The sequence below is a fragment of the Pholcus phalangioides genome, unplaced genomic scaffold, assembly GCF_987345545.1.
Source record: "Pholcus phalangioides strain wild (caught in Gottingen) unplaced genomic scaffold, Ppha-v1.0 ptg000014l_1, whole genome shotgun sequence".
In the NCBI taxonomy this organism is placed as follows: domain Eukaryota; kingdom Metazoa; phylum Arthropoda; class Arachnida; order Araneae; family Pholcidae; genus Pholcus; species Pholcus phalangioides.
This window is the reverse complement of record NW_028301607.1, coordinates 2,734,939-2,843,025: the sequence shown is the minus strand read 5'-3', so window position 1 is coordinate 2,843,025 and position 108,087 is coordinate 2,734,939. Positions and strand designations below refer to the sequence as shown.

The following is a 108,087-nucleotide window of genomic DNA, read 5'->3' as shown; positions in this document are numbered from 1 at the left end:
CCAAAATAATCACCAATTGTTCCTGAAACTGCCAAAATATTCTAACCATCATTAGAAGAATCACAATCTCCAGAAAAGGAAGAGCGAAAAAAATGAATTGTATTTGAAGCAGTTGACCTTAAACAGCGATTCACTGACCCCCGTTAGGAGTCCTTTGAAAAGTTTCAATTGGGAAGGGGGGGTCCGTGAAAAATTGGATGAAGAATTGAATTACAAAATATTTCCACAATTATGCAAAGAAATCTTTTCATAATTAATAAAAATTCATATTTGATGGAAAAAATAATTTCAGAATTAATGAAAATCCCTATATACAATGAAAAAATAATAATTCAGAATTTAGAAGAAAATTCGCATTCAACGAGAAAATAATTTTGTGGAAAAAAGGATACTTCACACATAGTTAATTAATGAGTTAACTCATATTTAATCATAATAGGGTATTCCTGTTTGACTCCTTGGCCCAACCGTTAAGACACAACTGTATAAATCTAGATATCACGGAAGGGCTGATTTGCAATTAAATTCCATCAAAAAATTTTTTCTGGCCCGAAATGGCTGAAAGTTTGAAGAACCCCCTGGGTTGGAACACCCAGAATCGAAAAAAAAAAACTATGAAAGAAATGCTCTTTGTAGCGGTAGTTTGTTTGTTAATGGTAGGTTACTAGACGTCTCGTATATTTCAATGAAATACAGGGTGATTATAAAAAAACTATCCCGACATATGGGCCCCCTAACTATCATACCATTCACAGAAACTGGATGAAATTTTGGCATAAGGTATTTTGATGTATGCGCTCGAGAATGATATCGAAAACAACAGTGTCACTCTAACAGTTACGGTTATAGTGAGAAAATTTCGAAAATATCAAATGGCAACACCATTTTGTACCATGGCGTGTGGCTTTACACTAAAAAAAAAAAACCAGATTCATCACAGGGTGAACTAGGCTAAAGCCCTGTCATCCTCCCGCCAGAGTCTTCTTTAAGGGCGGCAGGTAAGCTTGAGCCGCCCCCTTGCCCCCAGTAACATTTCTCACATACTTTATTAGACGCTGGCATTTTGAACATAGGCAGAGATGGACTTGGAAGTCGGGGAGGGCACGTTCATTATTGCTGGGGGAGGGGGGGGGGCATGATGATGACGTTACTTTCAAGTAACCGGTAAATTAATTTGTTGCATACTAAATACATTTTTGTCTGTTTTTCGGGCTTCAATTAGAACTAAAATTAGCTTACCTACCAAAAAAATTTACATGACGATCATTTCATTTTCTCATATAATGTGGACTATAATGTGGAAGAATATACAGGGTGTCCTGTAAGTGCTAGCACTGCCTTTATCTCATCAACCGGCCTCGTAGAGGTATGGTTCAAGTTTAAAAATCGCTCAAAAGCCGCTGAAAATTTACCCAGTACCAGTTTTGAAAAGGGGAATATATATACAGCGTGTGACAAAATAAAAAAAATACAATTTTAAACGGTCCCCCGTCCTCTGACTTCCAATCAGAAAGTTTTGCCATTTTTTAGTCGCTGAGATATTCGGATTCATAAATCGGAGAAAAGTTGGGAAAGGAATGTTGTCCGTTAGTTTTTGCTGTTCTTTCCCAACTTTTTTCCGATTTTTTTGAAATTCACATATCTTAGCGAATACTGCACTTGAAAACGTGGAATTTTTTATGTTGGCCTCAGGAGATACAGGGCAAAAAAACTTTCTAATTAGAAGTTAGAGGATAAGGTGACCATATGAAAGTTTAGATTTCTTTTGTAATGCGCCGCGTATTTTCATGCAGTCCGGGGATATTACTCCGTGATCTTTACCCTTTAAGCGGTTTTTAAGATTTTCCTGATCCACATTATAACTGCCACATTTGAAATTGCGGAACCTTCACAAATTGCCATTTAGTTGCAAGAATTCTTTTTTCCGGTTGCGCTCTCTTTTATCTAACCTAGAACAAAAGCCGACTCCGCCCACTAGCAGTTTATTGGTCAGAGTAGGGGGGTGGGGGGAATGGCAAACATATTTTACTGTAAGAATAACTCCAATGCGTTTTCGGACGCCGAGATATTTCAGGGTGGCTGAAATAAAGCAGATCAAGATTGACCAGATATTTCGGGATTGCCGCTGAAAAGGATTAGTGAAAATTATTTTCATCCACGATTTAGTCAGCATTACAAATTCAAGTAAGCTTCGTCAAAAATCAGAAACAAAAGGGAAATTCTTATAAAAGACTTCCCCATTTGAGGTAACGGAAGTAAGTTGCTTTGCATCAGTCTGGGGTGGTGGGTGGTTCCATAAAAGATATTGGGACAGCTAAAAAAACGGAGACATACGGTAATGTCCCGTGAAATATTTCTCATATGATCTCTGTAGTCCAAGGGAATTACTCCGTAATCTTAAGATCATCTCTTAGCCCGTTGTATATACAGTCGAATCCCGTTTTAACGAATACCGTTATAGCGAAAATCTCGTTTTAACGAACACTTTTTAATCCCCCAAACAAGTTTACATAGTAACAATACTAGGTAATCTGGAATTCTTTTATAACGGAATTTCGTTTTAACGAAGTGATTCCTCCGGTCTCTTGGCGTTCGTTATAACGGGATTCGACGGTATTTTGTATGTATTGTGCATTTAGATCATTCGTATCTTCCACCTCAACATGCCAAATTCGTCTTCTTACTTGCCCCACAAGTCTTCTCTTCACTTTTGAAATCTTAGACTGCGGTCTCTAGCCGTTATGTACCACACGTGCAATTTTTCTCTCTGGTAATTGGATTCCGCTATCCATTTTTAGTCAGATGGCTTGTACATCGACTTGATAGCTGTCTTCATAAGGAGAACGAAGCGAGTGATTTGATACTTGTGAGTACGGGGCAAGGGGGAACCACTACTATGAATCTTTGCTAATTTTTCCGACACAACCCTGCCTCTTTTGAGGTAACGGAAGTAAGTTGTTTTGCATCAGTCCGGGGCTGTGAGCGGTTCTATCTATCTTAGTCCGTACGGAGATCGCCTAAATGTCTGAGGTAGGCAAATTGAACATTAATTTTGAGTTTTGCAGATAGAATTCTAGTTACAGAGACTTTTTTGTTACCTGCTTAACATGATAGTTAAGATTCAGGAGAGTGTCTATGTATACTCCCAAGTGCTTTGTCGCAATGCTTGGGTCAATCGCTTGATGTTCAATAAACAAGTAAGAATTTTGTGGAATCGCTTTTTTGTCAGCCACATAAAAACGCACTTTGAAACATTTAATTTTGCCCTATTTACTAAATTCCAGTATTCCACTTCTTCCATCAGCTTGGAGGTTGCTAAGAGCCTTAGAAGTTATCCCATCTGTGCATATCATGAGGACATCGTCAGCATATAAAGATAAAATTCCCTTAGGCTCCTGCGGATAATCATCCATAAAAATATTGTGTAATATAGGTCCTAAGTTTGATCCTTGATTGATTCCCGTTTTAATGCACTTTTTGGAAGAACATGCTTCGCCTATTTTGATCTGAACTATTCTGAAAAATAAGTACGATCGCAAAAATTTAATGATTATCGAGGGATAACCTCTGTTGATCATCTTCAGTAGGAGCTTCTCGTTCCAAATGCAATCGAAAATGCCTTGTTATAATCTAAAAAAAGCTCCTACTGCATAGGCTTTGTAGTTTTTAGCCGCTTGAAGGCATTCCACAACCCTCACGAGTTGATTTGTAGTACCGGGGCCTCTTTTAAAATCAAATTGCTCGGCTCTGGCTAGATTGTGATCCATAAATTTGTTCAATCTTGCTGCAAATACCCTTTCGAATAATTTAGACAGATGTGGAAGAAGGGCGATGAGTCTGTATGAACTGCAGCACTCTTTTGGTTTATCTTGCTTCGGTACAACCTTCATAATGGCATTTTTCCAGTAATCTGGAGAGCACACTTGATCAAGATGAATGAACATCAAAAAGAAATCTTAATTAATAAAATTTCGGGTAGTATATCATAATATAAATCTTTTAAATAAAGCAACAGCCTATAAAATTCAAAAAATGATATAAAATTAAAATGATAAATTTTTTATTTTTAAAACCTGGATGTTATTAGGAAATATTCTCATTATTAGAGATCACAGCACATTTGTCACCTTTTACTAAAAATATTTGATAACAGATGGCGCTAAAAAATCAAATATATCATTTTTTTTTTTTTCTCTGACAAAAAAGTTTTCAGCGGTACCAAAATACGGGGTGATTATAAAAAAACTATCCCGCCATATGGGCCCCTAACTATCATACCATTCACAGAAACTGAATGAAATTTTGGCATAAGGTATTTTGATGTATGCGCTCAAGAATGGTATGGAAAACAATAGTGTCACTCTAACAGTTACGGTTACAGTGAGAAAATTTCGAAAATATTAAATGGCAACACCAAGTTTTTTGTATTGGAATGCGATCTCCATTGTGAAAAACACTAAATAGCGTTGGAATGGCACCTGTAGCACGAAAATCCCCGGAGCTAGGCAAGGAAAAAGGACTTTGCCGTGCACCAAAGCATTAATGTTCGTTTCATTCGTCACACCGAGATCCCACAAGGCCTGATTAGTCCTCCACAAGGTCATGTGGAAACACAATAAAATGCTTTATTTTATGCTGCTTCTCTGTCCTTATTGGTTGTCCTCACTTTTAGCCTATCTACCGCCGGTGATTTTCGTGCTACAGTTGCCGTTCGAACGCTATTTAGGGTTTTTCACAATGGAGATCACATTCCAATACAAAAAACTTGTGCCATCCGTAATTATGCCACGGATCACTGAAGTAACCTGGGAATGTTCCTCGAGTAACTTGAGTGATGTAGAACCACACTGGAGGGTCCGCTTAAGTTCTCTAAAACTGTGTCACATGTCACTCAAGGGATCTCTAAATGTGCCACGCATCCTTCAAGTGTTCTGGAACTGTGTCGCCCGGGTGTGATCTTTGAATGTGAAAGGGATCTTTGAGACTTACTTCAATGATCTGAAAATGTGCTACGGGCCACTTAAATACTCTGGAATTGTGCCACGGGTCATTTAAGCGATTTGTAAATGTACGGCAGGGTTCATTTTTACAAAATTAGGTTTGAGGGGGGCAAGCCCCATCAGATAACCTTCAGGGCCGCATTTGGTCTGCGGGTAAAGGGTTTACCATATATGGCTTACTTGCACCCAACACTAGGATCGTTTCCTCCGATTCACATTCTAATGACATTTTCGATATGTTATCAAAATAGTCTCATTATTAAGATTTGGCGAGATAGATTCGAGCGTTTCTTTTGGACACCAACAAATCCAATAGATTTTGTCATTTTAATAGTGCCATAACTCATCCCATTTTCCAGATAAAAATCAAACTATCAAGTCCGTAGTGGGGGGGGGGGGGTTACCAGACCCCCCAAGTCCCCCCTCGCTACGCCCCCCCCCCGAAATGTGAGAAAATGACCGAGAAAAGGGAAAAAGATGGCCAAATCTATTGTTCTATCACTTTGGTCCCCCCCCCCGAACGAAATTTCTGGCTACGCCCCTGCAAACTATAGTATAATAATATCTATTGAAATTTTGCGGGTCACAATTTATAAAATTAACTTCTCGAAATCGCGTTGTAGCGAAATCGCATAAAGCGAGACAGATACCTATAACCCTTTATTCACCGCCATATGCATTATCCAGCTATTTCAGCGATAACGAACAATTACTTTTTGCGACGTTTCGTATTTTCTCGTTTCCCCCCCCCCCCCCCCCCCCCGATAGCATAAGATCAGAGTAGTCTATACTGATATTGATATGTTTATACGCTGGATCATGATGTGAAGTGCTGCTATCTGTTTGTTCAGTTATGAAACAAACATAAAATAAAAAATCGATATGGACTGATCGAATTATCCCAAATTTCACGATTGATTAAGACGATAGAGGTTTTTTCGTTACCGCCATATACAGTTGGATTCCCGTTTCAACGAATACCGTTATAGCGAAAATCTCGTCTTAACGAACACTTTTCGAATCCCCCCAGCTAAGTTTACATAGGAATAGTGTGAACACAATCCAAGCGTTCCATTTTTGTAATACTTTTTTTTTTTTTTTTTTGCATTGTGGGCTCCGGCCTAATGCTGAATAAAGACTACTATTATAGGAACAATGCAAAAACCTGGAATTCCTTTATAACGAAATTTCGTTGTAACGAAGTGATTTTTCCGGTCTCTTGAAGTTCGTTATAACGGGATTCGGCTGTATATACTTTTTTTCTTTTTCTCCGAGACCGTCCATCCCTTTGGGAAAGAGCGCAGACCATCCCAAGATGGTCTCTCTGGGTGGTCATGTCTGTATGTATATACTTTTTTAATTTTTTTCACAAAAACATCTACCCGTGCATGGTGCTGTCTTAACGCATGCCCCCCTCAAGAGAAGAGGGGCCTCAAAAAAATGAGAAGTGGTTGAATTTTTCGAGAATTTGTCATGTAGGGCCTCAACTTGAGGCGACCACTGATAGGCAGCACCTTCACTTCCAACCCATCTCACTAATGGCAGTAAATTGCAATATAGCGATATGGCCAGAGTTGGTGCTTGGTGAAGTAGTAGTAGGTAGGGCCTCAGCAAAATCACTTGGTCCGGGGGCCCATAATGCTATCAAGACGGCTCTGCCTATGCACCACACAGTATAATCTACATATTTATCACAAAAAAAGTATGCAATAAAATTTCTGATTCAATTCTGGAATTTCGGAGATATTATTTCGGTTTAAGTGGATAACAGAAACGCTGGATGGATCAGTATCGTGTGTTCTTGAATTCTCATCTGCCACGTTTGAGCTAAAGTTTGGCATCAGTATTATCGCTATAGCCTATCGTAGAGCTGCTGAAAACTAGGCTGGCCCATCCGCCCTTCAGTGACGTCACGAGCTTAGCACGGAGGCCCTCTGCTACAGATAGCGTTGGCACCCACTCGCCAGTGATGCTCTTAAGACGGCTCTGCCTATGTGATTGTGTGATTTCTTTCTATGGACCCACGCGTGTTATTTTTGATTTCACAAAAATCTCCAAAGCCGCAATGTGGCATATCCATAGCCATTTTCGCTGAAAATGTTGTCTATATTCTTTCCAATATATATATAAAGTATCGCAAGTAATATATTCAGTAAGAAATAAATTTTCATTTCGTAATTACAGGATGTATAATTTCTGTATAAAAATGAGATTTATTGGAATAGGCACGGTCTAATACAGTCGAAGCTCATTATAACGACCCCTCCCCCGTTATAGTGACAATTCCATTATAACGACCAGTAGGATAAGTCCCAAATGCTTTCATAAAATGACTATTATATGTGTTTGACATTCGATACAACGACCCTCCCTATATAACGTCCGTTTTCGATGAGACGGAGGGGGGAAGTCGGTATCTCGAGCTTCGACTGTATTAAGCATACATTGAAGCTCTTATATGAGACTAACTTTCGCCATGAAGAATATTTACGCATGCGTATAATATCAGTATATTTTTTCTGATGACCAAGAGATCATCTAGAATTATTCCACCATAATTGATTTCTGATCGATGAAGATCCCGTGGAAATCAGCTGGCACTGATGATCCGGTCACGAAATCAACTCTGGCCAATTCTTTCATCGTCTTCGCGTCCAGGATCAAGAGACCGACCTTCTTGTCATCGTGTCTGTCTAGTATAGACGAAAGTATAACACCTAGAGAGAGATGGAACGTGAAAACAAAAATGAATTGGCGTAGCACACATTTGCATTACTTAGTACATACCGTGGTTATTGAATTAACCCATCAAGCACACATTAACATATGTGAGCTTTGGCCTGAGTTAGGTCTAGCCGTTCCATATACAGTCGCGTTCAGCCAGCACCTCCTAGAGATAGAAGGCCTCTGCAGTGTTTGCCATAAACGGCATTCAGACTACCTAGCAAGTTTGCCACATTTTAAAACACAGCATCCTATTTCGTTTCTTCTTATTTTGGCGTAGAATCTTCCTGACTGGCTCACAAATACCGCAAAGTGATTGGATGTGGGGCATGTAAATCGCCAATTTTGGACCCGATCATTTCTTTTCCTCACAACGATGATACTGGCACAGGGAAACTGACGAGAAAATACTGACGAGAAGGAAAATTTTTTTCCCTGAATATTCTGAATGACGTCACAAGCAGACTGCAGAGACCTTCTATCTCTAGGAGGTGCTGGTTCAGTACACACGAGCTTCTAAGGAAAGAGGGTTTGTAGAGTAATGCAGACGTTTCCAACGTAAAACTTCTCACGGAACCCTTGACAGTGATACGGCTGTACCGCGGTACCCCCAATGATAAGGAAGCTGTTCTAGGGAACTCAATCAAATTTTTGAATATTTATCCAAAAATAGTGCGTTCGTAGTTCCGTCTCACCAGTATCATAGCTCCAGGGCAAAATGAAAGAGGTCTTAGAGGCACCATCCCTCTTATCCAAGGATGATATCGCTCTCCGCTATCCATACTACGGTTTTCAACAGCTGGCTGAGGCAATTATGAATTTAGGATATAAAGTTAGGAATAACTGCCCTTGCGGGGGAATCGAACCAACACGTTGTTTGGCAGAAAGCTCCAGCGCGTATCTTTGACGTCACTGAAGTCGTCCATTTCACCTGCAGCCATTGGATATAGCAGGCTGACATATGCGAAATCTTTACCTTTTTTTGCAGTATATTCAATGACAATAGGTGAAACGGACGAATTCAGTGACTGATGAAATTCTTCCTGATGAAACGTACTTCTGGTTCGAAAATTCTATGTGAAAAATAAGTGATGTTATTGTTTCTAAGTCGTTTAGTCATGAAAGAGTGGTGCCTGATTTTTTTTTGAACGACACTATCTCGTTAAAATTCAAAATAAAGAACAGCTGTGCGAGTATTAGTAACGGAAACGTGTTCTTCTTGGAATGCTATCCGATTCAGACGAACTTATGGTCGAAGTTTTTCTTTTTTTATCAACAGCATTGCTGTGATCTATTTCGTTAATATAGATGGCAGCATCTAATAGACCTTATTCTGTGCTTTGTTTATAATGTTCAAGTGATTTAAGATTGCTGTCTGTTCTGCTTCTGTGTCTCACGCTCTCTCGAGCATTCGCAATCATGTAGCCAACGCGTTAACATCTATTTCTATTCGTGCTTCATCCTTTATCATGTGTATGTGTATTAAATGCAATAAGTCGAAGAGTTCACTTCGTCTTCTATCGTCTTCCACTCGGACGAATGTTTCAGCGAGAATGAAACATAAAACTGGCGACGAGGATGGGATGTTTACCAAACTGATGCCTGATGAGAGCTGGTATGTTTATTTCGACATTGCTTTTCCTTATCACGCTCGAGTTTCGTGGCACTGGTACCTATTTATATTGATGTTTATAAAATTCTAACATGGCAACAATTGGGTCTATGCCTGAGTTCGATACCTCAAATTCGGGGTCTTGGGATTTATATATACAACAGCTGACTTTTTTCTTGGAAGCAAATGCGATAACGCTTCCTGAAAAGAAAAGGGCTGTTCTTTTGGCTGTGTGCGGAATAAAAACGCTAGGGATTTTGCGTTCCCTTGTGTCGCCTCAGCAGATTTCTGATGTGAGTTTCGATAACATACTCGAACTACTGAAGAATCATTTCTGCCCAAAACCCTCCGAAATTTATTGCAGATTTCAATTTCATAAGAGAGTACAGTTAAACAATGAGTCAGTAAATTCGTACGTTACCGAATTAAGAAAATTAGCTGAAAATTGTAATTTTGGTGCTACTCTTGCTGAACGATTGCGCGATCAGTTGGTATGTGGATTACGAGATGAAGGAACTCAACGGAAGTTACTGGCAGAGCCAAAATTGAATTTTGACGATGCTGTTGCCAAGTGCCTTGCAGCTGAAACTGCGTTTTCACAATCAAAACAAATTCATTCTCAAAATTCTCAAGTTTCTAATTCAGGAACTTCTGATTTCGTTGATCAAGTGAAGTGTAAAAAGAAATTTAATTCGAAACAAAAAAATGTTTCAAAGGATGATTTTTCTAATAACAGTTATGTATGTTTTCGTTGTGGTGGACGACATGACCGTTCTAATTGTCGTTTCAAATCAGCGACTTGCAGGCACTGTGGCAAGAAAGGGCATGTACAAACTATATGCCGGGCCAAGAGTATTCAGAAAAATAAAGCATACACACATAATACACATGAAATTAAAACCGAAAATGAATATTCGAATTCTGTAATTAACTTTTCTGGTTTCAAACAAGGTATCGAGGTTTTATTGAACAACCATGCATTAAAAATGGAGATTGATTCTGGATCTTATTATTCTATAATTTCTAAAGAAACTTTTGAAACTTTGTTTGGTTGCTGCAAACCTAAGATTAGAAACAATTTTGTGAAGTTGCGGGATTTTCAAGGAAATTTAATTTCACTTCTAGGTTCATGCATAGTAGAAGTACAATTTGGGAACAAGAAAGTCAGATTACAATTGCTAATTTCAAAATGTAAATGCACAAATATTTTGGGTTTGTCATGGTTTGAGCCTCTGGGTATTTCATTGAATGGAGTCAAAAAGATTGAATCTAATCCTGTGGATTTTGTAATTCAAAAATATAGCGAGGTTTTTGATGCTGGATTGGGTACATTTGCAGGACCTGTCGTGTCTTTACCTCTTGATCCTCAATTTCCTCCCATTCGACTCAAGGCTAGGAATGTTCCACTTGCAATGAAACCAAAAATCGAGATTGCTTTAAAAAAACTTCAGGATGAAGGAGTTATTGAACCTATTTCGAACCCAAAGTGGTCAACTCCTGTTGTTCCCGTTATTAAACCTTCAGGTGACGTTAGATTATGTGGGGACTATAAGGTAACTTTGAATAAGGCCATGAATGCTCACCCCTATCCAATTCCAGCTGTTAATCAGTTACTGTCAAACCTGAAGGGTGGAGGATATTACGCTAAAATAGATTTAGCTCAGGCTTATTTACAGCTTCGTGTAGACGAAACTTCAGCTGAGGCCCAGACAATTGTAACTCACAAGGGTGCTTTCAAGGTTAACAGATTGCAATATGGTGTTAATGTTGCTCCTGGAATTTTCCAAAATATGATCGAAAATTTGTTTTCAAATTTGGAAGGAGTAGTTCCATATTTTGATGACGTTTTGATCAGGGCTAATTCTCTAGATCAATTAGCATCAAGATTAGAATGCCTTCTAGACAAACTTAAAAATGTCGGATTACGTGCTAAAAGAGAAAAATGTCTTTTTGGAGTCACTGAAGTTGAATTTTTAGGGTACCGTATCGATGCTGCGGGTATTCACCCTTCCAATTCGAAAATTGAAGCAATACGTTCGACTCCCATTCCAAAAAACAAACAACAATTGCAGGCATTTTTAGGACTGATAAATTTCTATAACAGTTTTCTTAAGGATAAGGCTACAGTTGCGGAAGTGTTGCATAGATTACTGGATCAAAATGCACCATTCAAATGGTCAAAGATCCACGATGATGCCTTCAATTCTCTGAAGGAATTGTTAAGTTCGGATAGTGTGTTAGTTCCTTTCGATGAAAAGCTTCCCATTGTGTTGGCATGCGATGCTTCACCTTTTGGAGTTGGTGCGGTTTTGAGTCACGTACTTCCTGATGGTTCAGAAGCACCAATAGCTTATGCCTCGAGAACTTTAACTACTACAGAACGGAACTATGCTCAAATCGATAAGGAAGCTTTGGGTATAGTATTTGGAGTAAAAAAGTTTCATCATTTTCTGTATGGTCACTCATTCACTATAGTTACTGACCACCAACCTCTGTTGGGAATTTTCAATAAAAATAAGCCCACGAAAGAGATTTTATCTCCGCGAATGCTAAGGTGGAGTTTGCTTCTAAATGCATATGATTTTTTGTTAATTCATAAGCCGGGAAAGAAAATTGGTAATGCGGATGCCCTAAGCAGATTACCGAATGCAAAAACTCCCGAATCCATGGTCACTTCTCCATTAGAAGTGCTATTCATAGAAGAATTAGAAAATCCACCACTTCATGCTGTGGATATCTCAAAAATGACTATTAGAGATCCAATACTTTCTAGAGTGTTGAACTGGGTACTAAAAGGTTGGCCTGTTGAGATGAAAAATTCACAGTTTCGAACTTATTTCATAAAAAGGAATGAACTATCAGTGCATAAAAATTGCTTATTATGGGGAAATAGAGTAATTATTCCAGTGCCAGGTCGATCTCGAGTTTTAAGTGAATTGCATGTCGCGCATCCAGGCGTTGAACGCATGAAAGCTCTTGCAAGATCGTTCGTATGGTGGCCAGGCATGGATGCTGATATTGAAAACTACGTAAGAAGATGTACGAACTGTCAACGTACAAGGCATGCACCTCCCAGAGTTCCAATCCATCCGTGGGAAATAACGACAAAGCCTTGGTCCCGAGTTCACATAGATTTCGCTGGACCATTTCAAGGACAAAACTTCTTGATTCTGATTGACTCTTACTCCAAGTGGACTGAAGTACGACGAATGACATTAACTACTGCCACCGAAACCATCGATGTGCTGCGCGAGATTTTCGCTACTCATGGTTTGCCGGATGTTGTAGTTTCCGATAATGGACCTCAGTTCACATCTAACGATTTTCGCCGTTTCCTGGAAAGTAATGGTATTCGTCAAGCACTGATTGCTCCTTACAGACCATGTGCAAATGGTCAAGCAGAGAGAACTGTCCAGTCGGTGAAGGACTCTCTAAAACGCATCGTTTCAGGTTCCTGGAGAAAGCGTCTTTCCAATTTCCTACTTCATCAACACATCACGCCATCTTCAGTAACAGGGGTCAGTCCAGCTGAGCTACTGATGGGAAGGAGGCTAACTACTGTCTTGGACCGTCTTCATCCAGACTTGGTGGGTGATAGAAGGTGGAAACAAGAGCAAGATGCAGCTACAGAGCAAAAGCAACGAAAAGTGAGACGATTCGATGCCAAAGATGCTGTCTACATCAGAAATTATAGCCAGGGTGCATCCTGGATTCCGGCTACTGTTGTGAAACCAACCGGACCAGTGTCATACAAAGCCATCACCAATACCGGAGATGTTGTCCGACGTCACGCTGACCAAATGATGAACCGTTATCCTACAGATCCTACAAGTTCAGAGATTTCCGGATCGAGTCCAATTCCTGCAGATGTGTCAACAGAGACTAGTGCAGAACCTTCAAGTTCAACGTTTGCAAACGAGCAGATACCAAACGATAACGGAACTGTGGCAACAAAGACTCCGAGACCGAAACGAACAATCATTCGCCCAAAACGACTGGGAATCGACGACTTTCCTAACTAAGAAGGGAGGGGTGCTGTGATCTATTTCGTTAATATAGATGGCAGCATCTAATAGACCTTATTCTGTGCTTTGTTTATAATGTTCAAGTGATTTAAGATTGCTGTCTGTTCTGCTTCTGTGTCTCACGCTCTCTCGAGCATTCGCAATCATGTAGCCAACGCGTTAACATCTATTTCTATTCGTGCTTCATCCTTTATCATGTGTATGTGTATTAAATGCAATAAGTCGAAGAGTTCACTTCGTCTTCTATCGTCTTCCACTCGGACGAATGTTTCAGCGAGAATGAAACATAAAAAGCATCATAAAGATCAACGGCACCTTAAGCTTACTGAAGGAATGGAGAATATCTCACTAGCGTAGGTTAAGAGGGCGAGTCCAATTTATAAGGAACGGGATCTGTTTTATTACGCGAGTGCTCTGACGGGTTAATCAGAGTCACCAACGTTCTGAACGGATTTCAAGTTGTATCCTATCGATATTTTCACACATAAGGAAACGTTAAATTCTCACCTGCGTCTTCTTCCGAGAAATTAGGATCAGCTACGAACACGGGCTCGGACACATTCGCCCCGACTTCGCACCAGCTCTGGACGCTGCCGTCGCTCAAGTTCACTTTCACCTGAGCGAGAAAAAAAAAAAAAAACTAATACAGGGTGTCTTGTAAGTCCTAAATCTCCTCAAGTGTTCGTCGTAATGGTTATTGTTCCAGTTTAAGATATGTTCAAAATGTGTTCAGGAATCACACACAGTTTCGAGAGTGAAAATGCAGTGTGTCACAGCGTAAAAAAATTCTACATTTTCATACGCCCCCCCCCCCCCCCCCCCCGTCCTCAAAATCCCAATTTGAAAGTTTTTATCCTGTCTCTTCTGAGGCCAACAACAAAAAATTCCACGTTCCCAAGTCCAATAATTCGCTCAGTTATTTGAACTCAAAACCAGAAAAGGTTTGGAAGAAACAGCATAAACTTTTCCGCTTTCATTCTATTTTTCCCCCAATTTTTCGCAGATTTTTGAATTCGAATATCTCAGTGAACATTTTCGTGCACTTGGAAACATGGAATTTTTTAAACTTTCATTTGGTTGTTAACGGGAAAGACAGGGCAACAACTTTCTAATTGGAAGTTAGAGAACAGGGAGATCGTATAAAAAAATTTATTTTCTTTATTTTATGGCACACTGTATTTTTCACTCTGAGAATCGAAGAGTGATTCTCTTGAGCACGTTCTGAGCATTTTTTTAAACTGAAACCAATTCCTCTCTACGACGAACGGTTGATGAGATAAAGGCCACATTAGAACTTACAGGACACCCTGTATATATTGAACGTGTTACCCTCTTTAAAAACAAAGGATATAACCATGGCTTCATACAGGCTTACGTACTGGCTTTTTCACACACATTTCTTTATAACCGCGCTCGCCCCCTTTAAGCTCAGATGATTGTGGTCTCGGAGCTACTGCGTGACGTCACTATTCAAGCACTTTGAAGCAGTCGACATCAGAGCAAAGAGACGTAGTGTATTGAGCAATATTATTTTAAAATTTTATTCGGTTACTTAACAGTTTCAAGTGAGTGGTCTCTCATTTACGGTTTTGTTCAAGTATCGCAAGTATACGCTTGTGGTGTTTTTATAATTTTTTTTCCTTTGAGTCCTGTGAAAATGAGTGACAAATAAATATGAGTCGCTATAGGATTGCAACGTGTAAGATACTAGAATCGGAGGACAAAGAAACTTTGGGCCCTACCATCACCACCCCCAGTGATGGTAACCTCTTCCAGCAAAATTTCCCTTTTGACTAAATTTTTCCCCACGCATTCTGAAAAATGTGCTGCCATCTAGCGGGGAAAATACGTAATCAAGTATTTCACAATATAAAAGTATGGACTGCATAATTTTTTTTTTTTCAAAAATTCTTCTGTTTGATGAACTCTCAAAATTCCCACGAATGCTAAGGGATTTCCCACTTGGACAAATTTTGGCCAATTTTCCCCACGAATATGGGAAATTTCCCGCGAGTTACCATCACTGATCACCCCACTGCTTGTAAGGGGTCGCTCAAGTATTACGTCAGCAAATTTTTTGCCATTTTAGACCTCCCTCGGCCCCTCTTGTCAGCACTTCCTAAACGAATATCTGAGACGCACGCGGGGGAGGTGGTAAGGCTCGTACCCCCCCCCCCCCCACAAACTATCAAAAACTTAAATTAATTAATTAATTAATTTTTTTAATGCAAAAAATATTTTTAGAAATAAAAATTCCAAAGAAAGAGGTTAAAAAACTAACTAAGAAATCGATTTTTTACATCCAAGAGACAGTTAGTATATAACGGTGTTTCTCAACCACAGGGCCGCGACCCAATACCGGGCCCTCACCTCATTCGTACCGGGCCGCGAACGATCAACCGTTTCATTTTTCCTCATTCATTTGCCGTTGGTTTTGTTTGTGCTGGGCCTCCCACTCAACAGAAACGAATGAAACCGGGCCGTGGGCTTGCCAAGTTTGAGAACCACCTGTTATATAACAATATCTTTTGATAATAACAATAATAATAATTAGGATTTATTTTTTGTGCATTTGCCTATACCATTATTTTATGTTGCAATTGTATTGGTAATAACGTAGTTTCAACGCTTCTAAAACCCACTCCTAATTCAAATGGAAATAAAAAGAAATAATTACAAATTATATAAAGTTCGAAATATAATTGAAATTATCTGTCTCGAGAAAGTTGTCTTCCAATCTCAACCCAATACAAGTTGACTTACGTACGTGATTCAACTGAAATGGATCCGAGAAAATCAGATCAGGGCGGCTATATTATAGTATATGGCCTTGGCCATGGCGCCCACAAGGGTTGGGCTGGCAAGGCTCCAGCCCTGGGGCCCGGGACGATTTTCGTTATTTTTTTGTTTTTTCACACTGTAAATCCATCGTAAAGGGGCCCGTGAAAGTCTAGTCGGGGGGCCCCGCAGAAGATTCCAGTCTAGGTACCCTACTCCAGGATGTGGGGGGCCATGGCCTTGTTTATTGTGTCGTCTACATGCTCCGGTTTGAAGCGAAGGGAAAGATAACACACAAGAGTTAAGAGAATATCGGCAAAACGCGTGGCGCGCGACGCATTTGACTCCTCCAGAAGCAGTCGGCCAATCATGCCCGACGTAAAGCGCTGTCGTGATGCGTATTGCGCTCTGCAGGAAAACACTCATGTTGCTTTTTCTTATTGGTGGGCGAACGGAATGTCGCGCTGGGCGGATCACGTTGCGAGCGGCACAGGAAACCTGCTCCTAGGAAAATCCGGCTTCATTGCATAGAATGCAATGTGGTTTTCAACCTTTTCGAGCCCGCGGTCCGGTTACATTCATTTGTGTGAGTCGAAGGCCCGTTCAAATACATGACCCACGGAAAATGAATGAGGGAAAATGAAATGCTAATCAGAATGTGGTCAGGGACCGGCGGCGGTTGAAAAATGAATCGGTTGAATCGATAGACTCCAAACCGATCGATTACTCTCATAATGAAAACCAATTAAATTCTATGCTCCTCACCAAAGATGTTTCTTCATCTCCAGCGTATGCACCGATGGCGTAGAAATAGTTGTATTTCACACCATTATAAGCGTAATTGATCCTCGGCAACTCTGTCCTTAAATCTGAAAAAAAAAAAAAAAAATAGGAGAAATGCCGTTTTTTGTATATGTTACTGCCAAGGCCAAAGTGCGGCTAATCCGCGACGAGGCCAGCCAATTTGGGTATTGACCAAAAGTTTCAGCCAAAGTCCGAATTTCAAAAGTGACTCGGACTTTGACTGGCCATTTCGTGAAGTGGTCGGAGACCCCTGTCCAAAGCTTGATGTGCTGATGTAGAACGGTGCGATAGGAGCCAAAAATCTATTTTTTTTTATTCGCCAACGTGTGATACATGTCTATATATACAGTAGCAGATATATTCGATTGGCTCCATGTGACGAGAGAAAAAAAAGTGAAATTTGAGAGGGAAAACTAGAAAAATGATTATATTATAAGCATATAGTTTTTTCTTCTAAGTTTTGAGGAAAAAACTATTACCGCATCGTGAGACTGTGGTTCGATGGGTTGCCATAACTAACGTCAACATAATTATCACGAAAAAATACGCCAACTTGACGATGTTCCCAAGTATGTCTTTTCTTATCGGACTTCGGCCAGGGATCAACGGCCACTTCACGAACTGGTCGGCCAATGTCGAAATTTCGGACATTGTCCTGGTCAATATTTACTGAATTGGCCGATTTCATGCTTTGACAGTAACATATACACCAATTGATCAGAAATCAGCATCAAACTGTATCGTAGAGGAAATTATTTACCAGATTCAGCTAGAACCTCTGGTGTACAGTGAACCACGCCATCTTCTTCGAGATACGCCTTGGCTTTACTCCCAGGCAGATCCAGGATATTCTCTTTCGTACCCTGATGAGGATCAAATTGAATATCTTTGAGAGTGTTCAAGAAAATCGAGAATATTTTTTATAATTATCTAATCAGGTTTCCACGGTCATTGTCTGGCAACTAGGCCATCGGAGACTAGAGTCACGTTGCACTCAACGTTTCCCCCAACTCCAGTAGTAACGTATCATCAGAACAGAACAGAACGGACCGATCACTGTCAACACCTTTTATAGCAAAAGGCATCCGCGCGAAGCACGTGACGTCACTGAAGTCGTCCATTTCACCTATAGTCATTGAATATACTGCAAAAAAGGTAACGATTTCGCATACGCCGGCCTGCTGTATCCAATTGCTATAGGTGAAATGGACGACTTCAGTGACGTCGAAGCCTCGCGTGGAGGCTTTCTGCTATAGAAGGTGTTGGCACTGTCACTTACGCGATATAAGCTCATTGCCCCTGAGAGTGGGGTCATGCTGGAGAAAATCCTGAGTTACGAAAAAAAAATTGGGGTCCCTATTATGGGATCTAAAGAACCCCACCCCCAGTCATGTATGTGCATTCACATACAATTAAAAAAGACATATGCAGACATATAACGAAAGGGTTATGTGATCAGGTTATACAATGAGTTCTGGGGTCCCTATTCTAGGTCACCTGGAGGAGCCTTTGACGATATGCATTTAAATAGGAGATTCAAAGTAACATCTACTAGCATAAATATGTAGCCTACACAAAAGTTCGAGACTGTACTAACTAAACAAATAAGTAAAAAAATAAATAAATCGGAGCCTTAGCGGGGACCTAAAGGACCTTGAATCATGTACATTCAGATGCAATTTCAAAAAACATGTGCGAGGGCAAGCAAATACAAAAATGATCAGGTTATACAAGAGGTTTCGGGGAAGCTCCTATCTAAGGGTGGCTAGATGACCCTTTGATAATATGCATTCAAATGCTAGATTTAAGAAGCGTGTATGAACGAAAGAGCGGGACTCTTGAATAATAAAATCAGGGGAACCTGGTGTGGGACCTAAACGACCCAGAGTCATGGTCATTCAGATACAATTTCAAAAACATTGTCAGGCGTGATGAAAATAATCAGGTTGTACAAGGATTTCAGGAGGAGTGGGAGCATTTTTCGGTGCTTAGAGAACCCATTTACATCATCAATGGGTCTACTCTAACATCAAGGTAACATCATCAGAAGATGTTTCTGGATGTTACATGCACATGCAGCGAACAGTGGCCAATCACAAGAAGTCAGTTCCATCCAAGCCGAGACGATGCATAAAATATAGGTTGGGATCTCAAAGACAGCTTACTCAATGGCCGGTTTCGTGCTCGGCGTTAGATTCTTTTCATTCGGCAAGTCTCAAAGATCTCACTCATAGATCCGGAAATACCTCCTGATGATGATTTCAACCACTGGAGTTTCAACCATTGTAACGTTGAGTGCAAACTTCAATCTGCAGTGGCCACGAACCCCGTGAATTTGTTTATTCATAATTTTCAATTTGCTTTAATAATTTTCAACATCAAGCGAAATTCCTCATACATAGGCTGACCATATTTCTTCGAGAGAAATACGGGAAATTGGGTCTCCAAATACGAGAAAATACGGGACTTTGCCAATTATCGCCAAAAGTGAACAAAATTGCCAAATATTGCTGAAATGGCGGGAAAAACGCTATGGCGGAAAATGAAGCATTACTGCAAATTGCAGTGGATTAAAATGAATTGCTTGAAACAAAACGTTCACCAAGACAAATGTGGGAGATTAATGTTGTTATTTATAGTTGTAATTATGATCATTTATGGGTTGAAAAATAATTTCAATCTTTGTGATTTCAATAAAAATCCAAGTAGGCGTCATGTAAAAAATGGACTGTCCCCGGAAATGCGGGACGTATGGTCACCCTACTCATACACGCCTCTGCGTGCTCTGCGTGGTTTCAATTATGCCGATCATATTTCATCAAGAATAATAAAGGTAATACGAGAAAATACGGATTCTTAGCAAAAAGCTAACCAACTTGAAAAAAACCGTCAACTATGGCTTATATTTATTGGGAGGGAATATCAATGGGCGGGAAATAGAGAAGGTTACAGCAAATCACAGTGAATTAAAATGTATTGTACACGAGAAAACGTTGAAAATTGCAAATGCATCACATAAATATCATATTAATCCTATCAGCGATATTGATAAGATAACTCGATGCCTTGTACTTCGGCAATAACGAGATATCTCGCCCCCCCCCCCCCCGCTTAAAACCCTCCCATTTCGGCAATGTCGAGTCCAAAGCAGGCATTTTTTGGCGAAAATGTTCTCCATCCCGATTCTCGATGTATTCACATTGTCAACTGAAACCCATTGCTCACCTTTCTTGCTTTGTGTACTTTGGAATCTCTCACGCGTACGTGTCTTCTATTCTCTCTGGTAACTATATCATGAGACCACATTATTCACACCCCACTTATTCCTCTACAATTTTGACGGACTAGGAAGTGCATAGCACTTCCCCCAGCTCGCTCTGTTTGCGTATTACATACAGTTTGTAATTGGATTGTTTATTCATCTAATTCTCATGTAAAAATAGCGTGATGTTAGATATTTGGAATGCAAACGGACTTGCATGTGTACTCTTCTCCTAGCCACTAATTCTGTATTCCTTCCGCAGAAGCACAGTTGCATCTTTTCTCAATGTAGTTTTTATATTCAGTATGTCATGCAATATTTCTCCCTTTTCCAGTAGTGCCATTTATTACATACCCAATTTTGTAAGCAATGTCCCTTTTTTCTGCAGCTCTTTCTTTTAACTGTACATGTATTTTGCGATACTTTGTGCCTAACACATCGTCTCGACACTCTTTGCCCCTGCCCTACCTTTTTTTTTGTTAACCCGGCGGTGACCTATAGGTTAGAAAATCTTCGGAATATGGACTGGGTCACCGTTGCGGTTAGTATATAAGTAAGGTATCAAAATTTTCTGTGAAGTGTGTTTGCTTCACTTACATTTTTTATGATCATTTTCTCCAAAGGGAGGACGAAACGTTTGGCCCTTGATTTGAAATCGTCGCCGAATTTTTGATCGGGATCCGAAAATTTATCTTCCATCAGCTTGATTTCTAAGTCGTTCAAGACGTGGCCGTCTTCGTAACAGCACATGTCTATCACAAGGTGACCGGCGTCCTCGTACGCGTTAATGTGGTGGAAGACGAAGAAGCAGTCGGCAGTGTATCGGACCGGCAGAATGGCTCCATCCTTGCGACGTACGACGTGGATAAGAACCTAATTTTGGAACAAAAGACACTCATAAGGTAATCGGTAATCTTTGATTGCCATTCACCGATTAGACTGATGGAAACCACATATACCTTGTCTTTTGTACACATAATACTTTTGTCGTACGGTTCGGACGAGAAAACCATGCCCATCACCGACAGGAACACAGGCTGCTCCACGAAGACGATGTAATTTTCGGTCATACCGAAGCTGTGATAATAGCTAGGGTACAGCAGGTTTGCGTATGGTATCCGAGCGATGACAGATCCTCTGTCGAAGGCACCTTCAGAAGATTCGTCTGTGGGAATATACACCAAATAAGATATTTTCAAGAATCTCTTCGAATAACTTTTCAAGATTTTCTTCTTAAAAATTTATTCGAGGCTTTTCGACATCGCTACAATACTGTCCTTGCACATGGGCCCACCTGAGCCCGACTCGAGGACTTTCTGATAATAAGATAGGGCTACAATTTTCGAGGGTAGGAATGTAAATTAGTCGGCAGGGGTAAAAAGCACGTGCAAGAAATTCATAAATAATTCACCACCGGAAAACTCACCGACAACAATTTACCGCTGGAAAAATTCATCGACAAAATGACTTCGTGAGTGAGTGGATGAGCAGGTGAGTGACCCAGTGAGTGATTAATCAACTGAGTCAAAGAGTTCATGAGGGAGTTAGTGAATAAATGAGTGAGTCGGTGAGCAAATAAGTGGGCAGGTGAGCAAATTAGTCAGTAGGTGAGCAAATGATTGAGTGAGCAGGTGAGCGAGTAGGTAAGCAAATGATTGAGTGAGCAGGTGAGCAAGGGATTGAGTAAGCAGGTGAGAAAATGATTGAGTGAGCAGGTGAGCGAGTAAGTGAGCAAATGATTGAGTGAGCAGGTGAGTGCGTCAGTGAATTACTAGCACGGTCACTCATTCACTCGGTAATTCACACAATTAATAATGTTGTTCACTTGGCCACTCGTGCGTTACTCATTCACTTTATCACTCATACGCCCACTCACTTGGTCATTCATACGGTCACTCATTCACTCACTAGCTTATTCACCAACTCATTCACTTACTAGCTTATTCACCAACTCATTCACTCACTAGCTTATTCACAATCTCCTTCACCAACTCATTCACTCACTAGATTATTCACAATCCCCTTCACCAACTCATTCGCTCACTCCTCGCTCACACATTTATTCACTTTCTCAATCACTCCCTCACCGGTGACGATGATGTTTCCGGTGAATTGTTTATCGGGAGATTTTCCTATCAATGAATTACACAGCTGTGAATTTTGCGTAAACCGAAGGAGATGGGAGCTCAGAGTAAAACAGCTTTAATTCGATTAAGACTTCTCTGCATGGCAAGCTACCCATGGATCTTAAATGGCGGTATAATTATACTCAGCCACTCACTTTTTGGCTCGAACTTCACGATCGTGTAGCCATTGGAAAACCCGAAGGCATCGCCGATGTTGTATACGTTACCGTCTTTGTCCTCGTGAGTATGTGCCGTTGCCATTCTCACAGGCGCGTAGTTTGACAAGTTCACCTGAAACGAATTGGTTCATCCCGATATAAAAGAATGACTTCACCTGATGAAACATTCACAATGGTTATTAGAGGCACTGGAATAATAGTGTTATACCAAAGAGGAAAATATGGTCACGTCGTGCCTTTTTCTGTGATTCCAATGTCGTTGGATCGATCTTCCAGATGAAGTTTGTCTCTGAGCTGGCGTAGAATTCGTCGCTGTACTGGACGATGTTGACCAAGTCATTATCCGTCATATCGCTCATCGAGAACATACTTTGGATCCTGAAACATGAGCAAACAAATACTGCACTTTATATGTTCAAATGAGATTATTAGAATTCATGTTTGAAGTTCTTCACTAGATTTCATAGCTACAGATGATAGTGACGACATCCATCGCGTCGATATCACCAAGTCGCTTTCAAGTGCCTCTTAGCAGTCACGGATACAGTCCTATTGATGATCACCGCCGTGGGTATCGTTTCTAACCCACGAGGGCTCGGATTTCTACGGGAAAGAACCGCGTTAAATGCGGGTAAAACGGTTTTCCCTCCTCATTTTAACGCTGTTCTTTGTCAAATTTCCTCAGTTTTTCCGATTCGAAATTCCTTATAAAAATTTCGATTTTTTATTTTTATTTTGTTACACACTGTATTTTCACTCTGAAAACTGTTACGGGGTAATTTTTGAACGTCTGTTGGGCATTTTTTTCAAATTGGAATCATACCTCTACAAAGGATGGTCTATGAGATAAAAGCCGTGCTAACAATTACAGGACACCTTGTATACATATATATATTGATGATCATCAAAAATCACCACTGTGTCTATAGCTAGAGTTCCATGAAATACCAGGCTGACTCATCCACCATTTATGAGTGAAAGTATGACTTCAGTATTATAGCAGCAAACAAAGAGCAATCACACTGCTCCCTATCCTGATTTTTTATATATATATTTTTTTTTCGATTTTCGACATCGCGCATCGCTTGGAGCGCAGTTTTTTTGTTAAATGATGGAGGACGGTGAGTTCTCTCTTCTTCATAGGCACCCTATCTGTGGCTACAAAGGTTACACATTCCAGTGACGCCACCCATGGTGGTGATCATCAATACCATTGCATCTGTGACTCTGAAGACTAGCACAATACTTGAAGCTACCGATATAGTGATATATTGGAAATCACCGTCTTGAGTGTCGTCACAACCCAGCGCCACCTTTACCAGACGCGGGGGCCCAGTGCAAAAATGATAGAGGGAGTCCGAGGCGTGTTAATGAGGCCCTTCTGCCCCGATTTTATATATTCCGTGGAAGAGGAGAGTCGGCATCCAAAAATTCATAGTTTTTTACAAAATGTACAGGAATGTATGAGTGCAAAAAATTTAAACACAATTAATGTAAATCAACTGAAAAAAATTAATGGTAATTTCGAATTGAAAATGTTTTTGAATTAATGAAAGAAGTAAATCCGAAACTTGTTAAAATTAACAGCTAATGAAAGAAATTGTCAGAGGACTGATGAAAATTCAGAATCGATGATAAAAAAATTATTGATAGATAATTCCAGCATCCATGAAAATTTCGATTAAATGAAAGAAACAGTTCCTGAATAGCCGAAAATTCAGTGTTTATGCAAGAAATAGTTCCAGGATGAATGATGAAAATTCAGTATTTATGCAAGAAATAGTTCCAGGATGAATGAAAACTCAGTATTTATGCAAGAAATAGCTCCAGGATGAATGAAAATTCAGTATTTATGCAAGAAATAGCTCCAGGATGAATGAAAATTCAGTATTTATGCAAGAAATAGCTCCAGGATGAATGAAAATTCAGTATTTATGCAAGAAATAGCTCCAGGATGAATGAAAATTCTGAATTTATGAAAGACATTATTATTACCGAAACGCGAGGCCCGGTGCTAACACATCTGTCGCACACCCAGGGCTGGAATAACCATTGAGCAACATAGCACGTGCTTATGGCATCAGTACAGAAGGGGCACGACAAAAAAGGTATCAAATGGTATGTTTTTTTAATGTGAAATTTTTTTCAACATCGATCACCCGATAGAAGATCCTAAAATTTTAAGAACACTTGATTGTATAGTTGAAGATCATTATCACAAGGATGGCACAAAAGATGAGAAACTAATGATATTGTAAACCTGGCTTCCCATTATTGCTGAGTTTTTCCGATTACATTTTCACAATTTTCATAAAGCACGTCCAAGGGCTGTCTTAACATTCTCATACGCCCACATACGAAGCGATTTTTCTGAGAGAGGCACTAGGACTGACAGGCAGGATCGTCTTAAGAGCATCATGGGCCCCCCCCCCCCGAGCCAAGCGGTATTTTGGAGGCCCTTCCTGAGAAAAATTCTCGAAAAATTCAACTACGTCCGTTTTTCTGAGGCACCTCTTCTGTTGATGCCCTTCAGGCACGGCCCGGGGGCCATGTGTTAAGACGGTACTGCCTAAGGGTCGAGTTTTTCAGTTTTGAATCTGGTAACCCTATCTGAAGACCACATATTTTCACGTATTGTCCGAATTTTTTTGTGGAAAGAAATAATTATTTTTTCTACATAAAATCGATTATTTCAAATTTACGAATTTTGTTACCGAAATTTTCTCGTCTCATAAAAAAATTTTATGATAAAAAATAACAAAGAAATCTCTCTACCTCTTTTTTTTTTTCATCATCGCATGAGTTGCCCGAAATTTCGAGATTAGATGGCAGCACCAACAGTATATAAATCAACCCTCAGAATCTCTGTCGTCTGCTTCTCTCCAGTTGTTTTGGACGTCTCCTTGTGACTTGAAATAATTATTGAACTGGAAGTTCGAACTGCCAGTTCTGTTTGAGAGCTTAGCTTGTAGGGAACCGACTTCTTGTCTGTCGTCTGCTCATTAAGAGGTTATTTGTTTTGGACGTCTCCTTATGCTCAAATAAAATAACCGAACTTATAGTTTGAATTTCCAGTTCAGTTCATGAGCTTTGTTTATAAGGAACTGAGCGGAATAAAGAATATAGTTTTTTTACTTTTAACTTCATCACCACATGAGTCACTTTTAAATTTGATATTAGATGGCAGCACATTACTATAAAGTGGAGTGAGGAAAAACTCACTTTTTACGATCTCATCTGTCGTCTGCTTGTTTGGAGGTCCTTTGTTTTGGATGTCTCCTTGGGTCTTGAAAAAATTGTTGAACTGGAAGTTTGATCTTTCAGGTCAGTTTATAAGCTCTGTTTATAAATTTATTAATTTATTAATAAATTTATAAATTTATTATCCAAAGCTGAATGGAGAATTTATACCTGATTTTATACCTGAGCTTTTCCGTCACCACCGCATAAGGCACTTCCGATTTTGAAAGTAGGTAGCAGCACGAACAATATTTTTAAAAATGAATGTCTTAAAGTATTCTTTAGAGTATTAAATTAATTTTAATTCCCTTTTTTAAAATTGTTACTTCCTAGATAGAATATCTATGGGCAGGGCCGTCTTAAAAGCATCACGGGCTCCCGGGCCAAGTGATTTTTCTGAGGCCCCTATGCTCTTGATGCCCCCGGGCAGTGCCCGGGTGGGCCCATGCGTTAAGACGGCACTGTCTATGGGACGTACTGTCCTCGTCGGGAAGACTGGATGCATTTGTCGCACCCACGTCCTGCAGCAGGGGTCGCTAGGCTGGGATCTTTGTTGGGCCTAAGAGGACAGATTTTCACTGGTCCCTCGGTAAAGAATTTATAGTGTGAAAAAAAAAAAATTATATATAAAAACTACTTTGAACTACTCACACGGGGGGTGGGGGCTGAAAACTACTTTCAGCCCCCACCCCCCGCCCTCCCCACAGAGTCCGTGCAACCTGTGCAGCCGCATGGGGCACCTCTCTAGGAAAGGATGCCAAATCCGAGTTGGAAGGTAAAAAAAGAATTTGTTGAGCTCAGAAACGTTATCGGGGAACCAAAAATAGATCCCGCACGAGCAGAGATCCCTTTCTCTTTTCTGCCCCTACCCGTTGGTACATCAAGGGCACCTTAAGACCATCGTAGACAACTAGAGGTTTGGTCAGCTGTGTCGAGCAAGCATTTTGGCACCCTCTCGTAATATTGAAGCAGAGATTAAAGGTGAAATTTGTTCCCCCTCTGGTCCAGCACCCGATTCACCAAGCCAGTCGGCTCCGCTCTTGTTGCAGAGCCCACTGCATGAGCCCAGCGTCAAAGTGATTTTTCTGAGCATTTTTCCCCCGTATCTGGCTAGAAAAAATACCTACCTACCAATTTGCGTGTTTATTCTCAAATTTTTCTATCATATCGTATATTACGAGGCCCCCCTTCTCTATAGTTGAGCCCCGTCTCCTCCCGGCCATGCTCGGGTGGGCTCCCCCCCCCCCCCATTAAGACAACACTTGCGAAAAGAGGGGGGAGGGGGCATAATCAGCCGATAAAATACTTGTCAATAAGGAGTCGCCCATGAAATTCTTATCGCAAGTCCGGTATTGCGCTACAAAAGATTTAAAAGAGTTCTTTTATAAAACTTGAAAAATGCAACCAATAAGCGCGTCGGTTTCACTCTTGGTGCTTACTCTTTCAACCAGATCTCATTTCACAGCCTCTGTGCTGTGCTCGGGTGGGCCCATGCGTTAAGACGGCACTGGCCGTGGGCCCCGGCAGGGCCGTAGCGGGAGAGGGGCGGACTTGGGGACCTGGGTCACCCCTCCCACCCCACCCCCCGAAATGTGAGAAAATGACCGAAAAAAGGATAAAGATGGCCAAATCTATTGTGCTATCCCTTTGGTTCCCAAAATGAAAGTGGCCCTGCTCCAAACAATATTTCTGGCTACGACACTGCGCTCAGGGACGGTTCCATATTATCATATTTTTGTTTTTTACCACCATAAATTCACTTTAGAGGGGCCCGTCCAAGATCCCATCCTAGGGATCCTGCTGCAAGATGTTGGGGGGTGGGGGGCATTGATTTTTCGACAGGACAGGACAAGTGGGCTATTTCTCGGGGTCTCCTACTTAAAACCAAAAATATTTTACCTCAGTGGAAGCCAGTAATTTATTTTGGAAGAGGCAGTGCTGTGTTAACGCATGGGCCTACCACGGCACGGCCCGGGGGGGGGGGCCTCTCAAGTAAAAAAGGAGCCTCGTGATAATGAGATCTGGTTACAATTTTCAGTAGTTTCAAGGCGGATATTTCTAGCTCGGTGAGAGAGGGCGGCAGAAAAATCACGTTGCCAGTGTGGACCTATGGTGCACTTTAAGACGGCCCTGCGGAAGGAAGGGGAGGGGGTGTAACCAAAGGATACAACAACAAACTCTTGATCATGTTATCCCATCTCCATCGGCCATTTTCCTCGCGTTTTGGGTAGGGGAAATCCCCCTCTCTTCACTGTGGTCTTAGTAGTGGACTTTAATTCTTGCTTTGGCTATCATTGGCCCGTTTATATCAAAGTAGGGTTCTTAAAAACCACCACGCACTTTTACACAAAAACATGTCAACCAATACTTTCTGAAAACGACACAACGATTTATCAGGGCTATTGCCCGAAACGCCCGGGGAATGTAAAAACTTTGACCGAGGCATGTATTTTTTTCGAAGGTTTTTCTTTCGACAACTGGCTGTTGCGAAGATATATTTTGAAAAGAGAGAAAATTCAACTGCCCCTGCGGGGAATCGAACCCACGTCCTTTCAACTCCCTAGACCGCTAGACTACAGAGGCACCGAATCGCTCAATCTTTCCTTGGAGCTCGTGTACACTGAAACGGACCGTACATGAGCGGCCGGACCAGACTCAAGGCCAAGCTCACAAGTGCTGACGCTGTGCTGCCTATTCCCCGCAGGGGCAGTTGAATTTTCTCTCTTTCCAAAATATATCTTCGCAACAGCCAGTTGTTAAAAAAAAAAAACCCCTTCGTATGGTAGCAGAAAGTGACGTCATCCTTATATACGTATTTTTTTCCACACCACCACGTGGCCTATTCTTGCATAAAAAGTATTCATTCGTGAATGTGGATTAGACCAGCCCTTTTTTATTATCTACCCACGTATTCAGAAAAGAAACCGTAATCGGTGGTGCTCTTAACTACGAACAGTTCTTTGGCCGTGTGATCTGCGCTGCTTCATGGGGGTACCACCAGGTGCGGATCCAGGCAACACCTACTCTAGTGGGTGTTGATCCAGGTCGATGTGTCGGGCGAAGCGAATCGTGTAAGTTCGTTGGATCGTCCCGTATTTAAGAAGCAAATAATACGGGGAAAAAAACCCTTTTTGATTGAGGGTCCATTTCCTCTATTAAAGTATGTAAAAATATACGATGGCTCATATCTCTACCAAGTATAGACACAAATGTAGTAAGTAGCATTAGTTTTAGAGATGTTATTAAAGACTTTGAGCTGGAAAAAAGTATTGGAAAGCTTTTAGATAAATAAAGTGAGTGCTCAGAAATATCTAGATCATATATTCAACCTTAGACACAGTCACGAATCCACAGCGATGAGCTAGGAGGGGTGGCTAATTGTGTATGATTGTCCTGTATTTTACGGGACAGGCCAAGTTTTACCATATTATCCGGATTTTGGGAAGGGTGATTACTTCCCCCACCCTACTTCTGGATCCACGGCTGGTCTTAGATTAGTTACTTCTGAAACACAAAGTTTTATTCAATGTTCAATTTCCTCTCCAGTTTTTAGAACTGGTTATATTATAATCAGTACGCCATCTTTTCGTAATTTTAAGAACCTATTTTGAAAAGGCTTTTGAAGGCTTTTGAAAATACACTAAAAATTGCATATATATATATATATATATATATATATATATATATATATACACACACACATTGAGTACATGTGATTTTCCCCCCTGGAAAAAATTGCTGCACCGGGCCCCGAATCTGGTAAGAGTGGCCCTGCCATCATGTTAAAGAGATGAGAACAATTTTAGTGTCAAATGTAATACTACACCCACACAGTGTGTAAATACAGGATCCACAAAAAATTTGAAATTTTGTTTAGAAAACTAATGTGCTGTCATCTATAACTACAAAATTATACTAATATGATAGAAATATCTCTTGTATATACTCAAATATAAATTTAGTTTATTTATTATTTATCAAATAAATATTAGTAAAAAATATTTTAAAAAATAATTCAACCAAATACTTAAAATTTAGGTCAATATTGATAACTGTCAATAGTAATTTGAAGAAGCTTATTGAGTGGTATAAGGAAAGTTCCATCCGAGGTAGCTACTGGTGTCTTCCTAGCTGAAGTGTCTCAACATAGCCAGTGTGCTGCGCTCGCTCGACGGCCTCGAATGAGCCAATAGTGTGTGTATACAAAGTACGTGCTGTCCGTTTAACGTGTCCGGCAAAGAGGAGAAATTCATCTCCCATACAAACATGACAATGTTCGAGCCAGAACATCACCCATAATGCTCTCTTAATGGAAGATTAGGCCTCAAAACACAAAAAAAAAAAAAAGTTAATCAACTGGCAGAGTTCGCTTGATGCAGAGAAGACACCATTTTGACAATATTCAGAGTCCAGGGTCGCCCTTACAAGACGCGGGTAAGGATGCGAAAATGACAGCGGGGCCCAGAGGCGTCTGAATAATTTCGCCCCCCCAGCTCCGATCATCAGGAAAGAAATCACGCTAGCCAACTGCAAGAATCTTTGTATCCGACTAGTCTTCTTTAGGATTAAAGCCTACTAGAATTCACTGCACAAGTTTAGAAACCAACAGAAAATGCATAAAAATCTACAAGAGCCGTGATGCACCATGCTGCTATGTATCACGAATTGCTTTTGTACTGCTTAGTAGCATGTGTATCACGGGGCGTAAAACGATCGATACTCACTAATTTTGATTCTTTAGGAAGAAGACCTGCCAGTTTTTTTTGTGTGTACGTCATTAACATTTGATTCAGACCACACCGTGTCATGCCAGAGCCGCATTTAAAGTTTTTGAACCTGTGGACTGCATGAATTCAGCCGCCCTTCTCCCATTCTAGTCTAATTTTCTTGCCTACTCTTTCCTTGAATTCGCCACCCTGTGCTATAATTCCCGCTTGGCCTCCCCCACCCTTACTCTTGCAAGTACATATGTATCTCCCAGTCATTCACATGCTTGCACATGCTGGCCACTCACATGTTTGCATGCGCTCTAGGTCGTCACTCTTTTGATCGCTCACTAACATGGTTCATTGCTTTATAAATCACTCTTGATTATTCGCACGTTTACACATGCTCTATGTCTTTTTTTTTTTTTTTTTTTGGTCCTTCACATGCTCGCACACTGTTTTGGTCACGCACACAAATTCTCTAAGTCACTCTTTCAGTCATTCACATACTCGCACACTGTTTCGGTCTCTTTTGGTTTGCGTGCTCTTTTGGTCATTTACATATTTGCACGCACTAGATCACTCACTGGCCTGGTCCATCGCTCTGCAGGTCACTCTTTTGTTCATTCACATGCTTGTTCACTCTCCAAGTCATTCTTTCGCTCACTCGCGTGCTTACAAACTCTCTAGGTGTCACTCTTTTAGTCACTCATGGCCCTTGCTGTCTAAGCAGAGGCAGATTTATTGAGAGTTATACAAAAATTTCCCCACTCTCTTCCATTCTATTAATTTTCTTAGCCATTCGTTTCTTCAAATTTACCGCCCCGCTGAACTTGCCGCCATGGGCTGCCCGCTAAGCACCCCCCCCCCCTCCCGTAAATACGTCCCTGATAAACGCCATAGATCTCGGACCCCATAACTATGTAGTAATAAATAATTCATTTCAATGACCCAACAGGAATTAATACGTACTCACTTCTCGAACAGTGTCTTGCAAGGATCCCGTACCGTGGCATTCGTACCGAACTCGTTGACGACAATCCGTCCGGCGGCCATATTTTTCCTGTAGGTATCGCTGCGCAAGAACTTGTTCAAGTAAGTGACCTCTCCGTTCTGGATTGAGAACCTGTGGATCAGAGCCATGCCGTCGAAAACGTGGTTGTAGTGGTCCGGGCCGATTTCCAGGAGACCCGAACCGATACGTACCAATGTACCTCGCAGCCATGTTGGTATCTGTCCTGAGAGTAAAATTAAATATGTTTGAACGTCTTCGTATAGAACAGGGGGGGGGGGGAGTGCACAACCGCCGGCCCGTGGGTCAAATGTGGCCCCCACAAACATTTGCCGTTAGACAAGTATCAATACACACAAGATGATAAACATCTAGGTTGACCATATTTCTTTCATAGAAATACTAAAAATCGGGATCCATACGGGATATCACCCATTATCGCAAAAAATTATTAAACGCAAGTACAGTTGCGATTACTGCCAAAAAAATTGTCAGGGACGGGTAAAATTGCCGAAAATTGTCAGAGTACTAACGTTGCAAATTACAGCCAAAAAAAAATTGTCAAAGACAAGTAAAGTCACCAATTGTAGCCAAAAAATTGTCAGAGACAAGTAACGTTGTGAATTGCAGCCAAAAAAATCGACAAGGGCAAGAAAAGTTGCCAATTATAGCCAAAGGCAAGTTAAGGCACCAATTACAGCCAAAAAAAATTGTCAGAGACAAGTGACGTTGCAAATTTCAGCCAAAAAAATCACCAGGGGCAAAAAGAGTTGCCAATTAGCCAAAGGCAAGTGAAGGCACCAATGACAGCCAAAAAATTATCAGAGACAAGTAACGTTGCAAATTACAGCCCAAAAAATAGCCAGGGGCAAACAGAGTTGCCAATTATAGCCCAAAAAATAGCTAGGGGCAAACAGAGTTGCCAATTATAGCCAAAGGCAAGTGAAGGCACTAATTACAGCCAAAAAAACCTGTCAGAGACGATTAAAATTGCCAAGAAAATTGTCAGAGACAAGCAACGTTGCCAATTACAGCCAAAAAAATTGTCAAAGGCATCAATTTCAAAGCCATGAAAATAATCTTGATTCTTGTTCTGAAAAATTCAAGTAAGCCTCGTTAAAAATAGGGGGGGGGGAAACGGGATATTTTATGGAAAGTTAGGACGACACAAATTAAAGGAATGTCCCGTAAATTTACAGGCCATTGGTTGACCATATGATCTCTAACTTTGACTCATATATGCAAATTTCTGACCCGCGGGCTGACAAAAAAAAGTTGTGCACCCCTAGTACAGACAATGATATTTCCATATTGACTTTCACTTTTGACACGTGAATACGAAACAAGAAGAAAAAGATTAAAACGTTTTATTTTGGCGGAGAATAAGCCAAACAGTGGCCAGTGACAGCCACGTGTTTGACCCTTCACGGTTGTGCAAGTACAGACAATGCTTGTCAGACACTGTTTCCTGGTTGCTGCCGTCGAAAAACAACGCCGCGTTATCATCGAAATGATTAACAACCTTGACCATCAGTCCTGTCAAGGTCTGAATCACAAACACGATAACACTCTCTCCGGATTCAGCATTGACGTCAAAATTTCATTCCCAGTCATCAACATACACAATAAATAAATAAATAATATAAATTATATTATATTTATTGTTGAAATAACCTGTTCTGTGTCCCTTGCGAGCACCACGTCGGGCTCAAGGGTGCTCGAAGCTCATGCCTAGATTTTTTAAGTACCACGATCAGAAATCCAATTAAGAAATCTTACACTCAAGGTTAAGCATCACGTTGATTTGGGGATTCGAGTAACTTAATATGTCAAAGTTCTGTAAAGTGCTGATAATGAGAGAAGGGTGCTCGTGACCTGTAAAAAAAAGTTGATGACCCTTTCCCACCCTGAGCATAGGACAGAAAAGTTATCAATGATGGTCTTCTCGAATGAGGCGTAGAACGGTTTACGGAAAATTCACCGCTGGGAAGGTTCACCGACTAACAATTCACTGACAACAGTTCAACACTAGTCAGTGAGCCAGTAAGTGAGTGAGGAATGACGAGTGAGTGAGTTAGTACTCACTCGTAAATGATACAGTAGTTAGTGAGTGAGTGACAGAGTGGTTAGTGTTGGTGAGTGACAGAGTGGTTAGTGTTGGTGAGTGAGCGAGTGACAGAGTGAGCAACTGGGTGATTGAGTGTATAACAGATCGAGCCACTGGGTGATTGAGTGTATAACAGATCGAGCAACTGGGTGATTGAGTGTATAACAGATCGAGCAACCTAGAGAATGATAGAATGAGCGACCTAGTGAGTAAGCAAGTAGCCTAGGGAGTGAATGAGTGACCTAGGTAGTGAATGAGTGACCTAGTGAGTAAGCGAGTAGCCTAGGGAGTGAATGAGTTGCCTAGGGAGTGAATGAGTAACCTAGGGAATGAATGAGTAACCTAGGGAATGAATGAGTAACCTAGAGATATCAAGTGAATGAGTAACCTAGAGATATCAAGTGAATGAGTAACCTAGAGATATCAAGTGAATGAGTAACCTAGAGATATCAAGTGAATGAGTAACCTAGAGATATCAAGTGAATGAGTAACCTAGAGATATCAAGTGAATGAGTAACCTAGAGATATCAAGTGAATGAGTAACCTAGAGATATCAAGTGAATGAGTTGCCTAGGGAGCGAATGAGTTGCCTAGGGAGTGAATGAGTTGCCTAGGGAGCGAATGAGTTGCCTAGGGAGTGAATGAGTTGCCTAGGGAACGAATGAGTAACCTAGGGAATGAATGAGTAACCTAGAGATATCAAGTGAATGAGTTGCCTAGGGAACGAATGAGTAACCTAGGGAATGAATGAGTAACCTAGAGATATCAAGTGAATGAGTTGCCTAGGGAACGAATGAGTAACCTAGGGAATGAATGAGTAACCTAGAGATATCAAGTGAATGAGTAACCTAGAGATATCAAGTGAATGAGTAACCTAGAGATATCAAGTGAATGAGTAACCTAGAGATATCAAGTGAGTAGCCGGCCTACTGATATAATGAGTGACCTAGTGAGTGAGTGACAGAGGGAGCGACCCAGTGAGTGAGTGACAGAAGGAGCGACCCAGTGAGTGAGTGACAGAAGGAGCGACCCAGTGAGTGAGTGATGGAATGAGCTTCCTAGTGATTGACCTGTCGAGTAAGTAGCTATATGAGCTAGCTCTATATAGTGACAGGCCAGTTTCGCTCATTCATTCACTCATGTCGAACTGATGCCGGTGAATTGTTGGCGGTGAATTTTCCGGACATGGATAGAACGGAGATTCTTGGCGTACTCATTAGTCTATAAACCACGTTTAAGTCAATTTCGGGTGAGAGTCGTAACTAAGCAGCGCTAGCAGGTCTGGTGCCCAAGCGCAGTGCCTGGAATAGCACCACAAATTCACCCTTGAACCGCCCTTTCAACATTGTATTGGATCAATCAAATTGAGTGCTGCACCCTGTTGATCAAGATCAAGTATCTAGTTGCGGCAGTGTCTATCGGGGGTTTTATTTCTCGATTGAGATTTTCCTGTGGTGGCTCAGTAATGGTAACTCGTGTGAAATTTCCCATATTCGGTGGGAAAAATTGGCCAAAATTGGTCCAAATGGGAAATTTCTTGGCGTTTGTGGGAAATTTTGAGAGGTCATCAAACGAAAGAATTTTTGTTGAAAAAAATATATAAATGCAAAAAAGTGCTTTTCTATTGTAAAATAATTGACTACATATTTCTACCGATAGATGGCAGCACAAATTTCGGAATGTGGGGGGGGGGAGGGGAAATTTAGTCAAAAGGGAAATTTTGCTTGACAAGGTTACCATCACTGTGCTGGCTAGGACTGCTATCAAGGCACCTCTACGCGAAAATTTCCGTCTGGTGTCCAGCAGGGTTCCTTTCTCGAATAGGCCGTAAAATTGATTGTCTTTTGTATTTTAGACACGCCTAACGTGCACCCCTGTTTCTTTGTACGCTTCTGCCTCATAGAAAACTGTATATAATGTTCCCCCCCCCCTCCAAAAAAATTTCATATTATCCCGGGGCCCAAACTAATGAAGAACAGGCTCTGGTGCTCACGGGGAGCCTCGGAAAAATCCCTTCACCCAGGGGCCTATTATGCTCTTAAGACGACCCTGTGGAGCCCCATTGTGTTGAGACGTTACTCGTGTATGGTATTAACTTATACATGTTTGTGCCAAATTTCAAACTGTGGCCGATTCATGACGAAGCAGGCCGCTTCGCAAATTGACCAACAGTTCTGGCCAAAGATCGAATTGCAGAAATGATTCGGATTTCGGTCGGCCATTTCGCGAAGTGGCCGGAGATTCCTGGCGAAAGCTCGATGTGTTGACGTAAGACACCCCGGTAGGTGCCAAATTCATTTTCTCTAATCGCCAACGCGTGATACATGTCTGTATACAGCAGCTGTATTCGATTAGGTCCATGTGATGCGGGAAAAAAGTTAAATTTGAGAGAAAAAATTATAAAATAATCGTATATAGTTTACATATATGTTGTTTTTTTTTGCCAAATTTGGAGAAAAAAATTATTACCGTATCGTGACTGGGGTTCGGAAAAATACGCCGACTTTACGATGGCTTCAAATCATGTCGTCGGACTTCGGCCAGGGATCACCGGCCACATCGCGAACTGTTCCGGACATTGGCCGAGTCAATATTTAACGAAATTAACCAATTCGGCAAAGTGGCCGGGGCCCCGTCGCAAATCGGCCAATATTTCGGGCTTTGGCACAGTAACATATATATATATTAAAACGTAGTAAAAAAAAAAACCGTATTTGTATGAGTGAGGTGGAAAATACACAGTATACCGTACCTTTGATTGCACCAGGTACCGATTCCGACGTCTCTCTCTCGCAGGACCTCAGGTACGGGACTCGTTTTCGGACCTCTTCGATGCTGGACATGTTGTCGGTAAGAGGAAACTACGAACTAATACCGGGATATCCAAGGTCGATTCTACGTCGTTCTTCTCTTTTCTCCTTCGGATGTTGATATCGTAGACTTTCCGGTTGATACCCGAAACGAGTCAAATCTGGTTTTTAAAAAAGCAATGAGAAAATTTTTCAGAAAAGTATCGAGTTTTTGTCGATTTGGTTTTTAATTATTTTGAGGACGCTCGAAGGACAGTGATATTAGTGAGAAGAGCGATTATTGCACTTGTTTTTCCTGTCCATTAATATATGTATCTCTTGTTTTTTTATTACAATGTGTACAATAATAATAACAGCAATTACCAAATATTTCATAACCGTTTGACGTAATATCAGTGTTTTTCTTTTATATGATGACACTTTGGAGGCGATGAGGGTCAAAGTCCCCTCTCTTTCCGTCTGTATCTGAGTTTATCTGTAGTGTAAAAGAACAATTGTTCTCTGGGAAAATTCGGAATGGGTATTGTATGTTAATTAGTTAATTACTGTTAGGACTGAAATACACTTGGGTATGCATATAAACAGAAAGGGACAGTCGAGCTCTGTTATAACGATATTGGTTGTAACGACGTCCTTGCTGATATCCTTGCAGCAAGAATAATGTTAAGGGGGGGCCTCTTGCTTTTTTGTGGCATGGTAAAAAACTTTCTGATGTAGAAATATTATTAAAAATATTATTTATATGTATTCCATTGATTTATTTGAAATTTTTACGATATGTATTTGATTGTATGTGCCAATACTATGCCAGTACAAAATTTTGTATATTTTTACAATATTTTTACAGATTTGCAGAAAACGCATCAAAAATAGCTCAGGGAGCGTTCAAGTATAACGTAAGCAAATTTTCAGTCATTTTTGACCCCCCTCCTCCCCTCGTCAGCAAAACTCTGACTCCCCTCCCCCCCCCCCCCCGTCTGCAACGTTTCGTCATCAGCTCTGCCCCTCTGAATCCTAACGCATATTGGTGGGATCAGAGACGTACGCGGGGGTGGGGGGCATAGGGGGGCTCGTGTCCGCCCCCCCCCCCCCGACGGTCAAAAAAATTTTTTTTATTGAAATTTATATATAAGATAATCGACATTTCGTATTGGTAAGTAGGATAAATCGGTCCCATTTCCGTGATAACATTTTATTATCCAGATGACTCTCCGAACCAGATATAATGAACTCTCATTTAGCGAATTTTTCCGAACATCTTCGAAATAACACCTATAATTAGCTCATATTTGACGAATTCTGAAACCTGACCTTGATATAACAAACGCCGCCTGTTTGACAAGTTTTACGATTGTTACGATTTACATGCAATAAATCTTTTTCCCCAACGTTAGGTACAAAAAACAGACGAACATTCCCTGGATGTAATCAGCTCTAATCTCAACAATTTCTTGAGAAAACGTCATCAGCATGGAAACAAAGGTGACGCTTGCAGCCTGGCAGTCGAGCCGTTAGGAGGCTGGTCTCTCACTGAGCAGGTCTGGGTTCGGGCATGAATGTTTACTAACAAATTCCCTGGACGGATCATGCTGATCCCTTGGGAATACGTGAGGATCACAAATTTAATTTAATAATTTAATTCGTCGTTGTATCCGAGGTGGTTGCATTTTATCGACGCTACAAGCAATGTTCATTAACATTATTCTTTATGGGAATGAGTACGAACAGTCAATTATTACAACCGAAGTCGTTATAACCGAGTTTGACTGTACGTTGGGAGTTGCGCATATACACACAACACGTTCTGCATGCACAAATTCCTTAGAAATTTCCCAGAGAAATGTTTACGAGATGTATGTGCGGTTAAGTAGTACGGTAAAACCCCTTTTAACGGGGACACTCCACTGATGGAGTCACCCCTCTTTTACGGTCAAATAATATTTTCCCTTGGTGTAATAAAAGAAATACCATTGAAATTCTTGATAAACGGTCACCCATTTTTTACGGACGAATTTTATTTTCGTCCCACCAGTGACCGCAAAAGAGAGGTTTTACTGTACTTAATCATCTCTAAATTAATTACACTAGTAAAAAAATTAATTCTTTCTAAATCTCTTAAGCTAAGCAAATAGGTGGCTTTCCTTGGATCAGCGTGGAGTCACTTCGGTTATAACTGGAGACACCCAGACTGACGCAAAAATCAACGTAAGCACATCGTAATGAACATTATGTAAATCGAAGAATCAAATAAATCAAGTGAAAGTCAAAGAGCAACGGGCACCAATAATAAATTATAGAAAGTTGTGTAAAATCATATCACAGGAGCAATCAAAAGTTTGATCGATCAAGGATTACATGACGGAGGGGTGGAGCACCCCATTCCGCTAAGACAGTTCAAACGGTACTAGTGTCCTCTTGTCGAAGCAGTCGATTGACGGTGTATTGATAACTGATGTGGTCAATCCTATCCATCCCGATGAAAATTTTACGGGAAACACAGTAAACCAACTTCAGATGAACCAACTTCAACACCACTGTGGTGACGGTACAGTTCGAACCTGGGTTCTCGCATTCGACCACCACAGTGGTTTAGTAGTGTACATACATACCTAAGTTTGACTGTAATAGTCTTGAATGAAACGGTTTCTGCTCAGCTCTGCGAACCCTTAGCCCACCACCTCAAAACCCGGCACCATTGGCACAGTGGCTCGAAACAACGAGCCAGTGATACCATTGCCACGACGATGTTGAGTGTAAGTGGCTGAGCAACTGGCCTCCAAATGCAGAGAGGACGAACGCAAAGGGTTCGCTCACTCAAACTGCCGGGGGTCACGATGCTCGGTACCTCTCTGGTCCACAGAGCTAAGCCAAACTAACAGGGGAGAAAGAACAACGAACCACAAAAACATCAAACGAAGACATTGGGAACCCTTCCCAGAGCTACCTAACCGTGTCAATGCCCACGACCGAAGCCCTAAAAACTGTGATTCTTACCTGAATCTAGATTAAGCCTCATACAGAGGCCTTCCTTCGAGGCCAGACGCAAACACGCGTCTTACCAGATTGGAATCTCCAACACGAATGATTTTCAACAGATATTTCAACACCTCCAAAATGTATTTTTAAGAGATTCCGTCGCTCAATAATGAGCGAGAAAGTAATTCATTTGTTGAAACACATTGTTATTCAACTACGGTGAGAGCGAATCACAGTGGTGCGCAAACCGTGGGTTAAGATGTTTTGTAACGTGTGCTTCAAAAGGGATACACATCCGCGTTTCAGGAACAACTTAGATAGTATAGAGAGATCAGCGGTTCTCAACCTTTTTCGACTCGCGGAGCCCTTTTCAGTACATAACTTATATATCGGAGCCCTGTTTGACTCGAGGAGCCCTTTTTGTATATAATTTTTATTTTGGAACCCTGTAGGCCTCTTTTTTTCATTTTATATATATCTATCAAATTTACTTACTTATTTTATTTTCCTTAAGTCACCGCAGAGCCCCCAAGAAGTGCACGCGGAGCCTCAAGGGCTCCGCGGAGCACCGGTTGAGAACCACTGCTCTATACCATACATTCTACCAAAAACTTCATTCGTCTAAGGATGCCTCGGCTTACGTTAGTGACAGCGAAGAAGAATCTACATGATATAGCTTGTAGTTTGATATAGCTTGCTGAAGTTTTGGCATAATAACCCTTTCTTAGAGGGATAAACATAATTTAAATTTGAAATGTGTGTGTTGATGACTTACTTTCATATTTAATAATAAAATAAATAATTAATTTAATCAATTATATAATATATTTATTAATTTTTCATTAATCTCCATTTCTTACTAAGTACAACTAATTAGAAGTAAGATAAACGCACAGATACGAGCATACAGCTAAACAACATGCTAATGTATGATATTTTCCTTTGTATTTGTATGTATACTTGATTTCTGATTTTTAAAATGACAATGAAATTAAAAATGCTTATATATCTCAAAACTGTGATTTTGGAGTTATCATGTTCTGACCAAACACCACGGAATTGTCAATCATGGCTAAAAAACGATGCCAAAGGTAAGTCAAATTATTTACTAAAACTGCCAATTACGAGAAATTAAACTAGGCAAGAGGGAGGGGGAGAAATCACTCTTCATTGTTATGCTGAAATATGCAAAATAATGCTCCAAAATGTCAAAAAAAAGTCTTTTTTCAAAAATTAGTTGGTGCTCAAAAGATTTCAAGACTATGAACTTCACAAAACGAGGGCGAATGGATAGTTTGATAGTTTCAAATTGCCGATCAGTACCGTAATTTTCTTACAGAACTCAGAAGCGAAATTCAAATGGATTCAAATGGAACTTTATTTTAAAAAAACTGAAGGAAGATTACCCAAACCAGGCACATATTTTGCAAAACAATCGCATGCAGCAAAGTGATCTAGTTTATGCAAGAGAATTTATTGGCTTTTAAAAGCACATATAGTAGGACGCAAGGTGCAAGTATTGAGCAAAATCGTGACCAATTTCCTCTTTTAAAACTGCAAATCATCGAGGGTTTCAAAAATGTTTCGCAAATAAAATTAACATCATGTCGAAATCGTTACAAGCTCTGTAAATTCTTGGAAATCGCCAATGATAGGCACCCCCCCCCCCCCCGCTAGCATTCCATGCCATGGTCTCCGTGGAAAATTCCATTTTCCACCTTTAGGAGGGTTGTTGCTTTTGCGTATGTCTTGCGCTTAAGCATGGGTCTATTTCCTACATGGGAGGTTACTTGTTGTCGTTGAGTTAACTCCTCGTCCTCAGCGGGTATTTCCTCCATATTATCTTCACTTGCACTCACAGAAGGAACTAGATTACTGCACTACCTAGAACGCTAGGCTTTGAGGCCTTAGCTTTTTTGTGACCCACGCTCTGTCCCACTAGGGGATATAAGTTGATCCGTCTCAGGAAACGTGGGCCACGGTGGAGAAAACCAATGACATCCAAGACCAGCAAACCACCCACACCAAGCCACAAGCCAACCAGCAGCAGGACCCATTATACAACTTCACCCCCTCCCCACACACACATACTTCCCCACTTGTTGTACATGAAATGATATATCAATAAAAAGATATGGTGGAACATAGGCAGGTGCAGAGACCACATCAACTTTTTTGTGACCCAATACCTGCTTTAGAACCTGATTTTTCAAGGTTCCATGGGTACCTTTTGCAATGTCAGAAACTAGCCGGTTGGTTTAGTGAGCAATCCGTACACACTGGTAAGACCTTATCCTTAACCTTATCGAATTCTGATGTGTGATGCTTATCGGGGCATTTTACACATCGGGTTTCATTATAAAAATTACGGTCTGTGTACCCATTCCAAGCTTGGCAGTTATAACATCGCGTCTAACCCTTCCTTCTTATATAGGTTTCGACCCTATCTTCAAACAGTTTAACGAATCCAGTTGGTACATTTCTTTGCTCTTATCCGTTCCAGGCAGATACATATGAGACAAAAACCTTTACACCATGATTTTGACGAGGGCTCTTTAATTGTTCAACACTAGTAATTGCGTAGCCCAAATCCTCAAGGAACTCCTTAATTTCATCGGAAGATGTTGTCGTGTCCAAGTCCCTAATAACTGCGTTCAAGTTTTTATCAGACTTTAATATGAATGTGCTGCATTTTACTTCTTTTTCAAGCGTTTTAGTCATAGCACTATGATCATTTTTAGTTGTTACAGACAGGCATGACAGCTGACCACCCAGACAGACCATCTTGGGATGGTTTGCGCTCTTTCCCAAAGGGATGGACGGTCTCGGAGAGCATATAGTTGTTACATGTAATTTGCACGTTTGTACCAGTTTTCTTAGCATCAAAACTTGATTCTCAAACACCCCTAATTTTGACTGACAATTCTTTCCAGTTCCTATATTTTGTGAAATTAAGTGGGGGTATTTCTGACTTATTTCTTTTTCTTTTCCACTAATTGCCACTCATTAGTGTTATTGGGATCTGGGTCATTAGTAACTTCACTTTCAACGTTCTTCTTTGTTGATTTTTCATTAGCTCTATTGGGCAAACAGTTATCAGGTTTATTAGATGGACCTGCAACCTGATAATTAGCTTGATAGAGGGGCGAGGCGGGGAGGCTTTGAGGACTAAGGAATTTATCCGCAGTCTGTGTGCTTCTCTCATCAGTCATCTTTTCACTGACAACAATATCAGGAGTGCCTTTAGTTTTCTTTTTGCTACGAATCTCTACCGGTATTTTTTGTCATCTTTGTCTTTACATAGTCCACATTTCTGATTATCACAATTGAATAACGATCTCATACTACAGAGTAATTAGGTACTAATTATATTCTATGAGATGCAACATCAGTTGAATTTTTTGTTGTCTTTAACCAGTTTAAAAATGGTACGAAAATTACCATCAGTCTCACATTCATTGCCTACTTGAGATCGCCATGTACTGAACATATTATGGTAGTGAACACTTCAACAAAGAATAGGATTCAGTTCATTCAGAATTAATTCTACAGTGCCCTCTAGAGGAACCTACTCGTCATCAACTGTCTCCTTAATCTTACCAATTATATTAACTACATTTAATATGCCCTTACCTAGCAATAAAATATGCGCAAGGCATACCTTCATTTTATTTTTGTCCAACCATGATCCGCCACATTTTGCACTACTATTCTCACACACAATTCGGCAAGAGAATGACAACAGAAGTAGCACCTACCATTCTGCCATTTCGTCGCCACAAAAACAGCTATCCAGCATATAATGTATCCAAGCAGTAATAAATGTCACGGAAGTGGAATCGTGGAAGAGCAAGAGCTGCAGAAATATGGTCTCGTTAAGACCGCTGCGCACATACACTAGTCACCCACCTTCACGATCTCACCGCCACCCCACACACATACGCACGTTAGTCACTGCCGTCCTTACGTAAGCTTGACAGCTACATACTCTGCTGAAGCCGCTGAAATAGTACTTCTACTCACGGACGAGTCTTATTATTTATTTGCTCAAACCGTTGGGAGAGAGAGGAAAAATACTTTTTTCTACTCTGGATGAGATGTCACCGATGCGCGATCATCGCAGCTCGTTTAAAGACAGCACTACCCACGTACATCCGTTCGCTACGACAGCCACTAAGCGAATTGAAATTTTGCGTTTCTGGCATCTACGAAGTTTACGTATCACTAATCTAGGGTTACCTGTTTCGAAAACTGAGAAAGGAGGACGCCTGCGCGCGCACCCTTGATGACGTCATTTTCCACCGATTTTCGCAACAGGTGGCGTCACTTTTCGTCCAAAAAAAAAAAAAAAAACACTACCACCACAATAATGTTTCCCAGCTGAAACAGAACTGCTATATATGTGATACGGAAGTTTGATAAACCCGATTATTATGCACAATCACCGCCTATTACGCATAGTTACCAACCATTTTTGTAAGTTTAATAAATTTTGTTTTTCACAATTACCGGTGATTATGTGTAATCCCCAGCTCGTATTGGTAAATATGATAAATCATCAATAAACTATATAAATCTCCCAGAAATTTTGCTCAAATTTCAGCCGAAGATGGTGGAGTCGATCAGTGATGTTGTTTATGTTTAAAAATGTTGATAAATGTGCAGAAAATACGCACTGATTCTGAAATTCTTCAATTTTATGCATTTGTGCGCATTATAATGAGGACGTGTACTTTTTTTCAGTATTAATTAATATAGAAACAAGTCAAAATTTGAACAAATGCATTTGCGTACAATCCTGGCTCTAGTTAGGAAAAAGTTTATTCGAAATCTCCCGATAAGTTGTCAACAAAGAGGAACAAATATTAATGATATAGTAGATTTGTTTGATATTTCTCGCGGAACACTTGAAGTGTCTGTCCTCACGGAGCACCAGTGTTGCGCGGACCACGGATTGAGAGCCACGGGTCTCAGGAACAAAAGTACTCCTTACGATGGCACAGGTCGACCGCTGGCAGACTTGATAATTTAATTCTAAATTAAATTAAAAACTATTCGATCGTGAAAGTGATATTATAATTTTGGGATTATTTGAAAAATTACAAATTACAATAAGTAGGTTTAATATGAAGATGTGGTTATGAAGTCCACACTCGTTGTAAAAGCCCACGTTATAGCGACCATTCCATTACAACGACTGGTAGGTTAGGTCTTAAATGTTTTCGCAGGACAACTATCATATATGTTTTACTTCCGATATAACAACTCTCCCCCCCAATTTAACATCCGTTTTCGACGGTACGAAGGGGGTCGTTATATCGAGCGTTGGACCAGGGGTCCTCAACCTTTAAGAAACGGCGGGCCGAATTGCAACTTCCCACGAAGTCCACGGGCCACTAACTCATGTAATTTAGTGACATTTTAATGAAAAAGGCCAATGGGGCCCCGAGTTGAAAAGGGACGAAAATGACTGAAGACTTTCAATTATTCAGAAATTATTTCTTTTATTAATTGGCAATTTTGATTGGATCTGAAATAGTTTTTTTTTCACTAATTATGAGGTTTTTATTAATCGCTGATTTAATTAATTAATTCTGAGATTAATTTCAATCTTAAATCACTTCAAATGATTATTTATTTCGGTAATTCTGGAATTATTTTCCTTCTCAGTATATCTTGATACCATTTCTTCCAATAATTATGAAATTATTCTTTTATTGATTGTGAAATAACTTCTATCACAGAAATTAAGAAATTATTTCTGTCATTGATTTATAAGTTTTTTTTTTTCACTAATTCTGAAATTATTTGTTTCAAAAATTCAAAAACTATTTCATTCAGTAATTCTCAATTTTCATTAATTCTGGAATTCGCGAAATTCTTTCATTGTAATCCTGAGTTTTCATCAGTTTGTTCCGGAATTATTCCATTTATTCTATAATTATTTCTTTCATCAGTTTCGAAATTATTTCTTCCCCCCCCCCCATGGCCCCCACCTCTGTGTACGTCTCTGATGCCACCAATATGCGTTAGGTTTCAGAGAGGCAGAGCTGATGACGAAATTTTGCTGACGGGGGTGTCAGAGTTTTGCTGACTTTTGCTGACAAGCAAGGCCGGACTTGGGGGGTTTTGCGAAAGGTGCGGTCGCACCGAGCCGCCAAATTTCAGGGGCTGCAATTTTTCCAAACGAAACCCTTTCCTTTTCCAGCATATGCTTCGGAAATATTTGATTAAAATTTAATTTTTTTCCCATTAGACTCTTATTGATTGTGAAAGGATACTTTCAGTTTAGGGACCTTATAATGTCATTTTTAATGTTATTAGGTACGGCGTTAGGTTATTTTAAAGGGGGAAAAGAGTGTATGCAGATGGAAGGGGGGGGGGGTCGCATTCTTCACCCCTGAAAAAAGGTCTGGCCCTTCTTTCTGCCATTAAAGAATAACAGGGCTATATTAACGAAGAAAACAAACACGCTCAGGGCATCAAACGAAAAGGGGCACCACAAAAGAAATCTACTAATTTTTCCCCATTGAAAAACTCCCCTCTCGTTGGAGTTACCATCTGGTCTGTAGCATGAGCATCTCTAGATGATGACTGCCTCGTAGCGAGGCAATTCGACACTCCTCCGAAGTGTTAATTGCATGCCTTCCTCGGAAGCTCTGAACTGTCATGTCACGATGTTTCCCTAAGAAGGCTTGAGAACTTTTTAGCAGTTTCCAGCCATAAACGCCGCATCTGAATCATTCTCTCATATACGGGGTGATTATAAAAAAACTATCCCGACATATGGGGCCCTAACTATCATACCATTCACAGAAACCGAATGAAATTTTGCATAAGGTATTTTGAGGTATGCGCTCAAGAATGATATGGAAAACAACAGTGTCACTCTAACAGTTACGGTTACAGTGAGAAAATATCAAGCACAAACAAAAAACTTGGTGTTGCCATTTGATATTTTTGAAATTTTCTCACTGTAACCGTAACTGTTAGAGTGACACTGTTGTTTTCCATCTTTTTTGAATTTGCACTGCACTACAATAAGCAATATAGCACAATAGCAATAACCAATAAGCATTATATTAAGCAATACAGCACGCGATGCACTCAATTCATCACGCGATGGATACGTTATGCATAACAATAGCAATGCACCGCAATCAGTAATTCAACATATTGCAGTGCACCACAATAAGCAATACATCATAATAAGCAGTAGGCACGACATTATAATAAGCAATACGGCACACGACGTATATGGGATTGCAAATCAAGATTGGGAGAAAGCAAAAGGACAATATAAATTTAAATAATTATAATAATAATATTATAATATAATTATAATAATAATATTATAATATAATTATAATATAATATTATAATAAATAATAATTTAATTTTAAATTAACTAAAATACGTAATGCATAACAATACACAATACGTACTGCATTATAATATGCAATAAAGCACGCGATGCACTACAACATGTAATGCATAAACAATACGCAGAACGCACCACAATAAGCAATACAGTTGAGTACGCAATACACCACAATACACAATAATCACTGCATTGCAATGAGAAATACAGCACACGTTGCACTATAACGCATAATGCATAACAATACGCAACGCACCACAATCAGCAATGCACCACGATAAGCGATACAGCACGATACGCAATACGCACTGCATTATAATAAGCAATACAGCACGCGATGCATGACACAATAAGCAATGCACAAAAAATAGCAGTGGACCGCTATTTACAGTGTACCCAATACAGCATAAAATGTAATTCACCGCAATACGCGATGTATCGCAATAAGCGAGGCACCATGATATACGCAAAAAGCATGTAAGCACTGCATTACTGCATTAGAATAAGCAATACATCCCGTAATGTGCTGCAATGCGCAATGCACTACAATAAGAAATATGGCACATAAAACATGCAATGCACACCATCGGCGATTCAGTACAATATGCAATGCACCAACCATCATAGGCAATACAGCACAATAAGTAGTGCACCCTATTCAGGGTACCGTAAAAAGCAATGCACCACTATATTCAGGGCATCACATTAAGCAATACAGCACTTAATGCAACCACTATCGGCAATACAGCACTTAATGCAACCACTATCGGCAATACAGCATTTAATGCACCACCATCGGCAATACAGCACAATAATTGGTTCACCACCATATTCAAAGCACCGCAATAAGCAATGAACCACTATATTCAGTGCACCACATAGAGCAATACACCACCATCGCGATAAGCGAAACAACACAATGCGTGTGTGGCCACCATCGGCAATACAGAACAATATGAATATATAAGAAATACACCTCCATCATAGGCAATACAGGGCAATAAGCAATGCACCATAATACGAAACGAACCCCCAATACACCATAAGCACTGCATTGGAATAAGCAATATGGCACGTGATGCACTGAAATACGTAATGCATAACAATGAGCAATTGGCTAATATTATATTTACAAAAATAGTCATTAAATTGCCAGGTTTCCCACTCTCTGATTTCGATAAGTAATACGCTGCCATCATAAATACAGCATAACACTCGATGCACCGCAATACATACGTTATACACAAGGATAGGCGATACACAATAAGTAACGCACCACTTTATGCAGTGCATCACAATAAGGAATGCATCACTATACGCGGTGAATTTCAACACACAAAGCACCATCACCGCCAATAAAGCACAATACTACCACTATGCAGCGCACCACAATAAGAAATACAGCACAAAACTCAATACATCACCATCGGCAATACAGAAAAATAAGTAGTGCACCATGGTAAGTAATGCACAGTAGTGTAATAGTAAGTAATACACAAAATACGCAATACAGCACAATTCGCGATGCATCGCAATAGGCAAAGCACTTTAATATGCATTGCACCACAATACATAATAATAAGCACTGCATTAAGTATAAGCAAACGCACTAACACACTACACATACTTCTCGCAAAATAAACAATGCAGCACCGAAATACAGCGCAATACGCGATGTATCGCAATAAGCAAAGCACCATAATACGCAATGAGCCTTAATATACCATAAGCACTGCATTACAATAAGTAATACAGCACGTAAAGCATCACAATCAGTGATGTATGCAATCAGTAATATAGTGCACCACAGTACTTCACATCGCAATAAGCAAAGCAATGCACACACAATACGCAATAACGCTGCATTAGAGCAAGCAATACAGCACGCGATGCACCATTATTTGCAATGCACCACAATGAGCAAATGCAGAACAATGTGCAATGAAAAGCAAGAAAACAATGAGATTCATCCTCGACTCGCAATGAAACCTGTCATTAGATGATATATATCGAATGCCGCGCCCTGGGTACCCGCACCCGGTGAACACACTGTATACCTGTCCACATACCTCTGGGTACATGCACAAAACTTGGTTCCTACAGGTCAAGCAGTTCGTGATGGGTTCAGGAGTTAAATGAAAACTTGACCCAAAATCATAACCGATTTCCGTAACAGAAAAACGTAACTCATTGCCGCACTCAAAAACGTCACCGATTTCCGTAATAAAAAAAATCGTCACTAATTTCCGTTGGGAATTAGTGACGTAGTAGAAATGGGCCCTTTTCGAGTCTGATTTTATATTACACTATATTATATTTTACACTATATTATTTTATTTTATATTACACTATATTATATATTTTTGTCATGGTTTCTTTTTTTAATTCACTGCAATTTGAAACGGCTCATCATTTTCCCCGATTAATGACTTTTCTGTGATTTTAGTATGTTGGCGACTTTCTTCACTGTCGGCATCACTTTTTTGTGATTATCAGCAATGTTCCACATTTTCCCGTATTTCGAAGAAAAATTTCACGTATTTTACTCGAGCACATATGGTCAGCCTACTTTTTAAGCATTAATGGCAGGTGAGGAATAAGTTTGTCCACAAGTTTGTAATAGAAAATAGACAATATGCATTTTACAGCGACATCTAGTCTTCGACATGCTGTGACATGATTGTAGATGATGCTGATCATGATAGAATAATAGTTTTGTCTTTTACTACTTTTTAGGCACTTTTGGTACTGCTTTTTGGTACCAGTTTGGGCTCGTTTACTTATATTTGTTACAGACAACCAACTGTTCACAGTGACATCTAACGAGTCTTTATATTCCGAGAAATCATAAGCTGAGAGAAGTGTATTGGGCTTTTTCTACGTTGTAGGCTCTGGTAGAAGATTGATTTGTTTACTTATATTTGTTACAGACAACCAACTGTTCGCAGTGACATCTAACGAGTCTTTATATTCCAAGAAATCATCATAAGCTGAGAGAAGTGTATTGGGCTTTTTCTACGTTGTAGGCTCTGGTAGAAGATTGATTTGTTTACTTATATTTGTTACAGACAACCAACTGTTCGCAGTGACATCTAACGAGTCTTTATATTTCAAGAAATCATCATAAGCTGAGAGAAGTGTATTGGGCTTTTTCTACGTTGTAGGCTCTGTTAGAAGATTGCTTTGTTTAATTATATTTGTTACAGACAACCAACTGTTCGTAGTGACATCTAACGAGTCTTTATATTCCAAGAAATCATCATAAGCTGAGAGAAGTGTATTGGGCTTTTCCTACGTTGTAGGCTCTGGTAGAAGATTGATTTGTTTAATTATATTTGTTACAGACAACCAACTGTTCGTAGTGACATCTAACGAGTCTTTATATTCTAAGAAATCATCATAAGCTGAGAGAAGTGTATTGGGCTTTTCCTACGTTGTAGGCTCTGGTAGAAGATTGATTTGTTTAATTATATTTGTTACAGACAACCAACTGTTCGTAGTGACATCTAACGAGTCTTTATATTCCAAAAAATCATCATAAGCTGAGAGAAGTGTATTGGGCTTTTTTATATTTTTTAGGCTCTGGTAGAAAGTCGATTTGTTACTTATATTTGTTACAGACACAGACAACCTATCTACAACCTGTACAGGCCCCCTAGTCTTCATTTTTGGCTTCTCCGGCTGTCTTGGCTCAGCGCGGAGTTAGAGGGCCCCTAGGCTGGAATAGATGGCGAGCCCCCAAACCAGCTTTTTCACGGGCCCCTATGTGGTTAATTTATAGCGTGAAAAATCAAAAAGTGATAAGAATCGTTCCGGCCCCTGTCAGCCCTGCCCTTGGCGGGGGAGGATCATACCGAAAAGTATATATGATATACATATATCACCAGTGCTCCCAACACACAAGGTCGGGTACCCGGGGGATTGCGCATGTACCTTCAGGGGGAAGTTCAAAGGTTTTTTTTCCAGGGGCCTTTGATGGATCTTATTGTTTTCTTGCTGTTTAACATTGAAAAATTTTCGATAGCGAAGCCGAATATATATCCAGTCTGGGGGCCCCATAAAATTTGCGAATTAGGTCACGGGTAATTGCGTCGGGGGTGGAGTCGGAATTTATTCGTTGGTAAAATGAATACCAATGAACATTTGCCGTGGCTCTCACGGGGGTGGGGGGATGCCTGATAGGCTTCCAAGTCAAAGGCCCGTTTCATTTTGGGGGCCCCGGATGAATCTCATTCTTTTCTTTAACATTGTAGAATTTGCAACAGCGGAAGCCCGAGATGAATCCAGTCTGAGTCCTTTACTAAAAGTCTGCGTATTGGGTCCCCGCTACTGGATGTGGGGCCTCCGATTTTATTCTTTGTAAAATTGATAAAAACGAAAAATCTTCGTGGCCTCTCACGGGGAGGGGATTTCCCACAATCCTCCAGATCGGCGCTCCCATGAAAAAGTTGACAGGTTCCATTTCGGGGCCTCGGATGAATCTCATTGATTTTTTTGTTTGACATTGTAAAATTTGCAACATTAGTAGTCCGAGATAAAGCCAGTCTGGGGCCCGACTGGCGAATTAGCCCTAAAATATGCGAATTGGTGTCCTGGTTAGGGGGATCCGGAACTTTCGCCCCCAACATCTCGCCCCTGGAACGTTTCGTCCCCGTTACATTTGGCCCCCGGAAATTTCGCCCCGGTACATTTGGCCCCCGAAAAATTCACACCTGACATTTCACCTGCCCTGAACGCATGAGTGACCGTATGAGTGATCGAGTGACCGTGTGAGTGACCAAGTGAGTGTGAAATGGACTGTAGGAGTGCGTTAGTGACCGTATAAATGACTAAGCGAGTGGCGGAATGACTCACCACGTGAGTGACCGTATCAACTAGTATGCAAAAGACTTTATGAGTGAATGACCGTATGAGTGACCACGTGACTGACCGAATGGCCATATGAGTGACCAAATGAATGACCGCATGAGCGACCAAGTGAGTGATTGAGGGATTGACCTTGTGACCAAGGGAGTTACTGAGCGATGAAACGTTTGATTGAATGAGTGGCCAAGTGTGAGTGACCGATTAAATGCTTGTGTAAGTTTCCAAGTGAGTGACTGAGAGTGATTGAGCATATGAGTGACCAAAGGAGAGACTGAGTAATTAACCGTATGAGTGAACGAGTGACTGACCGAATGGACGTATGAGTGACCAAGTGAATGACCGCATGAGCGACCAAGTGATTAACTGTATGAGTGATCAAGTGAGTAATCGAGGGATTGACCATGTGAGTGACAAATGGAGTTACTGAGCGATGGAACGTTTGAGTGAATAAGTGACTGACCGAATGAGTGACTAATTAAATACTGGTGTAAATTCCCTAGTGAGTGATTGAGCGTATGAGTGACCAAGGGAAATACTGAATGATTGAGCGCATGAGTGACCGAGTGGCTGACGGAATGAAAGACCGAGTGAATGCTTGTATAAATTTCCGAGTGGCTGAGAGTGATTGAGCATATGAGTGATCAAGGGAGAGACTGAGTGATTAACCGTATGAGTGACCGAGTGGTTAACTGCATGAGTGACCAAGTGAGTGACTGTATATGTGACCAGGTGAGTGACGGTACGAGTGTCCAAGTGGGTGATCAAGGGACTGACCGTTTGAGTGACCAAGGGAGTTACTGAGTGATGGAACGCATAAGTGAATGTGTGACCAAGTGAGTGACCAATTGAGTGGCCGAATGAGTGACCGAAAGATTGATAAAGTGAATGATTGACCCAGTGAGCGATTGATTGATTGACAAAGTGAGCGACTGAGTGATTTACAAAGTGAGCGATTGAGTGATTGACAAAGTGAGCGACTGAGTGATTGACAAAGTGAGCGATTGAGTGACTGACAAAGTGAGCGACTGAGTGATTGACAAAGTGAGCGATTGAGTCATTGGCAAAGTGCGAGGGTGGAGTGTCTGCCAAGATGATCCTCCTCATCCCCTCCCTTTTTATAGGTGGTTACGTAGCACTGAGTGACCAAGTGACTCACACTTTAATGGATCCTAAGAATTTGGAATTTTCAGTTTAAGCATAAAATATGTTTCCCAAATTTACGTTGCTGCGAAGTTTTTCAATATAAGCAGAGGTATTACCGTCCTGAACAAAAACATTGAAATCCCCCCAAGGGGTACCTTTTCCCTCCCCTCCTAGATATCCAGGTGGGTTTAAATAAAAACCTTTATACTTAGGTTCACCATGCATCATCGAGGAGAATGCAGGGAATTGCAATGCTGAATACGGCTTATCACTAAATTTTGCCAAAAATTGCAATTTATTGCACTTATATGATCACTCACAGAGTCAGGGCAGGTGAAATGTCCGGGGGTAAATTTTCATTAAATTTATTTAATTTCATATTCCTTTCTCAACTCGATCACTCATATATTCACTCATTTGATCACTTGTACCATAATTCATATGCTCACTCATATGGTCACGCGTACGATCAGGGCAGGCGAAATATCAGAGATAAATTTCCGATTTACTTGATTACGCACTGAATCACTCATATGGTCACTCACTGGGTCACTCATATGATCAGGGTAGGCGAAATGTCAAGGCGAAATTCCCGGGATGAAACGTCCGAGGCGAAATTTCCCGGGGCCAAATGTACCGGGGACGAAACGTGCCAGGGGCGAGATGTCGGAGGCGAAATATCGGGGGCAAAGGTTCCGTGAACGCCGGTTGGGGGCCCTTGATTTTATTCGTTGGTAAAATGAATATAAATGAAAAATTTTCACAGCACTCGCAGCGGAGGATGAACGGCAAGCTTCCAAGTCGGAGGCCCCATGTTTACAGGTTTCATTTTGGGGGCCCTAGATGAATCTCATTCTTTTCTGTTGTGTAACATTGTATAATTTGCAACAGTGGAAGCCCGAGATAAATCCAGTCTGGATCTCCCACTAAAAATCTGCGTATCGGGTCCCCGCTACTGGATGTGGTCCCCGCCCTGGATTTTATTCGTTGTAAAATTAATAAAAATGAAAAATTTTCGTGGTCAGATAAAGCCTGTCCAGGGCCCCAACAAAAGTATGCGAATTCGGTCCCGGGTAATTGGTTGGGGCCCTGAATTTTATTCGTTGGTAAAATGAATCTAACTGAAATTTTTTTCGCGGCACTTGCAGCGGGGATGTCCGACAAGCCTCCAGATCGGGGCCCCTGGATGAATCTCATTGATTCTTTTTTGTTCAACATTGTAAAATTTTCAAAATTGGTAGCCCGAAATAAAGCCAGTCTGGGCTCCCCCCCCCCCTCCATTAAAAATCTGCGTATCGGGCCCCCGCTACTGGATGTGGGACCATGGATTTTATTCGTTGTAAAATTAATAAAAATGAAAAATTTTCGTGGTCGTATAAAACCTATACGGGGGCCCCACTAAAAGTATGCGAATTGGGTCTGGGGATGTCCGACAAGCCTCCAGGTTGTGGCCCTATGGAGAAGTTGACAGGTTTCATCTCGGGTGTCCCTGAATGAATCTCATTCATTTTTGTTGTTTAACGTTGTAGAATTTGCAACACATAGGTAGCCCGAGATAAATCCAGTCTGGGGCTCCACTAGAATTCAGCGAATTGAATCTGGGCCCCCCCCCCATGGCGAAGTTTTCTGGGGGTACTTAATGAATCTCATTTGTTTTTTGTTGCTTAATTATTGTAAAATTCGCTTCTTCAGTAAGCTGTTGCTTTCATATGTCCCTTTCCATAGCACGCTGATGAAGAGGGGCGAAATAAACAAATAATGTTGTAAAGAGAAGGGGCAGGGGGAGGGGTTGGCCGCGCTGCAGGGGGCAGAGCCCCCCCCCCCCCCCGTTCTATAATATACAGTCACAAACTCGAAAAGGGCCTGTTATCGGGAACCGTTTGACTCATCGCGACAAAATTATGTGTATGTATCCAGAGGCTCGCACCCTCCCCGCCCCCACCATCCTGCAGCGGGACCGCTAGGCTGGAATAGTTCGCGGACCCCAAACCAGCTTTTTTTCACGAGGGGGGCATCCCATCCTGTGGTTAATTTATAGTGTGAAAAATCAAAAAGGTTATAAGAATCGTTCCCGAGTACCGCATAGTGATTGGATGTGGGGGGCACAGAAATCGCCAATTCTGAGCCCGATCATTTCTTTTTTTCACAGTGATGATACTGGCACGAGCAGGGAATTTTTTCCCCAAATATTTCGAGGGAAAATGGACTACTTACTGACGTCACAAGTGGACTGCGGAGGCTTCCTATCTCTAGGTGGTGCTGATCGAATACACCCGGGACATAGGCGGAGATAGACTTGGAAGTCTGGGGGGGGGGCACGGTCATTATTGCTGGGGGAGGGGGCAAGATGATGATGATGACAATTCATATATGCATATATACATTCGATCAGTCGACTCCACCTTTGACGCTGGGGGGGGGGGGGGCTATAGCCCCCCACGCCCACCCGTATCTCCGCCCATGACCCGGGATTTCAAATATCCCCATAACCAGAATTCTGCCAGTGTGAAATCTGGAGACCGAGGAGGCCACGGGAACCTGCAACGCGTGCTAATGATTTTGTCTTCCCCGAACGTCTGTATCAGGAATGCCTTGACCGGATTAGCATTGTGACTAGTTGCTCCATATTTCATAAACGTGACGGTAGAAAGCGCATCTCTTTCACGCAAACAAAACGTTGCTGGATTTGTGATTCGCCTGCAGTGTGTTATTCCCTGTGGTGGTGGTCGTGTTTAACACATGCTGATGTAATAAACGATTTGGAGCAAGGGCGTAGCGAGGGGGGGGGGGATTGTGAGAAACTGTGAAATGTGAGCAAATGACCGGAAAAAGGGAAAAAGATGGCCAAATCCATTGTTCTGTCACTTTGGTCCCCCCCCCCCGAAATGAAAGTGGTGCCCCCCCCCCGAACGAAATTTCTGGCTACGCCCCTGATTTGGAGGCATTCGGTTCGTTATTTGAGTATCTTTTATCTGACTTGTGTACGTCAGCGCCACCTATAGGCTGCTTTTTAGTTATTTATCTCCGTCAAAACAATTTCCGTGACTATGCTAACCCTACGAACCATTTTTTACTTCGGTCATCTTTCCGGTTTTCATTTGTGAATAAAAGATTTGTTTCATAGGCCCGTTTAGGACCCGTACTTAATCCCACTATCAGCCTTTTTGAGCTGGGCATGGGGCAAAAGTTTGATTCTGGTCTGGTCTGGGTTTTCATTCGTTTTTAAAGTTTCAACGGACTTTTTGCCCACCCTGTATGTCGTCACAGTGGTGGTCGGCTGAAGTTGGTTTCCTGTGGTTCCCAACTATGAGGAGCGAATGTGAGCCAATCTCCTCGTTAAAAAGTCTCGCCACAGAGAGCAACAGTCCTACAACAGTAAAATATGCAATCGTTGCACTCCACTCATAGTTCGGGAGATAGGTGGCAGATGGCAGTACTATAACGTGCGTTATATAGAGGCAAGCTTCACGTTAGTTTCACGACACGGTACCAATTCTTTAGAAGTTCCTCGAAGGAATGTGGACGAGGTGCGTGTGTGGTTCAGTAGTAGCAGTAGTAGTAATCATTTGAAGTAGAACGTCAAAATTAAAAATCCACGACAGCCCCAAAACATTGAAAATTTTAGAGCCAGATAATTTTTCACAAAGTTAGTCGTTCACAACGCCTATGGAAGCCGAATCAGTTTCATCACCATTAAAAATTTTAAATTTCGATCATCTCAGACCTAGGGCTGTCGAGAATCCTGGGCCCGTAAAATTGGCTTTTCTGAGGGTCCCTACCTGACTATAAATGATTGCACCAATTTACATGCTAAAAATTTATAAATTGGATGTATATATATATATACATAAAATATATGGTAAGCCGGGGTTCTCAAACTTTATTTACCGGTGGTGCCCCTTTCTTTTCAATTGGGACTTAAGAGAAATTGTCTCAGACGGTGCCATAACTAGGCAGGTGCAACAGTTGCACCAGCACAGGGCCTAGTTGGAGGGTGCCCAAGAATGGGCCAGAAGGGGCCTAAATGCAGATTCTCGCACAGGAATGGCTAGTTACGGTTTTGGTCTGAGAAACTAATGGAAATTCAGAATAGATGAATCAAAAATGAGAAAAATAATTAACAGAGATAAAATCCCAGCCCAAACACCAATAGAAATCGGCTGCTCCCTTGTGCAGTTTAACAAAGGATCTCTTCGAAAAGAACCTTTGGGCCGCCGCTTTTGACGCGGGGTGGGGGGGGGGCGTTGGCAATGCTCCCTCACGCCCTCCCGTATGGCCACAGGTGAACTATGAATTGGTCAAGGGAGCCCGCGGATGACAAAAGCATTCTGAGCGCGACTGCCTAATCATTTCAAAGGCGAATGAAATGCGAAAACAATCTAAGGGAACAAACCACAGAGTAAGAATTATATCTTTAGTCTATGGAACAAACAGATATTATCAGCGTCATCTATTGACAATATATTGAACTGCGGATGATGCTGGAGACATCATTTTCCAGCGCCTTTCATGAATGACAGCCAGGGCCGCAACTAGATGCTTGGTCACCCAGGGCAAGAGCGCATTTTGACGTCCCCATGTAATGTTGAAGGATAGGTTTCAGAATGAAATTTGCGCCCCCTCTAGTCCAGAACCCGGGGCACGGGACCTGCCTGCCCCCCCCCCCCAGTTCGGGCCCTGATGACAACAAATTCATGAAATTTTTTTTATAAAAAAAATTAAATTTGCAATTTTAATCTCGTATTAGATAAAAAACAAAATTTGATTTTCAAAAAAAGAAATAATTATATATAATGTATAATTTTTTATACGTTTTTATCAATTTCGCCCATGCTCGGAGCGTAAAGAAATCGTGAGTTAGCGATGGTGCTGCCATCTATGCTTAACTATTATTACTTCAAATAGTGAGGAATTCTTTCTTTCCCCCCCCCCCGAAATTCCATTCATTCATGGAAAGACTGTGCAGACTTCAGACTCATACATATGCATGCCAAATTTGTTTACTCTTGTTAAGCCCACAGGGGGCCAGGCACGGGAAAAATAAATTCTATTCTGGTCTGGTCTAATCTTGTTGAGACGTTGGCTTTCTTTCTTCACAGCAAAATCTAATAATACTAATAATTTGAAGTAGTGGCGGCATTTCCCAAAGTCGTAAATTAAATTTTAATGAATTCCTAAAACCATTAAAATTAAATTCCCAATCTTGACAAGTGACAACCTTTTCTCAACTCATACACGCACTCACTTTTACACATACATTACTCACTTGTCTTTTCCGTGCACACGAGGACCCCAGCCCTTATGGCCCGAAATAGGGCCAGGCATCACCATGCCCCCCCCCCACATCCTAGAGCAGGGCCCCCTAGGCTGGGATCTTTCACGGGCCCCTTTATGATGAATTTATAGCGTGAAAAAGCAAAAAAACTGTAAAAATCGTCCCAGGCCTGGAGCCTTGTGGGGGCCATGGGCATCACCTTTAAACTTCTGGTTCTGGCTCACTCCTAGAAATGCATAGGCGGCTTGCGTAGCGCTCCCCCCCCCCCCCTCCTGGAAATGTGTATAAGACATCCATAAAAATGTATAGAAGGCTTGCTGAATTCTACACAAGCGTATAAGGTAAATCTCTTGAAACCATTTCAGCCTGCCGTGCCTTCTGTAAGCCGTTGAAATATCCCCTGATGGCAGAGCTCAGCAAAATTTCTCGAATTCCGCAGATCTTCCACCTACATCAGCCTGCTTTCAGGCTTTTTTGTAAGCCGCTGCAATCGCCTTGAGGGCAGGACTCGACGGCAATTATGTTTCTCCAGTTAACAGCACGAAATACCTTGGCATAATTTTCGATAAACGACTCTCTTTTACTGCCCAGAGAGAATATGTCATTCATGGAGCTAATAGTGCTAAGTTTACGTTGAAACACATATTTTGGGGCGGGCAAATAGATCAGCGCTATCTCTAAAAAAATAAATTGAACATGGTTATTAGACCAATTTTATTCTATGCAGCCCCCAGTATGGTTGCATTCTAGCAATGACCATATATGGTAAGACTTGAAAGAGGTATTAAATCAGATCCATTGTTGTTGCTAATTGGCTTATTCGAAGTATAAGAGCAGACACCAAAATGCCTACCATACGCAAATTGTCTCAAAGAATTACAAAAAATGTCTTCAAATCACTTGAAGAATCAGATTATCAGCATCTTCGAGAGATTTCTAATTACCCAAAAGAGGTAATTATTTCAACACAGAGGTCGACATTTTAAAAGCCCTGAAAACTTCCTTATTATGACTAGGCCGGGTTTTGTAAATGTGTTTTACTATGTGAATATTTTTATACGATTTAGCACCTTTAATAGTTGGTTAGTTTTTTCTCCAGTTTTAACTTCAACAACATGCAACCTCATGTTAAAGTATGTAACACCATAGTCATATACAAAGTTTCAAGACATTTGAATGAATGGTTTTGTTCGAAAAAATTTTTCTTATCTTAACAGAAACTTAGTTTTGAGGAAAAAAGCATTTTAATTGTAAATATTAGCATATGTAATGCCCGGAAGCAGTTTATATGAAAATATTTAAAAATATTTCTAGTACAGGGTAGAACAAAAACTTGAACACAGTTAAACGCAGAAAATTTCATAGTATTTGGAAATTGAAAATTTCAGAAATATGTTTTTTAGGAAATTTGCGGGCACCAACCCCTTAAATTTTTTTTTCTGTAAGTAGTTCTCATTAAATTGTTTTGTTAATTAAAATTTAATTATGTCTATATTTTTTTTGTATGGGCATTTTTCAGCTTCCTCTTTATATTTTGTTGTAATGTAGGAATGTTTTTGAATGAGTTGTGTGATCCTATCCTCCTTTTCCACAAAATATATAAAATTGGGCTAACGGGCCCCGAAAAGACTCCACTGGCCCATTATTATTCTCGCACCGGGCCCCGCGTCTGGTAAGGTGGGCCTGGTAGAGGCTTCATTCGAGGAAGGTTAGAGATACGTATAATTCATGCGGAAATTATTCACGCGTACCCCCCCCCCCCCTTCCCTCCCTGGAGTACGTATACTTCGGACAGTTCGTATCTCCTGAAATGCGTAGGACACTAGCCTTAATGTTTTGCACTTTTTTTTTAGTAAACCACAATTACGTATTCATATACAGGGTGATTCTAAATCCACGGGAGATGGTCATAGAATGTACTGTCGGAACTAGAGGAGGGCAACTGCGCTGGACGGTAAAATTTAAGGGGGGGGGGGGCAAGGCTGTCGCAGAAGGTAGACTTAGGGGTCTGTTCCCCTCCCCGAAATGTGAGAAAATGACCGGAAAAAGATGGCCAAATATATTGTTCTATCACTTTGCCCCCCCCCCTCGAACGAAATTTCTGGCTACGGGCCTGGGGGGGGGGAGAACAAAGAACACCGTTATTTGTGGGGGCGGCAAAATCATGTTTGCCCCCCGGGTGGCAAAAGTCCTAGTTACGTACGGCACACACACACACACGCGCTCTGTGAAAATAAATTCCAATATCATTTAATTCCAAAAATAACATTTATCATGTCTGTTCTGTCTTTAGATCAAGGCCGTCTCAACGAGCACCGGGGGGGGGCCCTCCTATGTTTACGCGTTTTTCGGGACTACCCTGAGATTGAGACCCCATTCTACTTTTTTGAGGGGAGGGGGCAACGCCGTTTTAACGCATGGCCCACCCGTGCACGGCATGGGGGCCTCAAGCGAAGAGGGGCCTCACAAAAATGTGGAAGAGTTGAAATTTTCCATTAACATACATGTCAATTTTCCTATTAGGGCCTCAGAAAAAATCCCTCTGTCCGGGGCCCATGGTGCTCTTAAGACGGCCCTGGAGAGGGGGGGGGCGGAGACGAATTTACGTGGAGATGATGTTGCCGTGAAGTTAATGTCAAAAATCATTAGATTAAAGAGATTGTTAAAGAAATAATGAATAAAAATCAGAAATAAAATAGAAGTCATCATTCCAGAACTAATGTGGAAATTAGAAAATAATGGAAGAAATTATTTCCAAAACTAATGAAAATTCAGAATTTAAAAAAATATATAATTTAATTAAAAATAAGTAATTTTAGAATAAATTATTAAGAAATCACATTTCAAAAAAATTTTCAGATTGGGTGAAAGAAAAATAACGATTTTGGAATTAAATTTTCAAGAAATAATTTCAGATTAAAATTCCGAAATAATTTGAAAATGGATGGAAGAAATAATTTTTAAATTGATTAAAATTTCAGAAATAATGAAGCAAATGATTCCGAAATTATAGAAAGAAACTAATGCGGAAAATAATTTCAATTTCCCCTTCCCACGGTCTTTAAAATTGATGAATGAAATAATTTCATATATCTATTCATTCAGAAATGATGAAGAAAATAATTTTGAAATTTGTGATCACAAAATTAAAAAAACAGGTACAAATACAAGGTACAAGGCCACAACAGGCAAAAACCCATCGAGGTGGCTGAGAAAAAGATGCCCATAACAAATATGGATGTCATATATTACTAAAATACAGCAGCCCAGTTAAAAATGCAATCACAAAAATTATAAACAATATATATATATATACATACACACACACACACACACATATAGGCCTATATAAAGAGAATCCAGAATTGCAGAGTTGATGAAAATTCACTATAAACAGAATAAATGAAAGAAATAATTCTAGAGATGAAAATCTTATATACTGTATAAATGTGAAAGTATGTCTGTCTGTATGTATGTATGTCTGTTCTTTATACAAATCTACAGTTTTAGACCGATCGTCGCCAGATTTTGCATATATACCAAACAGGACCGGGATTGAACCGCAGGCTACTTTAAAAGTTCGTCAGAGCTGGGCAAATGCCCGAAATGGGCGAAAAACTGTCGAGCAACAATGGTTTTGGGGCCTCAACCAGGGGCGTAGCCAGAAATTTCGTTCGGGGGGGGACCAAAGTGACAGAGCAATGGATTTGGCCATCTTTTTCCCTTTTTTCGGTCATTTTCTCACATTTCGGGGGGGGGGGGGGACCAGACCCCCCAAGTCTCTCCCCCCCCCCCCTGGCTACGCCCTTGGCCTCAACAATTACTTTCGAAACGTTTACTTTGGTTACCGTGGTTTGCAACAAAGCGTTTCAGACGTGTGTATGGCTTTACAATGGTTTGTCACACCTTTAATTCTGTTATTATAACAGTTTATTCCTTGATAACGGTTTGTAACTTTTTCCAATCCTCCCAGTAATTGAAGAAAACCTGGGAAGAGCGCCGGGTATTTCTGCTAACCTATATACACTGAAGAGCCGAAAAAAACTGGTACCACCTGCCTAATATCGTGTAAGGCCCCCGCGAGCCCGCAGAAGTGCCGCAACACGACGTGGCATAGACTCGACTAATGTCTGAAGTAGTGCTGGAGGTAATTGACACCATGAATCCTGCAGGGCTGTCCATAAATCCGTAGTAGTAAGAGGGGGGTGGAGGTCTCTTCTGAACAGCACGTTGCAAGGCATCCCAGATATGTTCACTAATGTTCATGTCTGGGATGCCAGCGGAAGTGTCTAAAGTCAGAAGAGTGTTCTTGGAGCCACTTTGTAGCAATTCTGGACGCGTGGGGTGTCGCATTGTGCTGCTGAAATTGTCCAAGTCCATCGGAATGCACAATGGACATGAATGGGTGCAGGTGATCAGACAGGATGCTTACGTACCTGTCACCTGTCCGAGTCGTATCTAGACGTATCAGGGGTCCCATATCACGCCAACTGTACACGCCCCATACCATCACAGAGCCTCCACCAGCTTGAACAGTCCCCTGTTGACATGTAGGGGTCCATGGATTCATGAGGTTGTCTCCATACCCGTACACGTCCATCAGCAATTGGAACCGAGACTCGTCAGACCACGCAACGTGTTTCCAGTCCTCAACAGTCCAATGTCGGTGTTGTCGGGCCCAGGCGAGGCGTAAAGCTTTGTCTCGTGCAGTCATCAAGGGTACACGAGTGGACCTTCGGCTCCGAAATCCCATATCGATGATGTTTCGTTGAATGGTTCGCACGCTGACACTTGTTGATGGCCCAGCATTGAAATCTGCAGCAATTTGCGGAAGGGTTGCACGTCTGTCACGTTTAATGATTCTCGTCAGTCCCGTTCTCGCATGATCTTTTTCCGGCCGCAGCGATGTCGTAGATTTAATTTTTTACCGGATTCCCGATATTCACGGTACACTCGTGAAATGGTCGTACGTGAAAATCCAAATTTCATCGCTACCTCGGAGATGCTATGTGCCATCTCTCGTGCGCCGACTATAACACCACGTTCAAACTCACTTAAATCTCGATAACCTGCCATTGTAGCAGCAGTAACCGATCTAACAACTATACCAGACACTTGTTGTGTTATATAGGCGTTGCCGACCGCAGCGCCGTACTCTGATTGGTTCCATATCTCTTTATTTGCATACGCATGCCTGTACCAGTTTTCTTGGCTCTTCACTGCTATCATTTTCACATCAGTTGATCAAACTTGGCAATGGAAGAATTCCCGTAGACCGAAGCACTGGATTACGTTCTGATTACGTTAATGACACAACTGATTACGTTCCCAAATGGATTTTGCCAGTTGTTAAATTCAGTTCAAGAACTTGCAGACAAAGTCTTCCCAAATATTCAACGAAATCACGAAACCATGAGTGGCTTTGTGAGAGAGCGATTCTGGCACCGAAAAATGACAGTGTGAACAAGATCAACAAAAAAATTATTCCAAGAGACTCCACATCTTAAAATCGGTTGACACTGTCACAGACTCAGCGCAAACAGTTCTGTATCCTGCAGAATTTCTGAACTCTTTTGATATTCCGGGTATGTCACCATACAACTTGGCCCTCAAAGTCGGAGCACCTATTATGCTTTTAAGAAATTCGGAGACACCGACACTCTGCAATGGCACCAGACTCTGCGTGAAGAAATTGCACGATTACATCATTGAAGCAACGATTCTAACTGGATGTGCCAAAGGAGAAGACGTCTTCATTCCACGCATCCCAATTATCACTGAAGAAATGTCATTCGGTTTAAAGCGATTACAGTTCCCGATTCGTTTAACTTTTGCCGTGACAATCAACAAAGCGCAAGTCCAGTCGTTAGCAGTGGCATGTATCAACCTATTTGAGCCCTGTATTTCTCACGGACAGCTTTTCGTCGCCTATTCGCGTGTTGGTAATCCCAAAAATTTGTACATCTACCCCGGGTATCAGCTAGCTCTCTCTGAAAGCAATAATTGCAGAATTGACGAAAATCCAGAACAAACAGAATAAATGAAAGAAATAATTCTAGAGATGAAAATTCAGAAAAACAGAAAGCCATACTCTTCCACACAATAGATAAAATTCCAGAATTCACGAAAATTCGGAATTGACAAAAGAAATTATCATTACGATAAGTGCGTGCCACCCCGAGAACGCGGTATCTGGTGTGTCCGCACCTTTCGCACACCCCCCCCCAGGGCGGCTACGGGTCACGTGCATGACCGGGGCTTCCCCTCCAGTGCCTTTTTAACGCATGCGCACACCCGGGTACGGGGGGGGGGCCTCGAAAGAACGAGTAGTTGCATTTTTCGAGAATTTACCAGGTAGGTCACTTGACTCGGGGGCTCCTGATGCTCTCAGGACGGCCTTATCTCCCCCCACCCCACCTCAACCGAGCCTCCCTCTCAAAACCCCCTTCCGAAGGTCGAGAACCACCGCTTCCATAACTGCATCTGCTATTTCGAATATTCACCCACAGATGGCGCTGCACGCCCGTCGCTTCCCCAGACGTCTTCGAAGGCTGTATATGCGTGCGGGATAGGGAAATAAACACATCGCAGAAAGAGAGTATAAGAAACAAGAAAAGAAATAAGTCAAGAAAGAAAATAAGAACGTAACACGTGGGAAGCGCGCGCGAAATCGGGCGCCATCAACAACAAAAGAAGCGCGCCAGACGGTACGTGATGGACGAGAATTAACAAAAAAAAAAAAAACCTTGGGGCTTGTGTTGTGTGTGTGTGTGTGCGGTAAGAATAAAAAAAACGGCAAGATGGTGATGATGCTGCTGAAGCCAGCCCGAGTTTCGAAACCGTGGGAATACGTCGACTTGCGATTCTCCCATGCCCTCGAAAGGGCGGCCGGCTATCTTCCAAACAGCTTGGCGAGTTTCTTTTCTTCTCTCTCTCTCTATGTAGTTCTTTACTTCTCTTTTCATTCACCACCGCCCCCCCCCCCAGCTCCTTCCATTATAACGCCGTATCAATACCGTATACTTTTGTGCAGCAGGTGTATCTTTGAGCCGGGAACCGAGAAATCTGTGATTCATGTGTACGACACAAAAAAAAAAAAAAAAAAACGGGTACATTCCTCACCCGTGGCTGAACGAACTCGGTTGAGCTGAGGGAGATTGTGGGGGGGGGGGGCTGAGTCATACAGCCAAGCAAAAAAAATAAAAATTCTCACTTTTGATGCGTTTTTGAATCAGTGTTTTATCGCTGAAAGACTTTTTTGGAGTTGGAAGAGGGTCCCTAAAAATGTGTAGACGCTGGGGTCCCCCCCCCCCTTTTAACTCGTTCACGTGGCCCTGAAATGTTATGATATCAAAATGTTTCTGTGCGGGTGTGTGACTAGATTGATATTTTTTTTTAATTTCTCGCAGACACGGTTAGGGTATAGAAAATTTTCGGGAAAACACAATCTGAATGAAAAAATTTTCGGAGACTATATTTTGATATTGATAGGAAGAGATATGGAATTATTTCTTTCATTTATTCTGGATTTTCATCAATTCTGGAAAAATTATGTCTTTCATCAATTCTGGAAAAATTATGTCTTTCATCAATTCTGGAAAAATTATTTCTTTCATCAATTCTGGAATTATTTCTTTCATTTATTCGGAATTTTCATCAACTCTGCAATTCTGGATTTTCATCAACTCTGGATTTCTGAATTTTCACCAATTCTGGAATTATTTCTTTCATTTATTCTGGATTTTCACCAATTCTGGAATTATTTCTTTCATTTATTCTGGATTTTCATCAATTCTGGAAAAATTATGTCTTTCATCAATTCTGGAAAAATTATGTCTTTCATCAATTCTGGAAAAATTATTTCTTTCATCAATTCTGGAATTATTTCTTTCATTTATTCGGAATTTTCATCAACTCTGCAATTCTGGATTTTCATCAACTCTGGATTTCTGAATTTTCACCAATTCTGGAATTATTTCTTTCATTTATTCTGGATTTTCACCAATTCTGGAATTATTTCTTTCATTTATTCTGGATTTTCACCAATTCTGGAATTATTTCTTTCATTTATTCTGGATTTTCACCAATTCTGGAATTATTTCTTTCATTTATTCTGGATTTTCATCAACTTTGGAATTATTTCTTTCATCAACTTTGGAATTATTTCTTTCATCAACTTTGGAATTATTTCTTTCATCAATTCGGGAAAAATTATGTCTTTCATCAATTCTGGAAAAATTATGTCTTTCATCAATTCGGGAAAAATTATGTCTTTCATCAATTCTGGAAAAATTATTTCTTTCATCAATTCTGGAAAAATTATGTCTTTCATCAATTCTGGAAAAATTATGTCTTTCATCAATTCTGGAAAAATTATTTCTTTCATCAATTCTGGAAAAATTATTTCTTTCATCAATTCTGGAATTATTTCTTTCATTTATTCGGAATTTTCATCAACTCTGCAATTCTGGATATTCATCAACTCTGGATGAATATCCAGAGTTGATGAAGAAATATTCTGAATTTTCACCAATTCTGGAATTATTTCTTTCATTTATTCAGAATTTCTAAAAGTATTTCTTTCATTTATTCTGTTCATTCTGGATTTTCATAAATTCGTGAATCATTTCTGTCATTTATTTTCGGAGAGAAGATTTTGGACACTGAAATTTTGTTCGGAGATGAGATGTGGATATTAAAGTTTTTTTGAGACAAGATTTTGGATATTACAAGTTTTTCGGAGAAGGGGTCATTTAAGTATCACGTCAACATCGATGGGGGAAGGGGGGTTTGAATGATCCTTACGTCACATATTAACCACCCTTTATAAAAAGGCAAAATATTTAGTGATCTCTAGATGTTCCGCTGATCCATTAAGTGATCTGGAAATGTGTCCGGGCCACTAAAGAGCTCTAAATCTGCCAAAAGCCATTTAATGGATCTCAAATGTACCACTACAAATGATTTGTAGATATGCTGCGGGTCGCTTTAAATGATCTGTGAATGTGTCACGAGCCTACTTGAGTGATCTGAAAATGTTTCACGGGCCGCTTAAATGCTCTGGAATTTTGCAACATGTCACTTAAGCGATCTGTAAATGTGCCACTAAGTTCATATTTACAAAATTCGATTTGGGGTGGCTAGCCACATCAGATAATCTCGAGGACCACATTCGGCCCGCTGGCCATGAGTTGATCATGGGACTATATGGCTTAGAGCAGGAGTTCTCAAACTGTGCACCGCGGTGCGCCTATAACCTTTTTTTCAGGGGGTGGCAAGGAGTTATGACTCCGACAACGGTTTCTCGAAGAGATTTTTTGTTGAAAAAACTCTAGGGAGCCCTCGGGTGGGAAAAGATTGAGAACCCTTTGGCTTAGAGGGTGGGTCGCAATGAATTTCATAGAGAGAAATTTTGAGTTTTAGCCTTAAAGTAGCATTTAAAAATTAGCAGAAAAATTTATTATAATAACATACAAAGGTATATATATTTTCAACCGACACTATAATTTTTTTTTTTTTTTTATATTTTTTGCATCAAAAATACAAATTTTTGATCGTCGGAGGGAGGATCATAGAGGGAGCTCGTGCTCGTTCCACGAATCCTTTATACTAGCGGTCTGTGCTAACTTTTCCACCGCGTCTCGAAGAAAATGAAATACATCAGTAAATTTGATAAATAAGAACAAGAAGCCTACGGGGCTCCGCCATGGAAATTTTGCACCAAAAAACGAGTCAAAAGTGCTTTACACTATAAATTTTCGAATGTAAATGAAAAAAGAGCCCGCTGAAAGTCTGTCGGGGGGCAGGGGCGTACTTACGGTTTTGTGCCCGAATTTTGTCGTCGTTTCTTCATAATAGTTTAATTTTCTCGACCACTCATTCTGCAAATTGGCCACCCTGTGCAGCAAACACCACATAGCCCGCCCCCGCCTGTAAATATGCCCGCGTGTCTAAATCCTTCTTTTGGACACACACATGCTCGCGTACTCTTTTGGTCACTCACATGCTCGCGTACTCTTTTGGTCCCTCACATGCTCGCGTACTCTTTTGGTCACTCACATGCTCGCGTATTCTTTTGGTCACTCACATGCTCGCGTACTCTTTTGGTCACATGCTCGCGTACTCTTTAAGTCACTCCAAATTCACGCATTTTCTAAGTCACTCTCAAGCTCACATTTGCTAGGTCACTCTCATGTTCGCACACTCTAGGTCAGTGTCTCTTAACCTTTTTCAGCTCATGGCCCCCCTATGGATCACATTTTTCTCTCGTAGCTCCCCTGTCCTATCCAGGGGCCCCCCTCTACCCTCACCCAAGAGTGACTTTGAGATACTTTCTATTTTTTCATTATTAATGAAATTTTAATAAATCAGATCAATCTCTGGAATCCTGCCTAGGCACGGATTCAAATGGTGGATTATCATCTCTCCCAGGAGTCAAATTATACTGCAAAAAACGTTCTGTATAAAATACGGGACGAGCCAACAAACATGCACGATAAATCGACCCTCTCAACGCATCAACCGTTGCTCCCTGGCGGCCCTCCATACTTAGCTGGAAGTAACAGCTTACATATAAAAATCATAGTACCAGATCCCATATATAGTGCAGTCCCCCTCCCTCCATTACAGACATGCAGACCCGGGTCATGCCCCACATAAACCCGAGGGTTAAGATGCTCCTGGTTGTATGGACGGATCTGATGAATTCTGAAAATAGTAATATATTTCAACCATGTTTAACTTTTAAAGCTTTTCTCTTCTATGACTCCCTTCACCGCCTGTCGTGGATCACCTTTCTTCTGATTTTCTACCGTGGCCGCCCCCCCCCCAGAATATCCTAGGACCGCAAGAGGGCCATATGGCCCCAGGTTGAGAACCACTGCTCTAGGTAACTCTTTTGGCCATTCACATTCTTGCACACTGTCTTGATCATTCGCATGCTTACACACGCTCTCGGTCACTCTTTCTGTCATTCACATGCTTGCGCACGCTCCAGGTAGGTAACCCTTTTGATCACTCACTGCTTGCCCTCTTCTTTTGTTTACTCCCATGCTTGCAAATTCCGTAGGTCTAACCTAGTCCCTCGCTAAAAAATAATAATGGGATTCATCCGAGTCTCTGAGCTTGAGCCTTGAATGCAAATCCCCCTCCCCCCTCCCCCCACACGTGAAGGCCATGATACGGACATGAGTGGACACTAATCGGTTAGTGTCCAATGTCTCAAACCTGTTAGCAAGTCTATTATATAGCCGCGTTCTCATTTATTACGATGGACAAATTTAAAATTTTACCTTGTCGAATGTTGTTATCTCGCCATCGTGGACAACCGTGACGTGTCGTCCGGACATTCGCGCATGACATACGAAACTTGACCGTGAAAATAGATATCTAAATTTGGAAAATGGCCAAAACGCGGAAGCCCCGCTCCGTCGGGTGCATACATCATCCCACCAGCAACACGCACACGCGATCGATAGACCTTAAGCCAAGGATTTCGAAGCCAATGGCGCAGGAGCCATCAAATGGATCATGTGTAAACGAGGTTATTGCTCGTGATGCGAGAATAATTTTTCTTGAACACACACACACGTAGCTAATTATAATAACTATAATCCTTATTCTGTCGAAGAAAATGTTGTCCAAACCCTTGATTAGTGGTCCGAGTAGATGTTCCTTTTTGGTCATTTGCGCCACTGCCGCCGTCGCCACCGCAACGCGTGCGTTAAGTTAAGTAAGTACTTAGTTCGAGAGAAAGGGTGGCCACGAGATTTTTTCTTAAAATCGCGGATATGTCTCAGATGAGGTCCTTCAATGACACGGGCTCTACACGTGACTGGCGGTGTAATCAAGAGGAATATATTCTGGGATTGGTTATGGCCGAACGCTTGGGATTAGGTAATGGAGGAGGAGGTCCGCCCGAGCGGTCATTCGAGAGAAAAATAGCCATTTGCATTTCCCATCTGCCTTGGAAGATGGAACTGAATTCACTCTGTTCTGGTCATAGCTATAGACGGATTTATGGTTTTGCTGCCTGTGAGCTACGCGAATTGTCCCCCCCCTCCCCCGCAAGGGTGGGCTGAGGGCTCCAGTCCTGGTGTCTGGAACAAGTATAATCATTTTTTGTCTTTTCATGCAATAAATTTGCGATAGAAGGCCGTGTGAAAAGTCTGGCTTAGGGGGGCCCAGCCAGAGATCCCAGACTAGGTGCCTTGGATGCCCTGTAAATTTGTCTGTGTCTCTAAGTCACTCTTTTGGTCACCCACGTCCTTGCGTACACTTTCGGTGACTCACATGCTTGCGTGCTCTTTTGGTCATCCACGTGCTTGCTCGCTCTTTTTCTCGAAATTCTTTCCGAGTTTCATGCTCACCAGGGGCGTAGCCAGAAATCTCGTTCGAGGGGGACCAAAGTGATAAAACAATAGATTTTTCTCTTTTTCTGGTCATTTTCTCACATTTCGGGGGGGGGGGGACCAGACCCCCAAGTCCCCCGGTTACGTCCTTGATGCTCATACACCCTTAGGTCATTCTTTTGATCATCCAGATGCTTATAGACCCTCTAGGACCTGTGGAAACCCACGGCCTGGTAAATCTCTTTTGCGTAAGTAAAGAGCCCGGTCATACACACAACTAACGGGGAACATTAAGGAGGAAAATTAAACTCGAATCACTCACGGCCCGGTGTGACTAGTGTTAGGGGTCGGATACTGGGCCGCGGCCCGGCGGTTGAGAAACACTGCTCTAGGACACGCTTTTACTATTTCCCATGCTTGCACGCACTCAAGGTCCCTCTTTTGGTCACTCACTCAAGGTCCCTCTTTTGGTCACTCACTGACTTGGTCCTTTACTCTCTAGGGCATTCTTTTGATCATTCACTTGCTTGCACGCTCTTTTGTTCATTCACTTGCTTGCACGCTCTTTTGTTCACTCACATGCTTGTAAACTCTCTAGGTCACTCGCCATGTTACTCACTCACCTAGTTCCTCGCTCTCTTGTCAGAGTGATGGACTATACTATTTTTCCCACCCTTCTTTCATTGTACTACTTTTTGGCAACCTATTCCTCAAATTTTCCTCAACTCCGAACTTGCCGCCCTGGGCTTTAGCCACAGCCCGCTAACCCCCCCCCCCCCGTAAATAAACCACTGTCATGGCCCTCCCACGGGGCCCGGGACGATTGCAATTTTTCCTTTATGTATGCTATAAATTCATCTACAGGAGGCCTGCCAAAGATCTCTAGGGCCGTGCTCCAGGGTTTGGGGTCAAAAATTAGTTGAAGCGTTTTCCCACAAATAGCGTTTTTTCATGACGGTTTTTTAAAAAAAATTATAAGCGAGATCCACTGTAAATAAATTCCAAGAGCCCGGGGTTTACGGAAATTCCGACTGCCCTGACCGTATGAGAGACCAAGTGTGAATGTGGTCACTAACTACATTACTCTTATGATCATTCACTCTTTCTCATGGTCACTCACTTGGTTCTTGATGTGGTCATTCACTCTTTCTCATATGGTCATTCACTCTTTCTCGTATGGTCATTCACTCTTTCTCATATGGTCATTCACTTGATCCTTCATGTGGTCATTCACTCACCTGGCTACTCATACGGCCACTGAGTGGTTGATCATTCATACGGTCATTCACTCAGCCACTCACTCATTTATTCCCCCGGCCTCTCACTTGGCTCCTCATGCAGTCACTCACAAGCTCACCTTGTCACTCACGCTCATTTACTCCCCGGGTCACTAACTTGGCCACTCATTTTGGTCATTCACTTTTTCACACACATTGACGTACGCAATGGGGGGGGGGGGGTTGGGGTTCTAACCCTCCTCAAGCCGAGATTATAGTGTTATTTTGCAGGAAAAAACGTAACCACCCCCACCCCCTTCAGAAGAAAAAAAAATTTAACCCCCCCCCTTCCGCTCTCGAGAAAATTCTGCGTAAGCCTATGCTCATACATACAGTCACTCACACTCATTTACTCCCCGGTCACTCATGTGGTCAATCAATCGCACACTCACTTATTCACTCATGTGGTCATTCTCTCTCGCCCATGCAGTTAATCACATATTCACTTGGTCATTCCATTCATAGTCACTCACTCATCCACTTATGTGGTCACCCAATCACATCGTCACTCACGCTGTCATTCACTTACTCGGTCACTCATACGGTCAGGGTCGGCGAAATCTCCGGATCCCGAAGCCCCGTACTCCCGCATTAAAAAAAAAACCCACACGCATCACCATGGAAACCACGACGCATCTCAGCACAGATATCACTTGGCGCGATCGGCGCCGGATAAAACACGCCAAACCCACCATCATCATCATCTTCTCTCTTTCTTTTCCCAACCGCATTATAATGATAATGCAGTGACGTCAGAGGGCCGAAGCAGCTGCGCGGAATCATGACGTGGTTGTTCCGGTGCTTATAGTGGTACGAGAGCTGCCAGAGAGAGAGAGCGTGGGAATGCTAGACAGGTGCTGAGCGTGGGAAAGCGGTAACGATGGCATTCCGTTCCGCCACGTGGCCCTTTTCTTTCGCGCATACAAAAAAAAAAAAATGAGGGGCCCCCACACACTCTCTCCGTCTGAAATCCACCAAACGGGGGGGGGGGTGCTTCATATTTCTACAGCACGGGGATTGCACGCGGATTTTTTTTTTTTTTTTCTGTATTATTATTTGCCTCCATTGGAATTCTCACCATCATTTCGATTTTTTTTTTTTCCAGAAAAGCTTTTTCCCACGGATTTTGCTCTTTTTTCCACCATATGGTGGGATTCCTTTACCTTAAAAGGTTCGATCTAAGGTTGAGGGACTCCCCAACCCCCTTTTACGGCTAACTATCGGTTATTCATTGTAACGGGGGGATCCGTTAAAGCTGAGGGGTAAGGGCGTCTGGAGGAGCGTTTCTTTGATCGTCAATCGATTGATTGGATGCCCGTTTGAATTGACACGGTCATTGCCGGACGTTTGATTTTAAGGTCATTATGCGATTATAGCTGGGATCCTCTGCTCGCGACCCCACTATGGTAAATTTATAGTGTGAGAAATAAGAAATGATGAGAATGATTATGAGCCCCAAAAGGCTGGAGCCAAAACCCACTCTTGTGGGGGTCCATGCATTGGAGTCCCGAACCGAATCAGATGGTCACGGTTGGTCTCTTCGATCGAACCGATTGATTTTATTGTGCTCATTTGAATAGCTACGGTCATTGCCGGACTGTTTGATTGTATAAGGCTCTTTTAGGTCGCTACGCCATTGGAGTCTAGAATCCAATCAGATGGCCACGGTTGGTCTAAGCGACTGACCCGCGGAATCGGCATCTACGTCCGTGTTTGTCCGTTTATAAGAATAATTTATCTCAATGATCGCTATTGTACATCCTAACGCAGGGCCACTGGGCCAATATTCTTAAATGGCCTCTTGGCATAGCCCCCCAAAAAGGGAAGGCTGACGGGACTGCCCCGTCCTTAAACCCGGGACGATTCTCATCACATTTTGTATTTTATCGCACTATATAGGCTTCCGTCAAAATATTCCAGCCAAGGGGCCCTGCTGCAGGATATGGGGGGGTCATGCCTCTATGCCCGTGGTTCTCAACCTTCCGAAGCCCGTGGACCGGTTCATCTATTTTTATATATAAATTGAAGGGCCTTATCATACATACCACTGACGGGAAGAAAATGGGAAAAGTGAAACGGTGAACCGACCACGGCCCAGATGTGAGGGGCCGGTTCTAGTTCATGAGAAGTAATGGTCTATGCTAAAACTGATCGCAGGTGTAGATGATGGGGAAACACCCCCCCCCCTCCCCCGACCAGTGCCTCGTGAACCTCCCCTTCGAAGAGGACCATGTCCATACTATAGTGGTTCTCAAAATGTGCGCCGCGGTTCCTAGAGTGTCACGGTGAGCTGGTGATATTGATCTGTTCCCGTTCGGTGCTTTGGAGGGTTGTTTCTTTTGTCTATTCTGGGGAGGAGTGGATAAACATTGACCAAGGCAAAGGGAGACGCGGGTGACGAAAGTGTGAGAATCTCTCTCTCATTGCTTTTCTAAAATCTTAATATTGAGCGTTTCTCAACATATTTTTTTTTTCTCCGTGCGTAAGCCTAAAAAATAATAGATACATTATAAGGAACCCTGAAATATTGTAAAAAAAACCCTTGAACACAGTTATCAATAATGTAAGAAATCTTTAAACATATTCGTCTATGTTGAAGACCGCTCTTGAAATGTTATCCATGATTTTGGGCACCATTGAAACGATATTCATGTTTTGATAAACACTTCAACATCCACATACCAAGGTAACCTCCCTATAATGATGAAAAACACCCCACTGAAGCATTTTCTCACTACTATTTATCACAACCCCTCGCGGAATCCCCTACCATTGTCACAAGAGCTCTGATGTCCCACAGGATCCCGCCTTATTTGATCCGATATTTAGAAAATTTTCTGTCAGTCTATGGCAGGCATCTTCAACCCGTTGCTCGCGGTGCTCCCTTAACCACCCAGAGTGCTCGATTTCGTGCTCGCGAGCACTTGATCAACGGTCCCAATTAAAAACCACCTTGTACAAATTGCATTGAAGGATTGAAATCATCCTGATTTCTTGCCATGGGTATACCAAACTTGCCGTAAGAGTATTTTCCTTCCAGGCAGTGCTCGTGACTAGGAAATGGTTGAAGACATTTGCACAACGGTCATATTCAACGGTTTTTTTTTTCCAATTTCACTAGCGAATGATTATGCTTTGATCATCGGTCATTCATCAACAAAAACGGTCATTTTGGTCATTCATCGCATAACCCGCTATTTTGTTCTGAGGTTCCGTGAAATCCGGGTTGATAAAACGTTACCCTCCTCTTCTATCCGATATTAACAGTCTTTTGGTTGGGGCTATGGTCCTTTTTGCGTATCTTCACACCCCTTTCCAAGTAGAACGAATGGTCATGCTTTCATCATCATCGGCCATTTTGGTCATTCAACAAACAACTAAAAAAGAACAATCTAAATTCGTAAAAAACAAAAATATCTTTATTAAAAGATAATCGCGCAGACACAAAAAAGAATGAATTATACCAAGCTTTTCCTATAGACGTTTATCTCTGGCGTATTTTATATCTAAAAAGAGACCCTGGATGTCCTATCATGTATTTCATGCGTAAAAAATACATTAGAGTAATTTTTTTTGTCATTCACAGTAATTTTATGCAACGTACAAAACAATATAATAACGTATTTCATAGAATAAACCTTTACAATATCAACACAAACAAAACAGTAATTTTTTGTTTTTTTTTCGAAAGAGATCAGGAATTGGAGATAATTTTACACATGAGATGACGTCATCTTCAATCAATATATTTACACAATTTGATTATCGGAATACTGTGTGCAAATATTTAAGCAGGTGCCGTACAGTTATCTTTTCACCGTACAGGAACTATGGGTAATAAATGCTTGTATAAAAAAGCGTATAAATTTACAGTTTATGTACAAGGTATAGTACTGTACATAGAAATAAGGCACTTTCGGTGACCAAATACCCAAAGGTACGCGTTTTATATACAAGATATAGACAAGGCACTTCAGGCAGGACCGTCTCAATGCACACGTGGGGAGGGGGGTCTCTGGTTGATTATCGGGGTCCCCTTCATGATAATTGGCTTGTAGGCCGCGTTGCTGTTAAGATGGCCCTGACTTCAGGAACAATATATCAACAAGTTTTTTAAAAAAGGCACTTTTTTTATAAGGCATTTGTGGTTTCTCGGCTTAGGGTTCGAGGAACCCGGGGGGTTTCTTGGTATATAGTGTTTGGAATTTTGAGGATTTGAAAGAACTTTTTTTTGACATTTTGGTAAATTAATCAGTGATGCAGTTATTATGAACTTACGATTTACGGTTTTTATGGTAACATTTCGTCGTGGCCTGGGTCTGTTTCTCGCAAGGGCAAGCGGGACAAGTGCCCAGAGCCCACAAGTTTTCGGGTGGGTCGTCCCCCCCCCCCAAAATTGCATTTTCTTCGATATTTTAATTTTTTTTACAAAAATATGAATGAATAAATATTTTAAATTGTCTTGGGGAGGGGACATACCCCTCTAACCCGGCGTACACATCTGCCTCAAATAATGCTATATAGAAAGGTCCTCAACAAGCTCGTGTTTACTCAGTGCTCGTGCATATGAGAATCTGGCCCTGTTCGTGATGGCCCCCTTAGAATAGGGGAGGGGAGGCTGACGGGTTCCTATTATTGGGGCCCGAAAAAATTCATTGATATTAATTTTTTTTTTTTTTTCAAGACTATAATCCCTTAAGCCTAAAATAAATTGATTACTGAATCTGGCGAATCTTGATGGATCAGTGGGGGAATTTAAGCATGGGGGAACTTAATTAAGGATGTGGGGGCCGTGTATTTCAACTAAAAGACTGGTCTTTCACGGGGTTTAAAAGGACATTTCAACTATTCCAAGTGGATAACGGGATAATGTTTGTCTACTATGCCCAGAATTTTGACTGACGGCCCGATGGAGGCTTGATGGATCTTCCGTGCGACCAGAACGTATCCAGGGTTCCTTGAGATCCTGATGTAAGTTCAAGGTACGTTACGGAACTGATATTCAGCCCCCCCCCCCCAAACATGATTGGGTAAGCTGCTAACATGCCGGCGCTGCAAACCGGAATGAATCTCACTTTTTTTTTCTTCAGCAGAAGGGGATCCTACGAAAATCCTGGTTCCATGATGTGGGGGACCCTGCCCCAATTTCTAATTCAAAAACACATGGATAAAAGAAAATCTACACTATGAGGCCCGATAGTGGACAAACGGACATAAAATAATTGAAAGACATAATAGATTTTGTCATCTTTTTTTTTTTTCCATGATGGACACTGGGAATGACAATGACACTGGGCATTCGATGATAAAAGTCCAAGTTCGTTTAGAATCACCAAGGTCTCCAGACATTGTCTGATTCCGGCTGTGGCTGGACAGCTTGGCCCAGAGCTTGAGGGGGATGGTGATACGGATTATTGTTGTTACTGGTCGCAATATGACGGACCCTGGACACCGGTGAGCACAGGACAGTATCCCTCTGCTTGTAAGGTTCGATGAAGACGTCTGAGCCACCGTCGCTGCCCGTCGGGCTCAACGCGCTGTTGTCGGACGTCGCCGGGCTCGCCGACCTCCTCGAGGAAGCCGACATCGGCGAGGACGGCGGCCACGACGAATTGCTAGTCCTTTCGGGCCCGGACGATGACGGTACACTAGACGCACTGCCGGACGGCAACCCGAAAATCTGACCCTGGTTGTTGCAGGTCAGGGCTTGGCTCGGTAACAGAAACGCCAGGTCGCCGTTTGGCAAACGGCTCGGGATCAGAGACAGTCCACTGAATATCTTGCCGTTGTTGTTGTTGTTATTGTTATTATTGTTGTTGGACGAGTTGTTGTTACCGCTGTTGTTGTTGTTGATGTCTCCAGGCGGTGTCCTACTGCTACTGTTGTTGGAGTTCATGATGCCGACCGCCGGTACCGTCAACGTGCTCGGGATCTGCACGCTGAGGGACTGGAGAGGCGTCATCATACCGGGGAAGGTACCAGTGAAGCCCATGACTGACGACTGTGAGAATGTTGTCGTTGCAGCATTCATGGTCGTCATACAGCTCGACAGGTGAGATAGAAGCCTCTGTCTCAGTGCTGGTTCGACACCTTCCATGCGGTTGATGTACCGGCTGACTTCTTGAGCGCATTCGTTGAAGCCGGCCTTGAATTTGTTCAGTACGGTAGGGTCCGAGGATATGGCCGCTGTAAACGACAAGAAAAAGACCGGCATTTAGAGAATTTCCTAAATACACATTCAATAAATACTTCCAAAAACATCTAAACCAAGGGTGCTCAACTTTTTTGGAAAGAGTGGGTCACTTAATTGGTATGAAAATGTTTCGCGGGCCACTCGTGTGATCTGAAATAGGTCACTTGAGTGATCCCGAAATGTGCTGCGGGTCATTAAGTGAACTGGAAATGTTCTTAGGGTCATTCAAAAGATCTAAAAATGTGCCGTGGGCCGCTTAAGTGCTCGGCACTTGTGCCACGGGTCACTTAGTTAATCTGTAAATATGCCGTGGTTGACTCAAGTTATCTGGGAACGTGCCTCAGGCCACCTAAGTGATGTGGAACGGCACCGCGGTCACTTAAAACAGTGTTTCTCAACCGGCGGGACACGGCCCGGGTCCTGCAATTAGTCAAACCGGGCCGTGAATGATTCACTGTTTCATTTTGCTCCATTTCTTGCTCATTAGTCGTGTGAGAGACTGGGCCTTCCACTCACAAAAAATATATCAACCGGGCCGCGGGCTTCCAAAGGTTGAGAACCACTGACTTAAGAGATCTGTTAATGTTCCGCTTAATTCATTTTTGTAACCTTATGGTTACATTATGTTTCAGGTCACGGGCCACATCAGATGATTCCGAGGGATTTGGGTATGGGTTGAGCATTTATGGTCCAATCCTAAAAAAATATAGAAATAGCCTATTAAATTGATAATTACCTGCCATCTGTTGTCGCTGAATATTCTGTAAATGACGGACTGTCATCTCCAAGATGTCAGCCTTTTCTAGCTTCGAATGTCGAGATGGCTATAATGAAATAAAATTGAAATGATAAATATCTCGTATATCCTTGATTATATAATCAAAAGAATTAAAATCAGGTCAACAGTTTTCAAACATTTTTAAAATGTGGGTACTTTGTCTTAGTAATTTTGGATAACACTTTGCCCAAGTGACCATTTGTGCGCCACTTCCTAGCGAAAACGGTCATTTTTGAACATCTCTTTCTCCCTAATGATATTTTGTACACTCTAGTGACCATTCACCGGTGACCATCTTGTCCTGATGGTGATTTATGCAAGTCCCTCCTAACCCCTAAATGACAGCACGTCTCTTTTACCCTAATGTTCATATACTTTATATGCCGAACTGTTTTGCCCTAGCAGGGCCGGAACCAGAACCGTCTTAAGAGCATCATGGGCCTCCCCGGGCCAAGTAATTTTGTCTGTGGCCCTACTTGGCAATTGTCGAAAATTTCAACCGGTTCTCGTTTTCGTGAGGGCCCTCTTCTCCGTGCCCGGATGGGCTCATGCGTTAAGACTGCATTCTCCGGAACTGTGAAGGGGGCAACTGTCCCGGGCAGCAAAGTCTAGGTGGATACGTACAACACCGTTATAAAATTATCGAATTTCGAATTAGTTGGGGCGGCAATATAATACTATACAAAAATCCCTTCCCCGTGTCTTTGTGATTTTTTATTCCCCTTTTGGTCCCTATTTACCAGCGGGCCGCTTGGTCCAAACGGTCATTTAATCGGGGAATACTTTTCTGTAAGCAGGGCTTGACAAATCCGAGAGGAATTCAGGTGTCAGCCAAACTACTCAGGAGCCAATCATCGATTTTTCTATTTGGAAAAAAAATGGTCCTAAATAATATTTTTGGGACTTTACTTACGATGACTTTGCTAAATTGAAGTCGTAAATTTTTCTGTTTTCATGACCGCGTGTCTTCCTACATGCATTCATGGTATGAGAAATTTCAAGCACTGATACCGCTTTTTTTAAGTGCCATTGCGACCCGGGATTCGTCAAGCCGTGACTTTTGGGAACGTTTACCTGCTTCGTTTTCGCCTTAACAGTCATTTAAGCTGGTCGCCTTCGCCTAGTGATCATATGTACCCGATTTCCTTGCATTGGTGAGTTTTTCATCCGTGGCTCCCTTGCGCTAATGGTCATTTAAAGGCAGCCGATTTGTCCCAACGGTCAGTTATATGATTTCGCGTGGCAGTGGAGCCAAACCTCCGACACATCTCATCAAACGGCTTACATTACCAATAGTGATAAGCTTCAAGCCATTAATATGGGGTTGTCGTCGTCGGTCGGCCAAACGGTCATTTACACCAGGGCTTGATAAATCCCAGACGCTAGGTTTCCCCATGGGCGCTAAGAAATTTGAATTAGCATAGACGATTTTCTATGTGTTAGTTACTAAATTGAATTCGAAGGACAATACAAAATTTTTGTAATCTATATAACAGCGTATCTATCAATACTGAAGGCAGTCACTATGCCGAAATTTTTTTTTTCCGACCTGTTTTTCGTGAAAAAAAATAATTTTGACACCTTAAAAATTGTTCTGGTGCCTAGATTTTTTGCGATTTGTCACGTCCTGGTCTATACCGAGCTTCACGAGTCATTTTCCCGCTGTTCCTTTGATGAACAGTCATTTATGCACGTCTTCATTGCCTCAATGATCATTTACTCATTGGCTACCCTGTTCTAGTGGTCATTTATCAGGTATTCTAGCTCTCATTTATTGACTGTTCTCCCCCCCCCCTCCAACCTCTCTAATGGCAATACGACAGGCGACGGTATTGCAATAATACTAGTGCAAATAAATCGGGTAAAATACCATATTCCAAATAATCACTGTGTAAGCGCAAAAAAGCGATGTCTTCCGTCCAGGCTCTAGCGCGAGGCCCTTGCTAGCTGCGCCACGCAGTTTGAGAATTATTTTTATGTTTTGTGTAATGATATTATATTACTCAATACACTATATCAAGCATTACACTCTATACAACGGGTCTTCAACCTCTTTCAGACACGTGACGGACCAAATTTAAACTTCCTACGAAGCCAGCGAGCCATCGACTCGTATAATTTAATGAAATATTAATATAGTCGAATCCCGTTATAACGAACTCCAAGACGACTGGAGAAATCACTTCGTTATAACGAAATTTCGTTTCAAAGGAATTCCAGGTTTTATCGTTGTTCCTGTGTGAACTTCCTCCGGGGGAATTAGAAAAGTGTTCGCTATAAAACGAGATTTTTTCGCTATAACGGTATTCGTTAAAACGGGATTCGACTCTAGTGGGGGGGGGACCGAATAAACAGGGACAAAAATAATTTATTCCGAAATTATTTCTTCTATTAATTATCAATTTCAGTTAGTTCTTAAATAATTTATTCTCACTTAATTCTAAAATTTATTTTGATTAATTCATGATTAAGTTAATTAATTCTTATGCCAATTTCAATCTGAAATTGCTACCTCGGCGCACCAGATTTGCCCGCTCCCCCTTCAGTTGCAGTCCTGGGCCCGTGGGCCATGCGTTGAAGACCCCCCCCCCTCCACCACTCGATCTGCGAGCATCAAGTACCAATATACGTCGGTAGATGGCAGTGGAAGTCTCCCTGCCAGTTTGTTTTTTCTCTCGCGCTTCGGTTTCGATATCATCAACCGTTGCTTTTGCTTTATTTACTCCCTTTTTTTTATGCTTATTTCTTCAAGAAGCAACTTGTCGATTCAAGTGCCCTTGGTGAGTCTTCAACATCAAAAAGACCCGCTCCTTCGGTATTTCGTACATAGGATAAACGCTCTTAATTTTTATAATAACTTTTTTTTCCCCCTCCAAGTAACGAGTTGGTATCAAGTGTTTTTCCTCAAGTGTTACTCGAGAGAGGACATCAAATATTCCGCTAAGTCAACATATTTACGTGCTTGTTCGTAAAGCACGAATCTTCGCATTGTGGAAAGCTGTGCTGGATCTAAATTACTACCCTATCAACCGATGGTAATTGTAGATGATAATTAAAAAATTAATACTTACATCTTTATTGAGAGCGTCTAAGATAAGCGCCTTGAGCTCCGATAAGCATTGGTTTATCCTCGCCCGGCGTCTCTTCTCCATGATGGGCTTCGTTGCCTAAAATTAAAATATACGAATATAAGTCTCGGACGAGACCACAATGATTGACAATATTATCTGTTAAGATTGTTTCGATCGTGATATGGACGATAATCAACTGTTCTTGTTTCTGGGTTGAGTATTAGTTTATGGGTTGAGTAAAAATTGATTAGCATTAATTTATTGAAGATTATATTTTTCAATAGTTCCCCCCAATAATTATTTGACTATGGCCACCTGTGATTTTTATGGAATAATATCATGTTTCCTGTGTTGACAACTAACTGCTTCACCGATACGCAGTGATAAAGGCTTTATAAAACTGGTTCTTATCCCTTTAAGAGGCATAACAGTGGTTATTTAGAAGACACCAACGAATAAGGCAAATACACAATTTTGTGTATTTGCCTTATTCGTTGGTGTCTTCTAAATATTCTTTGGCAAAGTGGATCAACTCTTCTATAACAGTGGTTATCACCTTCAAAATGTCAAATCTTTTTTTAATGAAGTAGACTTTCTTCCGATTTTCAGCAGGGAAAAGTGTTCCGGTGTTCCATAGATAAATCAACTTTGCAAAATGCCTGGGCTTGTTAATGCCAAGATCAAGGTTTGACAAATCAAAGAAAAAAATTGGCAAACGACAAATTTTCAAGAGCCAAAAATTTTTTCCTGAAAAAAATGTGTTCTTAAATAATATTATTTTTCAAATCTTTAGGGACTCGAAACCCTTTCGATGCTGCTGGCAGACACGCTCTGATACATTTTCGAAAAATCTTGTATTGTCCTCAAATGCCAATTCATCAATCAGAGATAGAAAATTTCAGGCGCTAGTAGGCCTACCAATTTTACCTGTGCACGTGGGATTTGCCATGCCTTGGTTAAAACAAGAGACCGTAAAAGAGACGAGATATCTCGTCAATGCCGCCTAATGGGTTACAGGGTGGGCCATGGGTCTCAGGGATACGAATTTTTATTTCGGTGGGTATGTAGAGGAATTGTTTGATACGAACCGAAATTGACAAGTGACTTATGGCAAAGAGCAAGGGATCCTTGGTTCCCCTAGGTGTCTGATTATAAAGTTTCGGTTTCATTAGTAAAAAATCTTAATAGGTTCTCCATATCCATACTAAGTATTACCTAACTTTTCACGTCCTAGAAATGAGATAAGCATTTTGAATATCTCATGGCATCCCCCATTGCCTCGACACAGTTCGGTGGCACCCTGAAGTGCCACGACACAATTCTTTCGATATAATTTAATTTCGTATCCGGAATATCTGAGGGGTACCACGTAGAAATTTAAACACCTTATGGTGGTCCTGGGAAATTTCGGTGCACAAAGGAGTAAACACACTGTAAAAAGCTGTTACATTCTGATTCGGAGACCCCACATAATGTAATTATATCCCTAAAATATCTCACAGCACACTCATGATCGATCTCATGGTTACCACGACATACGGTTTAGAAATCATTTTTCTGACATTAGGGAGAATTTATTGAAATTGCTCTAAAGCGTGGGGTTCTTAACTTTTTTCTACCAGGACCCAAAATCAACAAGATCAGCTTCGCAACCCATAGATGGGACTGCTTGTTTCTCAAAGTTAGTGAAACCAGTGACACAATAAGTGTGTTTATAACAGGACTGTAAGTGGATTTTACAACCCATTTCGGAAGCCCCTGCGAAGTATGCTCTAAAAAAAGACTATGGAAAATTATATTCAAAGCGTAGCCTAATACCCCTTTTATTCACTTGTGAAAACCCTGTTCGTGACTAATAAGCCGTACATTCTAATTCTGGAAGTTGTCCCCCACCCCGGATAGAAATAACTTACAAAGAAATATTCTGGATCAGGAAAAATTGTCCCTACTGGGATTTGGGTCCTTTTTACAGAGGTGGCCCTTTCGGATGGGTCGTTTTACGGGTTCGACGGATCTTCCTGGACGGTTGTTTCATAGCAATATCGCTGTTCACCAAGCGGGAAAACAAGCACACAGGGGTAAGTTGGAACGTTAGCATTTTACGAAATGGACATTGTCCAGACTATTGCAGTCAAATAATGGTCATACATGGTGACCAAAATTTCCTGCTAATACTTATTGTGCGGCTTTCATTATTATTTTTCTTATGTAAAACATGCAGGTATTATCTCTGCATGATCAGACGTAAATTAAACTAATGATATTGTTATTATCATGGAGCCTTAACAAAAGGTCTATCAGAGTCCTCTAAAACCATTAGAAAATATGATGTTTTTAAAATTACAAAAAATTTTAATTATATCTCCAATATTTTATGATATTTTTCCTGTAAAAGTTTTTTTACGGAAGTTGTTCAAGGTTATAAAAAGTTCCGGGGCCCTGAACTTCTTAAAACTGTCGTTAGTTGGAACTATGTTTATACCATGGATCTCGCTTATAACGTTTTCCCGCTTAATACGAATCATTTTCGTGGTCCTAACTCTAATAAATTCCCATTAAGATTTCCCGTTTAAAACGTTTTCCCGCTTGCAACGTTTTTTCATGACGATTTTTTTGCAAAACGTTACAAACGGTATCCACTGTATATGTTTTGTAAAATAAATTCTCAAAAAAAAATTCGATCGATTTCGAAAACTGTAGTGTTGTCTTAATACTTATTAAACACATAATTACCATCAATATCTAATTTATTACTCACAATTATTGCTGATAATTTTTTATTATTCATTGTAATTTATAACAATTATCATCACTAATCATCAGTAATTTCTCCAACATGATTGCTAAAAATAATTTTATCAGTTACTCTTACCATCAATAATTTATTCACCGTAATCAATTCAAATAACTTTTCGAATTATTGTAAATAATTTATTTTTATTAATCACAACTATAAAAAATATTTTTAATAACAACTATAAAAAATTTATTTTTACAAATTTCTGTTAAAAAAATAAAATTATACCAATTTGTGTGACTTTTGTGGAACAATCGTTATGGGTAATTCATTTTTAATGATTTTTATCAACAATTTACATAAAAAAATTATCAATATAAATTTGTTTAAAATAATTATTTTGAAAACTAAAAAAAATTTCCTGAATGGAAAATTTTTAAATTACTATAAATTTCATAAGAAAATCACTGAATAGAGGCATTATATGGGTGCGGTAGCCCAGGTCGATAAGATACTCGCCTAAAATACCAAAGGATGCATAGAGGTGTCGCGGGTTCGGTACCCGGGGATTCCTCCTTGTCAGAAAACTTTCCTGACACGGGTACAACAGAAACGGTGACATGACCACAGAAAAAGATCGCTACCGCAGGGAGTCCCACCACCTAAGGGGTTAGCGCACCCACCTCTCGGTGAGTATAAAAAAAGACTTCGTTCAGAATCAGCAATAAATTGTCGGCCCCGATCTAATTTAATTAGCAGAAAATGATCAAATGAACATCCCATTATTATATCGATAGCTTATAAGAACCATAATATTCTGAAAAAGGGGAACATTTAAAAATTTAAATTAAGTGACCATATAAACATCTTTAAAGAAAATAATTCAACCAAAAAAAATTCTATCTATAAAACCAAGAAATTTTTAAATTTTGTGAATTTAATATCCCATTTTAATATTATCCTATATTATCCTATAGTATCCTATAGAACAGAAAAATCGCTGAAAATTTATCATTTCAAAAATGATAATTAGCCTCTAATTAATGATCCATTTTATTGGATAATTTTTTTTTTTAATTTAATAATTTCCTTAGAATGTCATTATCCATGAATAGTTTTGAATAACTATTTTATATAATTAAATAAATTATAACAAAATAAATAAAAATATTTCTAAATTTCTGTATATCGATTATCCATATGTCGTCTTTTTTTCACATAATTTCCTTTGAATATTACCTTTGAAAATAAGCCTCTTAAAAAAAATCATTGAACCACCAATTTCTAAAAATCAAGAAATTTAGAAAATTTAAATTTTTAAATCCAATTATTATAGTGACAAAATTCACACACTCACCCTTCGATTCTCACTAGCCTTCGTAGGCGGCCTTTCAGCAGGCATAACTCCAAACGTTTGGTATTCCAGCTTTGAAACAAAATTAATTATTCAAAAAAACAACAACAAAATCCCACTTTTTTTTTTCAGATTCAAATCTTCGACACTTCACTTCACTTCCGAAAAAACAAAACAAAAAAACCAGACGACAGCAACAACCAAATCAATCGGAATAACAACAAACAAGCAAATAACACCGAATACACGACGACGAGAGCGACATAACTTCACGTCACATCACTCCGGTGGTTCGTCAACGACTGACTCTGACTACTCTTTAACGGGACGCACACGATCAACAAGTGCAATTCAGTGAGTTCCAGAACACGGAGAGAGAGAGAGAGAGAAAGAGCGCGGGAACTAGAGGAATGATGAGAAAGAGAGAGAGGTAAAGGATATGATATTAAAAAAAAAAATGGTAGGATAAAAAAAAAATCCGTGACGTTGCTTTACCAGTAGTAGTAGTAGGAGTCACTGGTACTGTATAATAATAATAATAATAATAATAGAGGAGGGGAAAGAGAGAGAGAGACGAGAGATGTAATCCAGTATGTGATACTCGTTCGTATATGCGTGGGAAAGAATAAAAATAAAATAGCATGAAAAAAGGAAGAACTAAAAACTAAGCGTGCACCTATTTGAACGTGAGGTCAGCGTTGCATATGGTCGGCCGCGTGCGGCGTACTTTCGGTGTGAGAACAGCGGACGCGTTTCGTTCCCACACTCTCTCCCGTAAAGAAAAGGAAAGAAAAGAATATATATATTTATATATATAATAATCATTCTGGAAGAGAAGAAGTTTCTTAAAGAAAGAAAATGAAAGAAAGAAAGAAAGAGAACTGTGTGTGTGTGTGTGTGTGTTGCTGGGGTCAGGATACCGACCGACCCAAACTAACAATGGCTGCCGCTTTTTCTTTTCTTCTGTTCTGTCTGCGTCTTGATCTTACATTTCTTTTTTTGTTATTATTATTTTGTGCTGATGTTATGAAAATATTCACGTGAGGAGGAGGATGAAGAGGAGATAAGATTATGACGAATAAATAATGACGATACTGAGTCAGCACCGTTTGTCGATTTTGATGTTTGATATTGCTTTTTTTTTTTGAGTGTGTGTGTGTGTGTTTTGTTGATAATTAGAAGTATTTCGTTTTCGAAAATTTTTTCGTTATTGTTATCCTTATTAATTGATGGTTTTGGTTTGATAATGTTCTTGGAATATCATCGGAGATATTCTATTAATTTGATGGTTTGATTTGATAATTTTCTTGGAACATTATGGGAAATATTCTATTAATCGATGGTTTTTAAGGATAATTTTCTTGGAATGTTATTTGAAATGTGTTATTAAATTTCGGTTTAATTCGATTATTTCTAGATCTATTATTGGAAATATTCTATTAATTTATAGTTCTGATTTGATAATTTTATCGGAGTTTTATTGGGAATTTTCTGTATTGGTTGGAGATTCTTAGGGATAATTTTCTTGGAATGTTATTCGAAATATGTTATTAAATACTGGTTTAATCGGATAATTTCTTGATATATTATTAGAAATATTCTATTAATTTATAGTTTTGATTTGATAATTTTCCCGGAACATTACTGGAAATATTCTATTAATCGATGGTTTTTAAGGATAATTTTCTTGGAATGTTATTTGAAAGATGTTATTAAATGCTGGTTTAATCGGATAATTTCTAGATATATTATTGGAAATATTCTATTAATTTGATGGTTTGCTTTGATAATTTTCTCGGAACATTATGAGAAATATTCTATTAATCGATGGTTTTTAAGGATAATTTTCTTGGAATGTTATTCGAAATATGTTATTAAATGCTGGTTAAATTCGATTATTTCTCGATATATTATTGGAAATATTCTATTAATTTATAGTTTTGATTTGATAATTTTATCGGAGTTTAATTGGGAATTTTCTGTATTGGTTGGAGATTCTTATGGATAATTTTCTTGGAATGTTATTGGACATATCCTATTAATTTTCTGGTTTTAATTTGATAATTTCTGAAAATATTGTTGGAAATATTCTATTAATTTATAGTTTTGATTTGATAGTTTCTTTTTTCTTTTCGGAATGATATTGGCACTATTCTTCCAACTGGTGTTTTTAATAGGAAATTTTATTGGAATATTGGTGTTATATCTTTATTAATTGATAGCTTTGATTCGATAATGTTTTTGGAATTGTCATTGGAAATATTCTATTAATTGATTCCCCGATTCAATTATTTTCTTGGAATGTATGATTTGATTGATGAATTTTCTTGAAGCATTATTTGGCAGTATCTTTATATTGATATGATTTTGATTTATTCATTCTCTTTTCTTCATTCTGTCTATGTCTTGATCTTACTTTTTTTAGTTATTATTATTTTGTGCTGATGTTATGAAAATACTCACTTGAGGAGGAAGAAGAGATAAGATTATGACGAATTATAATCATGGTGATGATAATGACTCGGCACCGTTTGTCGATTTTGATGTTTGATATTGGTTTGTTTGTGTTTTTCGTGTGTTTTGTTGATAATTGAGAATAATTGGAATAATTTTCTGTCGGAAACATTCTATTAATTGATAGTTTTGGTTTCATAGTTTTCTTGGAATGCCATCGGAAATATTCCTTACGATTTGATCATTTTATTGGAAATGTCTCTTAAATTAACATTTTTGATTTAGTCGATTAATTTCGATGTTTCTTAGATTATAATTGGCAATATCCAGTCAATTAATGGTTTTGATTTAATATTTTTCTTGGTAATCATTTTTTTGTGTGTATGTGTTCGTGTTTCGTTGATTATTAGAAATACTGTATTTCGTTTTTGATAATTTTCTTGGAATATTATCAGGGATATTCTGTGTCAATTTGATGGTTTGATTTGATAATTTTCCAGGAATATTATTGGAAATATTCTATTCATTTATAGTTTTGATTTTATAGTTTTCTTGGAAAGTATGAATTGACTTGGAATGCTATTGAAAATAATAGTTGGTGCTATTGATTGACAACAACTGATAATGTTTAACTGACTAATAATATAATTAATGTTTCTATTCATCCTTTATCCTTGTGTTGTCTTTTTCATAATTTCCTTAAACTATTATTGGAAATATTCTGGAAATTATGACTTTTAGTCACCTTCGGAACATATATATATATATGTTTACAAAATTTTCTTGTTGGTGCTGCTGCATATGATAATTCAAAATTATTCTAATGAAAAATAACGAAAATACTAATACAGTATTTCATCACCTACTGCAACTATTATTGGTGTGGTTACCATTAATTAATTAATTCAATAATCCACTAAAATTGTTTATGACTAATTTAAAGAAAATGAAAAATTATTGTTGATAATTTTTGTTGATTATCACTGGTGATATTTCATAATTTATATATTAAGGCTATTACTGATAGTCTTCAAGTATGAATGATAATAATACTTTTATTGCAATTGATTAGCTTTGAAAGTTATGGAGACCATTATTGAATTTACACTAATGTTTTTTATCGATGATATTTTATCATCATAACTACTCTTAATTATTTTTATTTACAGAATTTATGATATTAGTATTTCATTATTTAATAGCAAAATTGATTAATTCAAAATAATCTGTGATTTTAATCAATCATTACAGTATTTGTATCGCCATGTTACAAATACTGTTACAATCATTACAGTATTCTTAACATGGTGACACGGATTAGTAATTATGTTAATTATTAACTATTAATAATTTTTTATTTGCATTCATTATTATCATTTTTGATCGATACATTGTTATTTTTTTTCTTTTGTAAAACATCTATTATTTTATCAGTTTCTATTATTATCGGTACATAATTTCCCCTAAAACTTCTATACGAAATTCTTTTCAAATGCATAATAAAATTTTCTTTAAAACGTATCTGAATTTTTTCATAAACTTCAATAAAATTTGAGTTTTTTTGTAGTTTCGAATTTTTGAATTTACAATTTTTATATAAAATTCTCAATTAATTTTGTATTTGTTAATTTTAATTTAAAAGACGAGTTTTGTCTTCTAATTTTCCCTATTTGCTTCAGGAATACAAATACAACGCCACAACAGGCAAATTGCCCAACGAGGTGGCTGACTTAAGAACATCATGGATCCCCGAGCCATTTTTCGGAGGCCCTACCTACTACTGCTACACCACACATGCACCCCGCCCCCGCGGAACCCCCAACGAATCGGTACATGCGGGAATATGCGTGTACGTGTAGTGAAACCTGACGTGAAGTTTTTTTTTGTTTCTCTGTAATGCTTGTTATGTGTAGTGCTGCCATCTGCCACCAGTTTTTCTAACTATGAGTGAAGTGTTATGATTGAATGATTTACCGTTGTAGGACTGTTGCTCTCTGTGGCGAGACTTTTTAACGGGGAGATCGGCTCGCATTTGCGCCTTGAAGTTGGGAACCACAGAAAACCAACTTCAGCCGACCACCACTGTGGGGTTCGAACCCGGATCCTCGCATCGCGAGTCCGTCACTATAACCACTCTACCACCACAGCGGCAAAAGTGTAGTTATCTGGAGGTGGGTGGATATGAACCCATGTCCCCTGAACTCTTCCCTTCTCTAACTCTGTATCTTACCAACCCACCACTAAACCTTAATGTGCCCTCAATTGTTCCTCATTGTGTGTTTTGCTCATATAATTCTAATTTTTTTTTAATTTATAACTTTTGAAATTATTTCATCCAAACAATGATAAATTAAATTTCCCTCGGCAAATCAAAGAAAAATGAACTTATTTTCAGTGAATTGTTTAAATATCAATTAATTAATAACTCCAGATGATGTAAATTTGAAGAAAATTATTCATGATCAATCAATAACTGAATATATAATCGGTCGTGGTCAGTGAAAACGAAGGTCAATTAGCTATAACCCGTAACCAAATAAAATCGACACCATTCTTATCATCGTAGGTACGTCACTGCATCTTATCGTACCCCAGTGACCTTTTGACGTCCTTCAGCCGATAATGGGCATTTAATTTGCATATGCGAAACATCTTTCCATTCCTCGCAAATGTTTATATTATTATGGTAAAATAAGGGTCAAGTGTTGCGAATGAATGATATTTATCAGATTTTACTTTCGATATTCACGTATTAAATAGCAATAGAAAAAACGAAATTTTGTACAGCGTCATCTAGCGATTTTTCAATCATGAATATTTAATTTTGTAAAATTGGTGTAAAAACATTATTTTTCTTAACCATCCCTCTTGTTTGCCCTTTTAAATTAGTAAAATTAAAGTTTATTATAATAATGATATTCATTTTGTTAATCAATTTTGTTAATTAAATGAATGGTTATATTTATTTTATTGTATTTGTTAATGAATATTAATTTCAATTTTGATATGAAGTAACTCATTTTCTTTGATGATTAGCTATTTGAAAGTCTGCTGATGGCTCGTAAGGGCTGGTGCCGGGAAGGAACTTTTCGCAATGCTGTCTTGTTCTCCAAATGTACTGAACTTGCGTTTAATGCAGGGGTCATTAGGCCATGCCCGACCCCAAGTATAGGCTTACAGGGCTCCGGCCCTGGGCGAATTCTAAATTGTTTTTTTGGTTTTCAGACTACAAATTCACTGTAGAGGGGAACCAGTAAAAAAATCTTTCTTGGGGGGGCCTGCTTAAGATCCCAGCCTAGGACCCTGCTGAATATGGGGGCACGACTAGGGCAGGAACGCATGACCAGTGGTCCAAATGTGGCGATGCTTTTGTTTCATTAGCGCCGTCTTCGGGAATTTGGGGGAGAGGCGTTCCAAACACTTTTGAGGACTACTTGATTTTTCGCATATTATTATTTCGTAAAATATCCATCCAAAAGGTATACATAACTATAAAATTGCTGGAAAACACCTAAATGGAAGAAATAATATTAAACTTATTTACGAAATGTTTCTCACATATAATTTCTGGAAAAATCATTTCAGAATCATTGAAAGAATTAATTTTATAATTGCTTTTTATAAATAATTACTCGATTACTTTTTTACAAATAATTACGCGATTACTTTTTTATAAATAATTTTGTGATAACATTTTATCATTTTAATTTCTTGATTACTTTTAGAATTGTTAGAAGATATTATTCCAGAATTTTTTTTTTAATAAAAGAAATTATTTAATAATTCATATGAAAACTTATTTAAAAAATGAAAGAAATAACTTTTTATATAATTATTTTTATAGAAATAATGTCAGATTTAATAAAAGAAGCAATTCGGTAATTCGGGGAAGATTTTATCTCGTGATAGAAGAAAAATGATAAGAATCATTAATTAATTCAATTACATAATATCATAATCGTTTTTTCACACTAAAAAATTCAATATGGGGAGGGGGCATGAAAAGTTTGTCTTGGTGGCTTGTCAAAGGACCCAGCCATGATCCGCCCCTCCCCCGACAGGGGTTGTGCTGATAGGGCTCCAGCCCGGGGGGCCGGGACGGATTCTTCTCATCTTTGTTTTTTTACACTGTAAATTCACTATGTAGGGTCCCGCGTAAAGTCTGCTTAAGAATGTGTAGGATGCGTGGGTCATGTCGAAGACTTCCATGAAGTCACGATGGCGCAAAGGGTCCGTGGAGCAAAAAAGGTCAAGAACCCTAGGTTCAATGAGACCTAGTTCATGAAGGCTGGATTTTCGAATAATGCATCAGCAATAACTGATTTAAATGCAAAATTATGTATTTTTTAATGATTTAAACTGCTGGGGAAAGCTAGGGGCCACAGACGCCGGAACCTCGCGGAGCTGATGCAATTTTTGCCCCCCCCCCCACCCCAGTAATTCAAGAATACACAATGCAACGCACCATCCCGCCTCCTGCGTACGGGCTTGAGTACCGTATCTACGGGACGAATGCTGGTTCACAACACCACCCCCCCCCCCCGTAATTGTTTTCTTCACCCCGGGCCTAAAATATTTGTCATTAGAGGCATCATATCAGAAATGGCTTCATTAATGAAGAAACACGGGTACAGATTTTATGGCCTCAAAAGGTCCAGCCGGGCTCGGATTGTATCTGTGGACAGCCGCGTTGACCTCATCGTAGTGATCTGATAGAATCGTGGGAAACCAACGCTCTTCTCAACCGGATTACCACACACACACACACACGTGAAAATGAAAAACGGCCTAGTAGGCGATAACGAGCCGCCTACTCTTTCTCAGTAGCGTCTAGAATAATTTCATAGTCGTATCAAGAAGGTCAAGCCAATCAAAAAAAGAAATAAAAATAGCTTAATACGATATCGAAGGTCAAAATCATTTCCCTGTACCGTACGAAGTACATGCTTGTCCCATGGCCCGCGGGCCGAATGTGGTCCTCGGAGACATTTCATGTGACACACGACCTCGAACCAAATTTTGTAAAAATGAAATAAGCAGCACATTACCAGCTCACCTAAGTGACCCGCGATGCAGTTCCACATCACTTGAGTGATGGAGTGACCTCCACGACACGTTTCCAGATCACTTAAGTAGGTCCGTAACTAGGGTTTCTGCCGCCCGGAGCAAACGTGATTATGCCCCTTCCTTCACCCTAAATTTTTCCACGCGATATATATATATATATATATATCACTTCAGGGACCCGAGGCACAATTCCATACCACATAAGTGGTACATTCCTAGATCACTTAAGTGCCTTGGGCTGCTTTTTTAGATGACTTGAGTGGTTCGTGGCACATTGTCACTTCAATCAAGTGGCCCGTGGCACATTTCTCAACATCAGTTACAGTTAAGTGATTCCACAGTTCCATACAACTCAAGCAGTCACCAGCACATTTACGGATCACTTAAGTGGCCCGCAAAACATTTTCAAACCAATGAAGTGACTCATACTCCCCAAAAAGTTGAGATTCCCCCCCCCCCGCGCTGTACGAGAATCTTATTATAATCTGGGAATACGCCGCAAATCACTTAAGTTCTCTGGAGCTGCACCGCGAGCCACTGAAGTGATCTGTAAATGTGCGGTGGATCGCTCAAGCCATGTGTAAGAATGTGCCGCGGATCACTCAAGTTACCTGGAAATGTGTCGCAGTCAACTCAAGTGCTCTGGAACTGTGCCGCAGGCCATTAAAGTGATCTGCAGCTGTTTCGCGGATCATATAATGATGTTGAACTGCATTGCAGGTCACTCAAATGATATCTAAATGTGCCACGGGCCGATTTCACGTGCTATAGAACTGTGCCACGGGTCACTCTTGTGATCTGTAAACATCGCACGACTATACAGTTATCCGTAACTCTGTTATCGCTTAGTTCATCTTTACAAAACTGGGTTTGAGATCGCGGGCCACATCAGATAACTCCCGTGATTTGAAAAAAAAAAATGTGTCACCTAGTTTATTTTTACAAAATTAGATTTGAAATCATGGGCCACATCAGACAACTCCGACGACCACATCTGGCCCGCGGGTCGAAGAGTTGAGTGCCTTAAAATATTGGAGAGAAGTGAAAAAAAAGGTTTTTTTACTCTTCAAAATCATTTTTCCGGATCACACACAACAAGGGGAGCCCAATATAAAATAATTCCTTTGTTTTGGGCGGGGGGGGGGGGTCTTTGATCCATAACCTCCTCCCAGTCCAGGGCCCCCTCCCTAGTAATGGACTGCATCGATTTGAACGAGATTTACCTGGGGACCCCTATTTGAAACCCAGGGCCGCAACTAGGTACTTTTTCAGCCGGGCAAGAACGCATTTTGGCGCCCACACGTGATATAGAAGAAGCAGTTAAAGGGTGCATTCAGCGCCCCCCCCCCCTTCCGTCCAGCGCCCGGGGTACAAGACCCGCCTTCTCCCCCCTAGTTGCGGCCCTGTTCAAACCATTAAACTAAAAGTTTATCGAAAAAATTCCGAAACTAAAACACGCCAAAATACCTTAACAGTCACAGCACGTGTTTTTTTCCCCATTCTATAAATTGCCCCCCCCCCCCCAACGAGAGAATATAGTAATGGCCCCCCCCCCTTTCCCGCTAGAGCTGTTTGTGCGAATGATGAAACGGAGTGAAGTCAATCGCGTGCAAGCATTCCTCTGCTAGTCAGTTTCCCACGCGTTTGAAACCGACCAACCAACCAGCCAACCAACCACTCACTCCGTAGGGTTGGCGGTGGGGAGATACAGACACGACAACAACAACAGCAAAAAAAAAAAAGAAAGCAGCTTTTTTACGCCACTCCACCACCGTCATCATACCTCTACACACACACAGACAGAGAGAAATATAGCGGCATGCATGCAACATGCACACTGTCCATACCACAACTTCCTCAATATGGTGAGTGAGGAGTTTTTTTGAGGCAGTTGCGGATCAATCTGTTTTGCTTGCTGCGTGCGAAGGCATCTGTCCGGGTGCCACGCGCTGCCGCGTGGGAAAACCCCGCCTACCGCTCAAGACAAGCTCTCCTATCCCATATACAGTGCCTTCTCTTATTTCTGCCGCTACTGCTGGCGCTTTTTCTACCTTTGGCGGCTTCATATATCGCCAAGCAATTGAAACTGATCATTAGTGGGTTACGTAATCGTTATTTTTTTTTTATTATTGGGATGATCGGTTTCATGTCGGAATGATTAATATTAATTTTTTTTTTTTTTTACTCTCCATCTGCGGCGTGTTGCAGCATGTCATTGGAGAAGAGGTCAGTAACATGACTGGACATGCTGGATCATGTTTGGAGTCGCAGCTGACACCTGCTGGTGGTGGTGGTCGAGACGGGAAAAACTTCGAGAGCCTCTTTAACAAGATGGTGTGTTTGGATTTGGACCTTTACTTGGGTGAGGGATATGAATGATCGCCCCCCCCTCCTCCCTGCTCATCTCACGCCCTTCCCCCACCACATGGCTGGGATCGTTGACGGGCCGGGATCTGGATTCACTGGTCCAGTGAATTTTAATATGAATAAAAAAAAAATCTACCATTCCAATCCCGCCCCCCTTCCCCAGGATGGAGCTCTGTGAACCTACCGTTGTGGAGATCGTGTTCCTAGAGCGGCTCATGTTGACCCGTGCGGGCCGCACAGGGATACCACTGTAGAAGGAGCCCCGAGTCCGAGTTGGAAGGGCAAAAAAAAAAAAGCGTTATCGACTGTAAAACGTGGTCAGGGGACTTGAAAATGGGTCCTGCGTTGGGGGGGAGATTTTTTCTCGAGCCACCCCTGCATTCCTCCTTACTCCCAAATATCCTAAATCCAGGCATCCACGCCAGGATTTTTCAAGGGCCATTCTGTATCCCCTCCCCATCTGCCGATTGTACTGCCACCCTTCCTTCTGAGCAAGGGTCCTTGCCCTTACAACATAGGCGTAAAGTTGTTGGAAACATTGGAAGGGCTCAAAAATATTGGGGAGGGAAGCTCAAAAATGTTTTTATCGGCTGGCCATCACAGTGCTATGGAGATGGTGGAAAATATTTGAGGGGAATTCGCGGCCTATGGCCCAGTTCTAGTGAGTTTACATGGACCCCATGGGCGGAGATACGTCCCCCCCGTATCTCCGCCTGAAAGGTGAAGTCGACTGATCTAATGTAATATATGTGTAGATTAATTGACATCATCATCGTGCCCCCCCCCCCCCCCAGACTAAGATAAATCCCACAGACTCCTATACGGAATACTCTCCAGCTTCAAGTATACAGTCGGCCCCGCTTAATCGGATAACCGGATATCGGTTTTCCCGCACCATAATCGCTTTTATAGAGTCAATGCTACGGCGCAACTGTTCAATCGAATATTACGTTTCACACCACTGTTAATACATATCAACCACTACATTCATAATGTCTTTCTTCAATGGAAACATTTGGAATTCAATGGAAAATATATCACACTAAGTAAGTACTGGCTTTCAAGTCGTCTTTAATACGTCCATTAAATTATTTTATTTTTGTTCTCTATTGAGCCAATAGGGGGGCGCTAACTTGTCTAACGAAAAGTATGAATCTTGGGCATTGTGAGCATTGTATTACAGTAAATATAATTTTCATTTCATTTTCAGTCTCTGATTTATTTGAGAAGCTTTGTTCAGGGCTGGAACTAGAGGGGTGGAGTGAGCAACTACCCTGGGCCGCAAAATTTAAAGGGTAGCAGTTTTAAGTAGGAACAAGGAACACCCGTTGTAAAAATATCGAATTTTAAGTTGTGGGTACGGCACAAATCTTGCCTACGGCCCTGCTTTATTAATATTACTGATTCACCATTTTGCAATATACAACTATACTAACGTTTTAAAATGGCAATTGAATTGTTCCCCCGCATAACTGGATATTGTATGTTCGAATCGTCGGTACCCGATTAAGTGAGAAGCGGACTGTACCACCGCCCTTCCCTCCGAAAACGCGTAGAAAGCTTACATACCTTTAGAATGTGCCCCCATGGGACCCCCCCCCCCCCGTCATAATTGTAAGGGCTGACAAAACTTTATCCTGGGGGGGAGGGGGGCAGATGATTCCTATAGTTCTTTGTGTTTTTTGAACTTTAAATTCGCTGTAGAGTTGAAAGGTCTAGCTTGGGGGCCTTACCAACCTAGCACAGGGTCGGTGGGCTTTAAGATATGAAAACCCTATCTCGGACGGTATGAGAGACGGTAACCGAGGGAAAGATTATAGAGAAAAATAGTATAAAAAATATATATAAAGTCGATCCGTATCCATGGCCCCCTCAAGGATGAGGCCCCGGACGATTCTCATCATTTTTTATTTTTTTCACTCTATAAATTCATCAGAAAGGGGCTCGTGAATGTCTTGTCTGGAAGCCCGCAAAAGATCCCAACCCGGGGGTCCTGCTTAAAGATGTGAAGTCCCATGTTCCTATCCTTTAAGTTTGGTGTCGAAAAAGTGGGCTCTCGGGGGCCTACAAAACATTGTTACACGGTCTGAGGCAATGATTGAAATGAAAGCATTATATGAATGGTGCATCTCTATGGCCCAAGATACTTTGTCACCTCGATGTTTCACCCAAAACTGGCTCTTAGAATGAATATTAAGTGAAAAACACTATTCTATATAGGCTAGAGGCCTGTCCTCCCTCCCATTGTGGAGCTATTACAGAGGGCCGCACACATTTAGCACCGGCCGCAAAATTCTTAAGCCCGGCACGAGAGTAAAAAATCGTTAAACAAAATTTTAAATTCGTAGCTTAGGGCAGCTCAGAACGTTTTCTTATCCAGGGTCAGACTTGGCAGATGCCGGTGTTGGTGGGGGCCTCTTCCCCTACCGGCACCTTAAAGAAACTGAACATGCATAATATAACGGTGGGGGCCTATCTTACGTGCCGTCATGGATAAACCAGTAGAATCCTTGTCAAATATTTTCAGCGAGCCATCATGTTCTCCCCGATAGTACGGGCCTACCCTAACATAAAAAAAAGATGCAACACCCTATAATTAGTATATCGGAATTGTAAATGGATATACGATATTGCCTATGTAGCCGGCCTATCAGCTGTTAGCCGCTCATCTCATCGACATCATAACCATAGGCGTGACCCTCTGTTTCCCATCTCATAACAACACGGCCGTGCCTACGCACCAGCAGGACAGGGCGGTGTCGGCATCTGTCACATAACTGGGGATCCCACCCTAGCCTTAGGCTTGGGCGCGAGCGATGGGGGCCTCGTGACTCTTCCTTGAAAGACGCCCATTTCCCACGATCGGAAACGCGTGGTCAAGGTAGCGATGTATATATAAATACATACATACATTAATACCGATTTTTGAACCTTGGAGGCCAGGCCAAAACGATGAACTGCGTAGGCCCATGATCATCAATCATGTGAGATGGTCTCTACAGGCCCTATCTTCGGATTCAATCACGAGGAAACTGGACGCGATTAATCTGTCGAGATCAATCAATATTACCATTGATCGATTTTCTTGTGATTTTTCCGGAAAAGCCCCTTTTGCACATCTACGCAGGGTCCGGCTTTGATTTGAGGTGGCCATAGGCAAAAGCGGCCCCTCACGCATTGGATAAAAGAAATTTCATCAATCAGTAAATAGACACAGTAGTGTATGTAGTTCAAATCCAGTCCCCTTTAAATTACGAGGCTTCGCACATTGAAAATCATGCCCAGAAGCCACGGGGGCCTGCCTTACCAGCAATTGGGGGCAGGCAAGGGTAGCATTTATTAGATTATACTAGGGTGCATGCTCTCCTCCTCACAAGGGGCCGGAGTTTTAGAATTTAATTTTTCACACCGCTTAAAAGTAGGTATACATAAAAAAAACCGGAAAAAAAGAATTTAGTCTGGGCCATCCCTGTCACCACCCATCCCCCGGGTGGCCGTGATAAGGTGACCCTTTTGACTGAGGTGGCCAACAGGCTTGGTGCTCTCCAAGAAAATGTAGATATATTTCAGTCAGTTCAGTGCCGTCTTAACATGTGGGCTCACACGGCCATAGCATTGGGGAGGCGCCTCAGGTGCGCGGAAGGGCCCCCTGATTATAAGATCTGATGCAAACTAGCGGTAATTCTAGTTAGATACGGGGGGGGGGTGACTGTACATAATTTTCCTTGGGGGGCTTGCGATACTCTTGAGGCGGCCTTGCTGCCTGCTGTACTAAGCAGGAACTTCCTGTACGTATGACCACACATCAAGCTGTGGCGTCCAACTCATAAGATTTAAAAATATTACACAATAAAATCATCTGTAAATAACGTTCCTGCTAAAAGTCCTGGACTAGGGAGCCTAGTAAAAATCACAGCCAAGGGAGCCCCCGACTCAGTGATTTAGGGTGGGGGGACATGTCATATGCTACTCATCGATAGTGATCCAATTGTGAGACTTCAAAAATACATTTAAATATTTTCACACTACAAATTGCATTATAAATCAATTTGGGGCCACTTGAAGCCTTGGTCGGGGAGGCCCAACGAAAAATCTTCGCATTAGGACCTTTCTAATAAATATTTAAGCCAGTTGCTATCAGATATTCTCAAGTTTCTAATACTTTTCTAGATTCAATATAAAAACTTTCCACATTGACAAGGCCTAGTTTTGGGAGGGGGACCCTGGAAAAAAAAATTAATCTGGTAGGCCCATTCAAGGCTGTAGAGGCCACGACTACCATTTAAAATCTTTTTCATCCCATTTCGGCATCATATTTCTAGTACGTGCTGCACTGATGACCTGACAGCATTCGTGTAGAAAGAAAAGCCTAGCAAAAAAAATAGAGGGCCTTTTTTGTTATTGTATTTTTTCCCCGGCCATCATAGTAGTACGCACGTGGGCCCATTGAACCGTATGATATGTTCTGACAGGCCGAGTGAAATTCGTTTGCCCCCGGTGTTCAATGGAATGTTCTGGGCATTCGCGAAGAGAAGGAGAGACACGTCGGGGGCCCCCCCGTGATTGACCAGAGTTTGCGTACAGGTCGTGACCACAATGGTGGGTCAACACACGTACGCATAGGTTTTTATTTCAATAGGGAGGGGGGCCCAAACCTGTGTTGTGTATTTGCGGTATGCATACAATGGGGATGGGGATTCGTGAAAATCCATGCCGAGTGGGGCCGTGGACCGGTTTGGGACCTTGCAATGTTGTTGTTGTTGTTGTTTGGTCACCTGCATGGTGAAATTTTTGGGTCAAACAAATTTTCCGATACCTAAAAAATTTGTGGACCGATATTTTGTCCGGACAAATCCGATTAGATTTTAGTCAAATATTGACCACACGAAAACATTGACCAGAGACATTTGTGTCGGAATCATGTTTACATGCGGATTTTTCGTGGTCACTTTGCGGTCATTTTATGCATTCGGCAATTCCAGGCCCTCGATTGTAATGTTAAGTAGCTGGATACCGATGCCAAGCACGATAAAGACGTGAACCTCGGGTCAGAAAAATTCACTCGCCAACAATTCACCGACCAACAAGAATTCACTGAATGGTCACTCATTGATTTCACTCACTGAATTCACTCATCTTTGGGAAAATTCACCGACAACACTTCGACATAAGTGAATGAACGAGTGAATGAATGAACGAATGAGCTCACTTACTCCATCACAAGGTCACTCACACTATCACTCACTAGGTTGCTCACTTACTTCCTACGTCACTCATTTACTCACTCAGTCGCCCACTTACTTCCTACGTCACTCACTCACTTCCTACGTCACTCACTCACTCACTAGGTCACTCACTTTGTCATTCACTCACTATGCCACACATTCTATTACTCACCTGATCGCTCATTCTTTCATGAACTCACTAGGTCGTTCATTATATCATGAACTCACTAGGTTGCTCACTCTGTTACTCCCTGACTAGGTCGTTCATTATATCATGAACTCACTAGGTTGCTCACTCTGTTACTCCCTGACTAGGTTACTCACTCTGTCACGCACTCAATCACCAGGTCGTTCATTTACAGACTGGGTCGCTCACTCTGTCACGCACTCAATCACCAGGCACTTCCCAGACAATCCCACTTACTGACTAGGTCACTCCTTCTGTCACTCACTGGGTTGCTCATTATATCACTCACTTACTCCCTAAGTCACTCATTTGCACACCAACTAGGTCGCTCACTCTGTCACGTACTCAATCACCAGGTCGGTCGTTCACTTACTGACCAGATCGCTCACTCTGTCACGCACTCAATCACTAGATCCCACATTTACTCACTAGGTCACTCATTCTGTCACTCGCTCACTCACTAGATCCCTCAGTCTATCACTGGTTCACTCATCATGACACTCACTCACTAGGTTGCCAACTCACTCATTAGGTCACTTGCTTTATCTCTATAGATCGTTCACTCTGTCACTCGCTCACTCACTAGTTTGTTAACTTACCAGCACTCACTCTCTAACTACTGTATCATTTTCCTGATTCACTCACTCGGTCATTCCTCGCACACTTACTAGCTCACTGACTTGTGTCGAACTGTCATGGCCCCCACAAGGCCAGGGCTCTAGCCCTGGGGCATGGGACAATTCTCATAGCTTTTTGCTTTTTCAGAAGGGCCTGTGAGAAGTCTGACAGGGGGCCCTGCAAAAGATTCCAGCCTAGGGGCGCTATTCCTGGATGTGGGGGCCATGCGAACTGTTGACGGTGAATTTTCCGCATGGTGGTAAATTGCTGGTGATGAAATTTCCTAGCGGTGAATTGCGTGGCGATGAATTTTTTTACCGGTGAATTGTTATGCAAATAAAAAAATACAAATACAAGGCCACAACAGGCAAAATGTCTATGCACCAATCAGGGCCGTCTTAAGAGCATCATGGGCCTCAGGAGCAAGCGATTTTCCCGAGTCCCTACCTGGTAAAATCTAGAAATATTTTAGCCAGATCTCATTTTTGTGAGGCCCCTCTTCTCTTGAGGTCCCCGGGTGGGCCCCTGCGTTAAGACGGCACTGACACTAATGTCGGTGAGAAACCCCCTGTGATCCAATCTAACAAGTGACACGTCTGACCACCGCTTCGTGATAACGATATCCATCGCAATAGACGATTGCATGTTAATTGAAAGACTAATTACTCGAGGTCTCATCGTTGGGTAATTTCCTTACGATTTTATCTCGGTCACGACTTTCGTGATTTACGATTTTTTGCTTAAGAGAAATTTCAAAGGATCGTAAACTCGACTCATTATACATGCATAATCGTGGAGAACGAGTTAAGGGAGGTTTATAATAGAGAATATAATAGAAGGGTTATAATCTTTTTTAAAAGGTTATGATGGTTGTGGGTTCAGCTCGTTTTCGAACGTGAAAGGCCGAACCCACCTCACGTGCCTGTCGGACGTGAGGCCGCCCCGGTCATGTTATGGCCTATGTAGGCCTTGGTTTGATACTCGCTTCACACGAAGCCGGTATTCTGTTACTATGTAGCCTAATATCTATTCGTTGCAGATGGAAAAATATAACGGCCTTTTGATGATTATTTTTAGTGATAGACAATTCATGAAAGAATAATTTTAAATTAGTTTTCTATCGATAATATTAATTTGAAATCATTAAATTTAATCGTAATTTTTCTTTGAAAAGTTTCGAATATTTTGGAAATTTGGGGAATATATTTGGGAAATATTTTTGGTTCTTTAAAATCTAAGAAATTTTAAATCTAGGAGACTGAAGTAAGAAGAATTAACTCTATGAAAAACTGAATTAAAAGTTTAAAAAACCAAAAATATTAAAAAAAATTTCAAACAAAAATATTAAAATTTTTTTAAAAACCTAAAATATTAAAAACATTAAAAAACAAAATATTACAAAAATTTAAAATCCAAAATATTACAAAAATTTAAAATTCAAAATATTACAAAAATTTAAAATCCAAACTATTACAAAATTTAAAATCCAAAATATTACAAAAATTTAAAAACCCAAAATTTCGAAAAAAATTCAAAAGCCCTAACATCTGGAGAAAAAAAATTAAAAACACCAACATTTTTAAACAAAACTACAAATTGATAAAAAATTCAACGTCAGAAATGAATTGACAAATTGTTCTAAGACTTTTGCAGAAAAAAAAGTTCCGAAATTTTTCAGAAAAAAGTAATGAAACTAGAAAAAAAATGAGACGGAAATTGACGAAAAAATTTTTTAATATTGGTTAGATTTAATTTGTAATCCTGAAAAAATTATTAAATGATAAAAAGAGTAGAAAAAATTATTATTTAATAAAAAATAATAATAATAATGTCTAAAATTTATAGGAAATAAATTGGCAGAATTGTCGGAAATTTTTTTTTTTTAAATTTTTAAAAAAGTTCTGAAAAAAAACCTTTTCTTCTGCATTCCAATATGTAGATACTGTTTAAAATTGTTGAGAATGGAAACCAATGAAGAAATAGAAGAAAAAAAATTGTGGAAACATGACAAAACTTTTAGAATTTTGAAAAATGAATGAAAAAAATTCGAAAATTTCCAGCAAAAATTGATAAATACTGTAAAACTAAATTACCAAAATTTAAAAAAAACTAACAAAAAAACAAATTTTTTTTATACACTCAGTTTTCGTTAATTATTTTTCAATTCAGTTCTCTCATTCCAAACTCCTAAAATTAAAAATTTTGCAAATTTCTTAAAACCAATATTATTTGCCTGTCTATTACGTAGGCTACCTGCTCTGGACCTAGAGCAGAGTTGTTGTTTTTTTTCCGGGGGGGAGGGGGCCTTTGAAAGGGTCATGATCAGAAAAAGGAGAGTTTGGGCCCACCATTTGGATTGTGGCCCCGGTTACCCCAGACTAGTTACGGGCATGTTGGTATGAGTAACGGCCCGGCGAATATAATTCGCCATACGAAGGTTCCCCGGAGGGAGCATTTATTTTCTCAATGAAATAAAAATACATTCATACATATACATCCTACCCCAGAAACACCATCAACATCTGGCGGGCGGTACTTTGGTGCCCCCGGGGTTTACAAAACGTATTTTACTTTAAAGAAAAAAATTAGCATATTATCACATTTACACATAGTCAACATAAAAATTATACATACATCCTACCCCCAGGGAACACCATTAACATCTCGCGAACAACAATCTGGGGCCCCTGTGACTTATAAGTATTTTACATAAAAGAAAAAAAGATACGCATATTTTTACATTGGCATATTGTCAGCATATTATTACATTGGCATATTGTCAGCATATTATTACATTGGCATATTGTCAGCATATTATTACATTGGCATATTGTCAGCATATTATTACATTGGCATATTGTCAGCATATTATTACATTGGCATATTGTCAGCATATTATTACATTGGCATATTGTCAGCATATTATGACATTCACATTTTGTCAGCATATTACTGCAGTGACATATTGTCAGCATATTACTGCAGTGGCATATTGTCAGCATATTATTACAGTGGCATATTGTCAGCATATTATGACATTCACATTTTGTCAGCATATTATTGCAGTGGCATATTGTCAGCATATTACTGCAGTGGCATATTGTCAGCATATTATTACAGTGGCATATTGTCAGCATATTATGACATTCACATTTTGTCAGCATATTATTGCAGTGGCATATTGTCAGCATATTATTGCAGTGGCATATTGTCAGCATATTACTGCAGTGACATATTGTCAGCATATTACTGCAGTGACATATTGTCAGCATATTATTACAGTGGCATATTGTCAGCATATTATTGCAGTGGCATATTGTCAGCTTATTATTGCATTAGCACTTTGTCAGCAAATTATTACATTCTCATTTTGTCAGCATATTATTGTATGGCCCAGCACTTGGGCTGGCCACAAAGACAGCTAAGGGCTCACCTGAACCAACCAGCCAAGTCAGCAGTGGTCCAGCACCTGGACTGGCCACGCAACAGGCGAAGGAACAAGGCCCTTCGTCCAGGCGCAGTCAGCTCTCTCCAGCGTGGTCCAACCCATCTGGGTAAAAGGCTTACATCCCTCAAGTAACAGAGCCTGGGCCTCAGCACTGGTCTTACAGTAAGTTAATGACGGAATGAGTGAACCAGTGAGTGAATGGCGAAGTGAGCAACCTAGTGAGTGAATGGCGAAGTGAGTAACCTAGTGAGTGAATGGCGAAGTGAGCAACCTAGTGAGTGAATGGCGAAGTGAGCAACCTAGTGAGTAAGTGAATGACCTAGAGAGTAAATGAGCCACCTAGAGAACAAGTGAGTGACTGGCCTACTGAGATCGAGTGGCATTGTGAGTGAGTGACCTGGTGAGCAGGTAAGGAACTTAGGGAGTTAGTGAGTGGATGAGTAGGTGATATAATAAGCAACCTAGTGAGTGAGTGATATAATGAATCACCCATCGAATGACTGAGTGACCTGGTGGGGGAGTGAGCGAGAGCGAACTAGTGCTAGTGACATTCCGGTTTCCCTAATTCATTCACTCACTTGTTCACTCGATCATTCACTCATGTCGAGCTGATGTCCGTGAATTTTCCCAGCGATGAATTCCATTCGGTGAAATTGTCTAGAGTCGCGACCCAAACTTGGGGTGGAGAGTCTCCGTGATGGGTCTTTCAAATCCATTAACAGCTACGGATGCCGACGGAACTTAATTCGCAGGGGCATCCGAGATGGGTCGTACAGCTAGGGATTCTTAAGCTATGTGTCACAACCCGAGCTTGATTCGCAAGGCTTTCCAGACATTGGTCGTACAAATGCACTTACTGCCAGAGTTTCTTGAGCTATGGGTCGTAACCCAAGCTTGATTCGCAAGGGGGTTTCCGAGATGGGTCGTTTATATCCACTCACAATCCTGTTATAAACGCAATTATTGCTTGAATTGTTTCCCTAATTTCGCGAAGCTGATCTAGTTGTTTATTTTGGGTCGCGGCCTAAAAAAGGTAAAGAACCCCCGCGATTGGGAGTGATTGTCGATCACGATGACAAATCGCCGTTCTCTCACACCAAATAATTTGAGAAATTGCACTATTGCCAATCTCTGAAACGGATGCCCGACCAAACTTCTCGAGGCCATTTCCTGATGTAACAGGCTCGCGATAGGTACTCGCTGACCATCATCCCCGAACATAACAAATAACAAACAAACTGGGAAGTTCATTCATCCGTTATTTGATCCTCAATTACGTTACACGTTAAAAACTATTACGGATAACTACCCGAACTAATAGCCGCCATCTTTTTTTTTTTTTTGCTTTCTTTGTCTTGACTTGACTTGTCTCTCTCTGCGAACGGGACGCGTCGTCGGAAGTGAAGCCTTTCTTCCTGGTTGCCGCCATCTTTGGCTTCTTCACACATCATTTTACGTCTAATGAACCGTATGAATTCATAATGGCAAAAAAAAATAGACAAAGGCTTTGTCATGTCTTGGATTCGGGTCCATATTGGTGCCAGTAGCTGCATGGGATCATTGCCAGAGGCGGATTTATGGTTCTGCCGCATATGGAGCTACACGAATTTTGCGGCCCTTATGTCATTTCTTGCCTTTTCTTGACCACTCATTTCTCAAATACACTGCCCTGTGCAATAACCAGGGGCGTATTTAGAGGGGGCCGTAGCGGGTTATAGTCCAGGGCGGCGATTTCAAGAATGTGTGGCCAAGAAGATAATGGGAGAAAGGCGGAAAAATTTGCATAATCCTAAATAAATCCGCCTCTGCGAGACAGTGGGCTAAGTAACCAGATCAGAGACTGACCTAGAGAGTTTGCAACCACATGAGTGAGCAAAAGAGTAACTTAGAGCGTGTACAAGAAGGCGAATGACGAAAATAGTGACCTACAGAGTGAGGTACCAGATCAGTGAGTGACCTATAGCGTGTGCAAGCATGTGAATGACTAAAAGAGGGATCTAGAGTTCGTGCAAGCAGGTGAATGATCAAAGGAATGACCTAGAGTAGCGGTTCTCAACCGGTGCTCCGTATGTCTCCCCAGCGCGACCCAACCCGCAAGGGTAAAAGGCTCTATCCCGGGAGCGACAGAGCTTTGGTCGTGTCTGGTCTGTCGGTGCTCCGTATGCACTTCCCAGGGGCTCCGCGGCCACTGAAGGATCATAAAATAAATCGATAAATTTGATAAACAAACAAAAAACAGAGGCCGCCAGATAAATAATACACTAAAAAGGACGAGTGACCCAGAGTGTGTGCAAGTATGTAAGGGACCAAAATAATGTGCACGCATGTGAATGACTAAAAGAGCGACTTAGAGAGAGTGTGAGCATGGAAGTGACTAAAAGAATGACTTTAGAGACACAGATGTACGTGTAGGAGTGGGGGGGGGGGAAGCCAAGCGAGTGGCAGGGTTGTTCGCACAGGGTGGCGAATTCGAGGAAAAATTAGTCAAGGAAATTAGACTAGAATGGGAGAAGGGAGGCAAAATCCGTATAGCGCCCACATGTGGCAAAACCATAAATGCGCCTCTACCTATAACCCGCTTTATCGCCACCCTTGTAAATACGTCAGTGTCTCTAAAAGTCACTCATTTGGTTACTCACATGCTTGCGTACTCTTTTGTTCATTCACTCTCTGGGTTACCTGTTCAGGTGCTTATATGCTCTCTTGTGGCCATTCACATGCTTGTACACGCTCTAGGTCTTTCTTTGGTCATTCACATGGTTTTACGCGCTCTGCGCTCTGGCAGGTCACTCTTTTCATCACTCACTGACCTGGTTCCTCTATTTCTAGGTTACTCTTTTGGTCGTTCACATGTGGCATTCAACAGGTGGCATTCAACATGAATGACAAGCATTTTGTCGAACGTCCACATGAAAGGGCTGCACAGATAACCTTG

General features: G+C 40.8%; 2 protein-coding genes across 6 annotated transcripts; both read right to left on the bottom strand.

Annotated features, from left to right (window-relative positions):
- Nucleotides 1-7,105: 7,105 nt before the first annotated feature.
- On the bottom strand, nucleotides 7,106-69,447 carry LOC149077928 (carotenoid-cleaving dioxygenase, mitochondrial-like). 5 transcript variants are annotated; one of them, XM_089241535.1, is made up of 11 exons: nucleotides 69,318-69,447; nucleotides 36,328-36,546; nucleotides 31,433-31,694; nucleotides 22,747-22,888; nucleotides 22,487-22,622; nucleotides 21,165-21,370; nucleotides 20,803-21,078; nucleotides 17,704-17,806; nucleotides 16,905-17,008; nucleotides 13,869-13,977; nucleotides 7,116-7,717 (listed from the first exon to the last, which is right to left on the bottom strand). In XM_089241535.1, the coding sequence occupies exons 2-11, from the start codon at nucleotides 36,416-36,418 to the stop codon at nucleotides 7,545-7,547; spliced, it is 1,602 nt and encodes a 533-aa protein (XP_089097661.1). In that variant the 5' UTR covers nucleotides 36,419-36,546; nucleotides 69,318-69,447; the 3' UTR covers nucleotides 7,116-7,544. The 5 variants fall into 5 exon arrangements, with proteins under 5 accessions (XP_089097662.1, XP_089097661.1, XP_089097658.1 ...); XM_089241532.1 differs by lacking the exon at nucleotides 69,318-69,447 and adding an exon at nucleotides 43,120-43,587 and having other exon boundaries at nucleotides 7,117-7,717; XM_089241534.1 differs by lacking the exon at nucleotides 69,318-69,447 and adding an exon at nucleotides 43,023-43,108 and having other exon boundaries at nucleotides 7,117-7,717.
- Nucleotides 69,448-75,054: 5,607 nt separating this feature from the next.
- On the bottom strand, nucleotides 75,055-86,199 carry LOC149077927 (transcription factor HES-1-like). The gene is made up of 4 exons (XM_089241531.1): nucleotides 85,790-86,199; nucleotides 81,696-81,791; nucleotides 78,583-78,670; nucleotides 75,055-77,839 (listed from the first exon to the last, which is right to left on the bottom strand). Exons 1-4 carry the CDS (start codon nucleotides 85,832-85,834, stop codon nucleotides 76,983-76,985), a joined length of 1,086 nt encoding a protein of 361 aa, XP_089097657.1. The 5' UTR covers nucleotides 85,835-86,199; the 3' UTR covers nucleotides 75,055-76,982.
- Nucleotides 86,200-108,087: the final 21,888 nt, after the last annotated feature.

What these genes read in the sequence shown, in the direction of transcription:
- LOC149077928 (XM_089241535.1), bottom strand. Translation starts at nt 36,418, where the DNA reads ATGTCCAGCATCGAAGAGGTCCGAAAACGAGTCCCGTACCTGAGGTCC. An exon ending in AGAGGTTCTAGCTGAATCTG is followed by an intron (nt 17,009 to 17,703) that starts GTAAATAATTTC and finishes TTTTTTTTTCAG; the next exon opens with ATTTAAGGACAGAGTTGCCG. An exon ending in GAGATGAAGAAACATCTTTG is followed by an intron (nt 13,978 to 16,904) that starts GTGAGGAGCATA and finishes TTTCTCGCTCAG; the next exon opens with GTGAAAGTGAACTTGAGCGA.
- LOC149077927 (XM_089241531.1), bottom strand. Translation starts at nt 85,834, where the DNA reads ATGCCTGCTGAAAGGCCGCCTACGAAGGCTAGTGAGAATCGAAGG. An exon ending in AGGCTAGTGAGAATCGAAGG is followed by an intron (nt 81,792 to 85,789) that starts GTGAGTGTGTGA and finishes TTTTAATTTTAG; the next exon opens with GCAACGAAGCCCATCATGGA. An exon ending in TCAGCGACAACAGATGGCAG is followed by an intron (nt 77,840 to 78,582) that starts GTAATTATCAAT and finishes TGTCGTTTACAG; the next exon opens with CGGCCATATCCTCGGACCCT.